General features: G+C 46.0%; 11 protein-coding genes and 2 pseudogenes across 16 annotated transcripts; 8 read left to right on the top strand and 5 right to left on the bottom strand.

Moving 5' to 3' along the window:
- Window positions 1-848: 848 nt before the first annotated feature.
- On the top strand, window positions 849-2,580 carry LOC136494767 (protein ASPARTIC PROTEASE IN GUARD CELL 2-like). Its single transcript, XM_066490945.1, has one exon. The coding sequence runs from the start codon at window positions 852-854 to the stop codon at window positions 2,259-2,261; it is 1,410 nt and encodes a 469-aa protein (XP_066347042.1). The 5' UTR covers window positions 849-851; the 3' UTR covers window positions 2,262-2,580.
- Window positions 2,581-12,769: 10,189 nt separating this feature from the next.
- On the bottom strand, window positions 12,770-19,266 carry LOC136494113 (probable protein arginine N-methyltransferase 6.1). Of its 3 annotated transcripts, none has more exons than XR_010768513.1 (14): window positions 18,894-19,266; window positions 18,670-18,735; window positions 18,510-18,578; window positions 17,974-18,009; window positions 17,442-17,507; window positions 16,789-16,857; window positions 16,622-16,699; window positions 16,261-16,339; window positions 16,046-16,140; window positions 15,827-15,911; window positions 14,227-14,405; window positions 14,008-14,126; window positions 13,008-13,371; window positions 12,796-12,927 (listed from the first exon to the last, which is right to left on the bottom strand). XR_010768513.1 is itself a non-coding variant. In XM_066490260.1 (13 exons), exons 1-13 carry the CDS (start codon window positions 19,074-19,076, stop codon window positions 13,329-13,331), a joined length of 1,167 nt encoding a protein of 388 aa, XP_066346357.1. In that variant the 5' UTR covers window positions 19,077-19,266; the 3' UTR covers window positions 12,770-13,328. The 3 variants fall into 3 exon arrangements, 1 of the variants encoding a protein (XP_066346357.1); XR_010768514.1 differs by having other exon boundaries at window positions 12,897-12,912; XM_066490260.1 differs by having other exon boundaries at window positions 12,770-13,371.
- Window positions 19,267-22,452: 3,186 nt separating this feature from the next.
- Window positions 22,453-25,972, top strand: LOC136494112 (transcription factor SRM1-like). Its single transcript, XM_066490259.1, has 2 exons — window positions 22,453-23,098; window positions 25,321-25,972. Exons 1-2 carry the CDS (start codon window positions 22,689-22,691, stop codon window positions 25,820-25,822), a joined length of 912 nt encoding a protein of 303 aa, XP_066346356.1. The 5' UTR covers window positions 22,453-22,688; the 3' UTR covers window positions 25,823-25,972.
- Window positions 25,973-26,028: 56 nt separating this feature from the next.
- On the top strand, window positions 26,029-28,111 carry LOC136492514 (WD repeat-containing protein DWA2-like). Its single transcript, XM_066488504.1, has 6 exons — window positions 26,029-26,149; window positions 26,904-27,046; window positions 27,298-27,462; window positions 27,547-27,630; window positions 27,759-27,891; window positions 27,996-28,111. Exons 2-6 carry the CDS (start codon window positions 26,906-26,908, stop codon window positions 28,109-28,111), a joined length of 639 nt encoding a protein of 212 aa, XP_066344601.1. The 5' UTR covers window positions 26,029-26,149; window positions 26,904-26,905.
- Window positions 28,112-47,693: 19,582 nt separating this feature from the next.
- Window positions 47,694-53,614, top strand: LOC136494335 (putative B3 domain-containing protein Os04g0676650). Of its 3 annotated transcripts, none has more exons than XM_066490499.1 (10): window positions 47,694-48,144; window positions 48,760-49,071; window positions 50,044-50,094; window positions 51,491-51,612; window positions 51,692-51,820; window positions 52,163-52,249; window positions 52,415-52,515; window positions 52,726-52,772; window positions 52,853-52,929; window positions 53,146-53,614. In XM_066490499.1, the coding sequence occupies exons 1-10, from the start codon at window positions 47,838-47,840 to the stop codon at window positions 53,266-53,268; spliced, it is 1,356 nt and encodes a 451-aa protein (XP_066346596.1). In that variant the 5' UTR covers window positions 47,694-47,837; the 3' UTR covers window positions 53,269-53,614. The 3 variants fall into 3 exon arrangements, with proteins under 3 accessions (XP_066346596.1, XP_066346595.1, XP_066346597.1); XM_066490498.1 differs by having other exon boundaries at window positions 50,044-50,096; window positions 51,487-51,612; XM_066490500.1 differs by lacking the exon at window positions 50,044-50,094.
- An 8,992-nt stretch (window positions 53,615-62,606) lies between these two features.
- LOC136494111 (uncharacterized) lies at window positions 62,607-64,554 on the bottom strand. Of its 2 annotated transcripts, none has more exons than XM_066490257.1 (2): window positions 63,442-64,554; window positions 62,607-62,880 (listed from the first exon to the last, which is right to left on the bottom strand). In XM_066490257.1, the coding sequence occupies exon 1, from the start codon at window positions 64,411-64,413 to the stop codon at window positions 63,595-63,597; it is 819 nt and encodes a 272-aa protein (XP_066346354.1). In that variant the 5' UTR covers window positions 64,414-64,554; the 3' UTR covers window positions 62,607-62,880; window positions 63,442-63,594. The 2 variants fall into 2 exon arrangements, with proteins under 2 accessions (XP_066346354.1, XP_066346355.1); XM_066490258.1 differs by having other exon boundaries at window positions 63,469-64,554.
- Window positions 64,555-77,240: 12,686 nt separating this feature from the next.
- On the bottom strand, window positions 77,241-81,353 carry LOC136494110 (dihydroorotate dehydrogenase (quinone), mitochondrial-like). Its single transcript, XM_066490256.1, has 11 exons — window positions 80,973-81,353; window positions 80,262-80,344; window positions 79,746-80,069; window positions 79,373-79,628; window positions 78,916-78,996; window positions 78,732-78,839; window positions 78,619-78,648; window positions 78,343-78,480; window positions 78,161-78,198; window positions 77,978-78,077; window positions 77,241-77,723 (listed from the first exon to the last, which is right to left on the bottom strand). Exons 1-11 carry the CDS (start codon window positions 81,150-81,152, stop codon window positions 77,649-77,651), a joined length of 1,413 nt encoding a protein of 470 aa, XP_066346353.1. The 5' UTR covers window positions 81,153-81,353; the 3' UTR covers window positions 77,241-77,648.
- A 288-nt stretch (window positions 81,354-81,641) lies between these two features.
- Window positions 81,642-82,884, bottom strand: LOC136492513 (probable long-chain-alcohol O-fatty-acyltransferase 4; annotated as a pseudogene).
- Window positions 82,885-83,037: 153 nt separating this feature from the next.
- Window positions 83,038-86,137, top strand: LOC136494109 (uncharacterized). The gene is made up of 4 exons (XM_066490255.1): window positions 83,038-83,211; window positions 83,564-83,837; window positions 83,935-83,977; window positions 85,818-86,137. The coding sequence occupies exons 2-4, from the start codon at window positions 83,571-83,573 to the stop codon at window positions 85,940-85,942; spliced, it is 435 nt and encodes a 144-aa protein (XP_066346352.1). The 5' UTR covers window positions 83,038-83,211; window positions 83,564-83,570; the 3' UTR covers window positions 85,943-86,137.
- Window positions 86,138-86,392: 255 nt separating this feature from the next.
- Window positions 86,393-88,584, top strand: LOC136494107 (pentatricopeptide repeat-containing protein At2g13600-like). The gene has a single exon (XM_066490253.1). The coding sequence runs from the start codon at window positions 86,542-86,544 to the stop codon at window positions 88,369-88,371; it is 1,830 nt and encodes a 609-aa protein (XP_066346350.1). The 5' UTR covers window positions 86,393-86,541; the 3' UTR covers window positions 88,372-88,584.
- A 114-nt stretch (window positions 88,585-88,698) lies between these two features.
- On the bottom strand, window positions 88,699-90,480 carry LOC136494108 (thioredoxin X, chloroplastic-like). The gene is made up of 2 exons (XM_066490254.1): window positions 90,068-90,480; window positions 88,699-89,127 (listed from the first exon to the last, which is right to left on the bottom strand). Exons 1-2 carry the CDS (start codon window positions 90,389-90,391, stop codon window positions 88,924-88,926), a joined length of 528 nt encoding a protein of 175 aa, XP_066346351.1. The 5' UTR covers window positions 90,392-90,480; the 3' UTR covers window positions 88,699-88,923.
- Window positions 90,481-91,200: 720 nt separating this feature from the next.
- Window positions 91,201-96,151, top strand: LOC136494106 (plastid division protein CDP1, chloroplastic-like; annotated as a pseudogene).
- A 447-nt stretch (window positions 96,152-96,598) lies between these two features.
- Window positions 96,599-98,627, top strand: LOC136494537 (pentatricopeptide repeat-containing protein At1g64580-like). The gene has a single exon (XM_066490685.1). The coding sequence runs from the start codon at window positions 96,776-96,778 to the stop codon at window positions 98,411-98,413; it is 1,638 nt and encodes a 545-aa protein (XP_066346782.1). The 5' UTR covers window positions 96,599-96,775; the 3' UTR covers window positions 98,414-98,627.
- Window positions 98,628-141,746: the final 43,119 nt, after the last annotated feature.

Here is a 141,746-nt window from a genome sequence, read left to right as displayed (position 1 = left end):
TCAAAATGCCAAAAACTGACAAATCTGAATCATGTTGCCTTGCTATCCAACTGACTCTGATCCAACTTCACTTCTGCAAGCACGCACATGCATGTTAACAAATAGTATTTTGGCTTTAGTCGTGAATTATGCATGACTACTGATCAACAAAACATGTTCTTAAGATATTATATTTAAAGGGAAAACTGAAAAAAGCTTTCCCACTTCAAAATCAAAGTTAAAACGAAAGATTTTGGAAACCAACTCATAGTATGTCACTTGGACTTGGATATTACATTTATAAGGCATTTTATATTTATATCTGAATTTGATGATATATAAAGAACACGGTAGGCGCTCTAGATGGGCGAAACATGCATGTGCGTGCTTGCAACAAAAACTTGGTAAGGTGGGCATCTGCATGTATGGTAAGGTGGTTTTTGCAACAAGAACTTAGTATGGGGTGGAGGTGGACCTTACTCTACAATAAAACAGCTTATGTGGTGAAATCTTTCAAACTATATAAAGTCTGATATGGTGTGATTATATTTTTGCAATTTTAAATCAGTAAGTATGTCGTGAGAAGAAGAAAGGTAAGTGGGCAAGCATGCATGTAGGAAGTAGGAACACGCCTATGCTGCTGCACTTCTTGTGCACCAACCACACCATTTGCTTCTGCCACTACTGGAGGTACAGTGCAGCTGCACTAGAGAGCAGGTGCAAGTGCAATAACAACTTGTGGTCTGTGGACAAGAGTATCATAGAAGCTACCTGAGTGTGACACGCATGGCATGAGCAGGCACAGATAAATCCACCCCCTCACTCATCCAACCTTCGCAGTGGAAGCGCGAAGCAGCTAGAGAAAAAGAGCCATGCACGCCGCCGCGGCCACCAAGCTTCTCCTCGTGTTCGTCTTCAAATCCATGGTGATCATCTCCCATGCATCATCCCTACGCTTCCACTACATCAACTATCACAACCTCACCACCAAGACGAGCACCACCTCATCGTCCCCGTCGTCGTCGTCCTCTGCCCACGGCAGCCACGACCGCCGCCCTTCGTTCGCCTTAGTGCGCCGCGACGCAGTCACCGGCGCAACGTACCCCTCGCGCCGCCACGCGGTGCTCGATCTCGTGGCCCGCGACAATGTGCGCGCCGAGTACCTCGCGAGCCGCTTGTCCCCGAAGTACCAGCCGACGGACTTCTTCGGCTCGGAGTCGAAGGTGGTGTCGGGGCTCGACGAGGGCAGCGGCGAGTACTTCGTCCGCGTCGGGATCGGCTCGCCGCCCACGGAGCAGTACCTCGTGGTGGACTCCGGCAGCGACGTCATCTGGGTGCAGTGCAAGCCGTGCCTGGAGTGCTACGCGCAGGCGGACCCGCTCTTCGACCCCGCCACGTCGGAGACCTTCTCCGGCGTGTCGTGCGGGTCGGCCATCTGCCGGACGCTGCGCACCTCCGGGTGCGGCGACTCGGGCGGCTGCGAGTACGAGGTGTCCTACGGGGACGGGTCCTACACCAAGGGCGCGCTCGCGCTGGAGACGCTCACGCTGGGCGGCACGGCGGTGGAGGGCGTCGCCATCGGCTGCGGCCACCGCAACCGCGGCCTCTTCGTCGGGGCGGCGGGGCTGCTGGGCCTCGGCTGGGGCCCCATGTCGCTCGTCGGGCAGCTCGGCGGCGCGTTCAGCTACTGCCTCGCGAGCCGCGGCGGCTCCGGCGCCGATGACGACGCAGGGTCGCTGGTGCTCGGGCGGAGCGAGGCGGTGCCGGAGGGCGCCGTGTGGGTGCCGCTCGTGCGCAACCCGCAGGCGCCGAGCTTCTACTACGTCGGCGTGTCGGGGATCGGCGTCGGCGACGAGAGGCTGACGCTGCAGTACGGCCTGTTCCAGCTGACCGAGGACGGCGCCGGCGGAGTGGTGATGGACACGGGCACGACCGTGACGCGGCTGCCGCAGGAGGCGGACGCGGCGCTGCGGGACGCGTTCGTGGGCGCCGTGGGCGCGCTCCCGCGCGCGCTGGGCGTGTCGCTGCTGGACACGTGCTACGACCTGAGCGGGTACACCAGCGTGCGCGTGCCCACCGTGTCCTTCTACTTCGACGGCGCCGCCACGCTGACGCTGACGGCGAGGAACCTGCTGCTGGAGGTGGACGGCGGCATATACTGCCTCGCGTTCGCGCCGTCGTCGTCGGGCCTGTCCATCTTGGGAAACATACAGCAGGGAGGGATCCAGATCACCGTCGACTCGGCCAACGGATACATTGGTTTTGGACCCGCCACCTGCTAGATCAATCTGTCTAGCTAAAAGCAAGCTTACTTTGCTTTTACTTTGCCTAGTGGCGGGCGTACACATGCATGCGTTGCGTTTTAAATGTAGGCGGTAGGCGGATGAGAACGTATTGGACAATGTATATACTATAGATGGCCATCGGGCCGTGCCGGCCCGACGCGGCGTCGTGCCTCACCGGGCCACCATGCCGGCCGTGCCGTGCCTATGGCGTGCTCGTGCCTGGCCTCCGGCCCAAGGCACGGCCCGTGGGCCATTTGGCCGTGCCGTGCCGCCCGTTGGGCACGACCATTTTCATCGGGCTGTGCCGGCCCATAGCCCGGCTGCAAAAATAACTAAGTCTTTAAGGACTTGATCATTTTCAACATGATTTATCATTAGATTCATAACTCAGAGATTCAAAACCACCAGATTCACATCAGATTCAAAACTCATATTCTCATAATTCTAAACCACAGAATTCACATTTCACAATCACAATTCAAACTCATAAGACACAAGTCTCAAACTCAAAACTCAGAACACAAGCACAAGGGACAAAAGACAAGATTATATCATTATATGAATATGAGCTGTTTTGTGCAATGCTGCCTCATTAAAAACCTTTCTAGGTAAAACTCACCCTTGTGAGAAACCCTAGAAAGGAAAAAAAAGTACAGCCAGCTCTAAAGTGTCAAAGTCTTAGTTCTTCTATCCTATTACAATAGCCAACATCAGTGGCAAAGTCACTGTGACAATGTGACTTAGTGAGTTCACAGCAGCAAAAGTTCTATCCTATTACAATAGCCAACTGCCAACATCAGTGGCAACATTCATAGTGACTCACTGTCTCACTCTGTCACACCAAAAGTACCTGCAAAATTGTACAGAAGCCAGCAATGTTAGTGAACTTGAATGTAAAGAAGCAATATGGAAGTTTCAGTTGAGTGAGTGACTACCTCTCCTCTTCTCTTCTTCTTCTATCCACCACCAGCAGTACCGCCGCTGCCGCTGCCGGTGCCGCTGCCTTCGCCTTGTTCATCAAGGAAGAGGTTCTTGAATGCCTCCTCTAGGTCCAGGTCCTCAGGTGTATGTTGTTCCCTTCTTGCACCTTGCTCCCAGTCCTTGATGCAGGTGAGCATCTCCACATGCTCAAGCAACAAGCGCCGTCGCCGGTCTTCGAGTATCCTGGATGTACAGCTGAAACAAGACTCGGAAGAGACAGTAGATACAGGGACAGACATGATATCTCGAGTCATAATAGATAGGATTGGATAGGTTAGCTTGTGGTCACGCCACTAGAGGAGTATATCAAAGGATTCCTCATAACATGTGACAGGGTCACTGTCCAAGTAAGCTTTGAGCTCACTGACAGTAGATGGAGTAGATGAAGATGAGGGAGAACTGACAGGGGATTCACCAGGACCTCCAAAGATCCTTCCCCATGCCTGTTTTGTCTTACCAGTATGAGCTGAAGGCACTGAAACCCTCTGAGACCTAACTGCACCAAATTTCTGTTCATACTTGACAAACAATCTATACAATTCATCTTTCACATCACAGAGGATTATGAGCACGCTTAATGTAATCCTCCCAAGCCTGTGTCTCACCTATCCCTAAAGGAAGGTCTAGCCTAGCAATCAAACGGCACAACTCAGTGTGAGCAAGCATATGATCATACACCCAATTTTTCAAACCATCAGGATTCAGAGCAAGCTTAGACTGGACCATACTAGCATGATTACGTTTTCTCATACAGGAATACATGTGCCGTCTCAAATGGCTAGTGCCAGCAGACGATCTAGAAGTGTATCGCGCCCGACAATGGTTACAGATGGCAGCAACTCGAATTTTATTCTCCTTAATCTCATGGAAGTAATCCCAAACAGCAGAAACTTTCTTACCAGAGGTGGTTGAGGTACCATGAGTGTCAGTGGAGACCTCAACTCCACCATCACCGTCGTCGCCATTGAGATCGATGGGCTGGTTGTCGTCACCGAGGTCGATGCCGAACAGACCGGCTACATCATCACGTAGGTCGTCGTCGTCCTCGACTTCCAGCTTGTCGTCCGGGTACGATGCCTGGTCCCCGCCGTCACTGAGGGGATGCTGATCCTCCCCCTGCGTTGCGAGGCCAGAACCACAACCGCCCGTGGATGAGCCGGATAGCCGTCCATGACCTCGACCTCCAGCAGCTCCAGCACCATCCCTCAACGGGCGCTTTGGTGGCCTGGCCATGTCTACTCCAGAGGAGGAAGACGCGGCGTCAGGCACCAACCTGCACGCAAAGAAGAAGAAGAGTGAGAGATGACACTTGAGAGACAGATATCAGAGAGAGACAGAGCAGAGAAGAGCATATCTAGGGTTAGGGAAAGTGACGAACCTGCTAACCTAGAGCCCGGTGCCGGAGATGAAGAAGCCAGCGAGCCAGCTAGAGGATGAGACAGACACCGATTAGAATCGACGGCGAGGTGGGGGAGGAGGGAGTGACATGAACACAAACTCACATGGTTCACCGATTCCGAGCGAGAGCGAGAGGAAACAGGAGAGGAAAAGGAGGGAGGAGACGGGGTTAGCGAACTCGGTGCGAGGTGGAGGAGCGCCGGCGAGGTCACCGGTGTTAGAGAGGACGTCCGACGATGGTCGATGGAGAGCGGCGGCGGCGGTGGATCGCGAATGCGAGAGCGAGAGTGAGGCAGCGAGCGAGAGCAGACGTCGCGGCGGGGGAGGAATGGGGATTAAGGACTTAGGGTTAGGGATGGAGAGGGAGGCAGCAGGCAACGGCTTATATATGCGGCGGGGTGGGCTGGCTTCGTGGGCTGCCTCCCTTGCTGGGCAAAATGAAGTCGTTGGGGCACCGGGCTGCCACTGGGCCGCCTCTTTGCACCGGGCCGTGCCCGTGCCATGCCACGGGCCGGGGTGGCGGCCCAGGCACGGCCTGGTGCCTCAGGCCATGCCGTGCCCGTGCCGGGCCAAAACACCGGGCCACGGGCCGTATGGCCAACTTTAGTATATACACAAGTACCCCTAGTAGTACGTAAATAGAGGTAACAGAGAGTGTGTCAAGAAGAAAAATGTCTTTCCTTTGTGTAAGGACTAGGTAGTGTGTCCGTGCGTTGCTATGAGATAGCTAACATTTTATACTAAAAACACATGGATCGTGCGATAACAATACTGTAAAAATTAAATACCAACGTTAAAATAGCATTTAATCCAAAAAGTAAAGTTTATGAATTTAACATAGTCACAGAGTACGCAGCATCACAGGCTCATAAATTCTACTTTATAGACCTTTCCGTGATGCGGTTAAGATAATGTTTTATATTGGCTGGAAGAAATCTCTGATATCCATTTCTTTCGTGCTCACAAACTAATGACCCTGGTGCAACAATAGGAAATACAAAAGAGCTATCCTCCTGAATGCGCGGAACCAACGCCACTACGACCGTGCCATCCCACGACCACTGGTATGGTGTTGTTTAGCACTATTGTTCATTATTATCGCTAAGTTGCTTCGTTGGTTTTATTCAAGTATTTTATGTTTGTAATTGTGCAGTTGCTAATTCGGTTGATCCCACATTGGCACATGAGAAAAGTGGGGAAAGTCGACAAAACTCATGGTTTTGAGAACATACACGTGTAATAGTTATGAATGGTTACAAAACGAAATATTATGAACAAAACACTCAAAGTGTCATTTTTATAACAATAATATAACACATGTTCAATTTTCATTATGCCATCACACAAGTGTATATACAACATCTCCGTGTACAATCTGATAAACCATTTAAAAATACCTAGGGATAGCAACAAATATTGGTTCTTGACGTGGCTCTAGACATCGCAACGTACAACTGACCGTGAGAGAACACCGGTGCGGGTAGGTACACACCCATGTTCGGAATAGTTTGGCCCTGTGACTTGTTGACCGTCACGGCAAAGCTTAGCCTGATAGGAAACTGCTTCCTCATAAACTGGAACGGAAACATCTCATCATCAGACGGGCATAGCGGTATTCGAGGAAGGAATACCCGCTTCCCAGCATGCTGCCCCACCACGATTTCAGCGTCGATTGTATTTCTTTGGAACCCCCGCACCACCAGTCTTGTACCGTTGCATAGGCTGTAGAATTGGTTCTAGATGCAAAAAATGATATTTGATTATTAACTTCAGTCATGTTTGAGTGTGATGGCATATTGTAAGTACTATGCTGATGGTTGAAACTTCAATTGAGCATTACAACTTCTACAAATATGTCTGAGTTATTCCAACTTGTACATGAAGATTGCACTAAAGTATGGAGCGGCATAAAGGTCAAACAAAGAGTTCAATGTCCACGGAATATTTTGGCATGGAACACATGAGCTTGTTTCCCACAAAGAAGGCATTAGTCCCATGGGGAATTTCTCTGAATCCTGATATAACAATTTGGTTATAGTACTGTCAATGTTTTCTGTACAGGGTGAAGTTTAGTGAATGAGCTGCTTAATATAAATTAAAAGGATTAGTCCTCTCATCATTTTGTCGGGCTAGCTTGGATGTATATGTAGATGAAGTAAAAAATTAAACGTTTTAGTAGGTGTTTGAAAACATAGTAGAGTAAAGGGATAGCATTTACAGTTACGTCTTCTGTGGGCGATGGGCGTTGACATGTTGATCTGTCGGGCTACCATCCCTGTGCAAATTTAGGCATTACTACTGTTTCTAGCATTTGCAAAAGAATTTAGGTGAATTTAGGTGGACATCAGCATAAGGGAACTATGTTCGTACCGAGCATGTCCAGACTAAAGGGACATATAACAATTGCATATATTGTTTTTATTAATTACACAATAAAATGGTGCCTGACAGCAGAAAGGAATCTGTGCTTTTATTAGGTATAAGCATTGGTAAGCTGGCATCGTAGAACCGAATTTTGAACTACATGTGTTTTGTCGTTTTGATCCACATGAGAAGGCTCTTATAAATCGTATTCAAGCGAGGTGGTCAGCATGGATACCTGGCTTGTACCATGGAGCCTAGCTGGGTTCGTATAGAGTTTGAGGGTCAGGAAACTATGAGACATTTAAGAAACACAATTCAGATGATTGACATGGCATAGAGAAATACAAACCGCACAGCCAAATTCTAATTAAGTAACACCAACATACCTTTCTTTTTAGGATTAACAACAAGATACCCTTTTTTAGGATTAGTACCAGGACACCTTCAGTAAGTTATAGGCAGCCAATCTGAAATATATTGTTAGTAAGAAGAGCCTGCTGAATTTAGTGTATGCATGGCACTGAAATTTGGAAACCATATGTAATATCCTATTTAAGTAACACCAGCACATCTTCTTTTTTTAGGATTAACAAAAGCATACCCTTTTTTAGATTAGCACCAGCACACTTTCAGAAAGTTATAGGCAGCCAATCTAAAATGTATTGTTGATAAGAAGGGGTTGTTGAAATGTATATGTAACAATAGTGTCATAATTAGATGTAGAAAGGGAAAATCGATGAATCGGTAGGATTTATATTAGAATCTACTCTGCATCGTACTGAAATCCGTATAAATCATATAAAAAATTGAAGCAAATAATCTAAAAAAACATCATATTCACATGAGAGCTCTAGAAATTGCTGGGATAGAATCTAATTTGCATCATTCTGAATCCCGCTTACTGGTATTAAGCAAGTAAACACAATTGAGAAAAGTATCATAAACTCGTATAATTTGTATCATCAATATAGGAAGAGGTTCTCGTAACTGTGAACCCAATCTAAGACAACTCGTATAGGAAGAGGTTGGCAGAAGGTAAAATGCCATAGTAGATGATATAGTGCACAACCTATCAGAATTATATGGGATGCACAGAAGCTAACACCAGCAGAAATTACATAAACTGAACAACAACTGTTATTAACAGTAAGCATTTTACCAGAGAAATGAAGTCGTGATGCGACTGTAATCATGGAAGGACTAAGCAAGAAACCTAATACACGAAGCATTATGTAAAAGTTAGAATATGCACCCAGAAATTATGGCAGTAAGTTAAATATTTGTAAATTGGGAGATTGAGTGGAATCTAAGGCTGCACAAATTTCTTATAGCCCATATTAAAATATAGTAAGGAATCTAATACAATAAGAATTATATAAAGATAAACTGTGCAATACAAAATTATGACAGTAAATTAAATCCATACTACACCTAGATAATTTACCTTGGCATGTTGTGACGGTATTGGATGATCACACTTTGCCATAACTGGATATGAAACCCTGAATAAGTATACCTCGGGAAATGAAGGAACACCGTAAGCACTACGCCAAATTTAATTTGTTCAAGAACGAATAAAATGCTTATGTGAGATGCACAGCAGCTAACACCAACACGAATTACATAAACTGAACAACAACTGTTATTAACAGTAAGCATTTTACCAGAGAAATGAAGTCGCGATGCGACTGTAATCATGGAAGGACTAAGCAAGAAACCTAATACATGAAACATTATGTAAAAGTTAGAATATGCACCCGAAAATTATGGCAGTAAGTTAAATATTTGTAAATTGGGAGATTGAGTGGAATCTAAGGCTGCACAAATTTCTTATAGCCCATATTAAAATATAGTAAGGAACCTAATACAGTAAGAATTATGTAAAGATAAATTGTGCAATACAAAATTATGACAGTAAATTAAATCCATATTGCACCTAGATAATTTACCATGGCATGTTGTGACGGTATTGGATGATCACACTTTGACATAACTAGATATGAAACCCTGAATAAGTACACCTCTGAAAATGAAGGAAAACCATAAGCACTACGCCAAATTTAATTTGTTCAAGAACGTATAAAACTGAATTATGTGATCCTCGTTAGAGGACATGTAGGTAGGCACACCATATGCAAGCAATGATCTTTCCAATAACGAATGAAAAGAACTAATTTGACTGTGATATATGTGTATCTTTTAACTTTAAAAGTAACCAAAATTATGGAATAGATCAAGGAAGGAGAACCAAGAAGCCCCACCTAGCACTGATCTTTTTTTTTGACGACTGTGGTAGCAGCTTGTACACACGCATCATCTTCCTTTGGTCTTCTCCATCAGCAAATGAGCACATAGTAATTTAATGAAAGACAAAGGAAACTTGTGAAGAAGAGTGTACAACATGAGGGGAACTGTTGACCATAACTCTATCTAAGATAAGAAATACCTAGATCTGCTCGGGTTGGAGGCATCGTGCCCGCCGGTGGCAGGGTCGCCGGCTCCTGGGTTGCGTCGCTAGGTCGCACGCGCTAACTGGTTGCTGGGTCGCCTGCGCCTGGGCTAGGACGCTAGAGGTTGACGTGACCGTCATCGAGCGCGCCGATAGGCGGGGTGCGCCATTATGGTTTGCCCACTTCAGGCCTCTCGTGCTGGCGCGGCACAGCATCGGGCCGCCGAAACCGGGAGGAGGGAGCGGTGGAGCGAACCTGCTGGGAGAGGCGAAGCGCGTTAGCAAGTCGAGGCGGGTGGAGCTGTGGCTTCCCGGCGTCGTAGCGACCAGCGCCAACGTTGCTACCCCAGGGGGAGGGGTGTGGTGGCGTGCTGCGGGGCCGTGTAGCCGCCGCGTGCGGCGGCCGGAGGTCGCAGGAGGGGCTACGCTCCAGCGGGGGGACACCGCAGCCTGCGGAGGTCGCAGGGACAGTGGAGGACCTCGGTGCCGTCGTTGTCTTTCTTGCTCTTTTTCTGTGGAGTACGAATGGAGGGAAGGGGCCGCCGCGGCCGCCGACGTCGTAGCTTGGCTAGCTAGGAAGGCCATGGCAGTGGACGAGCAGCGGCGGGCGCTAGGACCCAAGTGCGAGAATCCGAGGGGCGACGGCCGTTGAAAGGTCCTAATGGCTAGAGGGGGGTGAATAGCCTATTAAAAATTTCTACAACAACACTTAACAAACCGGTTAGACAATTATGAGGCGAAGCAAGTGTTGCGCTAGCCTACTAAAAAGCAAGCCACCTACCACAATTCTAGTTTATATAGTTTTTATCCACACAATAGCTATGACACTACACTAAGTTAGTGTGCTCTCAAAAGCTAACAAAAGAGCCACACTAACCAAACTAACAAGCTCTCACAACTAGCTACACTAAAGAGCTTGACAACTAGTTTGCGGTAAAGTAATGAGAGTGAGCAATTTGTTTATACCGCCGTGTCAAGGAAGGAGTCAATCAATCACAAGAATGAATACCAATGAAGACCAATCACCTCAGAATCAAATGATGAACACAATGATTTTTACCGAGGTTCACTTGCTTGCCGGCAAGCTACTCCTCGTTGTGACGATTCACTCACTTGGAGGTTCACGAGCTAATTGGCATCACACGCCAAACCCTCAATAGGGTGCCGCATAACCAATACAAGATGAGTATCACACAAGCCATGAGCAATTCACTATAGTACCTTTTGGCTCTCCGCCGGGGAAAGGTCAAGAACCCCTCACAATCACCACGATCGGAGCTGGAGACAATCACCATCCTCCGCTCGACGATCCTCGTTGCTCCAAGACGTCTAGGTGGCGACAACCACCAAGAGTAACAAGCGAATCCTGCAGCGAAGCACGAACACCAAGTGCCTCTAGATGCAAACACTCAAGCAATGCACTTGGATTCTCTCCCAATCTCACAAAGATGACGAATCAATGATGGAGATGAGTGGGAGGGCTTTGGCTAAGCTCACAAGGTTGCTATGTCAATGTAAATGGCCAAGAGAGTGAGCTTGAGCCAGCTATGGGGCTTAAATAGAAGCCCCCACGAGATAGAGCCGTTGTACCCCTTCACTGGGCACAACACGGGGTGACCGGACGCTGGACCTCAGCGTTCGGTCATGCGATGCGTGCCACGTGTCCCCTCTCTTCAAATGTTGATCGCCCAATCTCAACGGTCAAGTGATGACCGGACGCTGAACCCCAGCGTCTGGTTGTTTCCAGTAAGCATCCAGAGACGACTTTTCACGACCGGACGCGTCCGGTCATGCTTGACCAGACACAGCCAGCGTCCGGTCAGTCACCTTCAACACTGTGTGTTGCCACGTCAGCAGGACCGGATGCAGGCTTCCAGCGTCCGGTCAGTTTGTGACTCAGCGTCCGGTCAGAGACCGACGTTGCGCGCCCTCTGCTGCCACTGACTGGACGCGCCGGTCCAACCGAGACTAGCGTCCAGTCACTTACAGTGACCTCCGTCTTTTCTGCCTAGGGCGCCGGTGGCACCGTCGGACTGTCCGCACTCTACGGGCGAACACTCCGCCGGTGAAGTTCCTAACCCTTACTCAAATGTGCCAACTACCAAGTGTATCACCTTGTGCACATGTGTTAGCATATTTTCATAAACGTTTTCAAGGGTGTTAGCACTCCACTAGATCCTAAATGCATATGCAATGAGTTAGAGCATCTAGTGGCACTTTGATAACCGCATTTCGATACGAATTTCACCCCTCTTAATAGTACGGCTATCGATCCTAAATGTGATCACACTCACTAAGTGTCTCGATCACCAAAATAAAATGACTCCTACCATTTATACCTTTGCCTTGAGCCTTTTGTTTTTCTCTTTCTTCTTTTCAAGTCCAAGCGCTTGATCATCACCATGGCATCACCATCATCATGTTATGATCTTCATTTGTTTTGCCACTTGGAATGTGCTACCTATGTCATGATCACTCGATAAACTAGGTTAGCACTTAGGGTTCCATCAATTTACCAAAATCAAACTAAAGCTTTCAGCCGTGTTGCGTGGCCGCGGAGGGCGGACTGGATCGGGAGAGCAGGGAGCGGGCGGTGGTGTTGCGGAGGGGAGGGGGAGAGAAGGTGGGAGAGGCGGCGGCGGGTTGGGTGCGCGTATGGGGAAGGGAGGGAGCGTGATTGGAGGGGGGTGGAGCGTGATTTGAGGGGAGGGGAGGGAGCGGGCGGTGGGGGATGCGGTATCGCACGGACGAGAAGGAGGAGCGACCTCAAAAAAAAGTCGCACGAAAAAATAATCTTACTTTTGTTCTTCTTAGTTGTAGGAGAAAGGTCCTGGCAAGAACATATATCATATAGTTGAGACGTTGAGTTCAGCATTTGACCTGCACGCACCTGCTCACCAGTGTGTGTAGGCAGTAGCCATACCACTGAGATGCCTGTCCAGCACCATGATCGGTGTCGTGCGCCTGCACTGAAACCGTGGGTGATGGTCTCTGCATAGAGCGGAAAATGAACATGTTCGCTTTGTGCATCGCTGCGATGGGATGTCATGAACACGTTCACTTGGCCTGTGGAAGGAGCCAAGGCTGCGATGCAATGAACATGTTTCACTTGGCTTGTGCAACAGTGCCAGGGACCAATAATGCGGCTTCAGGATATGTATGACCCCCACATTTCTCCCTTAGCATTATATGAATGTTTCAACCGAAACATATTGGAAAAACATCATAAAGTAAGGCCAGTTTCAGCCACATGCAAGGTTCCATTTTTCAAAGCAATCTGGAACCGCAATGGCGACATGTACGCCTGCTATTTTCTGCTAACATCATACACACCAAATCTGTGTTTTACTGCAGCAAAAAGGAGCGGTAAGAGATTCACTTGACAGACAAACTTGACTTCCAATTGGAGAACACCATCAACAAAGTCTCGCCTTTCTGCAGGCTTTTCCACCATGACTAAAGTACAATCCTCTCAACAAAGAAAAGGCTCAATCATCAATGTCTCAGCAGTTAAAAGTATCATTTTTGGTAGACGAGGAAAAACTGGTTACCTCAGTTTATCCCACCATTTTCTACTTTATCCTTCCCTCAACTCATCCCAAACTCCTAGACAGGGAGACTGAGGCATGATCACAGCGTTCGGATGCAAAATCAACTACCAGTCTATATACTCTACAGAATAAGACGAAGTGCAATTACTGAAATCCTGCCCTCATATTAGACGAAAAAATTGCATAAATAGTACAAACTCTCCGCTTCCATTAAAGAAATCTGAAATCCTGTCTTCAGCTCCTCACTGCCAATGCCCTTTTGCAAGTTGTATGATCTTTGGCAGGGAACTCCAGCCACTATAAAAGTATAAAAACACCAGTTCATCGCATGGCGCAGTCCTTCACCAATGTCTGTCCTCCTGTGCTGTTGGACCAAGACAAGAGCATAAGGAAGTGAAGCAAGAGTTCTGATTGATCTATAACCAAGATACAAAGGTTATGTGCAGATTATTCATATCTTAATGCAAAACTAGTGTTAAAAAGTGTGATATCAATATACAGTGCAGCACAAGTGGTGTGAATGCCAAACTTGATAGTAGCAAACTTCTTCACGTCCTCTATCACACATGACAGCTAGCAAATTGCTAGATTGATGCATGGACATTTTGGATCATCGTGGTTCATTCTGAGGACTTCGACCTATCCTGTTCCCAAACTAAACCATACATGTGGCATGAACGACTGGAAGGACTTACCGATTGACTTTTCCTATGTCCCAAAACATTGGAGCTTCCTAAACATGCATGAATGCTCCATGGATTAGGCAGCTTATGTCACTGTTCATCCTTGCAACTCTATGCCTATATGGAATGCTAGACTGGCAATAGACAACTTCGGAACAGGATACATGCTACTCATTGTGATAAACCACACCCAAACTGTATCCATGATAAAAAAAAATCAGACAGCGACAGTTTTACTGAGCAACTATTGCTATAAACAACATTCAAGCAGCAGCATAACTTGGATGGAACTACCGAAGTATGACAGAGGAACTTACGTGCACTCTAGATGAATATTCAGAAAACGTGGGTTCTCCTCGCTCTGGGATACTGTTACAGAACCTTCTATAATTTGATCCTGCTTCACCTCTATAGGATCTGGGAAATACAAAATAGTCTGCAGAAGATGACCCAAGATCAATATTATTACTCTAAAAGAACAAGAAAACTGAAATAAGTTCTTTCGTGATGGAAAAGGCCATTATTACAAATCAAACCTGTTGCCAATGGGTTGGCTCATCCTCTGGGGCTGTGGACAAAACTGTATCTTCTGATGATCGTCTCCTTTTCTTCTGAATAATCTCAAGTGGATCCAAATTGGAAGGAAAATTATGAGAGGACTCTGCAGGCCCATTGAACTCCACCTCAAACCAGAAACCAAAGCCATGAATAGGAGCTTCACACAGGCAAAACAGAAATTTTAGACTTCTTATTCAGGAACTTATATAAGACATTTATCATGTGAATTTAGTAGAAAAATAATAATCCTAGACTCCACATATTTTTGCAAGTAGAGTAAACAAGTACAACTGCAAACTTTAGATTGAACTGAAAGAAACAATTAATGATCATAAGAAAAAGGGAGAAATGGAAGGGCAGGCCTGGTGCGGTGGTGAGAGCTGTCTCACTGAGTCACCAGGTCACGGGTTCGAAGCAGCCTCTCCGCAGATTTTATGGGGGGAAGGCTTGCCTCGGTTTTTCGCTTCCCCATACCCTACTCATGTGGGAGTCTCCGGCACTGGGTCTGCCCCCTTTTTTTAAGAAAAAGGGAGAAATGGTGCCATCTCAATTTCCTGTATAGATCAATTCTAGTTCTTTTGTCTATGGTTAACAATCAGACATCGGTTGGTACAAATTTAAGTATTATTTTACTTAAAAGATAGATTAAGAAATTGTGCATCTACTCGGCACAAGCTTATAAGAATGCTACGTAAATAAAGGCATAGCAGAAGGTTGCTGATGTCTCCTATAGTTTATTTAAGTCTTAGATGAAGGAGGATGCAAATAAACGGTCTACAAAATGATATGGAAATTAATCTATTCAACTTTAACAACTGCTGTCATTGTAGGACCGAATATGGTGAGAACGGACCAAGTAACATAATAAAAATAGCAGACAGAAATTAGGCTTTAAATGAGTTGACAGCATAACATATAGTGCATAGAGACTAACTAATTTAGTATAATTAATGAGCAAATAGTGTTTGTAATAGGTGTTAACTCAACTAATGGCAAAATACCATTGCCAACATAGAACAAACTAAGAGTGGGGCATGGGAAAACTATCACCAATCGTAGTATGATAAAGATCAACCCACATTTTTTGTTTCGCAGCTAAAGTCATAAGTGATAACAAATATCGTTACCAAACAGTTGACATTGTATGAGTTTTACCTATGGTTGAACTTGATATTTACAGAAAAGCAGTTTAAACAGAATCTAAAAGCATGCTACAGCTGAGTAGTCGACAAACCAGCTTAGTTCCCTATATATAATAGTTGAAAAACCTACATTAGTGAAATAATCCTGCACCGCCCATTAAGTGAACCATCTTAATTCTCTTTAAGGGATTTGCCAAATTGGCCAATATTGCTCCTAAAAGCCCGTCATAGAAAGGAGCACGTGTGAACGTCGATATAGTAGTTTCAAAAATAGAAAAGATGCTGTGTATTACAAGGATTCATGTCATTCAGCATTAGGTAACATATCACAGTCCTTGAAAAAAAAAACAGATAGTATCATACTATAATACAGAGAAGTTAACATAGCAAGTTCAGAACACAGGATAGAGATTATGATTGAAGTCACAGAATTCACCTAACATCATTGACGAAACTTTGTATTTCGTGGTGATAGATTTGAATTCCTCAGCTGTAAAATTATAGCAATCGATGTGCTTGAACTGTACACAGTGTGCACCCCAGGGCATAAAGAATGGGACAAATGCAATTAGAGTTCAATCACAAAAGGCTGTAATGAGTAAATATGATTATTGCTCGACATTTTATGATTCAGAAAAGCTTTCCCAAGACTCACCACAGCTGGCCAACTTATAACATTCTCTCCGCCAATTGTTTCAATGGAAGGTTCCTCAGATGTAAACTTTTTGGCAAGTGGCACAAGAGCAGACACTGCAGCAGAAAAGGTTTATGATCAAAATATAGCATCAGAAGCCACCATACAAGATCTGAGTATCTGACAGTACCCACAATGCATACTGAAACTCTAGAATAGATAGGGCAGTAGCTTACTGTTTATGCCATAGACATCACGCCAGAAATCAACACTGCCTTCGTATCTCTCGGGATTTGTTATGGGAGCCATGAAGAGCTATGGGAAAGGATCATGGACAAGTATTCAGCTTTGGGCAATGATATATCATAAACCATTGGTTCTCATTCCATAAAATGGTAAATCAAGATTTTGAGCCAGAAACCATCAATGGCTCACATCACATGATATGGCCCTTATATTTGAAACATTTAGTATTTAGAGTTATCAGAGATATTAGTTCTGCCTATGTAAACTAAAAACTAGTAAATGACTTGTACAAGCAAATAGATGAGGTACGTCATGTAAAAGCAGTGTAACATTTTTGTGTGCTAATTATACCGTAGCATGAGAAGGAAGAATAAGACCCCCAGGCTTAAGCCACTTATCTCTTGCAAATAGGACGCTTGGCAGCATACTCTACAGGGAAAAAAACAGAAGAATTTAGAACTGATAAAAGTAAGAGAACATTGAAATGCAATGAAAAGAAACAGCATTGAAATATAAACCTCATAGAGAAGCATATAGCCCATCCATTCTGATATTATCACATCAACCTTCTCCTCAAGGTTGACATCCTACACTGCCAGTTCAACAGCAACGAAAATATAATGCAGATCAAAAGCAAAAGTGTATGGAATAAAAAACATAAATGCATTTATACAATAGTGGTATTAATGAAGAAGAGCAAAAGTGTATGGAATAAAAAACTAAATGCATTTAGACAATAGTGGTCGGACCCTTGGCGCAGTGGTAAAGCTGCTGCCTTGTGACCATGAGGTCACGGGTACAAGTCCTGGAAATAGCCTCTTGCAGAAATGCAGGGAAAGGCTGCGTACAAAAGACCCAAGTGGTCGGACCCTTCCCCTGACCCTGCGCAAGCAGGAGCTACGTGCACTGGGGCTGCCCTTTTTTTATTTAGACAATAGTGGTATTAATGAAGAAGAGATTACGCCATACCAATATACAGAATAGAAAAGCTTGTTAAAGCATGAAAAAGCAATATGCTCACTCCAAATGCAGATAACAACAATTAAACGTAATAGAAAAACTTGTTCTAAACATGAAAAAACAACAATGCCAAGTTACCAACACGACATCACATATTGAAGAATGCAATCAGCAATAATAATTGAGAATAAACATAAAATGGTAACCTCACCTCAACACGTCCATGGATGACCACAACCTGATCAGTTAGGTTGTTTGCTTTTACAATTTCACGAGCCTGCAAAGGAATTTAATCATTTTTTAATATGGAAATAATATTACATTTCTAGAACAACCACCTTAAATTGGGCCATTTTAGACATATTAACGACAAACAACTTAACACCAAGTAGGTACAATATCAAATGCAGAAAACTACCTCCAAAAGGTGTCATACTATATGCAGTGATCAATATGTTATTCATACCCATGCTCTCAACTCCCATATACGTGCCTGATTATATGAACTGGTAAATGATCATTCAAGGACCTCTTGACAAATTTAACTAAATGCTACTACCAAGTATGTAACTTTCCAAACATGTATTTGTCAACTGAAACTATGTTCACATAGTGGATAACTAACCAAATTGGATACCACAATGAGAACAGTATAAACATAAATTATAGACGTCCACAATAGAGAAAAAGAAATAAAGCATACAAGTTGACATTAGAACATATATTCAGAAGTGACATATTACCTGAACAGCAATTTCACTAGCTTCAATAGCATACACCTGAAAGAGTATACAAAGAGGGAGGGGGATAAAATCAATGCTAGTGTGCCAAATTAATGGGTTAGTGAAAACAAATCATTGCTAGATACAACATTCGCAACTCTTATCAATATTTTTAGTTACCCTAGATTCCTGCCACTATAATCAGGACAAACAGAAAAACAGAACTAGTATGCTAAAAAGGAACAGAACACATACACTTAAACTGTTTCTACCTTTCCGATAGCACAAACAAAATATAAGCCGTATTTTACAACTTTTAGTACTTTCAGTTAGAACATACAATTGAATTAAGCTGCTAATTTGCAAGCAAAACTAAGTGTAAACTACATTTGGACCAAATACATTGTAAGCTGTACAATAGAATTTGAAATGTTAACTTCTATGTTCCTTCAACTGATACAGAGTGCAATGTCAAATTCCTTCTACATTATCTAAGCAACCTGAAGTAAATAACTACCAATGAGCAGTTGTTGCCACAAAACATTCTCATAGCTTACTCGCTTTGCACCAGCACGAGCACAGAACACAGAGAGTATTCCAGTCCCACACCCGACATCCAGCACGACCTGCAATATGTCAGAACCCGACACTAAATTTAGATCTCTGAAAAAAATGTGAAGCACTTGGTACATCCTCGGTTTGGCTAGCAGTTTTCACCTTCCCCTCGATAAATTTCTGGTGGCGCATGATCGCTGTGTGGTAAGCATCAGTCCTGACGCGGTCCTGCCAAAAGGAAAACGTCAACAGACGCCATTTCACCGAATCACTGCTCGGATTCAAAACGCGGCGCCCACGGAGTCGACAGGCTGCGCTACTTAGGGTTTATTAGGAGGGGTTTAGGGTACGCAGCTGCGGATGTGAGCATAGGCGCAGCGGCTTACCTTGATCATAGCCTCGTGGATGCCGAGATGGGAGTAAGACTGGAAGTAGATGCGGTCGTGCTCCTCCAGCGGAGCCGCCGCCCCTACCCCCGCTGCCGCGGAATCTCCTGAGGCGCCGGCGGCGGAGAGGCGCGGGCGGCGCCGCCCTAGGGCGGAGTGGCCGTTGAGGTGCGACGGCAGCATGGCGAAATGGTGAGGAGGGCGGAGAGGCGAGGGAGATTGGAGTGGAGATTTCTGAGCGGAATCGGAACGTGCTCTCGGCTCTGCTCTCCTCAACGGTCCCGGGGGCTCCGGGCGTTCGGCTCCCTGCGCCGAAGGCCGAACTTGATTAGCTTTGCCTTGCCGGGTGGTTTTCCGGATTTCGGAGGCAGGCTTTTTGGGTGACGAATTGAAATCCACGTCACCCAATAACGATTACTATACAAATATATGAGGGTTTCATGATGAATCTAATAATGCCTACTTAGCATAGCATGATAAATATTAGTATTTTTATGTAAATTTGATCAAACTGGATAAGCTTTGACGTTGCATTATTCTATGATTCCATTCTTTTTAGATAGAGGAAGTACACATCAACCAGTTTAATACGTAGTTTCTAAATAAATCTAATAGTAATCAAACTTGTGTTATAATCATTTAGGTATTGATGATTGAGTTGGAAGTGTTTAACTTAGGTGGGCCAATGTTTGAGAAAGTTGTTTTTGGTGCACACCAATTTCATTAGTGGTTTGGTAGAGAACGAATTAGCGAATAAGCTAAAAAATAAACAAATATAAATCATTTGTTTAAAAATTATTGACGATAACGGGAAATAAGTCTTATCATAGAAAGTATATAAAACTACCATATACAGAAATGGTAAGAAATACATCTTTAATGGCTACTTGGAAGATGAAATGGAGACCGAGACATCGATGGTCAACACGGGACATGCTTCTCTCTCCTCACGTAAAAAAAAAAAGAGGGAGGAACAACCCACGACTCTCTCATATACAGACACGCGCGGTGAAACCTCTCATTTGGCTAAAAAGTTGAAATCCACACCACTTGGTATGTTTGTAGTGTGATTTTAATAGATAACCTTATTACTTGTTTTTATGTTAAACATGACACGACTATTAGAGAGGGCAACTGATGACGGCAATATCGTTTGCTTATATTTCTTTTCAATTACATGTTTTATATAATTTTGTATTTTTGTTAGGTTTGTTTTAACTTGTTTTACTTTATAAGTTTTCCATGTTGTTTTGAGTTTGGTAAGAACAAGTGTGATAGGAACTTTAGCTTTTCTCGTGCTATGAAAAAACATTTATATTTTCCTATTGCTTTGACGTTATAGTGTTATTGAAAAGTATAGGATGAAACAAGATGTGCTGTTAGTTAATATTGAGTTAAAAGAGATAAAACCCTTCAAGGAATCAAACGAAGCACATTACTTTAGCTAATACACCAGTTAACAACGCAACATGATCTCACTTGATTGGGATTGATATATGTCTCTACCAACACTCCCATACCAGAGTCACCATCAGATTATATTGAATTATACAAAACTAAGGCAACAAGATCATAATTCAGTCCACTCATAACGTGTCCGGTTAGTAGTTTTTGTCTCCCTAACTGAAACCTACTTATTTATGTGTTTGCGTATGTTTCTTATTATCTCTTATTTGTTCTCTTATGTTGCTTATTCAGTAGCATGGTAGTAATAGCAAAGTCTAGATTTATATCAATATATTATTAGAGGGGGTTTGGGCAGCACTAACATATTTGCTATATGTAATTACCAAGCGACACTAGAACAACTTATCTTAGATCTATACTGCGATTGATAGGTGCTACCGGTTGATGATCAAACTACTAGACAAATTTATACCACGATTAAGTCTCACATACTATTGAGTTGATTCTATAAGTTCATTGTGTCGTTCATAACATCGATAGCAAACTAGGCTTGTATCATTATCTCCATTATCTAGGAAAAAGTCTATTTAAATATTGACGCTCATTTTATGATTGGCTACATATAAAACTCGGTATTATAGTTATAGTGCTAGTTTTTTATGATTGTGTTTGCCCCATGACTTGCTAAGCTAGTCTAGTGGGAACTTGCCGCAACCAGATTAGCTGAGGACAACGGATCACGGCTGCAGATATGATGGAAAATCAAATCATGTCATAAAAAAGGTAAGAAAACGTAGAGGAATTTGTTGGTAAAGCTCAATGATTAGTGGCCGATGAAGCGATGGAGACCAGTTAACCGGCTCCAACCATCCAACGCACGCCAGCGGTTCCGTGTCCGGAGCCAGGACACGGGCGGCAGCGGCGCCCACGGCCAGCACGCACGCCGCCATGCCTCCTCCCTCCTTCCACACAGAACACAAGGGGGGAGGGTGGCCGAGGCCGAGGCCGACAGCCCCCGTGTCTCTCTCGCGCAGACGCGGCCGCGTGGTTAAACAAAAAGAGAAAATTAGTTGCGTAACATTCAAAGATCACCCTAAAATACCACTGAAAGTTTGTGGTTTCATAAAATACTACTGAAAAATTAAACCGTGAACTGAAAGTAGCATTCTGTTAAAATAAAGTCACGAGAGTGACGAAAGCCTTCGTCGCCCCCGTACGTGTTGTCGCGGATGCTCGCCGCGAACAGGAAAGGCTCCTGCGGCACCCCTCCACCACGTGCAGCGCCTATAGGTTGTGCTTGCGCACGTCCTTGCCAGATAGGACTATAGGAGCACGCGCCAGGACGTAGGCTTGTAGAACCGCTGCACCAGCGCTAGTAGGTTCCCGCGGTCGGAAGCACGCGTCTAACGGCAGGTTCCGACGGCCAGAAGCAGCGCATCGCCTTTCGCCACCGCCGGACCATGGCCCTGTCGGTGGCTTGGACGAGACCGACGAGGCACCGAGGATGACGCAGCTACCGAGGGTGGAGCCGAAGTCGGCCTTCCACTTTAGGAGCACGCCATCGTCAGTGCCAGCTCGATGTGGAGGCGCTGCAGTTGAGCGGAGCACCTCCGAGCGCGAGTGGTGGACTGGTGGAAGACGTCCGTGATGGGCGCGGGCAGTGGCTCAGAGCGTCAGGAGACGCCCGTCGTGGCAGGGGACAGGATCTGGCCGAGCGCTTGGCGATGCCGCCAACCAGGACGCGTGCGATGTGCACGAACGCGCCGCGCCCGCAGCTAGCGCCTGGTGCGGCGGGGAGCCCGGTACAGCGGAGGAGGAGGGCGGCGGGTCGTCGGGATGACGCAGTCGACGCGGTCGACGCGGACAAAGACGGAGTCGACGAGCAGCACGAGCGCGTGGAAGCGCGCGCGAGATGAGGGCGCAGCTGCCGAGCGCCTTGATGTCGCCGATGCCGTTGAGGACGTCCCGCTGCAGGGCCCTCCTCCTCCTTTTCCATCCCACACAGATTACAGGCACATGGATATGAATGCTATTTTCAGTTTACAATTTAATCTTTTGATGATATTTTATGAGAACGTAAGCTTTGGTATTTTACGGAGACAGTGATATTTCGGTGCTACCGCCAATTTTCTCAACCAAAAATATCCCCCGCGGTTAACAGCTCACCACCTCGCCGGTAGATCTCCCCTGCCTTCCTTTCTCGAAGCCCCCAATTTATTCCCTTCCCCGTAATCCCGCAGCCTTGCCGAAGCCAAATTGGTACTCCTCTTATCTCGCCGCGCCGCCGCCGCTCCATTTCCGCTCTCCCCCAAAACCTCGAAATCCTACTCGCGGGATTCCGCGGGGGCCGCCGCTTGCTTAGGGTTCATCCACTACGGTTTACACCCCATGGCCGTGGAGGAGGCGAGCAGCAGCGGCTGCGGCGGCGGTGGGGAGGAGGGGTGCGGGGCGTGGACCCGCGAGCAGGAGAAGGCGTTCGAGAACGCGGTGGCGACGACGATGGGCGGGGAGGAGGACGGGGACGCGAGGTGGGAGAAGCTAGCGGAGGCCGTCGAGGGGAAGACGCCGGAGGAGGTCAGGCGGCACTACGAGCTGCTGGTGGAGGACGTCGACGGCATCGAGTCGGGCCGCGTGCCGCTTCCGACGTACGCGGCTGACGGCGCCGCCGAGGAAGGGGGTGGCGGCGGCGGCGGGAAGAAGGGAGGTGGGGGAGGAGGGACCCACGGGGACAAGGGGTCGGCGAAGTCGGCCGAGCAGGAGCGCAGGAAGGGCATCGCCTGGACAGAGGACGAGCACAGGTTGACTTCTACTTCCAGCTTTGATTCTCCATAATTGCAGTGATGCTTGATAATTGGTTGCTGAATTGCCTGTGTTTCCTCGTAGGGGAAAGCTGGTACTATGTTGAACGTTACTGTTTTATTGGGGATTATGTTAATTTATTATTCTGCATAGCTGTCATAGTTTTTTAAATTATTTGTTTAGGTAGTTTACCTGATGCTCTTGGCAGTGAAACTGGGTGGAGTACTGCCTACTGGGTAGGGCACTGGGTATGCGTACACCGCACCTTGTATGTCCGGTAACTAGGTTTAGGCTGTTTCCTCCTGCATGAATGTTTATTGGTTGGGCTGGTGACGCACACGAGTAGGGTCAAATTACATTTCAGCAGGTGCATTCCATGCCTTAGGAGCTAGAATCCTACAACCTTATTTTGGGTTTATGTTCATTTATTTGTGCCCTTGTCGTATTCCGTTGGTGACTTGGATATACGTTACTTAGATAGTTAGCCGTTGCTGCTAAATGGCTAAGCTGGGTGCCCTGAGGAGTGTCTGTCCGTTTGTGCGATTTGGCGGTTCTGGTATGTGTGTCATGATTCTTTCAGCTGTTATTCACCTATTGGTGGATTAGAATTGGTGCATGCTCTGTTGGGTGGCCTGGAGATTTTGAATTCTGTTATTTAGATAGTCAATTTCTGTTGTTCAACATGTAAGCTCATTGCAGGGACGAGTGTCGGTTTGTGCGTTTTGGCAGTTTTGGTATGTTGTGCATGATTCTTTTCAGCTGGCATTCCCCTCTGGGTGGATTAGATAATATACTGTGAGCTCTGTTTGCCTGACTCAACGCTTGCAATTATTGTAATCTATACATTGATAGTTTGCTGAATAAGTGTACTGTATTATATTGGAATTACGTCCTCTGTATGTACTGGTTTTAATTGTATAGGTGATGGATGATACTAGTGGCACTTTGTTTTTTTTTTTTTTTTACTTCTGCATTAAAATCAGTGTTTCCAAACATTGGTTGTAATTTACATAAGCATCAAAGTTTTCGACAACAAAAGCATATTGGATACATCTATCTTGTTCCAGTGCACTATTTTCTTTTGGGGACCAAACTGTCCTCCTACATTTGCTAAATGAACTTTAATAAACTAGTCGCCCATGATATAATTATAAATTATTGTGCCAGACGACCAATGAAAGGAAAAGTCAAGTACAATATAGCTCTTATTTTTCCTCTACCTGACTTGCTTTTAAAAAGTTTGAAATTAGGTGTTTCTGCTATATGCATGATTTCATGCTTTTTGGTATATACTCCTGTTTTCTTCCCTCTGTTTTTGATTGCTGTTCTTACCGCCTTCTGATATTTGCTATGTGGCACCTTTTAGAGAATGCTCTATTCAGTATTAACTTGCTAAGTTTGAAGTTATCGTGCATTCATATGTGCGTGTAGTGGTGTTGGTGCTATAGGCACCTTTTACAAGTAGTCCTGTTTTTATGTACGACCCCATTGTCGTCGGCTTGTTGATAGTATTTCTGTTAGGTAGATGATAAATTCAATTCAATATACCTCGTTTTGTGTGAGTGATAAAGATGACATTTGTGTGAGCAAGGGTGACAGAAAAAAGAGCAAAAGATGGGTTCCTTTTTCTCAAACAAAAAAGATGGGTCCAACACTTGTGATTTTAATGGTTAAATGACTGAAATTGCATCTGAATGTAATTAGCTTGTTGAGCCAATGTCATAAGGTGAAAATACATACTGCTAATGATTAAGCAGAAGCATTGGGTGGAAGTAGTCGTAGTAAATAGTAGTTACGTTAAAAAACAAATGGCTTGAGAATGCAGCTATTTCCCAAGTATCTGATATCATGCATAAAGTTAAAGAGATGTTTTTATCACTGACATGGGCACACCATCAAGTATTATGTTTCAAGAACAATTCAAGTGGCGACATATCATAGATGACACATTCAGCTTTCTTTTTCCTCCTGAAATCTCAATGTTCTAGGTGACTATATTTAACATAAGTAACTTGTATATTCTTTTTCCTCCTGAAATCTCAATGTTCTAGGTGACTATTTAACATAAGTAACTTGTATACAAGAGTTGAATAATTTATTTGAACCATTGCTTCTTTCTTCTGGAGACTGGAAATACAGTATAACTTACTCTCAAAAGCTTCATCCACCCAGAGTTTGTATTGCTATTGGAATACTCTTTAACTTGATTTTGATTTTGCAGATTGTTTCTCCTTGGACTTGAAAAGTATGGAAAAGGTGACTGGCGGAGCATCTCACGGAACTTTGTGATCTCAAGGACACCAACTCAAGTAGCTAGTCATGCACAGAAGTACTTTATCCGTCTGAACTCAATGAACAGAGAGAGGCGGCGATCAAGTATACATGACATCACCAGTGTGACCAATGGAGATGCATCAACTGCACAGGGTCCAATCACAGGTCAAACAAATGGTCAGGCTGCAAATCCTGGGAAACCATCTAAGCAATCCCCACAGCCAGTGAATACACCCCCAGGCGTTGATGCTTATGGCACAACAATTGGACAGCCAGTTGGTGGCCCCCTTGTCTCAGCTGTTGGAACTCCCGTTACACTACCTGTTTCTGCTCCACCTCATCTGGCCTATAGCATGCATGCCCCGGTACCGGGAGCCGTAGTGCCTGGTGCTCCCGTAAACATTGCTCTGATGCCCTATCCAATGCCACCCCCATCATCTCATGGGTGAGGGACACATTTCAAATGCTGCGTGGCGTCTAAACAAAGCCCATAATCTCCCTATATCAGCGTTTAGCGGGTGTGCTGCCATGTCTCAATAAAGCAATACCAATAAACCCTTGTACATTACAAACTGTTGTTACATGTTGCATTGAGGACATTGCAGATTATGTACTTTGTGTTGCATGCAAACTATTTCATCTACACCTGCTCCAAAATCCAAGTGTTTCAGGACTGGTGCTGCCAAGTGTCTTGGTGTGGCAGCGTTTCAGCCTGGATGGAGCTTGCGCTTCAGACAGTATCTGTGATTTGTAACTGTATACCAGCTGCAACAAGAGTAAGATACACCCCCTGTTTCTCATGTCCATTTTACCAAACTGTGTAGCTAGTTAAGTATTGGTAGAGCATCTCCAAGAGTCTCTGTAAAAAAGATCTCTAAAAACTAGGATTTAGAGGATCTTCAAAATAGATAACCCTAAAAAAAAACTATAATACCCCCAACAGCCTCTCCATAAATTAAGTCAATTCTCTGTTCATTCCCTATATCTGTTGCTTGGGACAACGCCGTTCGTTCTTCTCGTGCGCCTCGTTCTGAGCCTTGGTGCGTGCCGCCTCCGTCGCCACCATCGCCTCGCAGCCACCTACGGCTCTGCTCTGAAGAAATTGGTGAAGGTTTCTTGAGGCTGAGCCCTTGTTTAGTTCGCGAAAAGTTTTCCCAAAAAGTGCTACAGTACCTATCACATCGAATCTTGCGATATATGCATGGAGCATTAAATGTAGATGAAAAAAAACTAATTGTACAGTTTGGTTGGAAATTGCGAGACGAACGTTTTGAGTCTAATTAGTTCATAATTGAACACTAATTTCCAAATAAAAACGAAAGTGCTACAGTATCCAAATTTCCAACTTTTCACGAACTAAGGGCTGAGAAGATGGCGATGGGTAAAGCCAGAAGTTCAGCAGTCAAAAGATTTAACCTGGGAAACACATCCGATTTTTTTTTTGTTGATTATCACGTGTTCCTTTTTGCCAACTCGAAATGCAAGGCTCATACCACACCTTACTGAAGCCTGTAAATCCTACCTGGACAGCAATGTACATGAAGCAGCACAAGGAGAGCTTGGATTGCCCCGCACATTGCCGTCGTGCTGCTTGGGCGCTTTTCGCCATCTCTGGCCGCTTCCACGAGGTGGAGGCCTCGCTGCCCCGTTCTTGGTCCACGCACCTCGCAGAGGTAAGGATGAAAACGGAAACAAAATATCCTGAACCGAACCGTATCGTTTTCTACATTTGACTCGAGCAGATTCGTATTTTTGGACAAAATACGGAATACTAAATTCGAATTCGAAATATGGAATACTAAATTCGAAATCGGATCGAATTCGGTTTAGGCTTTGTTCGATCTATTTTTACTTTTCTACGATTTATTCGGAGTGTTCCGTATTCTAAATTCGGTTCGAACTGAATTTGGTCCGGCACGCAAAGGTGCTTCGTCTGAAGGAGTGTGGAAGGCCGAAGGCGGCTGCCTGCTCCGCGCGGTCTCTTCCGTCTCGGAGCGAGCGATCAGTGGCGTCGCCGCGCGGATCCGAAGCGCGTGCGAGAATGCAGGGCGGATCCAGCGGCATCGTCTACGGCGGCCTCAAGTACCAGGCAAGCAAGCAGCAGCAGCAGCGCCTGCTGGAACCTTCTAGAACAACTTGTCTTAACCTCTTCCTCCTTTCTCTGCTCTTGCAGGCGCGGTGTATCGCCGACGTGCGCGCGGACGCCGGCTCGGCCACCTTCCTCGCCGGCACCCTCAGCCTCAAGGAGGAGAACGAGGTGCATGTCTCGCGGCCATGAAGGCGCGTCGCGTCTGGTGGGATTGCGATTCGAGTAGTCCTTTTCTGTCAGGGGAAATGACGTGGGATTTGATTTGGATCTCGATTCCTCTGAGTGCGTCCAAGTAGGTGCACCTAATCCGGCTTTCGCCGGCGGAGAGCGAGCTGGTGTGCGATGGCCTCTTCTACCACCCCAACGAGATCTGGGACCTCAAATCATGCCCCTTCGATCACAGGGTCTTCTCCACAGTCTACACGTCTGGTAAAGAACGGAAAAGTTGCCTATCTGTTCGTGAACATTGCAATTTGCAAATCTATAGTGTGTGATTTTCTTATAATTTGAAAAAGTCGTGATGTGAATGCCAGGTGAGGGCTACGGTGCGTCAGTTTGGAAAATCCCAGAGGTTAATGGGCAATCAAACTCACCTCAACTTGAGCAACTCTTTGAGCTTAGTGGGCATACGGGCAAGACTAGACGGTGAACTCCTGGTTCTGTTGATTTTTGGTTGCTCTAGAGTTGTGAACTTTATGTATTTGGTCATGCACTTGTTTAATGCTATGCACTGTGGGTCGGTATTTCGTATTGAATTTTCGCATACCGACCGTGTTCGACATAATTTCGCTCGAATTGGTTCGTTTCCGAAATTCTAGATATTCTGTAAGTTCGTGTTCGTTTTCGTGTCCGGCTTATCCGCTTTCGCTTTCACTTTCGTATTTCAAATGTAAAAGTAAAAAACGGTTGAGGAGCTTTTCGAACGAGTTCGACCGTTTTCATCCTTAGCAGCAGGGTACCAGAGCTTAGCCCGCACCGCCGTGTCGCTGCTCGGGGACGTCCCACGCCAGCGTGCGTGGCGCGTCATACGCCGTCTTTGTCACCGCCGAGCCCACCATCGGAGTCCACCACTTCTTGGTGCAAGATTCAAGCTCCTCCTGGTTGTCATCCTCGGCGTCCTCTCCGCCATAGCTGTGAACATCGGATGACGGCGCGCGGGGGGCAAAGGCCCAGGTACTCGCGCCGCACGCGTGGGACGCGCGAGGTACGCGCAGGTAGCGGATGGCGAGCGGGTGCCCGCTCGCTTTCTCTAGCGACCGAGAAAGCCGGGATAGAAGACCCGGGATTTGAGACTGTTGGACGTGTTTTATCGTTCAGAAACTCAAAATCGGATTTTAGCGTGTGCCTGCTCTTTCATTTCTGACATCGGTAGCCTTGCTTTGGTGGGAATTTAAATGAGGTAACATATCAGTAAATAAAAATAATGATGTGACATTTACAGTTGGAATTTTGTTCCTATTTAAATGAGGTGACATGTTAGCGAAAATAATGACAAGGTATAGGAACAGGATTTACAAGAGGAAATGAGTTGTGTTTGTGTCTAGATGAAAGTAATAGCGCACACCATTTCCATTACATTAGAAACTAAGTGAAACTTTTGTTTCATTCCCATGTGTTGGAAACTGAGTGAAAGTCTACTAGAAACATTTCATTTCCTAACACCAGGCAACAAATAAATGCGTAGACCTATGAAATTGTGCGTTGTAGGTCTTATAGTTTTTTTTTCAATCACCCATTCCTCACTCTTAGAAACTGTATAATCAAATCTAGCACTCGAAATGGCCTTATGGGTTGTATGGTAAAACATTATTTAAAGTATACTTCTTTCGTCCTAAAGACATTATATAGGATAAGATTTAATCAAACCTTTAAAACTATAAAAATAAATAACTTTTAAATTATTTAGTTGAAAACAAGCAAGCTACATTTGTAGGATTATATTGAAAAACCATAAATTTCATAAATTTGAATAATTCTAAAAATGATATTATAGAACAAGTTAGTGGATTTTTAAACATTTGCAAAAAAAAAGTAGACATAGATGTGAAGCATTTTTCTTAAAAAAAGATGTTCTAAAAAATTAGTGGTTAAAATTTTGTATAAGGCAGTTTTTATTTAATTCCAAACATATTATATCGAAATGATATAAAGTCTTGAGAAGAACTCCGCCTACATATAACCAATGAACAAATAGAAGAACCAACACATTCCAATGGCTATAAATCCATAGATAAAATCATCACTGATGTGTTTAAAAAAAACTGGCTAGATGTCCCAACAGTTATGAGATTGCCACAACCAAACCCTAGTGATTATGAACGATAAACCAAGCGTGTGGCCAATGAATAATTGAGTAAACAACCTATGTAGGAGAACTATATTTCTTTCTTTTTTATAAAACAATGTCATTTCTATTTAACCATAATGACCAACGAGTAGTAGCCTCTCCTAACAAAAAGACCATGCAAAAGTCAAATGTGATAAGTATTTTGAAGGAGAAAGTATAAAATTCAATTTCTCTAAGCAGGCAGAGAGAGTAGAAGACATGTGCTTTGAACAGGGAGTATTTTGCCCATTGTGGAAATATTGAAAAAAAACATTGATCCACTACCCCACACAAAAAGAACTAATTGTTTCCCGCTCTTAGACGCACAATTACTCAATGTTTTTCTATAACTCGTGACTACTAAATGTTAACAACTGAATTTAGTACCTAAGTGAGTTCTTAAGCATGTCTTTAGTCTAGAGATAAAATGAGATGGAATGGTTCCATATCCTTGATTTTTGAGATGGGACCTTCCCGACTAGGGTTTGGTTGAAGGGGATAGAACCATATAGTTTTTGCATTCATCAAAATGCTATTTTTTTTCAAAATCAAACAGTGAAATATGTTTAATCCTAGCATTTTCATGCTTGACGGTTAGATTGATGCTTCTAATGGTCATCTAGTCTAACTTCAACCAGCTTGACCAATCAAACTAGCCACACCAGTGTCTGGCGGTTAGACAACAAGCTCTCGTGGTTCTATCGCCAAGCCATCTCGAGACCTATAACACTCCTATCCCGGATGGTCCCACATGTTAGACATACATTGCATCCAGCAGAACCTCAGCTCGCCACTCCCTCCCATCCCCCTCTCACTAGCTAATACTCTCACTCTAAGAAAGTGGAGAATGAAGAAGACCTACGAGAGCACCACCACCCTAGCGATCTTCCTCCCTACACTCACTATGTAAGGGGATTAGGATCATAACCATAATCCTAAGATCCCTCCTTGTATCTCTATAAGTTTGGCAAGAACAAAGGCAAGCTCTACACAAGCACCCCTATATACCAACCTAGGGCCCTAGAGCAAGCTTACTCACTTCATGGTAGACCTTATCTACTTTGAATCCTTCCTAATATGAAGTTGAAACCCTTTATCAGAGCTCTTGAAAAGGATAGCCATGGATAAACTAGATTTTAGTTAGCCCCTTGTTTGAGAAATGTGTGTGGTTAGATGCCCTCTAGACGTTCCTCACTACATGTAGAAACCAACCACCACCTTAACAATCCGTTGGCTAATTCGTTCTCGGTAATCCTAGGATAGAACATCGGCCACATCATAGTGCTTGATGGTTTGACCTACAGGCTCCATAGTAGTTAGTTGTAGGAGACTAACTCAACATGGCAGTCATAGTTCTAGATCACTAACCTTTGTCTAGTGATGGTTAGACCGACCTCCGTCCTTGGTCAGATCGACCCAACCATGGTCAAACCTTTCCACACCATGTTCAAACATATGTGTAACCCTTGTGCTTTAAACACCTCTCAAGTCGGTTAATAACATGTTACAATTGCACACCTATATTAACTCTACTCCGAAACATGTGTTCAAGCATGTTTCATATGCAATCCTATCATTGTTATTACTAATTTATCCTATGCACCGGTATGGTGACTGAAGCGATTGCAAAGGTGAACATCGACCTTGAGCCAATCCCATGGAGGTGCAATATTCTAGAAAAAACCCTATGCATCTTGATTATTTTTTAGAATGAGTAATAGTGCTATGTTGCTATTACTTATGCATGATCGAACTTACCTAATACAGTCAATGATTTATAAACCCACTTGTATGCATGATCTTCCTTGTTATATTGTTCACCATGGACCTTCAAGTATGTTTGATTAGTTATGATGCGAAATGCTTATCCGTGCTTTCAGATGTAGCTTCACGTGTCATGCCATCTATCACACTCACACCTAAGTTAACACTAACACAAATATGTTTGCGGTGGAATATGTAGTCAACTTTGATTTAGCACGTGCGAGCCCGTGAAACTAATAAATTATTTTTTGTCTTACAGTGCACTAAAACTATAGATCTACTATATCTCTAATGTTAATCACATATCTTTTCTTTAACATTAATTACATATCTTTTTTGTTACAATGCATTATGAAGCAGGGTTGTTTAAAATTATAGGTGTTAATAATGTGTATGTGTACTCAAGTGTATAACATTAAATTAAATTTGGCAAAGTAATTGCATGTGTCGACATGTATAATATATTTTTAATAAAGCATATATGATTTTCAATATCGCTAGAATCATAATTATGCGATTCGATTTTATACGAAACGATCACAAAGCAAAAGAACAACATCCTAGCTAAGATATCTGCGAGTCAAAATTTGCTTGAGATATTAAGGAATTCTAAGGAGCAATGAAAAGGTATATACCACTACTGCAAACCAGTCACCTAAGCGAAAGGTGTGGAGAAAAGGTCTAGACATGAGGTCAATAACATTAGAAAATCATAAACATATAACATGGAAGTATTAAGGTGCTATGAAATGGTGCTTCTATGTTGGTTAATGTTCTTCATAGTGCGAAATGTCATTTCATAAGAGCCTCATTAGCACCTCAGGTTGTGGGTTCTGACTCCTCGTAGCAGCGAATATTTCAGAATTTAATGGCATTGTGCTTTCAGTGGTAGGCGACGTTCCCGTCAACAATGAGGCGCGTGTGGTGACTTCGTTAATCTCGCTGATTTGTCGGCCCAGTCTTCGAAGATACTTATAGGGGTGAATGTGCGTGCGTTGTGAGCATGTGTTGTACTGTGTAATTCTAAAAAATATCTACATTATATTGAGCGATGTATGTTCAAAGATGCATCTCATTCTCTCCTTCCAAATATACATTACCCCAGACCTGGACATCACTGTCGGTTCAAAAACCCCCTTCACTGCCGGATTTTGAACCGACAGTGGCATACTGGCAGTGATGGGGGGTTGACATCACTGTCGGTTCTTAAAAACCGACACTGATCTATAGGCAACAATGTCGGTTTCTGGCTCCACTCGACAGTGTCTAGTTGAACAACACTGCCGGTTTGTAGTCCCAACAGACAGTGATGGTTGCATCAAGAGTGTCGGTTCTTGGCTCAAGCCAACAGTGTTGAGCAAGCCAACACTGTCGGTTCATGGCTCAAGCCGGCAGTGTTGAGGAAGACAACACTATCGGTTTGTTGATAACTGGCAATGATGGTTACGACAACACTGCCGGTTCATTGGTAACCGGCAGTGATGGTCCATTCGTATTTTATTATTTTATAATTGATTTTAATTTATATTTATTCGTGGAATTGGGTTTCACTTTATATACGCTATGTAGACGATAGGTCCATCAATATTAAACATTACAAATGTTACGGTTACAGTTTAAATGTTCTTATTCAGATCTCGATCCCTCAACATAAAAAAGAAATGTTCTCGGACTTCACATATTGTGCAATGCTTCTCGGACTTCTTACAATAATCTGGCGAGCCACTCTAGGCCATACTAGTCCTTATACTTCACGGATTGTGCAATGGAAAATACTCCATATTTTTCCAATACCTCGACTAAGATGAATTTTGCGAGCTCCGATTGCAGTGCGATGATCTCCATGTCTAACAGCCTTTGGTGGTTATATTTCTTGTGCTGTCGTTCAAAAAAGATGATATCCAAAGAAGAACAATAAATCATTTTGTTGAATTATTAACAAACATAAATGAAATAGAGATTATACACACCAACTTATCGGCTTCTTCCGATTTGCCGCCGATGTAGCGAAGCATTGCCCACATTACATAAAACCCGCATTCATTGTTTCCTGCCGGCTGTGATAGGTACTTCCCCTCCATTTCGACAATCTTGAATGGGACCGGTGTCCCACCGATATGTCTTCTTCGGACACTGAGCAACATTAAGGGAGAAACATTAGAAAGCGGTATGTGTGATTAGAAAATAATATATTATTAGGATCGCTTACTAATTCAGCACTGCCACCAGTGCATCCAGATGATGAAATAGTTTTTTCTTCGAGTCCCACACATCGATCAGATTTTTGGCAAGATTGACACAAATGAAGACGAAATGGTTGTTGCAATCATAGAATCCTAATTATCGAATAATCTTAACAAAAAAAAGAAGCATAAAATTAAAAGCCGAGAACACATACTCGTAGTTGTAGGCTAGAAGTATGTGGGTTTTCTTCTTCATCGTGAATTCATCAAAAACAGCAATCAATCTCTGTTTTTTGTCTTCCACGTCACATACATGGAGGCCGAGATATGTCCTCTCATTGACTCGCAAGGGGTCCAAGAAGCCTATGTAATCCCATTTGCTTTTGGAATGCAAAGTTTTGCTATACACCTACATAAAATCATGAGAAGTGCTCAAAAGTTAACAATTTGTGTCTCGAGAGAGTAGTTAATTGTAATATCATGCGTGTATGGTACTTACATAGTCCACATCGTCAACATTTGAACATCGAGAGAGCGTTTCTGGTATGGCTGGAACGAGCACTCCCACTCGACATCAAACTTCTCTTCTTCAGGATAATGGAAAATATGTGGCGAACAGATAATAACCTCAAAACCAAAGTCGTCCGTCTCTATTGCTTGAGCCATGTAATATTCATGTAACTGGCGCATATATGTTGTCAGATTTTTATACTTATGACCGGGAATCAAAAGATTGCCCCTTTCATACTTCATTGCCGGTGTTCCCGTCCCGTGTACATCATAATAGATGTTCGCGGCCTCTTCCATGGTTAATCCTGGGTTGTCTTTGACGTACTTCTGTATGTTCCTTAAATCTTTATTGTGTATTTCTTCGTCTCTTGTTGTAGCGTATTTATTCTGTGTTTGCCTTTCGAATTCGGACTTCAACAAAAATGAAGGCAGTGAGGTACAGAGATTGAAGAAACTAACACAATCTTCTTTCGAGATGTGTGCTGTAAATTTTTCTTTCATCAAGGTGGTAACACTGCCACTGAATGACCTTTTTCTTTTCTATTGGTCCACTTTGGGAGCATTAGCGACCAAATCCAAGGACCTTTTCTATGACTGCGAGGATGTCCTTGATCTTGTTTTGGGCTGAGGTGGTGGAGGAGGAGGACGACGATGACGACGAGAATTCTATTTTCCCGACGCTGATGAAGATGGAGGAGGAGGAGTCTCTTTTCTCGGAGCTGATGAAGATAGAGTCGGACGAGGAGGAATAGAAGGAGACCTCTGTCTTCTCGAGGGTGATGGCTCCAGATGAGGAGGGGAGTGATCTCTGTTGGGATATGGTGAGTGATCATCGTGGGTGGGTGAAGACTTGCAGTCATCCTCATCATCAGAGGACAATTGATGGTCAAGCTTAATGAAGCGCTTGCGCTAGGCCACTTGAGAGCCCTTGTTTTGACCAAGTTTTGGCCTATCTTTCGCTACGGGATACTCAATGGGTATCTTGTTATACTTCTTATCAAGTATTCTGTCAATGGTGACATGAGCATACCCCTGTGGAATTGGGAGGCCATTAATTGTCCCGTCTCCCATAGGCCAGGCCTGGCCGAGCACCACCTTGTCCTTTGTCCATTCCTAATGGATGTACAACTTGACATTGATGGGTTTAGTGATGCCGTCCACCGGATGAGGCACATTCACCTCTTCTTTATCGAGCGGGGTTGATCCGCAGCTGCTGTGACCCCTAAACTGTGGGCTAAAGGTAGTAGGAGTAGGGTTTTGTGGTACTCCTGACCCCTTGGACAACAAAATTTGCTTGACTCGCGCTTCAACAGTCGCCTCAATCCGTGCTTCCATTCTGTCTTCCATCTCTTTTAGTCGCCTCAAATACTCTGCCTCATATTCCGCTCTACCCCTCGAGCGGCTCCAGTAAGTGTTAGATTCTTGGGGGAATGCTAGTTTCCAAGGAACAACATCGGTTCCTCTAGTGCGACCAGGGTGCTCCTTGGTTCTAAGTGCTTGGGTGAGCACGTCTTTCTCCCTATTAGAAGTGCGAGTCCCTTGCCTCACCTCCTCAGTTACCTAGGAGATCCTCTGGATGAGTTCACTTATGGGTTGATTTGTGGAGCTAAAGCTCCCGTCCTCGGCGTGCTGTACATTCCTCCCCATACAGTATAATACCGATCTAGCCTCCCAATCGGCGGTCTCAACCTGAATGCCTTCCTTAGCAAGGTGATCCATCTTTTGAAGTTCTGCTTCAAATTCTAGCATCTTTTTGGCGTAGCCACGAGAGCCGAGATGATGAGGATTCATCGCTTTCTGCGAGTTCTCCTTATTCTTCCTGCTCAGTGCTAAGTACTCCTCGGATAACCTATATTCCTTGAAATCCTGCCACAAGTCCTTTTGCTTGCTAAACTATCCGCCATCGAAATCTGGCTATTTATTTTGGAGGACAAAATTCTTGTACAATGTCCCCTTGAAATTCTTGAAGCATGTCCCCATGATTTCTTTTGCTTTTTTCTTGACTAACTCCCTATCATACTTGATTGGGAAAGTGAAATACTCTGGGATCTTGACATCCCATATGTAATCCTTCTCACTTTTGGGAACCCTCCACGGGTCATCATCTTTTCCAATCCACTTCCTATACCTAATCGGGATAAAGTCCCTAACAAATAACCTAAGGATAGTCTTGTATTTGGTCAAAGCTATAGGCGGTGAGAGTGGATCCCCGAATTCATCGAACTCAGTAGTGTGCCAGTGTGCATTCCTACCAACAGGAATCTTTGACACGCCTCGCTTGGATCTGGCCTTCCTGCTACCTGAACCCTCTAGCTCCTCGGCCGGCGGAGGCTCCTGCTAGAGACACTAAGTAAGTTATGACCCTCTCAATTGATTAGTGTGTGTGGCTACATAGTCACATGATACCAAAGTTACCTGGCCATCTTGGTCATTTTGACCTAGATCGAGCAGGCCAGACGGGTCCATGGCTGCTCGTTCTCACCGTCCTGATTGACACCATCACCGTTTATCAGATCATGCGGCTCTCCCGTCCCAGCGATATCAGCCGCTTCTTATTGCCGATCTATTCTTTGGCGACGGTGTAACATGATCGTGGTTAGTTTTGGCTGCAGACAACTACTAATAGCATATGTTCATATATATATATATATTAATATGTTTAAAGCAAAGTCTAATAATAAGTCCACATACAACAAAGTCAAATAATAGCATATGGTCACCTAGAACAAATTCATTGTTTGATTGACCACATATAACAAAGTCCACCTACTGTTCTACGAAACTAAGCCTACATCAACTTCCAAATAAGAAAAGCAATGACCATAGCCATAAATAAAAGCATGATATCTTTCCAAGATCAAGGAGCAATTCTCCTAATTTTCACATCTCCGGCGGGTGGCTTCTCTTCAATCTCCAGTGCCAGCGAATGGCCATGGTTTGCATTCATTGGACCATAGTAGGCCGATTACCCATGGTTTGCAAGGTAGGCCGGATGACTATAGTAAGCCCTCAAAGCTTCAGCTTCTGTGTTGTATTTTTTGTGCAAATTACCAGGGTAGCGATTGACTTGAGCATAGCAATCTTCTCAGGTTCAATAAATCCTAGGCACGTGACCAACATGCATTACATACCATGCCATGGTTGCCTATACATTTAAGTAAATTAGGTTGTCATTCAAACATGATGTATTCTTATAAAATTTAATATATTTATGAATAACACACAACCATTGCATAGATAGGAGTGTTTAGAAAATAGCTATTCACATGCCTCAGTAATAGTTACTACAACTTATGATTACATCATCATTGCACATGACCATAGCCTCAGTCCAATTAATATATTAAGTCATCATAACCTTAGTCTAAGTGCATTGAACCCTCTACAATGCATACAAGATAAAGAAAAGTTGTTAGATGTTGGAAAGATATAAAGAATATTTTTTTATTCGTTAAAAACCAAATGATGATTTAGAGAGCCAGTTTAAGACTTTTGGATATACTCCTAGAGATATCTCAGAGTCTTCAGTCTCACTATAAATCCCCCAACCATCGGCGCAAGGTTCTTTCACAAGTATCAGTGCAGGTAAGCATCTTTCCAAATTCTAATCTTCTTTGATAATGATTGTTTCTTCCTGCCTGATACTGATCGAACAACCCTCATTTACTTGTAGTTAGCCTCAGTCCAATTAACTTTTCTTTATCTTGGACTTTGCACAAGCTTGAAACTTGAAGTGACTCATAATCAGCTCTAGGAATGAGATTTGTGAAAGGAGTAAGAAGACCCAAATCTTTTAGAAATTGGTTGTAGTTGTACTTGTACCTATCTGGTCCATGCTAAGACGTGCATATATTAGTTCTATAGGTCTAAAATATATATACTCCATCCTCACATCCAAAAACATTGAGCACCGGTGGCACTACAGACTAGACATTCATGATCAAACTGTATGCTAGCATTGCAATAAAGTAGCAGTAACATAAATTATGGCAAGTAAATTATCATATCAAACAATAAGTTGTAGTACTTGGTAAATGAAAAGCCTCTACTGATTCAAGTAAGCAGCTGTAGGATATTTCATCAGACACGTAGCGGGTAGTGAGCCACGTACTCACCATGGGGGTGGAAAAGCAGCTGTCCGTGCGCTCCTAAAGGCCTCGGCGGTAGGACGGACGACGCGGTGCTCCGGACGGCGCGGTGCTCTAGCTTGGGGAGGTGGACGGCGTGGGGCGGTGCTCTAGCGTGGGGCTGTGATCTAGCGTGGGGCGGTGCTCGGGCGGTGCTTCGGCGTGGGGCGGTGGATGGCGTGGGGCGGTGCTCCGGTACGGGGTGGTGCTCTGGCAGCGCGGGGGGAGGGGTTGGCACAGGGTTGAAATGAATTTAGATAATTTCAACCCGCGCTATTTTTATACCAGTAGCTCATCACTGCCGGTTCTGCTTGTAAACCGACAGTGATGGGGTACATCACTGCCGGGTCATTTCCCAAACCGGCAGTGATGTGGTGTAGCAGTTAGGTGTTAAGTTAGGTGTTAAGTAGGATAAGTTTTCATTTTCTTTCGAACTCCTACTGGCGCAACGGTTAAGACCCATCAACTTAGCCCTCGAGAATCGTGTTCGAGTCCCAGGCGGCCCAAAATTTTTTGTTCTATTTTATAATTTTTAAACGACCTAAAGGTCAAAAGAAAAAAGTAAATAACCCTTCGCATACATCCTATACTAGCGCAGTGGTTAAGTCTCTGAAATCTACAGCCCGAGACCCGCGCTCGAACCTGAGGGCTGGCATAATTTTTTTATATTTTTTATATATCACTACCGGTTTTTAAAATAAACCGACAGTGATAAACAGTATCACTATCGGTTTATTCTCATCAATGCCGGTTTTTTGAAACCGTCAGTGTTGTTTATATATATTAAAAAATTTCTTTTATATACTGAATAAATAGAAGCATATGTATTCCTATGTTGAAATGGCTTAATCTTTTTTTGGCAAGCTTATACACCCAAATTAAGACCCCACACTGGATCTTAGGTTTTTCTGATTAGTTTTTTTATTTATTATATTTTTCTGTGTGCTGAATGAGACAAAAGAGGGTGAATTTCATCTTGGACCCAATAGATTTTTTTCATCCACCTCCACAAAATTCTTATCCCTAGGACACATTAGAGCCTCTGTAAAAGTTTGGCACCATTTTAGATCTTTTCGTGGGTAGACTCAGTTCAACCTATAATTAATCGGTATCGTCGCGTGGAAATTCAATTAAACCTCAGAAAGTAGCAAACCATCTATGAAAAATCTTAAACTTGGTGTTTCCTTCACACATGGCACGTGCAAGCCTAAGAAAAAGTTTAAGATGAATACGACACCGGAATGCCTATGAACCACAAAAACCTTGATAACCTATGTGTATAGTCATAGTTCCATGAAAATACACATGTACCTCTGTGAAGCATGTATACTCTGCCTATATCGAAATGGCTTAAATTTTTTTTGGCAAACATGTACACCCAAATTAAGACCCCACATAAGATCTGAGGTTTTTCTGATCAGTTTTTTATTTATTATATTTTTCTTTGTGCCGAATGAGACAAAAGAGGGTGAATTTCACCTTGAACCCAATAGATTTTATCATCCACCTCCACAAAATCATTATCCCTAGGGCACATTAAGCCTGTGTAAAAGTTTGGCACTATTCTGGATCTTTTCGTGGGTAGACTCAGTTCAACCTATAATTAATCGGTGTCGTCGCGCGGAAATTCAATTAAACCTCAGAAAGTAGCAAACCATCTCCGAAAAATCATAAACTTGATGTTTTCTTCACATGTGGCACATGGAAGCCTAAAAAAGGTTGAGATGAATACGACACCAAAATGTATATTTCTAGTTGCCCAACAAATATTACACGAATTACATGCATGACAATAATTAAACACACAAGGCCGTACAAATTAAAATTAGAACACAATTAAACTACGACCTTGAAACCAACCTAATAAACATTAATTACTATCGGAATCACTGTCGGGTTCGATCGGGCCACGCATACTAATATGCCTCTATAGCCATATATGGCAATTGATGTCACGGATTATGTATCCGCTTATATCGATGAAGTCCAATGCCCGTATGAGTGCACTCTCTCGTGCCTCACAATACCGAAAGAATGGTCGGCCATAGATGTAACCTACTGAACGACCACTGCCCCTGTTAGTAATCCTTATGCAGTACTGGCGTCCTTCTATAGTGAGTTGGCCGAGGTTACCATTACATAAGTCCTAATCATACCCGAGTTGCTCCGTAGTTTGGTTTAGAATGGCCCACAAGCCACATGCAACATAGGTAAGGTCCTAGAGCGTAATCTGCATGCGGAGAAAAAGAAAAAATAGAGAATGTTATTACAATAATAAACAACAAATAACCACGACTTAGGTATAAGTGACCATTTTACCACATCCGCACAGATGTAGCTCGCAAACCATTCGCTTGCTTGCGGGATGGAGATATCACCAGCATTCAAAGCAAGTGCCTTGAAGTGCGAGAAATCAGGCACATCATAACAAATACATCAAAGTGCCTCTAAACAGATGTGCACGACACTAAATTGGGCGCTTATCACATCCGGGCTCTGTCTTCCCATCTCGTGGATATGATTCCGATGATTTGCATCCCTCAAAGGGATGGAAAAACTGAGTTCACACGTCCATAGCCGACCACTTACATTAGATGTCGTGCTCTCGATGATGTCTGAGATAAAGAACTAGCTAAGTGATGTTCACAGCCAATCTATTGGGGATATAGTCTGCGACATATATGTATGCAACAATGATATTAAACTAATTACACTTATTTGTTAGCATAAAAAAACAAAAGATGTTGGAAAATATTTCATACAATAGTTGGAACAGGAAACCATGGAATGGCCACATTAGGAGCGAATGGCTCATCGCCATGGTGGAAACCTGGTTCTTGTGGTGGGGGAGGTCCGTTGTTCATACCACCTGATCGATAAAATGCCAAAAAATATGAATATAAAATATATGCACAAAAAATTCTTCCAAGTAAAATGTAGCAACATAATTAAATATAGATCGAATGCAAGGAATAAGAATATATATAAATGTAGAATGCAAAGAAACATGAATATAAATATAGATCAAATGAGTATAGATAGAATATTGGAGAAGACAACATATCAATACCATTGAAAAATACAGGAGCCATAACCAAATCACGTAGAGAGAGTGGATTTCTTGAGAAGTGAAAGTGAAATGTGAGAAATGAGACTGTGAGAGTTTGTGGGTGGGTGGGATCGATGTATGTGGCCGGCGGTTTGTTTTATATAGGGGGGCATGAACATCACTGCCGATTTTTAAGTAGAACCGACAGTGAAGGTGCATATATGTAAAGGATATATTTATTTAGATAGTACAGTGGGAAAGTTTTAACAACAACGATATAATTATTTAGATAGTAATGAAATACATCAAAAAATAACAAAAATATTAGAAATAAATTACATATACGATAACAAAGACCTTACACTAAAATTCCATATACGATAACATAGACCTATTTGCGTACAGGTCAATGTTACAATCAATGTGTATCAACACATTATAATGTAACCACCTCAGTAGCATTCTTCTAGCAACAACTAGGGGAAACAGCAGCACCGAGGTGGTCTACGAGCTATACCGGTTGGAGATGACAAGGTGGCATCGATGAATCCGCCTTGTCTGTACATGGCCTTTTTCCAGACGCGCACCGCAACGGATGGCTCTGTGAATCTCGTGGCATCTTCAATCTTCGTCGTTGCTCTATCTTCAGTAGCATTCTTCTAGTACCTCTTGTGTGCACCATTTTGGTGGACTATGACGCATAACGATATCTATGGTTTGCTATGAGAGAAAAATATTGTATCATTGCTGATAAGGCTTGACTGAAACCAAAATGCATGGAGAGGCTAGCTTCTGGCCGAGGGCCATTTTATAGGGGCTAGCAGTCGTGGTATATTTTTATTTCTAAACTAAAGTTGTCGGGGTAGGTGGGAGCAGTGTTCTAACTATTGTGGTCAGTGGGAGCACTGTTGGCATGTGAGGAGCATTTACACATCACTATCGGTTTTAGTTTAAAAACCGACAGTGAATGAAGTTATCACTGTCGGGTTTTAACTCTAAACCGACAGTGATGAGGAATTATCACTGCCGGGTGAATCATCAAACCGACAGTGATGTGGGTGTAGCAGTAAATGGTTAAGTAGGATAACTTTTCCAATTATTTCGAATACCACCCACTGGCTCAACGGTTAAGACTCCGCAGCTTAGCCCCCGAGACCTGTGTTCGAGTCCTAGGCCGCCCAAATTTTTTGTTTCAATTTTATAAATTATTAAATGACTTTGGGAAATTGCTCATCACTGTCGGTTGTAATTCTAAACTGACAGTGATGAGGAACCATCACTGTCGGGCCATTCCTCAAACCGACAGTGATGTGGCTGTACCAGTTAGGGGTTAAGTAGTATAACTTTTCCCTTCCTTTCGAATTCCTCCGACTGCCTCAACGGTTAAGACTCCACAACTTAGCCCCCGAGACCCATGTTCGAGTCCCAGGCGGCCCAAATTTTCATTTTTTGTTTTAATTTTATAATATATATGTCTAGACTTCTGATAGAAGGACATTGGGGTGGCCATTCTCTTCCGAGGTACTACTAGTAGCGAGGGATCCACAGCTCCTCGGTGCTGGGCTGGGCACCTTCGAGTATTGCGAGAAGAGACTACAAACTGGTTGGGGACCAGTGACACCGAGGAGCTGTGGATCCCTCACTACTAGTAGTAGCTTGGAAGAGAATGGCCGCCCTAATGTCCTTCTATCGAAAGTCTAGACATATATATTTATATTTAGCTGGTGTTTAAATTCAGAGAGTAAAGTTTAGAAATGATTCGTTGGCATATTTGCTGAGTTGACAAAGTATTAACGAGGAGGAGAGAGGAGATAAGAGTTTCATCAGGATCAAACATCCTTCACGGTTATGTGCATAATGATTACATAGTTAACAATAATCTAACTATCTTTAGGTGCATCAACAATGAGGGCCTCATTGTGATCAAGCCGTACGTAAGTAGGTTCGTCACCCTCTTCAATGATAGGTAGGGGTACGTTCGCCCCGAATGGAGGCATTTCTTGATAACCCCTGTAGTCTTCATCGTCCATCACTCCATTGATACCGACAATCTTCCTTTTCCCTTCTAGGACTACTTTTAGCCTTCCTTTTGTCTTGTTGTACCTTGCATAGAAGACTTGCATAACATCTCTTGCAAGGACAAAGGGTCGTCTCTGTATGCGGTCTTAGTGAGATCAACGGTAGTGAACCCTTCGCTGTCAGTGTTGATTTCCTCAAGCCGGACCCACTGGTAGCGAAAAAGAGCTGCCTTCAATGGACCATAGGCTAGCTCCTATATCTCCTCTATGAAACCATAGTATGTCGCCTGCACATTACCGTTTTCATCATGAGCATCAAAACGAACACCACAATTTTGGTATGTGCTCTTTTCATCTTGCTTTTTTGTGTAAAATGTGAATCCATTGATCTCATACCCTTGGTACTTAAGATATGTACTCGAAGGTCCCTTGGCTAAGGCATCCAGTTGATTACCCAACTTTATTTCAAGCAAGCGACGTCGCAACCAGTTGACAAATTCCTCCTTATGTTTTTTATCTAGCCAAGCCTGTGACCTACTCGGATACAGAGTTTGCAGCGATTGCCTGTGCTCGTCAATGTATGGCATCACACCCTCGGCTTGCTGGAGAACAGTGAACTATGCCTGTCTAAAAGAAACAGGGTCATCTACTGTAACAAATTTCTTCCCAATCGTTCCTTTGCCACGTAGTCTTCCCTCATGACAAGATTCTAGAACACCGACCCTTTTGATGTCTAGATAATATGTGCAGAACTCAATGGCCTCCTCCGTTGACCATCCTTCAACTATGCCCCCTTCTAGCCTAAACCTATTCCTAACATACCTCCTGAAAACTTTCATCAATCTTTCGAAAGGGAACATCTGATGCAGGTACATTGGGCCAAGGGCTCTAATTTGGTCAACAAGATGAATGAGCAGATGCAATAAGATATCAAAGTAAGTCGGCGAGAAATGCATCTTAAGCCTAACGAGAGTTTCAGCTATGTCCCGCTGTAGCTGCTCTAGCGTGGTCACATCAATGACCTTTTTTGAGATCACATTGAAGAATGAGCAAAGCTTTATAATTGGGGCACAGACCTTTGGGGGGAGGATACCACGCAGGGCAACAGGGAGTAGCTAAGTCATAATGACATGACAGTCATGGGCCTTCAAAGGGCCATAGTTGAACTTGAGTTCTCTCATGTTCACTAGCCTCTTTGGGTTCACACAGTAGCCCGTCGGGACTTTGAGTTCATTGAAGAAAGAAATAAGCGCATGCTTTTCTTCCTTCAATGTCCATGACACAACCGGAAGTTCAAACTGGCCATTCTCTAGCTCCACGGGATGCAGCTCCTTCCTGATTCCCAAGTGTTGCATGTCCAGGCATGTGGCTAGTGAATCCTTCAATGTCCCCCGGTGTCCATCAAGGTGTTAAGAGTGTTAGCGCACACGTTTTTAGTGATGTGCATGGGATCAAGACAGTGGCGTACACTCAGAAATGGCCAGTAAGGTAGTTTCCAGAATACAGATTTTTTCTTCCAAATGCTCCCATCAGGCGCTGCTACTGCATTGTCCCCCTTCTCAAGGACAACCTCCAGTTTGTTGAGTTCTCGAAGTATCGTAGGCCTGTCTCGATATTTTAGAGCTAAGTGTTTCTCAATAGTATCGTTGAAATCTTTTCTGTTCCTGTGGTAAGGGTGATTCTTAGGTAGGAACCTATGGTGTCCCATATATACTATCTTTGAGTTATTTGGTAGATTTACCGCATCGGCGTCATCCAAGCACTCGACACATTCAGCATAGCCTTTTGTCTTCTCCCCGGACAACGAACCTTGACCTGGCAGGTCGGTGAGTGTAGCGATAAGTACTCCCTTGATCGTGACATGTTCTTTTTTGTACTCGTCCCAAACATCCAGCACACCCTTTTCAAACATCTCTACTAGTTCATCGATCACAGGTTCTAGAAACACATCGATGTTATTCCCAGGTTGTCTTGACCCTTGGATCAGTAGTGGCATCTGGATATACGACCGCTTCATATAGACCCAAGGTGGAAGGTTGTATATACAGAGCATCACTGCCCAGGTGCTATGATTGCTTCTAACCTGGTCGAAAGGATTCATCCCATCTGTGCTCAAAGCAAACCAAAGGTGCCTTACCTCTCCACCGATGTCCTTATAGAATATAGTATTGATAGTCCTCAAGTCATGCCTATCGGCGGGGTGCCTCATCATTGTATCTTTCTTACGCTCTTCGCCATGCCAGCGCAATAGCTTGGCTGACTTTGCACATGCAAACAACCTATGCACCCAGGGAGCTATAGGAAAATACCAAACGACCTTTACAGGACCTCCTCTGGTCTTGGTACCCTCATCTGACGGCCCGCCCTTGTACCGTGGAGCTTCACACTTGGGGCACTTGTCAAAGTCTTTGTATTTTTCTCCACGGTATAATATGTTATCATTGGAACACGCGTGGATTTTTTCAACCTTGAGGTCAATGGGGCAGATCATTTGCTTGGCCAAGTATGTCTTTTCTGGCAACTTGTTTTTTTCTGGGAGCATTTTCCTTATTATACCTAACAACTGATCGGAGCCTTTATCGCTCAATCTGTTTGTCGATTTGAATTCTAACAGCATGATGTCGGCTTCCAGTTTGCTCATTGGACAATCCCTATACAATGGTGTTTTGCCATCTTGTCTCATTTTCTCTAGCTTTCTCAGCTATCTTTCACTAAGACATTCGATCTGTATATTACGTAGCAGCTGAGAAATGCCATCGTTATCCTCAGTGTCGTCAGCTAGCGTGTTCCTAAACATATTATTAACTATGGCCGTAGGTTCCGTATTGACACCGAGTTCCTCGTCAGCATCATGGATGGCTACGTCAGGCATGTCCACATCATCATCGTTTTCCTGCAGAACATTCACATCAACCTCGTCATGCATAGTCCATATCGTATAGTTTGGCATGAACCCCCTGGTAATCAAGTGCGATCGTATAGACTCAATTTGACGAAAGTTCCTATGATTCTTGCAATCTTTGCATGGGCAGAAGACATGGTTCCCATTCCCAGCATAGGCTTTGGCATCGGTGATAAACTGGCTGACGCCATGCATGTACCGCTTGTCCGTTCAGGACAGATGCATCCACTCTCGATCCATCTCTGCACAAAAAATAATGAGACAGTAATTACAAAGAATTAATAAGAAATCGAGCTTCATGAACAACAATTGTAGCTCGAAAGTACCATTTTTGGAAAACATTATTGTACACTAATTATTGAAAAATTAAAATTGGTAGCCCCGACCCTATAAATTAAAAATCGTAGTAAAAAACAATTATTGCGCAATAATGAAGAACATCTATTCTAAGAACTAATTATAACATCACATACTAACAATGATGATCTTGACCACCATGGAATAATTAGCTAGGAATTTAAATGTGTTCATAGACACCAACCGTTTGGATGATGGATTCACCACAATTTGAGTCTTGCACAAATGTCCAATTGAAAAAGTACTCTCTAGAATGGAGAAAAAACTAGAACGAGAATCAAGCAATATAGCTATCAAAACGAAGCTAATTAAGCAACAAAATCAAAAGAGTGGATGTTTGTTACTAACCTTAAAGTAAAAAGATCAAGCCATTCTTCAAAATCCAAGCACTAGCTTCATAGTGAAGAGCAGCCGCAACAATAGAGGGAAGGGTCCAAACGCGCATCTATGTTCTCGGGATAGAAGAGGGGAGGAAGAAGAGGATGTCTGCAACATTTTTGTGTTGTAGGCTTATCACCGTCGGTTCTTGGCTAGAACTGACAGTGATAGAGCATAATCACTGTCGGCTCTTGGATTAAACCGGCAGTGATGAGTGGCCGCCAAAATACCGCCGGTTCAAGCCACAGACCGGCAGTGATATGGTCCTTCACTATCGGTTTTAGCCCAACCCCAATTATTTTTTTATTTTCAAGCTCATAACCGACAGTGAAGGTATATCACTGCCGGTTCTCACAAATTCGGCAGTGATGATGCCGGCAGTGATGTGTAAATCTGGCGTAGTGATATTCCACATGATATATACATAGAGGGTGTCTATCACAATTTCCAATACATGATTTAACTCCAAACTATGGTAGAATCTAGGCAGTATCACTTTCTTATAAGCATGTAACAGATGCCATATTTTTCGGCTGCCATTCCATTTATAGTTTTTGTTTGGCAGTGCAGGACAGCTTTCTTTTTGTCACAAGATATTTTACCCCGTCCTCGATCTCCCAAAGGAAAATTCTCCAAAGCCCGAAATAAAGCAGGCAGCACCCACAGAGAGACGACCTCTTCAAGGCCACAGCCGCGGCCACCACCACCTGGCCCCGTCCCTCCCTTCTCTTGCAGGCCATACACAGACGTCGCTGCTCCGCATGGCCAACGCGAAGGGCTCGTCCGCCGGCGCCGCCGGCTCAGGCCACGCCGACCTCGGCAGGGCCATTTCTCACGAGCAGCACCAGGCGTTCATGATGGCTTCCGTGCACCGGGCCGCCCCGGGGGCCGCGAACGTGCACCAGCAGCACTTCCACCAGTACCCCGCCGGCCTGATCCCAGCGCCGGTGGCAATGCCGGTTCACGTACCGGTGTCACAAACCCCGTACTCCGCCCAGATCGCGGTGCCGCCGCCGCAGCCGCTCATCCCACCACCAGACCACCGCCTGCACTCCCTGCCGCCTACCGGTCAGTACCCCGGACGACGCGCACGCCGAATTACGCGTTGGAGTCTCCGTGGTCTTGTAGTTTATTAGGGTTTCTTCGATGATGCTTCTAGGGTTTTGATGCGCGCTCGGATCTGTGCGTCGGCTCGCGCTACATGTGGGGCGATCTGATTCTGTCCCCGGTTGTTCTTATATTGGCGGGTTTTATGGTCTCGTAATAATTAGCTCCCGGCCCGGTTTTGATAATAACTTATGATTGGCCAGCTGTATTTCATCGTTGAAGTTATCTGCTCTACGGGTTCAGAGCCATTTTTCACGCAATTCTAAGATCTCCATTTGCCATTTTAATCTCACTTCAGGTGGTAGTGATCGATCACTGAGAAAATCTTTCAACCAGTTACCATTTATATCTAGCCATTCATATTGTGATTCTTTTTTTTTTTATCTCTGATAGATAACCATGTATGTACTACTAGATATGATTAGCATCATCGTCTTCCTGCAGGGATCATGTCGTTGTTCAGCATCTTTACTATGTTACACTTATCAATTCTTGCTACTTCATCTTCTTCTTCACTCTTCATCATTTTCATTACTATGTAAAAATCTAATTAAGCTTTGCTCCCATATTTTCCAGGATGCTACCAGGATTATTCTCCATATGGCAACACTGCATCTTTGCAGCACACAGCAGCAAGGGGTTTTGCAGACTGGGGAGCGCACAGCAATGCACTCGTGTCCTTGGCTCATGCCACTAGTTTTGCCAACGGGAGCAACAATATCAACAGCAATGGATTATTACATCAAAATTTATCCCCGTACACTACCCATACATGGACTACTACTTACGTGCAGAAGCCTTACAACACTGCTTATGCTCCTGCAACAATGAATATGAATATGCTCCAAAGTCCTTCCTTTCACAGCAACAACCATGAAAAAGAGTCAGGTATATATATGCGCGTGTACATTTGGCACTTAAAAATGGAATATCTGCATGAGTTTGCTTTGTGTAGTGGACTGGTCACTGGTGGATTGTTTCTAAGTAGTGGGGATAGTCAGTTAGAGGACCTCGGAGCTAGTGCAAAACTACAGAAAAAAAATTGTGTGTGTGTGTGTGTGTGGGGGGGGGGGGGGGGGGGGGGGTTGTGGCCTATCTTCTTTGGGTGCATAGAGCCGGGCCTGTGGTACAAATATGGTGAATAATTGATAGCAATAATTGATTTCTTGTTTTGGTGTGGGTGTTGCCGCACGCCGGCACCCATGTTGCCCTATATGGATCCGTTGCCCCTACTCGGGGCCATGATGTAGATTAAGAAAGGAGATAGGAGTAGTATTTTGCTTGCTTGTATTCATTAATGACGTTTCCTCCTTATTTGAGATTGTTGGCTCTAGCAAAACCTCTAACAAATTAACAAAGCAAATTCCTGATCACAACAAGACAATTTTGTCTAATGATATGATTTACCTTGATTCAAAAATAACTAGCTCAATATTCTTATTTGAGTGGCCGTAGCTTGACTTGTGGCGCCACCATAGATGCAAACCCACATAAGATTTTGGCACTATGTTATCTTGGAGTGGAGGGACCCTATCTTAAGGGTTTGCTTTAACTCATGAGAACTTGAGGGAAAATGTACGTTACGAGTGAAGCTGTTTGAAGTAGAAATGGTTTGTCACATTCATCATTATAGCGCAAGGGTTGACCACATGAAGTAGGGTAGTGATATATGTCAAATAGGGGCATATTGGTCTTTATTTCTCTTAGGAGATTTCTTCCAAGACCACAGTCTCATTTAGACGTGTCGGTCTTCCAAATGTCAAGGTAGATTCATCAGCTGTTTTTGGTAAATACAAACCCACCTAGGGCATGTAGAAATTTTAGATAAACTGCTCACCTCTTTTCTAACTCTTATGCAAGTTTTTCCATCCACGAGCCCCTGCAAGGATTCTACTCCAGTCGTTCCAAATTGTAAGTCTTTCTGGCTTTTCTAGGTACATTGCTTTTGCTACGCACCTAGATATTATGTCTATATACATAGTAAAAGCTATATATCTAAAAAAGTCAGAACGATTTACAATTTAGAAAGGAGGGAGTACTTGGCACCATGCTTCTTCATTTGTTATTAAAGTTGTTGGTTAAAAAATCATAAATGAAGCGGAGGTTCGATAGGGTTATCTTTATGGTTCAGAGAAGTTAGAGTAACGGTTTGGGGCCCATTAGGTCAAGGAGCTTAATTCATAGGGAATTAGAGGCATAGCATGGAGTATTACATGAGGCTATGGGTTGTAAGCAGGGGCGGACACAGCGGTGCCCAGATCGGAGCAGTGGAACCCCTGTGGAGTCCCCATGAATTTTTAGGCAGGGGGGCTGAGACTTAAGATCGAACAACAGTGTTGTTCAGCCCCCCTGAAATATTTCCTGGGTCCGCCGCTGGTTGTAAGAATGTAAAGGGATGGCCATGAGAGGTTTCGGTTGCTGTTTTGGGGGACGAGTGGGTTGGTGTTGGTGGGGGAGGGGCATTATATACTCTGGTTAATTTCTAAACAGCCTCAATTTCAAAATTAGTTCCGCTCGAAAGTAAAAAACGCTCCGCACCTTGTTCTTTATTGAAATCCAGAAGCGCCTAGATAGATTTATTTTATTTTTCTTGGAGAACAAAGAGCATTTAATTTTTTTGCGATAGAAAGTGCGGGGTTACATTATGATTAACTAGCATACTCTGCGTGTTGTCGTGGTTTTTTTTTTTAAATAAATCTATTTTATATATAGTATTACTATATGGTATTATGTATACTGTGTGTATATATGAATCTGACTTGCATGTTATTTTATTGTATCGGATCTGGTAAAAAATCAGTAAGCTAATAGAAGAAAAACCAATAGAATATTTGATCACATTATATAAGAATAGGTGACGAAACAAATAGTATATGTAAATGACTTTACGTTAATAGATTAGAGATAAAAGTATTGCACATAATAGAGATGACGTGGATGTTTTTTTTTTGTAATTAATAAGGGATGACATGGATAGCTTGCATGAAAGGATTACAAATTAGTAGGACACTTAGTGAGGAATGATGTGAACAGCTTGCATGAAGAGAGAAAACATCCAATGGGATTTAGCTTTATAAGAGTATATAGATTTATAAACATCCCCAGCAACCAAACATTTCTTTTCCAATGCATCCAAGTGCATGTTTCATAAATATGTGATACTAATATAGAAGCCTAGTCTCTAAACCTTGCATTTCGTTGACAAAAAAATATATGCATGTCATGCAGCTATATATGGTTTGAAATAAAAGGAGAAATGTACTGTGTGTTGCTTCATTACTTATCATTTGGTGGTGCGCTGGTGCAGTTTTTTCAAATAGCTTTAACATGGGCCCATCAGTGACACCTACCTCCCCTTTTCAACTTATGTCTCCAAGCTCAACCAACTACACTTTCACTCAAATCTTCGAGGAAACCAACAACTTAGAGGTAACATTAGGACTCTTTCAGAGTATGGTGAAAATGTTTTTTTGTTCATATGAGCAGTTATGGTGTCATGATTCTCCAGGACTCTTCAAGAGACTTTGGAGGTGGGGATAACGAAAGCAACAACAGTGAGGAACCAGACCCCACTACGGCTGTGGAGATGGAAGACCTAAACCAGGGCAATGGCCATATTAATGTTACAAATAAAATAGTATGTTGTCATTTTAATGCATCTTGTGCTTTGTTGATACTATTAGTATTTTCTATACATGATTAACACATTATTTAACTCAAGAAAATAATTTTACTCATGTTAAAATAATTTTAACATGATTTTAGGTACTCCCGATTTTCCAAATTGTAAGCCAAAATGACTTACAATTTGGAATGGAGGGAGTAGCTAAAATGTACTATAGAAGGTATCACTCTCCAGTAGGTATTACTGGTATGCCAAAATTCATTGCTAACCACTTAAACAATCTATCATATTTGATGGCTGCCTCCTGAACTAAGTCCTTTTTTTTCTCATATGCCAATCTGTTACATACAAAAGGTCAACTGTCAAGATTACCGTATGGTCTTGCGCAAGGACTTGACAAACAGTGACGTTGGAAACATTGGAAGAATTGTGCTGCCAAAGGTAGATACTTGCACTTGCATATCCTGTTAATTGGGCTTTACTCTCTGGTATGTTTACTGTGTTCTACATTATATTTCCAGCACGAACCCCAGCTGTAATGAAAGTAAATTTTTAACTGTGAGCTGCAAGTCATCTTGCAATTTCACCTTTTTCTGAATTCTGTAGAAAGATGCAGAGCCTAATCTTCCAATCTTGGAAGATAAGGATGGCCTGATACTGGAAATGGACGACTTTGAGCTCCCAGCTGTATGGAAGTTTAAGTACAGGTATCTTCACCATATTGTACTACTATTGGTTGCTCAAATGCCAGAGTTTCTGACGATCAACAGTTTAGAGTGAACATTTGCCTGTAATTTCTCCAGATGCCAAAAAGTAAAACGCTTACATTGTGCAAGCCTCAGCTTTGAGGATTGATATATCTGCCTGTTGCTCGGCTATTGAATTTTATCATGCTGATGCAATACATTTTCTTTCAGGTACTGGCCTAATAATAAGAGTAGGATGTATATCTTGGAAACTACTGGTAAGTTGATAATAGAGTAAAAGTAACTCTGAACTTAGAATTCTGTATAGATGTCAAAAAATTGCATGTCCTATTCTCAGGTGAATTTGTTAAGAGGCATGGACTTCAAGCTAAGGACATCCTCATCATTTACAGGAACAAGAAATCTGGCAGATATGTATGTAAAAGTTAATATTACCCACTTTCTTATTCTGCCAGCTACATTCTACGGAGTATTATTGTTCCTCTGATCATATCCATCTTGCATCCTGACACCTCTGATCATATTAAGAGTTACTTTCCATTGTACGGAGTAATATGTATGTATTCTCTCATTTTCTTTTCCTGACAGCTCTATTCTATCTTCTCATGCCTCTCTCCTCTCTGTGCTAAGGTTGCCCGCGCGGTGAAGGCTGAGCACATACCAGCACCAGGATGCGAGTGCATCAAGGCAGGCAACCCCAGAGAAGAGTGCGGCTTCTCCGTCAGTCCTTTGACCAAGAAGGTTACCATGTAGATGGTTAGAGCTTCGTACCTGAATCTGGGCGTCAATAGATAAAAAAAAAACATCAGAAATGTATGGTGTAGGCTGTTGCCGTGCAGGAGCACGTCGGGAATCGCCGCTTGATGAACCTGGAGCCAAGGAAACTATTGTGATCGAGGTTGTATCATCGAAACTGAATTCCCCCTGAACCTGCCTAGGCCTGTACTGTACTGTACTGTTTCCCTTGTTGTTGGCAACTATGCTGTTACATACTTACATGTAGGCATGTAGCTTGAGATAAATGAATTTGCTTTGTACCTGTACATATTTCGTGTTTGGATAATTCGGTGAGAAACAAGTCATGGGCGTTGTGCCGTCTTCTTAATAATTCTGATCCCCATGGCGCCGTAGATATATATTTGTTTTCATTTCTGAAGTCGTTGCCTTTTTTTCATTTCACTGATAGATAGAAAATGGCCGGTCCAATTCCATGGTTTGGTGTGATTTCCTTGAACCTTTAGAAACCTAGCCTCTGCCGCTCAGTGGCCCTATAACAAGCCTAGCGGTTTAGCTCCCGCCAAGGTCCAGAGGTGTCCTTGCTCTCGCGCCTCCTGAAGCAACGACACCGACGGTCCTGAAAAGCACTTGAGCAGTGAAGGTTTTCATATCAGACAAGCAGGTAAGAATATGGGTTATTATTGGTGAAGGCATCAAGATCAAGTGGGCTCACTATTCAGGACAGCTAATGTTGTGATTGGACCTAGTGGCTTTAGTATGTTAAATCTTTTCGGTCCAGCAGGAATAGGCTAAAGGTTGTAGACTTCTAGTGAGATCTAGCTGAAATTGTTGTGACCTAATCACGACCTATTTGAACACGAGACACATAGGTGCAGTAGCACGGAATGAAAAGTATCATGGGAGGACATGGGAAAGCATGTAAAGCATGCTCATCAGTCCCTGGAGCTATAATCTATCCCACACCACCTAGAGACTACGCACCTACTCCTGCAGTAGCATCTATGATCAGAACCAATCATGTGTGTGTTGTTGTCATCTTTCTAATAAGGGAAATGTGGAGTTGTATTTTAGTTTACTTCATTTTTTCGGAAAACTAGTTGGTCTAGAAAAAGGCTAGCCACCAGCTGTAGTACATGAAAAATAATTGAACTGCTCAAGGAGACACCAGAGTGAAGAAGGTTTATCCTTGCTCGGTAGTAGGATTAAATTAAATTAAAGACCATCACTTTCTGATAAAACATGTGACAGAACCGTCCAATTTATACAAGATCAAGTATGGCTGTCACCGCTAACACGTTGACACACGCATACTTTCACTTATATAAACCCGGTAGTCCGTCGAGTGTCACGAAGGACCTCGGTAAATCAACATCACAACCAAGATCGTATGATTAAGCAAATATACATCACATACGCAGAGTTGCAGCGAAAATAATATTACAATTGGGTTCACAAATAATAGTACAAGTTTGGGTTTCAAAACCGATTAGTAAAAACAACATAGCTTTCAAATGATTACATTAATATAAGTTTCAAATACATTGCTAGCATAAGTAACATCCTCTGACAAAAGCATATAGATGAGAAATAAATATAGAGTCACCGAGCCCACCGGCTGTTAGCCACCATCTTCAGCGGGCCGAGAACTTCACCTGCAACATGGTGGGATAAAACCTGAGTACTCGAATATACTCAGCTAGACTTACCCGTCATAAAACAGAAATAAAGTGACACCAAAGAGTATGCAAGGCTTTATAGGTGGAGCTAGCTTGGCAAAATTTTACATAAAAGCCACTAGTTGAGCTATACATTTTACAATTCGGTAACCAAGTTAATTATAGCTATCCATCTCTTGATTAGCAACTAACCTATGCCAAACATGTGGAATATCATTTAGTAACAGGCAATAGTAACCATAGTTGGTGTAGTAATGTGAGTATCATCATCATAACCATCAAGTTTCCATTAAGTTACTCTACGTTGCCGTTGCTCAGTCAAGTTCTCACTATCCGGGAGAGACAACGATTTGAATCGATTCCTACCCAGCTGGGGAATTATTCCTAACACACATCCAAGCAACCTGATCAGTGGTCGCCTCGGGTCACCTTTGGTACAGCTCAGGAACAAATTCGTGGGTCCGAACAGTGCCGCACTCTCAGGGAATCCACTCTGCCAGGATGTCAATCTGCCCTTTGGACTTACACCAATGGCTCCTCGCACATCCTTACTACCGCTAGAGTGCGCACTTTCACTTCCTGGCTTCCGGCCTGAGTTGAGCTACTCGGCTTCGCGGGCAGAACGAGTTATCCGGCCTACTAAGTGATAGGCATACGTTCAACATGACATGAGGACGTACAACGAATCGGTCCTTAACCGACACAGACGAGGATAGATCCACACCCAAGACCTCAATGTCTTGTTGCTTCTCTATCGACATCCCGCCCGGTCTCCATTCATTATTAACACATGGTTATTTCCACGATAGCAAATATAGCCAACCGTGCTTTGGTATCCACCTATATCTCGTAGGTGACAGGAAATCACCCGACTTCTACCAGTCTAAGCATCGCTAAGAATACATTCGATCCTAGACCTACATAGGATTCAAGGTATATTTCTGGACAAGGTAGTTCTATGCATCAAGTGGTTCCAATCAACTCTTATAACCTAATGCATCAAACATAAAGAACTCAAGTGATATTTATAAAAACGTAGGAGGCTTAGAATACTCTGGGGCTTGCCTGGGATCCAACACTAGGTCAGTGTTTGTTAGATGACACTCGCTAGGCGAGTATCTCCTATCTCAGCACTTGCTTAGTCCTTCCATCTTCAGGATAGGTCCACCATACACCGTCTTTGGGTTTGGCTCCAACATCACGTCCTTCACGTGGTTCATCTAGCGTACCTAGATGAGATGCAAGATGCAAGTGCATGAACATGAAGAATGGTAATATGAGATGCATTACATAATAGCATTCAAGACAAACATAAGATCATGTAAGACATAGACACCTAGAGTTATTTAACTAAACATCACATAACCTATTATAAAAGGATAGAAAGCATATTAAGTATGGCACATAAGTGAACTTAAGTTCAGATATTGCACTCATGCATTGATCAAGAACTAACCAACATGTTTAGCCAAAACAAGAGCAAGCTAAAGCAATCACATAGCACATGTATAGAAATCTGGACAACAGCACAGTAGTCACTTGTTTTATCCATAATTAGAGATCCAGATATCCAAAGAAGGTGATCCTAGACTTTCTAGAAAGCTAATGAAATTAACTACAACATTGTTAATATCGTCAAAAGCTTATTCCAAAGCTAACTAGATCAAACATACCAATGTTTCAGATATGTATAGAACTAGGACAGAAAAGTAGTAGTAATTTTAAAAATGCATAACTGGAGTTACATACATCCAACAAGCATGAGACTTAACTTTATAGAAATCTTATTAAATTATCTAAAACATGTTTATTATAATCACAAGGTGATTCCACAATTAACAAGGTCAATCAAGCATAATTGAGCACCTCTGTCCAGACTTGGACAGATTCTGCTATGCAACTTCACAAGCTTGTAACTGGAGCTCTACAACACCAAAAGGGGTGATCTAGGATAATTTGGAAATCTTAAGGAAATCACTATAACACTTATATTATCACTAAGACATGATTTCATACTTAACTAGGTCAAACAATGAAATCCTTCAAATCTGTATAGAGCATAGACCAAACATGACAGATCATTTGTCAAATTCATAACTCCTAAACTATCAGGCCTATGGTCATGCAATTTGAACACAAGTAAGATTATGAAATTAGCTACAACTTTGGTATTCACTAAAACCACAGCAAACATCATTTACATCACGAAAATAATTGCACAAGCAAAACTGCACATGAAGCCTAAACAGCAGTGGTACAGAAAACTGATAGGAACTTCAGAAAAACATAGCTGGAGTTCTAGACCTCCAACAAACATGAATCATAACTTTTTGAAAAGCTTATGAAGTTACCTACAACTTTATTATTCTCATCTTAACATGATTCTATAGTTAACAAGGTCAATTAATCCAATGAATGCATCTCTATCCAAAACATGTACAGAATCTGACATGCCACTTTAAATAGCTATAACTAGAGTTCTACATGTCCAATAAATGTGGTTCTAGACTTTTTAGAAAGCTTAGCAAATTCTAAACAACTTTTTTATAAACACCTAGAGCTAATTATATTATTAAAAGTCGTACCAACAAGGCAACCCTATTTGGGTTTGGGCAGAAACAGTCACATAAATTTAAGCAACTATAACTAAAAATCTACTTAACCAAAAATTATGATTTTTAGCTTTTTGAAAAGCTTAAGAAAAGTAATAACTAAGCCAATTAATACAAACATGCAGGCCTATTCAGAATAGGAGCAAAGCAATATAGGGTATTTGTTATTTTTGTAGCTCTTAAACTATCAATCCTAAACTCTTGAAATTTTTACCTGACATCAACCATCGCCTGAGTAGCATTCCATAAAAAATTCACATTTATTTTAGCAATACAACTGCAGTTATGAAAAAGACAAGTACAACTAGTATTCAAAACCTAACCTGCATAAATCTATTTTACAGCAAAATAATTAAACTAAAACATGCCATATTATAGATCTACTGCATAGATAATTTCACAAGAATTCCAAAAAGTCCATATTTGTTGTTTTAAGATTTTTATACTAATTACTATGATTTTTCAAAGTTTAGCACCGAAATCTGCAAAAGAAAAGATTAAACCGAAAAAAGAAATACTTTTGCATTGGGAACCCTAGAGATCTCAGAAACCAACTAAGCGCATATATATAAATATATGTGTCTGGCATTTATGCAAAGTGGACACATGAAAAAGCTTCTATTTATGATTCGGTTCTTCTTCTTCAACCTCACGCGGCAGAGGCGCCGGGAAGGTGGCCGGGCTGGCTGGCTGGAGGCCAGCGGTGGCAGGGAAAGGGCCGGCCGGCTCTGCCGTGGCCGTCTGTGGCTTTAGCCCGGCCGGCTGGAGCCAACAGCGGCGTGGCTGGGGCGGCAGCGGCCAGAGGCGACGGCAGGGCGGCGCGCCGGTGGCAGCAGGCGAGGGCGAACGCGCTGGCGCTTGGCCGGCTGGCTGGCTGGCTCGCTGCGAAGGAGGGCCGGGGCCGCGCCGGGGCCCTGGCTCGGCCAGCCGCGGGCAGCAGCGGCCCGGCCGCAGGCTGCGCGAGCGGCAGCGGGAGCTGGCCGGCGGCATGGTGCCGGCCAGGAGAGAGCAGGAAAGGGAAGGGGAAGGGAGAGAGTGGAGAGGGCAGGGGCAGGGCTCGGGCTCGGCCTCTCCAAAACGACACGCGACGGCGAGGTGGCGCACATGCAGCGAGCGCGAGACCACGTGGCGCTCGGTCCTGCACACGGTCAGTTCTGTTCGATCAGATTCAAAACTCAAATTCTACCCCAAAAATGTGACTAAACATCAATCTTTGTCCCTTCGTATCTCCTAATCCGTTTAGTTTTGGCATAAGCGATAGTAACAAATGCTGTATATCTATATAAGTACTAAAACTTTTCTTAAATGTTTTTGGTCTAACTAGGATTATATTGGAAGATAGAGAGCTTCAAAGTAGGGCTCATGAAACTGAAAAATCAGTTTTCAGTTAACCCAGACTTAGCAAAATTTCGAGCTCCCAAAACAGCCATGGATTCCAACTTGAGGGCTCGGTTTGACTTGCTTACAAGCTGATCTAGCTCTTGGTACAAAAACAAAGTTTGTTCTACTCCACTCAAAATTCAACTTTTATTTAGGTTACACTGCCATGCAAAGACTCTAAGCTACAGTTCAAACCAAGTCAAAGTAGCATCACGATAAAGCTTAAATTAGAGTTTTAGACCGATTGAGGCATTTTCTTGACTTCTGCTCAACACGAACCCCTCATGACTTTTGTGGTAGAGTTCAATTAGAGTCATTTGGGCAAGGTAGCAAGGTTTGATCGATATCTCATATTCCCTTAATAAAGCAATCCAAGAAAGATTATAACTTATCATTTCATGTGACTTCTTGATTCCAAACTTCATGACACTTTTTCACTGGTCAAGATGGATGCATGTTGATGTAATGTACATGAAATAAGCATGTTTGATATTACTCTTGCATAATCTTAACAAGGGTACACATGTAAGTAAAGGTGTGTTGTCCCAGTTTAAGTTGGAGCTCACTCTTGTAGATTTGATCTTGACACTTTCATCACCACTTAACATGTCATGTTTGAGCTCAAACGCATTGCTTAACTGGTGACAAACACCTGGGGTGTTACAAAACATACCCAAACTTTCCCAGCTGATTATTCCTCAATGCTGTAGTATATATGCTGTCACTATATATACCTTCAATACTCCAGCTGATTATTCCTCCTCGGTGACCAACTAATCTGCTGACAGTTAACACACATGGAATGCCATTTCAGGTTGGCAAACGGCATTTCAGCGATCTCTGCAGGTATATTAAATGTACAGTGACCCAAGTCCCAGCAAAGCTCACATAAAACAATGACCTTCTTAAGTTTTAAAAAAAACAGTGACCTCCGATCCTACAGTTATGGTACCCCTGATCATCAGCCCTTGCATTTGGACCAGGGCGCCTGACTAGCTGTTAAGAGGTGGAGCCGAAGAAAAATCTGACGCTTGCTTGGTGACCCAAAATCTAATCCAGGTACTACTAACCTGACAAGTACGCCATGATGTTGTCAGGGCTACCATCACACAAACCTGGCCTGACAACGACAACCCCGGCCTATACGCCTACCAAACGTACGTACGACAATAGCACCGCTCTTGACGTACACACTATGTTCCTATCTCCAAAAAACTCACACAGCATTATTTATTGCCTTCTGTTTTAATCTTTGGAGAATGTGCAGGAAGAGCTGAAATAATGCCACTAGAGCCTTCATCTTGTGCCATTTTTAACAGTTTCCTGTCCCTGAGAATGAGATTACCTTCGTGCTGACCCGACAGCTAGAGAGACGCATGAATGCCTTTTCGACTGACCTGTGACACGAACACGACGTGCTCAGTTGCTCACGAGCGGGATGAGCCCGACGCCCCGACCGACCGGTGGTGGATCGGAAGACGGATGGCTGCTGCTGACGACTACGGGCCACCGTGATTCTTATTCCGGGGGCGTCGACGGCGACAAGCCTAGCTAGGCCGGCGGTGGTGGGGGCCGGCGGCGACGGCGCTTTTGCCGATTCCTCTCAGCAACCTCACCTCACGTCACCCTTCCTGCTGTGTCCCGATGCGTCCACCATTGCGCATGTGTACATGTACCTGCCTGCTCGCGACCGGCGTTGTTCGCTGCACTTTGCCGCGCCCGTCTTTTTCAGCCGGATAGGATATATAGGCGCGGCAAGTACATATACAAGAAGAAGAAGCACGGTAGATTGCCAAGGCATTTATATTGTGGTGATCATGATCAGCATATACTAATACTCCTATATAGTGTTATATATATACAACAAAAATACACTTGTGTGTGGTGAGTGGCATGAGGACCACAGGCCACAGGTGAAGAAGAGACTTCAAGCCATCGTCCATGCATGCAAAAATGTTTTGCAAGTACTCCATGCATGGAGATGGGGGTGGTTGTTGCCCTGTCACCATGCATAACCACCACAACAGTACAATACCCTGGTGCTGTTGCAGGGTCAGTGGAAGTGGTGATTAGACCCTGTTCATGGATAGTTTAGGTGTCATAATTGAAGCCTAGGGAGGAGGTGCTAAGACCCTAGCTAGTAGTCTCAAACGAAAGAGCAGCCACAAAACAAGGCCGGATGGCACAGGTTTTGCTGCCAGATTGGATGTCTTAAGTTGCATTGCACCCTGATCCTGCCAGCATGCATGGCCATCACAGCTTGGTGACATCTCTTGTCCAGAGGTAGGAAACTAGCAACTCACACTCACACCCAGGGGTGTAGCTAGCCTTTACAAATTTAAGTGCATCTACCCACCCCCTTTCGATGTTGAGATGGATGCAAGCCCATAACATTATGCAGGCTAGGGAAGCAGCAGAGGAAAGAATCCACCATACAGATCTCAGCTCTGATTGATAAGTTGATTGTGGATGACGAGGATAAAACCTGAAATGCGCTTTCGAAATTGCGATAGAGCCGAAGGGCTGGTTTTTTGGGACTTGCTGGTGCTGCCTTTCACGCAAAGCAACGCGATGCCCTGCCCTGCACTCCCTGCTTCACCGGCCGGATCACAATCATGCAGCTGTGTTTGGGAGTAGTGGAAGGCCGGGATGGTTCAGTATATGGCCCTTTTCGCAGTGCGATGTGAAGAGCCATGCATCCTGTTGATTGTTGAAGCAGCTCGGATGCCACTTTCAGGAGCACAAGGGGGGACACACTCCACTTCAGTCTCATCTCCAGAAAATTCACTACAGTAAGAATTGGCCATGTAGGAGTACAACACAAGCATATCCTTTGATATTCAGGTATAATTATCAGAAGGCAAGTAACTTATTGCCTAGTCAGAACTCTAAACATTCAGAAATTTTGAATTTAGTACTCGAACATGACGTCAGGTAGTATTGACTTGTAGTACTACTCAGCAACTGATTCTGCATGTGTCACTGAAAGCAAAACTGCAGAGTTTTCACAGCAAAGTACGCAGACGTAGTACTACCACTGTTTCTCATGCCTGAAAAGCAAGACTGCAGAGTATCTGGAAGCTGAAAAATGTTCTCTGCGCATCATGCCTGCGCCCAACCAACAGGGACTCTACAAGTTGGTTGTCATATCAGGTTTATTTGCAGCATTTACAATTCAAGGGAGGAGTCTCTGATTCATTGCATCTCGATGATTTTTTTGACCACGATGATTGGTTTGTCGTTAACCGTTTCGTTACACACGGGAGGAGGGTAGGAGAGGAATAGTGTGTGTGAGAGAGAGAGAGGGGGAGGAACAGCGTGCAGGGCAAAACCAAACCTTTCCTGAATCCTGATGATAGCTGTGTCTTGTCATCTGCACATGATGCATATGTGAATATGTGATGTGTGTGTGTGTGTTTTTAACCAACAGTAGCACATGCACCCAAGTTTTGCTGTCAAGAATTGCTGACTGTCAGACAAACAGTGGCCATACCCACGCTGTAGGTTGTAGCAACATACAACAGGGAGGCATCTACTGACCATTCCATGAAAAATAAGAAAGAATCATGGAACAAGGTGGTGGCATGGCCTTTAACCTGTGGATCTCCCTCTCCCTCTCCCACACTCACACAAACACAACCCATGTGGCAGCAACAGTTTATGTGTAATCAGTAATCACGGGCACACCCACAACTTCACCAGTATTAGCACCATATATTATATATATGAACTTGAACAATTAGCACTGTTATAATCAGTAAAACAGCTGTAGCAGAAAGAAAGAAAGAAAGAGGAAAGCTAGAACAAATGCCAGGCGAGCAAGGGCAACAACTGAAAAGGAGAACCTAACAGCCAGGTACCAACCCAAACCATCATTTCAGCGCATTAACGTCATCTAGCTACTCTCCACGTCACCACCATCCAATAATCCATCCAGAACCTTCGCAGCCTGCAAATTCCTGAAAGGGTCGAAACAAATTCGTCAGTTCCAGTGTTTTGGCCGCTTGTTCATGGAGAAATTTGACTGCAGGCATCTTGTTTTAGCGCAATCAGGGTTCAGGGGACATGTAAGTCTCCACCCAGTGACTTGCATAACTTTCTGTGATTAGAATCACTTTATGTTATATTTTACTGAAAAACAAGTGTGTTGGCACTGAAAATTCAGAGATTCAGACTACACCTTCGTCAGAGGATTTTACTTTTGACTGCAATTAGTCGTTCGTTTGCACTCGCAGAAATATTCAGAGCATTAGTAGTCAGCACTAAGCAAGCATGCATCTACAGTTAGATCTTGGTGGCACCGAAAGGGAAAGATTAAAGAAGTGGACCGGACTGCTAGCGCAGAAGCCGACCAATTTCTTGCTTTCTTACGGAAAGCAGCCACGCCAAGGCGTCGCCAACCTCCGGACACGCAAACGACAACTCATCACGGCTAAGCAGCCGACTAATCTTGATCAAGGACGGATTTTTACTGTGCTGTTTCACTTCCACCAAAAGAGATACTCTACTAATTTACCTACCTAAGCATGGCGATTCGAATGACCCGCCTCCCTCCGCTCCGGCGATCTCTTCGGCGGCACACCAAGATGAAAAACCAAAGATGCATGTGTCTTCTACTATATACGTATCGTACGGCGGCGGCGGCGGGGAGGCTGGGTCGGATCGTAGGTCGCCTATTGCCGGCCGAAGGAGTTGCGGTTCTTCTTGATGAAGTCGTCGAACCGGCGGTTCATCTCCTCCGCGCCGACCGACGGGTCACGGGCCCTCGGCGGCGGAGGCAGCTGCTGCGGCGGTTGCTGATGCTGCGCGGGAGGGGTAGCAGCGGGGCGCGTCTTCTGCATGATGGCGTTCCACGTGGCGTCCAGATCGTCGTCGCCGTCGGCGTCCACGGCCTGCGACGGCAGCGAGGGCTCCCGCTCCAGGAGGACGGCGTGCTCCTGCGCCGGCGCCAGGCTACGCCGCACGTCCGCGACGTATGACGACGGGGAAGGCGAAGAAGAGGCGTCCTCGTCGGACTCCGTGGTGACGCAGGACTCGCCGCCGCCGGAGTCCGGGGAGAACTCGGCCTCCAGGGGCTCGCTGTACCCTGCCGGGGAGCCGAAGTCCTCCTTGGCCTTGACGGCCGGTGCTGCAGCCACCTCCGCGGCGTGGCCGTGGAGAGCGGCCAGCGCCGTGTGCTGCGGCTGCGCGACCGGCCAGGGGTCCTTGTGCTGGGCGGCCTGCTGGAAGTGCCTGTGGTCGGAGAGCTTCCAGATGACGAGGATGATGAGGTGCACGGTGACGAAGAGGTAGGGTGGGACGAGCCAGAGGCGCGCGACGGCCCAGGCGCGCGGGAGCACGGCGCCGGCCACGGACACGAGGCGCGGGACGGCGAGGCGCGCCAGGGACGCGGCCGCGGCCAGCGCCGCGGAGGCCAGGGCCACCTTCGCCGCGAGCACCGTCGTGGAGGGAATGCCCCCGCCGCGGTGCCGCGAGGCGTGGCCGTATGACATGGCGCGGGGCGGTAGAGAGAGGGTGGGTGCTGGCAGCGGCAGGGGAGGAGGCGGGACGAGCGCGAGCTGAGCTGGTGTCAGCGTCGCGGCGTGAGTAATGGGGAGGAGAGGAGGAGGCGATGGGCATGGACCGAGAGCGCAGTGGAGCGGGTGCGCGGCTATTTATGGGGGGAGGGCCGGAGGGGAGGGGAGGCCAGCGGCGGGCGCGACGCCAGAGGGTCTGTGGATCTCATCTAAATTGGATTATTGGAATTTTTCCCGGTTTTGTCACGTGCTACTATATATACATTTAAATAAATTGAGCATAAGTGAATGAAGTAGTAAAAGTTTGATGATCGAGTACTTATGTATTTATTACAAGTTCAGGTTGTCGTTTTTCTTAAACAAACTGACACTAACAATGCATGTTTCTATGGATAAAAAGAAAGATAAGCCTCCTTTGGAACACAAAATTTTCACTAACAATAATCAGTTGATTTTCAGATGAAAAAACATGTTTTAAAATGTCCTAGATTCCAAAGAGGGCCAAAATCTTAGGAGGCTTCCTACGAGAAAACAAAAAAAAGAAAGAAAGAAAGACAATTTACATTATCTTGACTATGCATTTGCATTATCAAGAGTCGAGGATTGCGACGTACTCCTCCGTTTTCCACCTTTTGAGCTCCCAAAAATGCTACCACTACAAAGCCGTTAAAACTCGTAGCAATTGACAGACCGTCGAGTGGCACTCCACGAAACTGGACATTCCCGCAGGTGTGACTGCGAAGTGCGAAGGGAAGGGAAAGGGACGGGTCCAATCCAATCCAATTCCAATTCCAATTCCAATCCACTGGACCGACCACACCCAACCCAACCTTGGTGGCGAGGCGAGTGGGCGTGCCGCGTGCGCGGCGCGCCATGCCCCGGCATCCTCATTCGCGGCCGGACCGGGGACCTGCACTGCTCGGGGTAATCATTCCAACTCCCGCTGCCTTTTGGCCAGTCCGTCTGGATTACGATTACGCCCGCTTTATTTTGGTCCAGAAAAGACGTCGCCCTCCGTGTCCCGTGAAACAGTTTCGAGCGTCGGCAGGCACGGTTGGTTGCATTGAGATTTTTTTTTAAGAGTTTTGCCTTGAGAAATGTCCAGACCTGACGACGACGACGCTGGCGCAGGTGCTCCAGTTCCCCGATCCAGCTGCACTTGGCCATGGGCAGTGGATACGGGCACACGGCTCGGGCCGTCCGTCCTCCTGGTGTAAACAATGCATTTCCCAGATCGATCGATGATCAGCCACCACCTGCCCGATCCAGATCAGCCCAGGCGTGGTGAAAGCCCAACAGTGGTTCCAAAGGCGCAGAGCAGGGCAGGTGGGGGAAGCATCGTGTCTTTTACCAAACCGTTGGTCCTCGTAGAGTCGTAGTAGCATTATTTTTAACTACTACTCGTAGTAGTACTTCTACTAACACTCACCAAACGGTTAAAAAGTTGCAGGAGTAGAGGAAAAGAGTCTCTACCAGAAACAAACAAGCGCAGTATAGTCATGGATCAGGGTCGTCTCGCAAGGACGGGTAGAGTGGACCTGCCTGCCCCTTTTTTCCTGGGCTGGGGGGAAAGTGCGTGCGCTGCGCGGATTTGTTTGCCTTCCAGAATCCAGATCCTTCTTGCCGCTCTGCTCTGCATGCCGAGCCCAGCGCCCGCCGCGCCGCCGCCCACCAAGCAAGCGGTCGACGTCACCTGGCCTCCTCGCGGCGGATCACGTTGACGCGCCAGGAGTCCAGTCACAGCACCACGAGGTTGCCGCCATCACGTAGGAGTACAGCACAGGCAGGCAGTCTCGTACTGTTCATCTTCCTCCTCTCCCCTGCCATTTCCGTAAATAAATCAGCTTATGCCATGCAACTTGTCCAGGAAACGTTTTTCTCAGGAGAGATGTACGAGTACCAATAAACAGGAACCGTACGTACGTGCTGTGCTGTGTACATCGCAGCGCAGGCTACTGTAGATTGAGTGCGGATACGCCGCCACACCACTGAGGGCAACACTCTGCCGCCGACCGCGCGCGCCGAGCCATCACCGTCGCCGTCACGCACATCCCTGGCCCCTGCCCTGTCCGTCCTCGAGACATCGACGGCCGGCCGGCCGTCGCTGTCGCCCAGCTGCAGCTGGCGGCGCGGCCGCACAGCACAGGTGAAGGAACGAAGCCGCTGCCGGATCGCGACCTGCCTAGGCTGCGTGCATTCAACAGCGCTGCCGGCGGGCGACGAGACCGACCTGCCGACGCACATCCGCGACCGACCGACCGATGTGGAGATCGCCAGGTTATGCAGGGGCTAAATGAGCTGCGGGTTGCCCGCGCGCTGCTGTCCAAATCACGTGGGATTAGCGGAATCCCAGCGTTACTGACGCAGCCCAACGGGTGGCTCGCTCCGTCCGTGGCTCTTTACATGCATGCATGGGCGTTGCATTTTACAAGCTGTCTGTATCTGTGTGCTCTCGGCGGCGCGCAGCTTGCTCGAGAAGCGCCATTGCCGTTGCTGATGATGAGCAGGCTTTATTTGTTCCTTGCTTGGCTTTTGCCAAAGGCCGGATGAGAATATAAGATCGATCCATCGATCAGGTGGTCCGCCAGATCGTGCCCTGGACAAGGGAAGAACAACGTTGTCCGGCACATCAGAATATCAGATGTGTACTGTGTACTCCCTTCGTGCACGAAAAAAAAAAATGTAATTCTCGTTTTTCGAGAAATCAAACAGTTTAAAGTTCGACTAAATTTGAATAAAAAATCACTATCATTTATGATATAAAATACGTACCGTTAGATTAGTTATAGAATATTTTTTTATAATAAATTTTGTTTGGAGACATAAATGCTAATAATATTTACTATAAAATCGGTTAAACTTGAGTTACTTTAACTGACACGGATCCCATAATTACATTCTTTCCTGAACGGAAGGAGTATTTATATGTCTCGAGAGCGTTGAAAATCTCCTCCCTCTCTAGAGATTAAACTAGAGTACTACGCTACTACAATAAAACTTAACCGAGGCGTTTGACAAAATGGCTCGGAGGCGGGCGGGCCGGTTGCCCGCGTCCGTTATTCGGTGGCCAGGCAGGCGGCCCAACAACCGCCTCGGTTAATTATTAACGGAGGCGGGCAACCTAATGCGACCGCCTACGCCTCGGTTAATGTCGATTAATTGAGGCGGTTACCCTAACACAACCGTCTCGGTTAATCGACATTAACCGAGGCGGTTATTATAAGACGACCGTCTCGGTTAATCGATTAACCGTGGCGGTTACGTAGTAAGGCCCGCCTCCAAAAATGGTGGCCCGGCAAGCAGCCCATCCCGGCCAACACTCATAGTGTGTGTGTGTGTGTATATATATATATATATATATATATATATGTGTGTGTGTGTGTTATCCACAGCGATCTCTCATTCCCTCACCCGCCGCCGCACACCACTCTCTCTCCTCTCTCAGCTCAGTCCTCACGAGAGAGGTGGCGCTCGTCTCTCTCACGTCTCTCGCACATGCATGGCCCGCTCTCTCTCTCTCGTCTCTCTCGTGGATGCATATGGCCCGCTCCCTCCCTCTCTCTCATCTCTTTCAGGCGGGCGCTCCCTCTCTCCTCTCGCATTGGGCGCTCTCTGGAGGTGGTGGGAGGCGCTCGCACACGACGGGCTACTTGTGTTAGGCTGCGGCGGCGGCGGGGAGGGGCCTCTGGAGGCGCTCGTCTCTCTCCGGCGTCGGCACGGCGCACGGCTCCCGTCCTCCGACAGTGGCGCGGGGCTCCGACGCCCGAGCGCGTGGCTGGGCTGCGGATCCGGCGTCGAGGCTCGCAGATCCGCTAGATCCGACGTCGAGGCTCGCGGATCCGCTAGATCCGGCGTCAGGGCTCGCGGATCCGGCCACCAACGGCGGCAAGGGCGCGGATCTGGCCACCACCGACACGGATCTTGCAACTAGCGGCGGCGTGGGCGTGGATCCGATCACCAACAGCGGCACGACGTTCCTGGAAGCGGGCTCAGTGTTGGGCCTGAGAGTGGGCTCGGCGTCGGGCTTGGATTTTTTTTATCGATTTACCGCCCTCCTCCGCTAACTAATTAACCGAGGCGGGCAAGGCAACCGCCTCCGTCGGATTAATCGTGAACTTTCGACGGAGGCGGTTGCCTGCCTGCCTCTGAAAATACAAAACGACCGCCTCCATTAAGTTTATTGTAGTAGTGCTACAAGAAACATACCTCATGCTTTGCTGCGAGAATTGCAGATGATTTCAAATGAAATTAGACCATACATATAATTATTGTTTCAAAAGAAAACTATACATATAATTACTCAATGCGCGTACTGCGCTGATGTGGATAACTAAGGGTCTGTTTGGCACAGCTCACAACAGGTCCTAAATGCATGTTAGTGGATTATGTGTCGTGCTAACATGTATATCAAAATTGCGCATGCTACTGGACTATAATTATGGGTTGCTAAGTGGATAGTTTGTATGTTGATTCTGTGCAGTTTACTATTTGAAGACATATATAGATATAGATATAGATTGTTGACGGTTCTAGATGGACTCTTTGCATTAATGATTGCGACTTAATGTACTTTTCTGGAACAAATTTTGAAAAAAGTGTGTGTACTGTAGATGGTTATACTAAAATCCGATAGAAAAAAATAGGAGCATTCATGTACTTGCTCCGTTCTTATTAACAACAGATGGCACTTCCTGTCCATGCATTTGTTAAACTAAAGCATTCCTAGTGAGCGATTTGTTAATTAGGTCTCGTTCGGCTTACCTCATATTCGGTTTGTTCGGTTTGTTTTTTCTGTCGGAACAGTGTTTTTCTCTCACAATAATTCAGCCAGAACAGTATTTTTCAGCTAGTTTCAGCCAAGATTCAGCAAGCCTAATAGGGCCTAGTGTAGACAATGTCCCAAAGTTGAAGCTTGAACCCTAAGCACCCAAGTTTGGTTCCCTTCCGTACAGTCCAGTTCAACAGAGGTGGCTTTCCTTGACGCTCTCTTCTTCTCTCACCTCTCAGAGCCCCGCTAGCTGCTTTATTCCTTGCTTCTCCTAAACTAAATACCACTTGATGATGATTTGGCAAATAACAAACGATTATATTCTATCACCATACATACATGCTTCGTGGTGCATCCAAATTTGTTCGGCTATAATTTAATTAGTTCGAACCACCCTAGAATAAGCTATGTATATGTGGCTAGATTAAGGTCTTCGATCAGGATATCTGATCCACTGACCTCAATCAGTGGTGTGGATTATGGAATTCGGTCCAACTGTATAATTCAATAATAGTTCGAGACCAACTAATGTTTCGGGCAGCAAGTGTGATGGTTAGTGACAGCACCTAAGTAGGAACTGGAGGCATTTCATATAATGTCAACTTGGTCTGGAATCATTTTTTTCTTTTACAAAAGGTCTGAAACAAAAAAAAAGTGCTTCTTCAGGACACGTTTTGTGTTTATTTATTCTATCTACCAAACACTTTTTCATTGCCAGTTGTGCCTTCAGGTGGGTGAGAGAGTGATCAGCAGGGAGGATTCTTATTTAAGCCAGCAATGCATTCCGGAAAGACTGATGTTGCTGCAGTAAGCCTGTGATAGCTTTTCAAACAAGTTTTAATCACCCTTTTTGTTGGGGGTGACAAAAGTGAGACTTGCTAGTACCATCTGCCAACACCTAAACAAATAAAACCACAACAGCAAGTTCTTGCTGCCACAGCTCGTAATACATACAGATACATGTACAGTAGGCCTGTACATGCGTCCAAAAGACGAGAAGGATAACGAAGTCGATTTTGATAGGGGGTGAACAGCAGCTGCAGCTTGATTGCTTGAAGCTACAGTGAGCATGGATAAGGCGCTCTCCTATCACATTCATTTTTTTCAAAAAAAAAAAAACAGTGGTGGTACTGAGCTACTTATATATATATACTGCTGTACAAGAAGTCAAGAACTGACCTAACCTCAAACTAGACGCGCATCACTTTCAAATTCGGATTTCAAAACCATTCGCGAGGGTGCTTTTAATTTTAGAAATGCTATACAACGCACATGTGTTTTAGCATAAAAAAACACATTAATTTTTTTTGTATCTCTCTTTCTCACCGGTGATCACCGGCGCCGATGACGGCGACCGGCGAGGTCGCCCCGGTGCCCACGCCCGCGCCGGCCATGGCAGTGGTGGTGGCGGCGGCAGCGGATCTGTGATTTGTCCTTTCATAGAAAAAAAATTATAATCTATGATCTGTGGAGGCTGAAGGCTGAAGGCTAAAGGTAGAAAAAAGGTAGAGGCTGTTGATCTTAATCCTATGTTACCTAAAACACGTGGTTGCGCCCAGCCTAACCAACTCGCGATGGGCCATGGCAGGCATCTCCATCAGCTTGAGCGCGGAGCAACAGCAACTGAATAAAGCGGGTGGTGGTGGGGGCTCTCAAGTCTTAATCATCCCTTATCTTTCCCATGGCCGGTGCGATTGTGCATGCCCTGGCCCGGCCCTGCTTCTCTTTCCATCTTCTTCTTCTTCCTCCTCCTCCCTCTTTAGACCACCACGCACTGTCATCATCATCATTACCATGCACTAATCAATCCACTCCCAGATTTCACTATGACGACCGGACACGGACTCGTTCATCCTCCCTCCTCTGGCTACCTGCCTGCCTGCCTTGTGAAAGTTGTGCACTTGGTGGCTGGTGTGATGTGTTGCTCGAGCCTTTTTGTTTATTATATGTATTTGCTTGCATTATTAGGACGTTTCATTATTTATTACTACTGATTCGAGGGGGAAGAGAGTGAAACACTGTGCTGACGAGCGGAGGAGATCCGTGCGAAAGCGATGGCCGATGCATGGGGGTGCCAACAGCCAACGCCAACGCCAACGCCAACGCCAATGGATCCTGCTGCCATGGCAAAGTTCCGGGATAAGCACGGCTCAGTGGGGAGCGGTGACGGCTGACAAAGTGACCATCTAAACTGCTAATGCAGCAGTGGATGCTAGCTAGCAATAGCAAAGGACCGTCGCGAAATTTCAGTGCAGTGCACTTGTGCGTTCGGCAGTCAAAGTCTCGTGGAATTTCAAATTCGAGCCGGGGCCCCTCGAGGATTTGCAGGTGGTTTTGTTTAACGAGAGATATTTGCCGCGGTCGGCATCCCAGTCTAGTCTTGTGCTGCGCCTCCGATCCGCCGGATCGAGCCGATCGAATCGGATCCCTGCACTGCAGGCTGCACGACGATGACGGGGCAGCAGGGCCAGGGCCGCCCGTCATCATTGGGACTTTGTGAGGAAAAGGAAAATGCCGGACGGGTGAACGGATGCTTGCTTAGGCGTTAAGATGCTGCGAATGCTGGTGCGCCCCGTCCAATTCCATGCAATTTGCCAAGTCGGCGCGGCCACTGCCATGGTGGAAGTGGACTGTTGGTCTGGTCGCTTCCGGCGGACGGACGGGCCGGCCGGCCGGCGAGGCGAATGGAGGGGTGCCCCGCTGGCTCGGCCGTCATGCCATGGCCATGTTTTCTCGATCTCGATTCGACGAATCCTTCCTTGCCCGGCTGCTGCCGCCGCGCCTGCCGGTCGGCCCTGGCCCCCGAACCGCACGTTTTGGCGTTGCCGCATCGGCATCTGCATGTGGGGTTGCATTGGCCACGCTAATCATTCTTTGCTGGTAAATGCTAATGCCTGCTGGGCCCTGCAGGATCGTGGGCATTAGCTGACGGTAATGGAATGCCTGCTCGTTCAGTGGGTTTTGCGTGAAGCAGAGGAATTGAATCCAGGGGGAGGAGTTGTTAGCAAGTGCGTGCGTGCACAAGAATTCAAGAAACGCCGAAACGTATCACAATGTGTCACAGTCACAGATGGTGAACCCCTGCTCAGACCATCAACAGTCCAGAATGACTCTCAAAGTTTTTCTCTCTATCTTTTTTTGTTTTAAAAAAGCAGCATCATATCGCTGTCCGGTGGAGCTCCTAGTGGAGCTGCCGGCGCGCGCGCGAGCCAACAAAAAGCCAGAGGCGCCGACGGCGATTCGGCCGGGGTCGACGACATCCCTTCCCGGAACTTGCCAGCCTGTCAGCAGTCACACCCTCGCTATCGCCGCGTAACATTTTCGATTCTCTCCACTTTTCAGAGCCTGAGCAGCATGTAACGCGGGTCGGTTTTCACGGGTGCACAGCAGGCCCGACAGGAGGGCCGTGCGCGCGGCGACGACCGGCGGCGCGCGACGAGCCGGCTGGGGCCGGGGCGGGGAGCAGCAAGGAGCTCTGGATTTGGCCGCGATCTATCGCTGTCCGCGGCACGAGCCTAAGCTTATCCATAACCGGGGGGCCGCCGGACCGGGGGCAGGGCTGTCCGATCCGTCCCACTCCCCGCACGCACGCGCAGCGCGGCCACAGCTGTGGAGCACAATTGCTGCCGCCACTGGCCACTAGCGGCCGACTGGGCGCGCGCCGGCAGGCCCCAGCTAGCAGTAGCAGCGCCTCCGGTCAAGTCCATCCGACGCCAAAGCCACGGCGAGTCTGCTACCTGCTGTCTGGTTGATGCTGCCTGCCAAGCCTGCCGCCGCAACACGACGACCTCGCTTCCTATCCAAGGGGCCGCCTGCCGCCTCCGTCGTCCGTCCGGAACGCGAGTGCTGTGGCTAGATTGCAGCAAACTCGCGCGCCTCGTCGCACACTCGCACGCATTGGTGCGAGGTCAGCTCTGTTGCCGCGTGGCGTGTGCATGCGGCCCGAGAGAGAAACAACTTGCGATTGTTAGATTACAATTTACAGTGAGCTGATGAGCTGACTTTGGAGTGAAAAAGAAGCACTGGCACCGCGCGCGTTCGAGCCAGCCACGCGCTGTGCCCGCGGACAAGCAAGCTCTGAATGATGATGACGATAACGAGTACACTCCATTCCTTTTTTAACCTGCATGCGCATCAGGGCTTGCTGTTTTTTTTTAACATCTGAATAAGTATTTCAAGATATATTTTGACCACTAGTTTCTCTTACTACTCCTTACTGTATATGATAACTGATGGTCAAAGTTTACAAAAAAAAATTTTGCATACTAATACAGCAGCCCTGTATTTCAAAATGGAGGGAGTAGTTGAGATGATTATAGTACTAAATAAGTATCTATATATTTATCATGTTATATTTTTATGTACATATTTAGTGTCATAAATATTCCTATTTTTCTTTAACGTTTTGTCAAACTTTAGATGCTTTTGACTGAGGTTGTCTACACTAAAATTGCATCCTTTTGCAGATGTTCTTTTTTTTTGTCATGGCACTTAGATCAAATTTTGTCCTGTGGGAGTAGGAATCTATGATGACCAGTGGAAACAACTCTTTCCACGACCGGTCGGGTTCATCAGAGAAAAGGGTGAGAGGGAGAGGTAGCACTTCCATCTATAGCACAGACCTGTCGCGTCCCTTTAAATTTCATAGATTTGACATAGAACGGTTCAGTTCCGAACATGCGAGTTGTTTGGATTTTGGAGGAGCCTGCTTCCAGGTTCCAGAGCATCAGAGTTCGGGAGACCTGAGGTTGCCAAGCACGCATCAGATCGTCAGCTTTTGGACGACGCTGTTTGCTTTAACTTATGGCTTCAGCTCGCTATGATACAGTATTTTTTATAATAAATTAACAAACCGTACTTTTAATCTGGCTTTGCAGTTCAGCGAACATGGCCGAGAAGAATCTTCGGCTGCTGCTTCTTTAATGTATGACTACTATAATGTTTTGTTTAGGTGGTGTTTAAATACAGAGGTTAAAGTTTAGGGATATCACATGAGAATGTTTATATAATAATAATAAAACAAATTATAGAAGTCCTTATTAATTCACGAGAGAAATTTATTAAGGCTAATTAATTCAATATTAGCACATGTACTGTTGCTGTAACACAACATTGTCAAATCATAGACTAATTAGGTTTAAAAATTTTGTCTCGTAAATTAATCATAATCTATATAATTAATTATTTTTAGTCTATATTTAATACTTTACGTATGTATAAAGCATCCGATGTGATACGAACTCCAGCTTTAGAGTGAGGAACTAAACCAGGGCTTAGTGGTACGGTGAACTGAAATGTACGGGTACTACATGGACCCCTTTCAGTTTCAGAAGAGCCAAGCCGCACCAACGCAACAAGTGGCGAGCAGCAAGCGACAGAGACCCATCACGAAGACGCAGGCAGAGCGGTCCAGGCTCCATCACGTCATCTGGGCGGCCAAAAGCCATGGAAAGTTCGTTAAAAGAAAGGGAAACTCGAGGTGCAGCAGAGCAGGTGCTCCCTGGTCCCTTCCCACACGGGGAAAAGAATACGCATGCCGCTTAGAGTATCTCCGACCACAACATCTAAAATACAAGATTTATTCAATGTTTAGTTAGCGCTATAATTAAAGGGTTCAATACACATTCGACATTCTCTCAACCCAAAAGATAATCTTTTCTGCAAATACGTTTTAAGAAGAGAGGATACTCATATTTGGGTTGTGCCTCTTAGACAACCCAAAATAGATCTCCCATATAGGTACTCTGTTGTAGGCTGATTTTGGATCTTCTGCTATCCATTTTAAATTTGGATGTCCATATGGATCAACTATTGTAGACAGTCTGACCCACCAGCGGTAAAATATTCAGATGCAACAGTGCTACTGGCCGGTAGGTTACATTAAGAACCCGTTTGGCCGGGCTCCGAGCGGCTCCGGCTCCTCTGACTCCTTCCATGTTCATCTCCTGTAGCGACACTATTCATCGGAGCTGTTTTTCTCTCTCCTCCTTTCCTCTCTCACTGACATGACAGCGCTGGAGTCGGAGAAGCTCATTTTTTTTCTCCTCCGGCTCCAGCTCCTGCGCGCTACAGTGTGGGAGCCAGAGCCGGCGGAAGCCCGACCAAACGCGCCCTAAATTACATGGGGATTACATTACGTTGCCAATCTGAAGATTAGCACTAGTAGACAGAAAAAATTGCAAAAGAAAACGAGTAACTAACAACCAATCTTGGTCGATGCTGACGCGCCACGGAATGGACTAGAGATGGATAGGGACTAAAGAGAGGCTCGACCTCGTTGTCGTGGGGCTCGATCCTGCGCTATTAGTAGGCTATTACATGGGTATACACGACAAGTGCTCAATGATAAACAAAATCTATCAACCACCAGGGGCCAGTAGACCAGGATTCTGTTCATGCACATGCAGGATGCAGCAGGGGTGCTCACTGGTCAGCTTAGCTCGATGCATGATGTGTTTCTTAGACTTCTAGGAGACATTTCAAATGAGCAAGTGGGGAATCATGGGCACTTGCACAATCATGATATTTAGATATTTCATCACAATATCAAGTGACATGAGAGGAACCAAAAGATGACAGCTAGTCTGGTCCATTTTATATTGTATAATTGTCGGGACTAAATACTGCGGTACCCAGAGAGGTGAAGCTAATAACCATTAAACGTTGATGGTTCCAAACAGACAAGAACGCAACTACACTTCTTGCCCATACGACCAAAGGTTGGCTGCGTCTTGCCTGGCCCCTGAGGGTTGGCTCTGCCTCGCCCGACGTCTGGGAGCAGACTCCGCCTTGCCTGACGGCTGAGGCCTAGCTCCGCCTCGCCCGACGTCCGAGGGCAGGCTCCGCCTCGCCCGACCCCCGAGGATTGGACTCCGCCTCGCCCGACGACTGCACCTTGCTCCTTCATAATGACGAGCACAGGGTAAGACATAACACTCGAGTCAACCGCAGTATCGAGGACCGTACCCTGCACGGATGCGGGAAAGTACCGTCAGGATACGACGCGATGGGCGCTTTAAACCCTTCCAGGCATGACAGAGCCCGAACGGTGTTGTAGGCGCCGACTTTTGTCTTACGGTATTGTGGGCGCCGCCATCAGCCCTCGGACGTGGATCCTGACATAAGCATACGATAACCACTACGATCCAGAAGGGAACTCACATCACTTACAGTAACGGACGTATGGTCACTATCCCGTCTGCTCTCCGTAGGGTCATGGCTCGACACCCTGGCACGCCACACCGTTCGCCGGAGTAGGATGGGACGTGACCACTTGTTGAACGAAGACAGAGCACGGCCCTATCAGGATCAGTGAACGTGCTATCCCTGGCACCGTCTGCCATATCAGCAGGGTAGGCTCAAGGGAAAAGGAAGATCCGGCACCTTCGAAAGACCTTCTCTACCTCTGGTTTTTCCTCTTTCTCCCATCTATAATCTCTGCTCTCCCTTGGTCTATAAAAAGGAGGGTAGGGCACCCTACTAAGGGGACGGATCAATTTGACACTCCACGCATCACATCACATACAGCTGAGCAGCAACCGAGCTCTCAGCGCCCTTTCAACCTTTCCATCAGAGACTTAGAACATGTCCCTCTCTCGACCGCTTGTACCCCTTAGTACGAACCTTTCAGTGCTATTAACACGAGCAGCAGCAGCAGACTAGACGTAGGGACATTCTGTCCGAATCGGTATAAATCTTGTGTCTTTTAGCACACCATCCAGACCTAACGCGTAACAAATACAAATTTACTAGTTGGTGTTTACTCGAAACACCGACAATAATCGTAGATAATGAACGATCAGTTGCAATTCAACTGGAAGGACATGCATCACACATTTCATGATGCTTTCCTGGACTTGCACAGAGGCTCACTTGCAGTCATGGTAAAGAAATATTTCATCCTACTATCCTGTAATATGAGAGCAACTAAAAGATGACTGACAATCCAATTTAAAACCCCCCATCTACATTGCTTACTCAAAACTGATAAGTAAGAACTGCCTTATCATTAAGTTAGGAAACAATATACAGGCATGTTAATGCAGTGCAGTACAAACCAAACACATTTATTTCGAGGATTAACAATGGGTCAAACTGCAATTTCGGATATATCAGGGTAAGGGTACCTCAAAGCCATCTTGAGCTCCTAATGCATCAAACCAACACTTATCTTTCAAAAGGATGCCATAAAATATACACAAACTTTGACCAAAATCTGTTGTACACCTTGCTTGAACCCAGGCAAACAGAACCAAAGCTCATGTATGCACACGTGACACAGCCGCTCATTGCTTAGGTTAATGAGTACCACTCACCCAAGAAAGTTTCACCTCGGTATTTCTTTTCAAGTACTGGCTAAAATGAAATTGGAAAGTATGCTTACACAAAGTTCATATGAACTTAATGGAATGGTTATTCAGGCCTTCTTGGCAATCTCCTAGGATCATCTGAAATCAGCACCGACTGCTTCCTGAACAGATTTGAAACCATCTCTTTCCAAACATTCTGCTAGCTCAGCCTGAAAATGGCAAATGAGCTATTAGTATCTCATTAGCTTAATGAACAATGTATTTGAGTCTTGTAAAGTGCAGCACACATTAGATGGAGTAGAGGCTCTTTGTAAAAATGTACCTATGTCTTCTTGGAATCCTACAGTATTGGCTACGAAAACGTCATTTTTATTTTCTCTTCCAAAACATTGAATTAAGGACATAGTGATGCAAGACAACATGCAAGGTTCATATGTAACAATAGTGTTTAACTTATACTAACCTTCATTCTGGGTATAAGAGCTGGACCACCATATGCAAGAGCAGTATAAAGTTGAACAAGTGTAGCTCCAGACCGGATCTTCTTGTATGCATCCTCACCACTGTAATTAAGTATACAGATTGGTTGAAATTATGTGCATTGAAAGTGCAAAAGATTCAGTTAAGTATACAGAAATCCCATTACCTGCTCACACCACCACAGCCTATGAGGGGAATCTTGCCCTGCAAGAGATACACATCAGTTGTGCATGAACAAGGTTCCAATAACTAGCTATTTTACTAAAAGAATACAGCTGCTGATCAGTGCAAAGATGCTTAAGCAAAGAAATGTAGTTTTCACGAAAGCAATAGGGGTAACACACGTACCCGTGTAAGCATATACATCTCCCTGAGAATGTTAGTAGATAAGTCAAACAAAGGTTTCCCACTTAACCCACCAGTTTCCTGAGCCAATGGATCTTTATCTGCAGGTGGTGGTCTGGAAACAGTGGTGTTTGATATAATCTGTTTGGTCAACAACGATAAAATAATGAGCAGGATTAGCATAATATTTATATGAGAGAAGCACAAATAGGCATGAAAGTTACACAAGATTATACTAGTACTATGGCAAAATTAGTTGTGGGAGGATTGTTAACCTACCAGGCCATCCAACCTAAGAGCAAGAGCAACCTGGAATACATTGAGAAAAGGCATAAGATTCTCAATTATACGATGTACAAGTTTGTAGAACAAGGCTAAGTTCAATATCTCACCGCAGCAATATCCTCAAGATCCTGCTTAGACAAGTCTGGTGCAATCTTCACAAGCAATGGTGGAGGTCCATCTTCAGCCCACTGCATCTCATCTCGTGCAGCTTGCGCCTGTACATCCAGTGTGAGCCATACAGATTTCCCATGCTAACGTAGCGAAGACACTTCAGTTAAAACAGCTACCCACCTTCTTCACAAGATCTTTCAGTTGTTTTCTACCTTGTAATTTGCGAAGACCAGGAGTATTTGGGGAAGAAATATTTATGACCTTCATTAAGAGTAAAAACATGCCTCACAATTAAACAAGGTCCAAACATTAAGTCCACCCATAAAATCCATGAAACTTAACAATATTTCATGCTTTGAGACACAATAACATGACCAAAGTGTACTTAAGTAGCATTACTTGTCTAATCAATCATGCACCTGTGACTGTTCGACCAATGACACCAAGATCAAGTTGAAAAAAGAAAATGTTCAGACATTCTGTTTCTCTGTTTGTTAGGCAAAACTAAATGAGAATGCATAAAATGAATAAATGCAAAATTTCTGGTTCTAACAACAGAATTTATCTGAACCTGCTCATAAGAAACCGGAAATAGCAAAACTATAGTGTGAAATTAGTATGCGCAAAGGATGGGTACCAAGTAATCAGCATATTGTGACAATGTATGAACCCCTTGCACATAGTCAGCAGCAGCATCTTCACTAGTCTTGTTCTTGCCAAGATTGACTCCCAAGATTCCAGGTCCTGCTTTTCCTCCTTGCTTTATGTCGCTGGTTGCGGGAGGCGCGGAGCTTGAAGTTTCTTCCATCTTCCGCTTACCATGTTGTGCCCCAAGACGCTTAGCAACAACTACAATTCCTTCACTGTTGAATCCGCATCGGTTGATTACAGCACTTAAGGGAAGCAAAGAAAACAGCAGCATAGAACCTAATTAGTACGCCATTCCGAAATTTCTGGAACTTGATTGAGATGAAAAAATTTGATATCAGTAACAAAACACAAATGCTTACCCATGCTCCTTTAATCTGAAAATTCGAGGCTTGGGATTTCCCTCTTGAGGAAGAGGTGTCACAGAGCCAACTTCCACAAAGCCAAATCCCATGCCTAAGAGACCTTCAACTGCCTCAGCATTTTTATCAAAGCCAGCAGCAAGGCCAATTGGGTTTGCAAACTTCCTTCCCCAAACCTCTAGCCCAAGAACTGGTGGATCAGGTCTCTTTTCTCTTGGAACAAATCCATGGGCAGCAGCTTTAACAGCTAAACTATGAGCAAACTCTGCATCCAGCAGTGCAAATAGTGGGTTCACGAGTTCTGTCGACTTGAATAACCAGCCACTGCACGATTAGAAAGGGTTCAGTGAAGGGGTAGTCAATTAATAATGCTACAAATGGCAACAACCTAATGAGCTTTCAAAAATACCAGTTAGTACAGTTTTTCAAGCACATAAGGGGGTGGTTCCACTATATTCCAAATAAAATTAGAACCAGTTCTAGATAATTAATAGTCAAGAGCTCAATATCACGCACCAAAACTTTCCTTCATCTGCGGTACTCACATAAGCACCTCCACCAATGGCCAACGCTATCATGGCCCCAGTTAAAAACCTTCCCTGCCACAGTGAAAATAACCACAAAAAAAACAAATTAATGAAGCAAAACCCAAATAATGGGCAATGGAAGAAATCACAGTTAATTCATGAAGTTTTTTTAGCAGCCTGCTTAATTAAATCCAATCTATGATTGAGACCTCACAAAATCTTTCACAGCAAGGAATGCATTAAGTTTTTCAGTTGATTGGCATTGCTGGAAAGATCATTTTTTTTTTGTTAACATGTTCAGACTCCCTGATTGAAGAGTCAGCCCTATACTGTTGTTGTACTAAAAAATTACTGATAAGAGCTAGTTTTGGTATGACATCATGTCCATGTCAAGACAGATGGTAAAACACCGTGGCAAAAAGGTATAACGAAAAGACATCTTTCCTAAGACACAATGGGTTAAGGCAGCATAAAACATCCAACGAATCAGCAGCATCAAGCACAGTGAGGGCCGCTAAAGGTACTAAGAAGCGAATAAGCAGCACGCCGACCACAAACTCAAAATCTATCGCTCCTCATGCTAGCTAGGCAGCTTTGCTGAGAAAGAGAACGGGGGAAGCTCGGCAAGATCACTGCACTGCACGTGACGTGTATGTCCAAATGCCGAGGAGACGGTGGCGGTGGGAGCGAGCGCTGTTACCTTGCGGGGTGGCGGGGGCACCTTCTTCGGCGCGGCTACGGCTGCGGCCTCCGCCGCCGCGCCGGACGCGGAGGCCGTGCTGGCGTACCGCGCGGGCGCCGCGCCGCGGCACGCGGAGCCGCGCAGGAGGGCGTCGTGGAGGGTGCGGCGCCACGCGAGCGCCGCAGCGGAAGACGACATCGGGAGCGTGAGGGGGCAGACCAGGCGCGGGAAGGGCGGGAGGACTGTGGAGCGCGAGGTGGGCGGCGGCGGCGGCGGTGATGCTACAGAGGCTGAGCCGGGTCCTGGTCGGCGTGGGGAGCAAGCAGAAGTGGCAGGAGGAGGGCGAGGGCTTAAGCGGGCAAGTAACAGAGTCACCGCGTGTCTGTGTCTCGGCCCAGTTTGTCACGGGCTGACCCAGATATGTGGATGTACTAGTTTTCGACCAAATTCAAATTTCAGCCCATATAGGGAGGGATTTAACAGCAATTTTTTTTGAAGGCTTTTATATGTATGCCATTAAGAAAGTTTGTAATTACACAGAAGCCATTAAAAAAGGTGACCACACACAGGTGCCACTGCTCTAAACTTCTTTGACTTACAAGCCATTCTGTCCTTGTTTTGTTTGTTTTTCGTCGTTTAGTGTGGGACCGGGCAGTGAAATTGTCCATGTTACCCTTGATGACCGCGTCATTTCCTGCCAACGGAACAAAGAAGATCAGCTAACCCAAGAGTGGGGGTGCTGGAGAACATATCTCTCAGGTTGAAGAACGCCCCCACCATTGCCCACTCCTCCGGCAGCACCTCCTCTGTTCCTCTCTTGCAGATTGGCGGGAAGAAGAGCCAGAATGTCGTGTCGGCCACGAACACCACCACGAGCAGCGTAGCCACAGGTCGCGGCGGCGGCCGCCACCCGCACTCCACCCACCGCCGCGCGCACGTCTCCTCAGCAACACAGCACACGTCATGGAGCAGGAAGAAGGCCGTCATCTCACCGGTGGGCGATCGTAGGGTGAGATAGTACATCATGACCTCGTGCATCAGCCTGGACACGAGGAACGTGCCCAGGACGGCCGCCGCGTGCTCACACGGGATCGTATGACTGACGGGCGGAGGATGGCGGACACCATGAGGTTCCACCGCTGACCCCAGAAAATCGCACAGGGACGACGCCAGGTACGGCCTGTCGAAGTGCGGCTCCATCTCCATGCCGAGCGTGCCGCCGGCTGCCGCAATGTAGGGGAGGAGGAAGTCCAAGAAACAGTACATGTGGACACCGTACAGAGCGAGGCGAATGTAGAGATGCAGCTGGTTCACGTACTGGTAGGCATGGAGGATGGCAGCTATGATGGCGACCTTGACCGCGCACGAAACGAGGGACACCGACTTGGCTGCTCCGGCGGCAGCGCCGGTGCCGCAGCATAAAATGAGATATGTTCTCCTGGACATAATGAACCTGCACGCACGACGGGGGCGGTGACGAGCGGACCGGCGCAGGCGTGCCAAAGCTCCGAGTACAGCGGATCCCCTACCGGAACAGAGCAAGGCACCATCAGCACGAGGCTTCTCTTGGAGGAGACAGCGAACACGACCAGAGATAGAGAGAGAAGGCACCTGGGTGCCGGAGCTGACCGGATCTGGCGCGCGCGTGCGTACCTGAGTTAGACGGGGCCTGGGACGGCAGGCATCTGCCTCGGATCGGGCGGCGGCGGCGGCTGCTGCTGGGTGGAAAACCCTAGACGGAGGAGAAGGACGTGCGGAAAGAGGGGAGAGCGAAGGCAGGCGGAAAGGAGGGAGGAGGCAGCGGCAGTAGCAGTCGGAGGGGGAGGAATGTTTTTGTGGGCGGAGGGAGGAGAGGGAGTGTTTTTGTGCGCCAAGGGCAACATAGACAATTTCACTAGCGGGTCCCACACCAAACGACGAAAACAAACGAAACAAGAAAGGAAGCAAAGAAGTTTAGAGCAGTGACACATGTGTGAGATCACTTTTTTTTTTTATAGCCTCTTTGTAATTAGTGGCATAAAGGTGAAAGCCTCATTTTGTTAGTGGCCCGTGCGCCGTAGCCTACATCCTGCGGACTGCCTCCAGTTCCACGGCGGGCGGCGGCGGGCTCTCTCCCAACATACTGCACTCGTTTCTCCCGTGCCCGTCGCGTGCGCTCTGTCTGTCTCTGTGGGGGCTGGCGACGATTGGCGGCCGCCCTACGCCAGGTGTCCAGATCTCCATCCTCGGCACCTTCGCCGCCGACGAGCATCAACAGGTACCGCCACCCCTGGTCTTCCGTTTCTGTCGTGCGAAACGGTGCACCCAAACCCTAGCTATTTGTATTCGAAGGATCTAATCCAGTTATTACAAGTGTACTATAGTATACATGTATTACACTCATGCCGTTTACTGGGTCCGCCTCTTCTTCATTTCTTAAGGAGTAGATGGCTGGTGTTGTATACTTCAATCCTCCAGCCTCCCACTATTTCTGCTACCAGAATTTTAGTATGCATTACATTTATTTATTTAAGAAAATATCCTTGTATTTTTTTTGGGGGAAAAATTGCGTGTCGACATATCTGTATCGTCGCGATACCAACACGCGCATCCTTATTTGTGCTGCATAGGTTCCCGATGACCATGGCGCAGCGTGCGATGTGCCTGCTTCGGCGCTCCATTGGGTTTACAGCGTCGCCGGCACAGAGAGCCCTGAGTACCACTGCCACACCGGCGGCGGAGGGTGCGGCGGTGGCCGAGGCTAAGGCGAAGGAGGCGAAGAGGAGGAAGAAGAATCTGTTCGATGTGGTGCAGTTCCTGCCAGAGTGGGGCATTGGATACAAGGTTGCCAAGACCACCTGGCGCGATGTCTCCTACCAGATCACCAAGATCAACCTATACAAGGTGATACAGTCCCCTGAGCGCTCTTCCTGCGCGCTTCCATTGAATTTTTTCCTTTGTATTTCATTCCAATCGATTTGTTGTGATATTCGCAATGCAGGACGGTCGGCATGGAAAGGCGTGGGGGATTCGTTACAAGGCAGGTTAGTATTTACCCCTTCTCTGCATCCTTTGTTCCTTACTAGTAGTAGTAGACATGGCGCACATGTCTGTAAAAAATCATACACAATAGAGGAATGCCTATGAAACTTTTGAGACGTTTTGTGGCATCATGCAAGTGCATTATAGAGTATTAGCAAAAAAATAGCTTGGGTGTAAAAAAAGCAAGTTGAAACAGGTGAGAGGTCAAAAAAAAGGAAAGGGATTACAAATTAGAGGAACCAGTCTCTGAAATGAGCAATACTCTCACCGTTTGAGATCAGCAGGTGTATTTCATTTCTTAGGACAAGACTTTGACCTAGAATAGATACAATATCATATTCATGTAAATATTTTTCAATACGAATCTAATAACATCAGTTTTGTATTTCAAAAATCATGTATAAATAAAGAACCTGTTGGTCAAAGGCTTGTCCCAATGAAAAAAATATTCCTACTAATTTCAAATGTTGGGAGTACAAAAAAAGTCGACCAACAATATTCTTGAACAAAACAAATAAAAAAAGATCACATAACCTTAAACAAAGGAGGAACTGTAATTGTCAGCAAACCATTTCAATTCTAAAACTCTGCTGAAATAAATGTCATCTCCTAAAATCCTTGGTTATTCCCAATGTTATATCTTTATTCTTCTTACTTTTTGCAATTAGTAGGATCTCCAACCGGGGCCTTCTATTCAGTGAAGACCTTTGTTTATTTGGTTACAGTCGTAGGTCTATACATTTGCCCTAACACAGGCAAAAAAAAAAGAGTGACAAAAATTAGCTTCTGTTCAAGTAAAAGTCAAAGCTGTTGATGAAATTCCTGATCTGATTCTTGCATGCTCACTAAAAACAAATTGTCAAGTAGCAATATTCTTGTCACAAAACTGTAAATTGATCTGCAAAGTAGGATCCAATAAAGAAGAAGAGAGCAGATCCAGAGTATTACATCTTGACCACGGGTTCACTTATGAGGCGAGAGATAAAGTTAGTTGTTACTTGTTAGGTTCAACATAAAAGAATACTAATTGAGGTGTGAAACTAGGGATTACTCTCGAGCCAGTCAAATGTTTTCATCCTGAATTAATAAAGGGGCAGACCCAGTGCCGGAGGCTCCCACATGAGTGGGGTCAGCCTTCCCCCCGCAAAATCTGCGGAGAGGCTGCTTCGAACCTGCGATCTGGTGACTCAGTGAGACAGCTCTCACCACTGCACCAGTCCTGCCCTTCTTCATCCTGAATTAATCATTTGAGTAATATATTTGCCTGCAATTTCTAAGATCTATCAACAAGGCATACAAGTATCTGAGTCTCAAATATTTTATTGATTTGGTTGTAGCGTGTAAGTCCACTTATGCTATGTATACGTGTTTGTGTGCGACGGCCAGTGTCCTGAATCTTTAGTTGATTGTTCTGTAATTTATTCTGTGCATGAATGATATTATTCCTAGTTTCCTACAGGATATTAATATTTATGTAATTTCCTTTTCAATAATACAAGGATATAAAGACATCTTTCAGAATATCCAAAGGACAGATGCATGTATTCGTGTTTACATATAGCAGTTTGTTTTGCATTTTGTTGAAAAGGTTCTAATGTATGCTTCTTAGTTCGCCAGCTGTTTGTCGAAGTGTCTTAATCATGATTAAATTCATGTTGTTTCGATGATTTCCCCTCAAGCCTATCCTGTTTGGCTGTTTGTGCTCTGGTTACTGTCAACCGTCAGGGAGCACAATACTGAAGCATTCATTGTTGACGCCTTTCAGAGTTACAGTTGGAACGAAAAAGGCATCTTTTGTTAGCTCATAAAGAAGTCATGTCTCCTAATCAGATCCTCTTGTAGGTGTGCAAGCTGCAGACGCCCCTACTAGGATCAGCGGGGTTAACAAACGTGGGTGGAAGTACATGAAAGAATCACAGAAGAAACTACAAGAAGCCCCCAAAGTAGACGTAGTTGTTGCTTCCTAATTGCATGTTGTAAGATGATTCTTGGTTCCTTCATTTGAAGTACTAAATCTTTAGATGCCTGTTGTCAGATGAACGAGATCCACCTTCTTTTCTTTTTGTTGATGATGATGACTGAACCTCTATGCAATATGTCCATTTTCTTTTCTTTCTGGAACCTTTACCATAATGTGCTAATACAGAAGAACTGTAATGCAAGCTTTGTTTCATTCTTTCTTCCTTTTAAGTAGCTTTTTTTTCATTCTGAGTCAATGTTCCTAGGTAACGCTCGTTCATTCACCAAGTTGAAATCTTCCAGTCCACACTTCGGAATAGAGGAAAACTTAGGGCCTGCTTGGAAATTGGAACGCGGGAAATATTTCCTGGTCCCGCGTTTTTCATGTGAAATAGAACCTATTCCTGCAAAATTCATACGTTCTAAACAGACCTCCCTTTTCCTCTCCTGTTATTAGAATGAATTGATTTATATAAAATTTCTGTACAATTTCTACTTTCAAAGTGGCCTCACCGAGGGTATTAAATTTTTTATTCTAAATCCCACTTATTTGGGACACGAAATACCTAAGCCCGGCTGGGCCAGGCTTGTGCCCGGTTGGGAGCCGATGGTGCGGCCGCAAATGCCGGCATGCCGCTCCGCCCGCGCCCACCAGCTGCCGTGCGGCGTCCTCCCCTTGCCGCCTCCGTGGAACCCCGCGGCCTGCGCCTTCCCTGCCGCAACCTCCTCCCACCAGCAGCAGCAACAGCCCCTCCTTTCCTACCCATATGCGGCGCTCCTCCAGCACAGCGCCGCCACCGCCGACCCGCGCCTCGCCGCGGCCGTCCACGCGGCGCTGCTCAAGCCGGGCCTCCTCGCGTCCCATGTCTTCCTCCACAACCACCTCCTCATCGCCTACTTCAAATGCCGCCTCCACCGCCGGGGCCTCCACGTGCTCGACGAAATGCCCCGCCGCAACGCCGTCTCGTGGTCCGCCGCCATCGCGGGGCTCACGCAGGGGGGCCGGCCCCGCGACGCGCTTGCGCTGTTCCGCCGGATGCGCCTCACCGGGTGCCCGCCCAACGAGTTCGCGCTGGCGAGCGCGCTCAACGCGAGCTCGCTGGCACCCGCGGGCACCGGGTGTGCGCGGCAGCTCTACGCGCTCTCGGTGCGGCTTGGCTTCGACTCCAGCGTCTTCCTGACGAACGCGTTTCTCGCTGTGATGGCCCGTCACGGGCAGCTCGAGGACGCGGCGCGGCTGTTCGACGGCGCTTCCGTCCGAGACACCGTCTCGTGGAACACGCTGCTCGCGGGGTTCGCGCGCCATTGGAGCGTGCAGGGTTGGATCCTGTGGCGGAGGATGTCCAGGGACGCCGTTGGCGCCGACGGGTTCTCGTTCAGCACAGTCCTTTCCGGACTGGCGGCCAGTGCAAGCTTGGCAAGCGGTCTGCAAGTTCACGCCCAGCTCGTCAAGAGTGGCTTTGGTGATGATGTCTATGTGGGGAACTCCTTGGTGGAGATGTATATGAAGAGCAAATGCCTAGCAGATGGCACCATGGCGTTCGCTGAGATCCGCTGCAAAGATGTTGTGTCGTGGACAGGGATGGCCGCTGGCTGCCTACACTGCGGTGAGCCTGCCAAGGCGATTGGCTTTCTCAGTCAGATGATGCTGGACGGAGTCATGCCCAACAACTACACGTTTGCAACGTTGGCTAATGTCTGCGCAAGCCTCACCGACCTTAACGAAGGAAGGAAAGTTCACGGGTATGTGATCAAGCTGGGAGACGACTCTGACATAGGCGTCAACAATGCGCTCATCGACATGTATGCGAAATGCGGGTCAGTGGCCTGTGCTCACAAGGTGTTCCAGTCGATGCAGCAGCGGCCTGTTATCTCCTGGACGGCGATGATCATGGGTTTCGCGCACAATGGGCGAGCTTGGGAAGCTGTGGAGGTGTTCGATGACATGCTGCTGAGGGGTGTAGCTCCCAACCGCGTCACTTTGATCTGCGTTCTCTATGCTTGCAGCCAAGGTGGGTTCGTGGACGAAGGTTGGATTTACTTCAATGCCATGGAGGACAAGTTTGGCATTCAGCCCGGCGAGGACCACTACGCTTGCATGGTCGATCTCCTTGGCAAAGCAGGCCATATCGAGGAGGCTGAAGAGCTGATATCAAGGATGCCATTCCAGCCTGGCGTTCAGGTCTGGCAGGCCTTGCTTGGTGCCTGTCAACGTCACGGCAGCGAGGCTGTTGGCAGGAGGGCTGCAGAGCATGTGCTTGCGCTCGAGAACGATGACCCGTCGACATACATGTTGCTGTGCAACACGCTCGCCGGCCAGCACGATTGGGACGGCGCAAGAAGGGTGAGAGGGCTCATGGGAGCAGAAATCCTGAAGCTGCCCGGGTCTTCATGGTTTCAGTCCATGTCTAACAGAAACCGAGCTTGTATCAGGTGAACTTTGGTCTGATGGAATGGAAGCTAGTTCTGTACTATTTTGGCTGAATGCATCAAGCTATGGAAAGAAGCTAGTTCTGTATTTCAGTTCATATGATTGCGTTTGATACTTTGCTAGTTCTGTATTTCAGTTCATATGATGCGTTTGATATTTTGGCTAACCTCAGAGGCGGAGGGATACTTCAGAGTTATCCTAAACGCTAAACGGTAAACAGAACAGTGGATATTTGACCAAGAATACAACATGGGTATATCAAAACTTACACTGCAGATTGACCATCTGTATCAGTCATCTAATTTTGGAAACAACCATTATGTGCCACAAAGATATCGAAAACGAACTTGCTTGTATTAAAATTAGTGTTGGCATATCTCATCACAACCCTTCATGTATACTGTACCAAATATACGCAAATGACAATCATACAGTCAAACATGATCCTGCAGCATAGTTAATTACAAACTAAACATGACGCTCATGCAAGGAAAAACTCTTCAACATTCCCAATGCGTAGGGTAGGCATCCTCAGTGCTCAAGCTGCAGGTAATGATCTTAAGCGACTGTTGTAGTCAAGAGAGGTTCCAGGTATTGCTTGAACTTATCTTTTGTCATTGCCCCTTCATATCGGCTACCTGGCACCTCTTGGCCATTCTTGAAGAGAATCAAAGTCGGGAGACCAAAAACCTTGTACTCTTCAATCAGCTGTGGATTGGCATCATGATCAATCTTGACAATTTTTAATCGCCCAGCATATTCCTGTGTCACAAGATTAGACTTTATCAAAGCTGATAAATTTGATTAGACGCAAGCAATAGTGTTTCCTTAAACGCATATGCTTAAAGCATCACATTCTGCTAAGAGGTGCCAATGATATTAGTTAACCAATGGCTTCTACACAAGACTATTAAAATGCAATGCAATTCTTAAATTTAGGAAAGGACCAAATAGTTCCAGTGTTCCTAATAATAATAGCTTCCACACCTGATGAACGTTGTGCTGTGTGCGCCCTTTATAAAGGGTTTTGGTCACTGAATTTCATGAAAACAAAAACTGGACTCTGGACTTGTATACTGATGTCAAGTCAAATCACAAACATGGGAGTATGGATGATTGCTGTACTTTGATTTTTCTTAGTTGTCTCAAGCCCCACTTAAAAGGCTGTTCATTACCTTATCTGATACTTTGGCTTCTATTAGCATCGTCAATGTTACCAAATTACTCTACATCGCTCTCTATTAATCAGTCATTATCCAGAATAGGACATAGCACCAGCACAAACGAATAAAAACATGACCTACGGTGTGTTTGGCAACTACATGGAAGGGAAGGGGCAATGCCAATTAGTGGTGGGAGTTGAGGGAGGGAGTTAAGGTGGAAATTTGCTTTTAGCCCCAATCTATTGTTTGTTGGGTGTGGGGGTTAGAGGAGGGAATTCATCCTCTGTTTGGTGTGGGGGTTTGAGAGGAAAATTATATGACAAGTCATTAGGAGCACAATTCCCATCCAATTACCACCCCACCCCAGGGAATTGATTAGTGGGAGTTGGCCCTCTAAACACACATTCCGCTTCCCACCTAAAATCCCATTCCCACAAAACAAACGAAAGATTTAACTCCTACTACCTCCAAACTCCTATTCCCTTCTTTCAATTACCTCCAACCAAACGTGCCGCGAGAGGCAGCAGGGTAACCTATACCTCGGAGGCCCAATCGACGACGGGCGCGATGAGGCGGCACGGCCCGCACCAGTCGGCGACGAAGTCCACGAGCACGGGCAGCTCCGACTCCAGCACCTCCGCGGGGAACTCTCCCTGCCCAATGAACCTGGCCGCCGCGCCGCACCGTACGCGCGCGCGAGGGCGAGCAAGCCGACCTGGCGCCGCGCGGCATCCGGCGGGCCCGGGCTGAGCGCACGAGAGGCGGAGCGCGGCGGGGAGGCGGGCCCCGCGGGGGCCCGAGGAGACCAGCGTGCGGAGAGAGGGTGCGAGGGTGGGCGCCGTGGTGCTCGGCGCGGACGCCATGAGCGGAGCGGAGTGGAGGCAGCGCGTGGGGGAGGAGAGGAATCTTCTGGAAGATGCCAATGGACAGTGCGCCACCAGTTATGTTCCGCGGGCGAGATTTGTTGACGAGGGGGCGTTTTTTTTATTTTTTTTCCAGCAACTTGTCTTCTGAGGAGCGGAATTCAGCCCGGCCCAGGAAATGAAATTGCCGGGGAAACGGATCGCGAGCGGCCCGTTCGGCCTGTTCGTTTGGAAGTAACGCTCTTTCCGAAATTCTGGCTTTGGGAGCGAGGTGGACCTTTCGTCCAAGGAAGATTCTTTTTCGTACGAGAATTTTATGGGAAAATAATCACAAAATCTAAGTGATTCTCGACAAAGAGAAAAGGACATTTTTGGTATGCATCCTACTAACTTGTTTCTTTCTGTGGATCAAGGAAAGTTCAGTACTTGCTATGTTAGAGCTGTTCTAAATTTACTGGGCCATGAAGTATGAACCAGACACTGCCTTCCAAAATGCCCGTATCAAACATATGTAGTTCAAAACTATATATAAAACATTTTTTTTAAAATGAAATTGCTGAGCTAGGTAGGCTAAGAAAGCCAATGTGTGTGAGAGAGAAAAAAATAAAGAAAAAGAAATACTGGCCGCATGTCACTGTCAGCACCTGAACTCTCTCGTCCAACACGAACTACCATGCCACGTGTACAAAGCGCGCAAGGACCAAGTCCACGGAGAGAGCAGGATCCATCGGCCCCCAACCGCCCTCCCTCCCTCCGGCATCCGGCTTCGCCTTCACGACGCCTCCTCCTCCCTCCCTCCCCCTCTTCACTGGCGCTTTCTCCCTTCCGCCCCCTGCTTTATTCCCACCCCCGCAAAACCCCCCGACGCCCCCGCAAAGCTCCCTCCGCACATGGAGGCCTCCGGCTAGGGTTGGTTCTCTAGAGCCCGGCCATGGTGATGCCGACGGTGGCCTCCGCGGCCGCGGCAGCGCTTCACCCGGCGGTCTCGACGCGGCGTGCGGGGGTCGGGAACGGCAATGCGTCCTTGGCGGCGGGTGGACGACTTGCCGGCGGTGGGCGAGGGCCGGCCCTGCGTGCTAGGGTGGCCGAGGTCGCGCCGGTGGCGGCCGAGGGCGGCAGGCAGGAGGCTCATCCCGCTGCACCAATGGTGGAGATCCCCGTCACGTGCTATCAGGTGAATGGTTCGAGTCAACTGCAATTTCGAAATGACGCTCACCTTCTGTTGCTCTGATCGCCGCCTGATCTGATTCGGTTCGTTTTTCCGCGGCCCCCTGTCAATTAATTGTCTAGGCGGTTGCAGATTGAATCAGCATTTTCCTATAACAAGTCGAATTCATTGTACGCATCTGTAATTTTATGCGCTTCCCTCATTTTTGAGTAAAAAATATGTGTGAACGCGTTCTGAAATTTCGTCTGATCAGTTCACAATTGACTGGACCGTTTGTCCTTTTTAACTTGTTGGTTGACATGTTTAAGTTTAACAATGACTGTGTAGATGCTAGGCGTTACAGAGAAGGCTGAGAAAGATGAGATCGTGAAGGCTGCAATGGAGTTGAAAATTGCTGGGATAGAAGATGGTTACACAGCTGAGGTGTCCACTTTCAGACAGGTTCTTGATTGCTTTCTGCAACTATATCTATTTATGTTTGTTTTGTTTTGTGAGGGGATGCAATAACGCTGATGTTTATCATTTGCGTGCTGCCTTTTGTCAGGCTCTGCTAGTAGATGTCAGAGATAAACTTCTGTTCGAACAAGATTACGCAGGAAACATAAAGGAGAAGGTTCCACCTAGGTCCTCTCTTCATATACCTTGTTGGTGGTTGCCTGCTGCTCTGTGCGTCTTGCAGGAGGTAATGCATAACACGGTGGAACCAGTCACGCCACTGTCAAGCAAATGCTGGTTTTGTTTGGTTGAGACTTTTCACTTTAATTGGCTATATGTTCAGTGAGTTCGTAGTTACAGCGACCACCAAAGTGATATATATTTTGTGGAGTACCGTCTGTGTTTGTTCTTTATTTTACATCTGTCTTTTTTTTCTTGGTAACATACAATTCACATGTTAGGTCTTGGATTTAAGACGCCAAATTATGTAATATAACTTAATAACTTAATAGGAATAGAGCAGAATCTGTAACTTAATGTCCATAGGCTCTGAAATAGTCGCGAAAGGGCATACCCAGGTATCTTTAGGATCATTTTGTGCTGTGTTTATAATAATAACTTATGTCAGGACATCAGGCAAGGCAGTGTAAAATGCCGAAATTGTCGCTATTGAAAATTTTCCATGCTGAAATGCACTGTGAGCTTTGAAAACCCAAGCACGAAGGATGTCTTAGCATCCCAATTATCAAAGTTAAACATGCATATTTGGCTTACCATTATGTACTGCAAAGTCTGCAATACTGGTCTATTTGCTCTTCATCCATGTATGATGTTGCAGTATTGTTTCAGGTTGGAGAAGAGAAGCTTGTTTTGGAAATTGGTCAGGCGGCTCTACGACGCCCTGATTCTAAACCTTATGTTCACGATGTGCTTCTTGCAATGGCATTAGCAGAAGTAAGAATAGCATAAGAATCCTTTTCCATATTTTCTTTAAGAGCTGCTCGATGAAATGTTTGGGAACCCCTCTCACATTTAGATGGTTTCATTCATTTCGTTGTAGTGCTCTATAGCAAAAGCCAGCTTTGAAAAGAGTAAAGTGTTCCTTGGATTTGAGGCTCTGGCACGCGCTCAATATCTTTTGAGGAGAAAACCATCTTTGGAGAAGATGCCCCTTCTTGAACAGGTATGATGTTATTACTTCTACATGAACAAGTTCTTCTAAATAGTAAATACAAAATCATGCCATAACTTATTTCATTGGTGATCCAGATTGAAGAATCACTTGAAGAGCTTGCACCTGCTTGCACTTTGGAGCTTCTAAGCTTGCCTCAGACACCTGAAAATTCTGAACGCAGGCAAGGTGCTATTGCAGCTCTCTGTGAACTGCTTAGACAGGGCCTTGATGTTGAATCATCTTGTAGAGTCCATGACTGGCCTTGTTTCTTGGGTCAAGCAATGGACAAACTATTAGCCACTGAAATTGTGGATCTTCTTTCTTGGGACACTTTGGCTACAACTCGTAAAAATAAAAGATCATTGGAGTCCCAGAGCCAGCGGGTTGTAGTTGACTTCAACTGCTTCTACATGGCGATGCTTGCTCACCTTGCATTTGGATTTACAACCCGCCAGACTGAGTTGGTACCCTCTTTTTATCACCCACTTGGCAGCCTGTAGAAGTTGCTGTTCTTTTTCTTTTTTTTTGCGTTGTTTTAAATTTGTTTTACCTCTGTGCAGATCAAGAAAGCTAAAACCATCTGTGAATGTTTAGTTGCATCTGAGAGCACAGACCTAAAATTTGAGGAATCTTTTTGCTCATATCTTCTTGGAGAGGTTATAAACTTATTATCTCAACTTGAATGATTTATTAGTTTTAGTTCCTTGCATTACTAGGACTAATGATTATCTCTCAGGAAACTGGCACCACAGTGTTTGAAAAGCTTCAGCAGCTTCAAAGTACTGGAAGCTTCAGCAGCTATAAAAGAAGGACAGCAGTGACAAGGTTACTGTCAACCAATCACTGGTATGTTGCATCTGTTCAATTATAGCAAATAAGCTACTCCCTCCGGTTTCCTAAAAGATGTCGTTTTGGACAGCGACACGGTCTCCAAAAAACAACTTTGACCACTACTTTTTGCTATAAAATATTTATTAAATATAGTCCATATATACTTTTATGAAACTACATTTCGAGATCAATCTACTTACATCACTTTCATATTTTCAAACTCAACCCAAAAGAATTTATTTGTAGTTAAAGTTTAAAATGTTTGACTTAAGACAACCTCAAAACGACATCATTTAGGAAACCGGAGGGAGTATATTCTACATTACTGGCTCATATATCTCATGGCAGACAGCTCTTTTTTTTTTTACCAGGAACTGTGGCTGAAGGATGTGGCCCTTTCTCGTTTCGCAGATACGAAAGATTGTCCTCCATCTTTGGTTTGTACAATGCTACTTTTAGTAATCACATCCCCCACAACATCTTCTGTGAGGTAATTTAGTTCTCTTATTCTCTTATGGCAGGCCAACTTTTTTGGAGCTCCTAAGCGCGTCCTTAACACATCCAAGCAGAAACTGGGATCCCCAAGATCAGTCCTTTTGATCTCTCAGCCGTCTTCTAGTGTCTCAGCATGCAACAGAACTTCAGCAGAGCAGACCCCAAGATTGAGTCCAAACAGCCATCTGGGGGAGGCTGTTAAGCAACTTGCACCTGCCAACTTGGAGCTCCAATCATCAATGGATAGGCAAGTAAATGGTTCAGGGACAGCATCTGTTCCCCTGAAGCGAAATCGTGGATCCCATCTCAGAACATTGGAATTATGGGGACTAAGTGGAGACGTTATACGAAAGCTTGCCTATAGTGCACTCCTAGGCTTTGTTGTATTTAGCACATTAAGATTGATCAAGTTTCAGTTTCGGCATGTGAGATACACGAACCCAAGTAGAGAGTCTGCACCCGTGTTGTCCTTGAATGAAGCGTCTGCATCAGAAGGTTCTTTTATCACCAGTGGTGTCAGGAAGCATTTTGAAAATTTGTCAAAATTGCTTTGGCTGAGTGATAGGCTTAATTCAAATAGCGGAGAAAGTGATAAGCACCCAGCAGCTAATGATATCACTGCTGCAGTTTGTAAGCAAAAGATGGATATTCAAGAAGCAGAAGCACTTGTAAAACAGTGGCAATACATAAAATCTGAAGCTCTTGGCCCTGACTATCAAACTGACATGTTACCAGAGATTCTTGATGGTTCAATGTTCTCTAAGGTGTGTTTATGTGTCGGTTATCTATTTGCATGTGCTATTGCTTTACCTTTATTTATTTTATGCGTAATCAAATGCAATCTTTTGGAACAGTGGCAAGACTTAGCGTTGTTAGCAAAGGACCAGTCCTGCTATTGGAGATTTGTGCTGCTGAATCTTAATGTTGTTCGAGCTGAGATAATCTTGGATGAATTCGGTGCTGGTGAAGCAGCAGAAATTGATGCTGTGCTTGAGGCGGCGGCTGAGCTTGTTGATGGTTCCCAGCCCAAGAAACCCAGTTATTACAGGTATTTTCAGTAGATATCTTTGCTGTTGATTATTCTTTCATGTTCTGCTCTACGACGTAAACATGGTAATTGTATCTGTATGGTTATAATCGCAGCACATACGAAGTTCAGTACGTATTGAGGAGGCAGAATGATGGATCTTGGAAAATCTCCGAGGCTGCTGTCCGGGACCTGACGTGATTTCTGCCAACTGGGCAAACGGACTACGGAACCTTCAGCGGATAGGTCACAGGCAGTGCTGATCTTGTGAAGTTCCAACATGGCGATCTTAACCCATTAGAAATATGTAGTGGTACTATTAGGTTACCTGCAAATCAATTTGAGTTCGTTGCAATAGTTAGCCGAGTGGGATGCTCGATTGCTCGAGGTCTTACCTGCTTTCATGGCGAGCTCGGGAGACTTCTCGCTTCAGGATTTGACACAATAGTTGCTTGCAGTACAGATGCTAACCACTGCTGATACCACATCCTTCCTTTCCCGATATGGTCTGAATTATGTTTTTTAGTTTTACCCACGTGTAATTGATTTTTTTTTTATAAAGACGTGTAATTGAATTCGTGACCTCCATTGTTCAAAGAACAATGCAATTCGCTGAATTGATGTTTTGTGTTTCACAGTACCTGTCTGTTACTGCTTTGTGTGACTGCAACCTAGCTCAATAAAGGCCAGGTTCGCTTGAGCTATGAGACGTACTATTTTAGCGAACGAACCGTATTTTTCTCTCATAACGAATCAACGAATAGTATTTTCAGCAATGACTTTTCAGCAAAACGAACAGGTCAAAGGCAACATTCGCAGTTTTACTCATAGTATTTTTATTGGATCTACAATGTTGCTATTAACAATGATGCTATTAACCTCGTTGAGTAGGTAGCCGTGATTCGGAATTTTGGCGCAAGCAACCTGTTCATTTGTTGGGTTTCAGCCAGGACTTATCAGTTAGGGTACAATATTTTTCTCGCACAATAAACCAGCACCAGCCGGACTTATCATCTCTTAGACCAAACCAAAACAGTCTGTAGGTCTCGTGATCTGCCGATGATTTTGAACACCAAGCGTGCTTTGTTATGAGTCTGTCTGACGAGCGACGACAGTTGATGCCCAGATCTCACCGTCTTCCAGCCCACCTCGTAGGCCGCTGCCGTGTGCCGCCTGGGCCTCGCGTCGTGGTCCCTCGTTACGCCTACGCATCCGCGCCGCAAATTCGTTTCTTCTCTGCCTCCGCCATCCTCTATGCCCGCCGGCACATGGCCGGCCGCAGCCGCAGCTACCTCCGCCCCGGTGTCAGCCGTGGTGCGCGCGGCCATGCGCAAGCTCGGCGGTCTCCTCCCCCGCGCGCACCGCCCGCACTGCACCACGGCGGCCCCAGACGCCGCCGCCGTCACGCCGACGTCGTCGCACACCCTCCACGACTACAACCGCCTCCTGGCAGCGCTCGCGCGGGACGGTGACGGCGACGCGGCGCTCCGCGTGCTCCGCCGCATGCGCCTCTCGTCGCCCGCGTGCGCGCCCACCGCCGCCTCCTACACCTCCGCCATGTCGGCGCTTGCCAAGGCCGGTCGCCCCGCCGACGCCGCGTCCCTCTTCGACGACATGCTCGCCAACGGCGGCGTCCCCGACCGCGCCGCCTTCTCCCTCCTCCTGCACGTCTACTCCTCCCACCTCCACCTTCCCGCCGCCGCGCACTCCGTGCTCCTCTGGATGACCGGACTCGGCCTCCCGCCGACCCCCATCGACTACACCGATCTCATCTTCTCCTTCTGCCGCGCTGGTCGCCTCGACAACGCCCTGCAGCTGCTCGACGAAATGCGCGCTCTCAATTACCCGCTGACACCACATACATTCGCCCCGATCCTCAAGGCAGTCTGCGATAATGCCGACATCCAGGAAGCTGACGCGCTCATAAGCTCCATGCGCTCCTCTGGTTGCCTCCCTGATGTCGTCATCTACAATATATACATCCAGGGGTTGTGTAAGATCGGGAATTTTGACGCTGTCGAGAGGGTTATTTATGAGAGTGCCCGGAATGGGTGGGAACCAGATGCAGTCACATACAGCACCTACATTGTTGGGCTTTGCCGCTCTGGATACATTGAGGAAGCATTTCGGCAGCTGGAAACTATGGTAGCAAAGGGACTACAGCTGACAGTAGTTGGTTTGAACATACTGTTGGACCACGTTGCCCAGAATCTTGATATGTGGGTAGGCAAGGAGGTCCTGGAGCGGTGCCAAGAGCTGGGCTTTGTGGTCGATGTTGTGACATACAACACAGTCATGGATCATTTCTGCAAGAAAGGGAAGTGGCTGCGTGTCCTAAAGTTGTTCACGGATCTGCTCAAGAAACCAATAACACTCAATGTGCAGACATACAACATTTTGATTTCATGCCTATGCCGAGCTGGCAAGTTTGAGTTTGCCAAGTATGTGTTCAGCAGCAAGGGGTTCGTGGCAGACACTGTGACTTGTAACATTCTGATCCATGAGTTCTATGAGGCCGGAAAGGAAGGTGAGCTTGTTTTTTTGTTTGCTGATGTGAATGCTGGGAAGATTGCCCCAGATACCATCACATACAATACACTGGTTGATTGTCTCTTTAGGTCTGGGAGGAGGTCGCAGGCTGTCAATTTTGTTAGGCATATCGATGGTGGCTACCCTACGGAGCCCGTTGCCCATTTGACATATTGGTTGGTTAGGAGTGGAAATATACGTGAGGCATTGAGGCTGTTTGATGATATCCAAATAAAAGGACTGGTTTTAGATTGTAGGATTTTTGGTAATGTGATCAAGGCATTCTGCAGGAAGGGTCCAACAGAATGCACAGATATGTCACAATTGTGCTTTGTATTGGATAGGATGCTTGGAATTGGGTAATCATTCTGTGGCATGGGTCTGTAACTTTGAAATGTTGGAGCTCTGCTGATTCTTTTTCGCTACCTTGCATGGTATAGGTCTCATTATTTAACTTGTATGGTTGTACCACCAGCTAATAGCTGTTGAAGGTTAGATGTGCCTTTGATTTCTTCATGTAACTCTTTGTCGTACATACACTTGTAAAATACAATCTGTGATCTGAGAATTAATCATATTCGGCTCTGGAGTTATGTACTTACATGTAATGTTCTATCCTTCGGTTTTGGAACTATTCTGCTCATAACCTGTGTCTTCAGTTAGTTCATTCAACAAAAATAGTGTCTGTGCCAAAGGATGACCTGCGTTTATACCCTATGCTGGACTCATGGTCACTTAAGTTGCGGCTTGCGGGTGACAGATTATTAGCACTTTCCCTTCTATCTAGTCGAAAGACTTATTGCAGCAAAACATGAAATAACCAAGAGTCTTGTTGACTATTTTTAGTGCTGATGGTATATTGCTGTATTAAGAGTTCTGGAAGCAGATACAACGCTTAATGCTTTGCTTCTCCTAGATTGAAGAATCAAGGTAGAGCACCTGTTGTTCATTATGTTCACTTAATATTCTTTTCTTTTTAATAAGGCCACGTATACTAAAATTAACAACAGAGTAAATGAAAGAGATCCAGATGATCAGACGAAGCGTCTGAAGAACTGGACGGCTGGAGTTGTGATGTCTCTTAGAGCATGTAAAATTTGAGCACTAGCATAGGTTCTAGCTTGAGGCGCCACACTACCGTACTGAGAGACCTAGTGTGTGCATTTAAGGTTGCATTTGGTGGCACTAGAAAATCTTTGTGATTTGAGGATTTCTTGTTACTCTTGGTGATTGCCATCACCTAGACGGCTTGGTGGATTGTGGTCTCCGTTGTGAAGTCCGCGTGATGATTGTGTGTGGCTCTGGAGAAGGCTTGTGAGGGGTGTTGTGCTCGCCCCGCGGGAGACACAAAGAGCAACTCTAGTTGAGCGAGACGTGAAGAGCGTTAAGTGGTCCGGCCGGGTCGAGTGCTAGAGCTCGTGGTGAGCACTCCACGTGGGAGAGTGTGACAGGTGGGTCACCACTAGCAAGAAGACCGGCGGCAACCTTAAGCTTGTCTCAACGGGGAGTAGGTGGTTGGTAAGTCACCAACCCTCGGGATAAAAATCATGGTGTCAACATTGTTCATCCCATTGGTTTGCTTACTCCCAACACAAGCTTGTATTTACTCTTTCATATATTGTGCTTGTGTTGTTGCTTTTGTGTAGCTAGCTAGCTTGTGTAGCATTGTTGTAGCTCTCTTGAGTAACTAGTTGGCTTCTGTAGCTTGCTAGTTACATTGCTTAGTTTGTGTAGCTAAGTAATTGTTGAGCTCTCTAATTTGGCTTGTGTAGCTTTGCTATTGAGTAGTGCTAGTGAGCTGGCTTTGTGCGCTTTGCATACTATAGCATGTGTAGGAGCTCCCCCGTTGTTTGTGTACTAGTTGCATAGGTTTGTGTAACCTTGCTAACTAGAATTGTTTAGGCGAGCCCTACCTAGCCCGGCACCTTAGTTGATCATATTAGGATTTTTATAAGGTGCTTGTAAATTTAGATAGAGGGGTGTAGTCTTGGCTAGACCAATAATTTTAATTCGTATTTGTTTCGGTTAGCCGGCGTGTTTAATTTTAGAAAGGACTATTCACCTCCTCTAATCCGTCATCTCGACCTATCAATTGGCATCGAAGCTAGGTCTCTTATTGTGGTCTTCACCGACCCGAGAGGATGACGACTTATGTGTTAGATGTTGATTGTCTACATATTTTTTATGGCACACACTTTGCACGATGGAAAAAGTGGATGATTAGCAATTTTAAGTTTATTAGCCCTCAAATGTGGTGGATTGTAGATGTAGGCTTTTCTCATGCGTTGGATGAAAATAAAGCAACTCAAGCGCAAAAAATGCCTACATCTTGATTGCCAAGCTACTAATATTTTTTATAGATCTTTGAGTGACAAGGTATTTGGGGCAATCATGTACATGAAGACCGTTCATGATATTTGGTTGTATCTTAATTTGATATATGGGAGGATCGATGATGATGATGTGCACAAGGAGGAGGTTGTGCGTGAGGATGTTGAGCATATCCACAACACCATGACTGTGGAAGATTGCTCCACCTCATGGTCAAGTGATGATGATCGATCTACCATAAGTTTACTGGATCAGGTTGATGTTGATGGCTCAAGTGATGCAAATGATGATTCTATTTCAAGCACACTTGATGATATTGATGATGGTTCATGCTCGGATGATATTGCTACTACAAGCCCATCCACTACATCACATTGCTTCATGTCACTAGGTGACACAAAGGTACAAAATGCTAATGTGTTGATCATGTTAATTCATATAATGAGCTTGTAGATAAACCTGCTAGCATGACCATGTCTTCAGAAAATAAGAAAGCTAAAACATTGAAATTAGAAAATAAAAACTCATTTCTAAAGAATGCATGTGAACAACAAAAGCATCTACTTTATGTCATTAATTGTTCACATGAAGAGCTAAAATTGAATCATGAGAAGCTTAGTGTTGCTCATAATAATTTGGTACAAGACCATGCTTTTCTCACTAATAACAATCTTTCTAATGAAGAAATTAAAACTAGTGAGAGCTCATCACATGGATTAGATGATCAATTGCAAAATGTTACTAACCCTTGTAATCTAGAGAAGAAGCATGTATCCACCTCTTGTGATGATTTATTAGTTATGCTATGTTCTTCATACATAGATGATTACTCTACTTCTATATCTTGTGAGACTAACCTTTTTGTCAGGGTCAGATAACCAGGGTATCCGACGACATGGCCTGCGGAATGATTCGAACGACCTAGCTGACCACGGCCCAACAGCCACGGCCCGCCTCGACCACTCGACCTCGACCGCACGGCATGCGGCCTGCCTCGATCCTCCTCCTCTTCCGGCCGCACCGCGCACGCCGCCCCGGTCACCTCAGCCCTTGACCACTTGGGAAGGACTGAGAACAGCTGGCGCATTAATTGCACCTACCCTGACAGGACGCGCATGCGCTCCACATGCTTTGCCAGGACAAAGGAGGATGACCACCTCTCGAACCGTGGGGTCCTAGGGCAGAGCGCCAGCTCCCTGACCGTCCCTACATGAACATGACCACTCCTCGGCTTAGACTCATCAGGCGTAGCTTAGCACCGTCCACACTCAGCCCGACTTGACAGGCGGGCATACAAAACCACCTACTACGGGTATGGGACACACAACCCATAGCCTGACTCTTCAGGACCGGCCAAGACGAGGAGGCCTCGACCCGACCTCTTAAGGTCAGGCGCAAAGCCATCATAGCCATAAGGATTGACAAGACTACCTAGAACAGACATCATACCCCCACATTGACGCCACGACGTGCCCTTGAACAACAGACACGAGGATAGAAGCCATGACACACACCATACGTCCATGACTATGTAGGACAATAGGTGAACAACCACGACCAGCACAGTGCGGCTATGTCACGCCATGTCTTGGTGTGAGGAGCAAAAACCCATGACCATACTCAGATGTGCTACAGAAAGTAGGGACAAGACCCAGAGGGCCCACCAACAAGCTCAAGAACTACCCCCTTCCCTTAGGATACTGACCACTCGGGTCGGGGCACTCCTCTCTATTGCACTTCCTCTCTCATTGTAACTCGGCCCTTAGGACTATATAAGGGAAGCCGGGCCTCCATTCTCAAAAAGGCCGAACGCTTCTCGTTCGACTCCCCCTGCTCCAACTCCTCTGGCTTACGAGCCCCCTGTTGTAAGCCCTCTAGGCACTTGAACCGAACTAGTATAGTTCCCCATGTCTCGAGTGCCACCATTGACTTCCTTGAGCAGCGTGGTCTATAAATTTACTGAGCGGTTCACAAAACGCTGACAATTGGCACGCCAGGTAGGGGTTAGTCGTGCACTCACGTTGGTTATCAGGAAGTCGATGGGACTTTGCACTTATGTTGGACTCGCTCTCGGTGTGGCCCCCGGTGGCCGCATCCGCTTCGGGAGCCTTGAGTTCATCGATTTTCAGTGGGGATGGGCCAACACCCATCTCCAACCTCTGCCCTAGCCAGGCTCTCCACTTTGGGGACCTAGACTTTGTGGCTAAGCACTCGGGTTAGCTACACCTCCATGAGGGGCCCGTGCCCCCATCATAGACTTTGTTGTAGGATTCTGCTCCTCTTAGTAGCAGTCCCGCAGCCATCGATTTAGATGCGCTAGCACACCAAATCAAAACTAACCTTGGGTCTGACCCCGAGCCAGACCAGAGCCAACACGCTTTCTATACATTGGCCAAAGTCTTTTCCTAGTTTTCGGGGGGGGGTGAGCCTATGCCCTCAGAAGCCAAATTCTAGGACTCCTATGTGAAGCTGCCGTACTGTCTGAGGAACGCTACCGAGCTCTTTGAGCAGGAACTAGCATAGTGTGCACGCGCCCTACCGGTCCTTATCCCTTCTGAGCTCATGGGAATGATGGACCGTATCCCTGAGTCTTTCTACGACCTCCTTCCATTGACCTCGAGCGAGATGGACTCTAGGTCTAGCTCTATGGAGAACAACTATCCTTCACGAGAATGCAACATGTTGCACATCTCGAGAAGTGGGGCAATGGCTAAGGAGGAAGATGACGGTGACGTAGCCCCAATCCAGCGAACCCCAAAGGAACAAGCTACATATGACTAGGAGAGGTTGGAGCGGGCTAGAGTTCATGAGGCCGATCCCTTGGAAGGACACCAAGGCAAGGAATGTCCAAGCGCGCATCACCTCTATGCAACTGGCGCATGGGCTAGAGCCACCATGTTTTTGGACAGATCCAACAAGGCAAAGGGGAAACACTAGTTTTCCCCTGAGCTAGCTAGAATGTCACCTCATGGCGATGATCATACACATGACACCCGAGCAGTGGATCATGAGGGCAAGCGCATTCACAAAGATCTCCACGACCTGCTTGAGACCACAGACATGCAACAAGCTCAAAGCTCAATGGACCAATGATGGTCTAAAGCCAGTGGCATGCCTAGCTCTTGTGCACGTGGCACCCCCAATGAGCACTGCGCAGGCACTGGAGCTCGGCCCGCCAAGAAGAGGGAAGGCAGCGTGCACGAGCTATCCCCAGCACACAGCCGATTCATCGACAACCGCAATGCTCATGCTGGTCTCGACACACGACGTCATGAGCTAGGCGCGGGGGCTTGCCATCCGCAACGTGGCCTAGCAAGCGACCCTTATGGCATTGAGCATCGACGGTACAATCAATACGCTCAATGAAGTCCAAGCCCGGACCCTTGTGGACCACGAGCATTCGCTAGAAGAATTCAATAAGCACGGTTCCACGCACCACCCAACGTCATCAAATACTTTGAGGATACCAACCCTAGCATATGGCTTGAAGACTTCTGCCTTGCATGTCATGCAGGCAGAGTGGATGACAACACCTTCATCATCCATCACCTACCCCTTTATCTTTCAGAAATCGCACGAGCCTAGATCGAGCATCTCCCAACGGAGTGTATACACTCGTGGGCTGACGTCAAGCACATCTTTATGGGCAACTTCTAGGGCACCTATGTGCATCCTAGCAATTCCTAGGACCTCAAGGGCTGCAAATAGAAGCCCAGAGAAACTCTTTGAAAGTATGTCCACTGCTTCTCCAAGCAATGCAATGAGCTCCCTGATATCTTCGATGCGGCGGTAATCGAAGCATTCCTCTCTGTATCAACCCCAAAAATCCAAACACCAAAAATACCAACTACAAATTTTTTTTCTAAACAAACCCATGCATGGTGAGTGTACATGATAGGAAACCCCCTATAGATGCACAAGTAGATCCCAAGTTAGCATGCTTGAGCGTATGCATATCATCCACTCGTGAGTTGCATCTTCTTGATTTTATGAGTTGATAATAAAATCAATTAAACTTTATTAAATAAACTTGGTGTATGTGTGTTGCTAACCCTTGGCTTGGACCCCAATACCCTAGTTGACCCCTAGTGGACCCTACAAGGATGTATACATACTTGGCAACACATGTATACATGCATAGGAGCTCAAGGTGTAGAATAGAACATAGAAAAGGTTTTAGAAGTGAATGGAAGAAAGGAAATTAGCCTAGCCAGCCAGCCTGCTGGCCTGCTTGTACCCCGGCCTGCTGCTTCACCCACGCTTGTGGCCCAAACCACCCTACCGGTCCAGCAGAGCCGTGACCTAACCGCCCACGCCCACGCCCCCATACTCGATGGTGCCCTAGCAGAATATGCCACCGCCGCACCCCTCCTCTCACCGCATGGCTGACAAGCAGTCTCCATGGGACCCACTTGTCATCTCCCTCGATGTTTCCCTCCTTTGCTTTTCTAGGCGAAGCGGAGTGCCTCACCCGTGTGAATCTGAGGCAAGGCCTCACATCTCTGTTGCCCGCCCTTGAGCGGTTGGCCGCACGTGAATGGATGCATGCCACGTTCGCAATCTGTGGCATCCCGAACCTACCCTGGTTCGCAATCGCACCGTGGTGATGTCTATCACCATGGCCCTGCACCATGATGCCACCCCGTCCTAGCCTTGAATGCCCACCGTGCAAATGGGTAGCGCTAGTGCCCACACAAGCTCCCCGCGTACCCCAAAACCCTAGCCAAGTGCTCCAATCACCCTACACATGCCCCCTCCTACTCCCTCCACCATCCACTACCATCACCATAGCTACGCTTGACTATATAAGCCACGCCCTAGAGCCCTAGCCTCTCCACACCACCATGCCACCACTTGGTGGCCTCACCCATTCCACGCCATGCGAGAGGAGGCAAGAAGGAAGGAGAAAGAAGGGAGTGAGGAGAGCCGAGCCTGCCGGAGTTGCCCGTGGTCACCAGAGACGAGGACGATGCCCTGATCATCTCCCTCACCATTGCGGTTCAACATGGCATAGCTTTGACTCATCATTGCTTTGACTCGCCATCGCACCGCCATCCTTGCCTCACCACCACCACCGGTGAGCACCCCGATGCCCCCTTGCCCACTGCCATCGAGCGTGCACTATGGCTGCCTCCATGTCCTTCGCACCAGAGAGGGCTAAGGTCAAGCCTTTGGCTGCTGTGTTACGTCACATGCACTCACACACGAGCACGAGTCAAGGCATGACCTTTCTAAGCCTTTGGTGCTTAGAAGCGCCAGCGCCACTGCACCGTACCCGCACCCGCTGGCCATGGCTAGAGCCAACCATGGCATGGCCCTGTTCCATCAAGCCTGAGTCGGTAGAGGTTCCAAGATCCCCACAGTGAGGTTCGCCTTGCCATGGGACGTGCAAAGCTCCTGCCTTTTAGCCGTAGCGAGCCTTGGAGCCACCGTTGATGTTCACCTCATCAGCATGGTCGCACGCTGAGCGTCATCATGCTATGGGTGTTCCTACCGATCCTGGCCACCTCACATAGCAGGGAAGGGCTGGTGATGATCACCATCACTCTGTAAGCCTAGCCGCCTAGCTGGATGGCCTAAAGGACAGCCGTAGCCCCTAGCCACCATCACCATGACCTCACTAGAGCTCTGCCGCGCGCGTTGCCATCGAGCGGACGCCGCCATGACAATTGTTCACTGACACCGACTTCCTTAGTACCCCGGCTACCTCAATTGAGTGAAAGCCACCCCTTTTGAGACCCTAGGTGGTTGTTTCATCGGACCATCGTGGCCTTCAACTTCACCGCTGTCTCGACTGGCATTGAGGAGCCACAAGCCGCTGCACTTGCTCTAATTGACCTCACCGAAGATCCCAAGCCACCCGAAGGAATCACAGTGGCCTAGCCGAGCACGCTTCATGGGCTCGCCGTGTCACTACCGCACCGCCGAGCACCATTGGCAGCCCTTACCTGATAGCCATGTAGCCACCTTTAGTACCCTGCCGTGCCTGTGCTAGCGTCTTGGAGCCCTAGGAGGCTGTAGCTCACCGCCGACTAGTCGTCATGCACCGTCGAGTGACCTCATCACTAGGTGTACATGAGCAGGGGAGGCCAAGCACCCCGTGGTGCCTCTTCCTGCACCTAGGCACCGAGAGCCAAGAGAAGGAGAGAGGAGTGGACGCGGTCCATCATGGACCATAACTATGGTCCATGAACCCATGCCCTGCTGGTTCATCTAAGCCGCACCTGTGGACCTAAGCCCAGTAGGAACCCTAGAGAGCCACGTGGCAGTGCGTATGCTTAACACGTGTTAGGCTGACTAAAGGTCCTAATGGCTAAGGGGGGGTGAATAGCCTATTAAAAATTTCTACAATAATACTTAACAAACTGGTTAGACAAATATGAGGCGAAGCGTGTATTGCGCTAGCCTACTAAAAATGCAAGCCACCTATCACAAGTCTAGTTTCTATAGTCTCTATCTACACAATGGCTATGTCACTACACTAAGTTAGTATGCTCTCAAAGGCTAACTAAAGAGCCACACTAACGAAACTAACAAGCTCTCACAACTAACTACACTAAAGAGCCTGATAACTAGTTTGCGGTAATATAAAGATAGAGAGCAAGATAGTTATACCATCGAGTTGAGGTATGAACCAATCAATCACAGGAGTGAAAACCATTGAATACCAATCACCTTAGAATCAAATGTTGACACAATGATTTTTACCGAGGTTCACTTGCTTAACGGCAAGCTAGTCCTCGTTGTGGCGATTCACTCACTTGGAGGTTCACACGCTAATTAGCATCACACACCAAACCCTCAATAGGGTGCCACACAATCAACAAAAGATGAGGATCACACAAGCCACGAGCAATTTACTAGAGTACCTTTTGGCTCTCAGTCAGGAAAGGTCAAGAACCCCTCACAATCACCATGATCGGTGCCAGGAAACAATCACCAATCTCCTCTCGATGATCCTCGCTGCTCCAAGCCATCTAGGTGGCAGCAACCACCAAGAGTAACAAGCGGACCCCGTAGCAAAACACCAACACCAAGTGCCTCTAGATGCAAACACTCAAGCAATGCACTTGGATTCACTCCTAATCTCACAAAGATGATGAATCAATGATGGAGATGAGTGGGAGGGCTTTGGCTAAGTTCATAAGGTTGCTATCTCAATCTAAATGGCCAAGAGAGTGAGCTTGAGCTAGCCATGGGGCTTAAATAGAAGCCCCCACAAAATAGAGCTTGTTGGCTCCTCAGTCCACTGAAAAATGAGGTGACCGGACGTGCCGGTCAGATCGACCAGACTCACCCTACCAGCGTCCGGTCAATGGATGACTGCCACGCTATCCCTCGCTTCAAATGCTGAGCGCCCGATCTCAATGGTTAAGTTGTGACCAGACACACTTTTGCTGAGTCCGGTCATTTACAGAGAGGTTCCATTCACGACCAGACATGTCAGTTAGATCACGATCAGACATAGGACCCTAGCATTCGATCACTTCTAGTAAGCATCCAGTCATGACCAGACACATCCGGTCATGCCCGACCAGACTCGCCCAGCGTCTGATCACTCTCCCTCTTCTCTGTGCGTCGCCACATCAGCATGATCGGACGTTGAACAATGTTCAGCCAGAGTCCAATCACCTACGTCCGGTCTCAGACTGAGAGTACCACCTTCTTATATAATTGACTAGATGCTGCTTCCCAAAGTCCGGTCACCATGTGACCAGCGTCCGATGCACTCTATGAAACCCTATCTTTTCTGTACAGGGCATCGGTGGCACCGTTGGACTATCCATCGGTGAAGTTTCGAACCCTTGCTCCTAAGTGCTAAACACAATGTGTATCACCTTTGTGCATGTGTGTTAGCATATTTTCACAAATATTTTCAAGGGTGTTAGCACTCCACTAGATCCTAAATGCATATGCAATGAGTTATAGCATCTAGTGGCACTTTGATAACCTGTATTTCAATACGAGTTTCACCCCTCTTAATAGTATGGCTATTGAACCTAAATGTGATCACACTCGCTAAGTGTCTTGATCACCGAAACAAAATGGCTCCTACCACTTATACCTTTGCCTTGAGCCTTTTGTTTTTCTCTTTCTTCTTTTCAAGTCCAAGCACTTGATCATCACCATGGCATCACCATCATCATATAATGATCTTCATTTGCTTCGCCACTTGGAATGTGCTACCTATCTCATGATCACTTTGATAAACTTGGTTAGCACTTAGGGTTTTATCAATTTACCAAAACCAAACTAGAGCTTTCACCGACCTGGCCCAGACTGGCCTAAAAGCCCTGGCCCACCAGGCCCGGTCAAGGCCCTATCAACATTGACCGTTGACTGACACTGGGACCCACCTATCAGTCTCAGCCACTGCAGCCAGCCAACCAAAGTGCGCCACATGTCAAGATGTGGTTAATTTAGGCCTTTTTCTTATCTAGAAAATATTTAAAATTAGAAAATTCATACGACTTCAGAAAAATACTGAAACCAGTGTCTAAATTTTTCTAAAATTAAGCTCTACATCCTAGGCTTATGTTTCAGTGCGTTTGGATCTTTTGTTTTTCCTTTGCTTCTTGTGATTATCTATAGGAGTCGCTTATCATGGCTATATGTCTCGATTGACAGACCCAGAGGAGCCGCAGACTGAGGAGGACGACCCCTGACTACACAAAGGAGCTTGGAGATGACCTGACCACAGGTGCCACAGTCCCACCCAACCTCATAGAATTCTTTTAGACATACATTACTATAGCTCCTAGCACTTTATTTTATGCAATTAAACTATGATAGGTTGCATGGTAGTTGTTGCTTGAAGCCATTACCTTGTCGTAACCTTTACCCCTGCACACCCAATGTTCGGCTAGTCACTCGCTTACTACTTATTACTTACTTCTACTATATATTATATCTGTGATGTGATGCTTGGTAGAGGATTGTTTGTGAGTGGCTATGGCACCTGGTGCTGATAATATGGTAATAACTTGTGAAGAGATCTTGGCGTGTGTTTTGGGTGTGTGGTGGTGGGGGTTGAGTCGACCAGACAGGATTCTACAATGAGTCCTTGGACGAGTCTTGTTGGGGGGGGTGTGACCTAGGCATTCTCCATGAAAGGTACCTATGGTAGGTACATGTGAGATGAGGAGGTCCCAGGGAGGGGTGTCTTTGTGGGACAAATCCATGGGAGGGGGGTGCTATTGAAGCACGGGGTGTTGGTATCCCCACTGAGAAGATGCCTTGTCTAGTCCTCCTAAGGACTGGTATGTCGAGAGAACCGGATCATAGGACCCTACGTACACACCACTTGTTCCTGTATGGGTGGGGGCGGATGACCAACCAACTAGGGCGTTGCCACTACTACTAGGTTGTTAGTGGATAGTGTAGGGAGGTATAGGCATGAGAACCATACCCTCCTAAGATAGCGTAGTGACCTTTGGGGGACTGGTACTATGTCTCACAGTCTTAGCGTGCTGATGGACTCCGGGTGGCCTAGGGCAAAGTGGATGGGTGGCATCATACCAGTTGGGAGGCAACCGAAATCAGCCTAGGTGAGGCACCGCCGATAATGGCGATCTTGTGGTTCTAGGTGTCGGATATGGACTTTCCTATGACCTACACTTCACTCCATTAGAGAGATGAGTCCTTTCTTCTCCCCCTAGGTTGTTGTTGGTTTCTGGCTTTGGCCGTTGAGGCAAGGCACGAGAGGGAGTCGTCCTTGCCGCCTAGAGAGTGAGAGTATGGTGAGATGTGTGTGATGGGATGTGAGAATGTGTGAATGAGATGTGTTAAAACTTGATGAATTATTATTGACTATACTTGCATAGGAAACCACAACCATAAGTAGGTTTTTTGCTCTACCCTTGCATTCCACTTACCACAAAGCAAACACAATGCATAGGGTGAGAGCCAGTGGCCAGTACAAATCATACTAATAATTGCTACTTCTAGGGAGATGACTGGGAGGATTAGAGGTCTTGTCCTACACTCGAGTTTGGTTGAGAAGATGATGTCTGCTGCCTGCTACCGTTCAACCTGATGATGTGTGCTCTGAGTGATTCCACCAAGTGGCTGATGTAATAATGAGTAACCTTTCTATATGTACTCTGTAAGATAGGTATTTGATGTATGACTTGTGGTATCGACTGTTATCTGATAATGTGATGGAATGATCATCTAGGACTATCACATTATGGTTTCGAATCTATGGATTTCCCTTTGTGGAAATCAAGATCATTTCAATTGGTATTAGAGCTATACTTGACCATAGGACAAGACCCTTAGGATTGGCTGATAGAAATAGGAGTGAAAACCCTATCTCTTCGGTTATATGTACCGGCCTTGCATTTTTATATGCATGGTTTACCCCTTTTACTAACCCGCTGACCCCATTTTGGACCACATGTGCAGATGGCGCCTACTGTTGAGCTCAAGATCGACGAAGAGAGCTACGAAGGCTTTGCCTAGATGCTTCGCATGGTGCTTAAAGAGCTTGGTGTTCGCACTGAGCTCATTGAGTACGTCTATTGAGGCGAGCAGGGACCCAACAGACTCTAGGGACATGTCATCATCAACATCAGGGTTCCCATGAGTGAGACCATGTTGGAGCTATAGGCCTTCACTGAGCTAGAGTTGGAGACATCCATCGACACCTGTGTTCAGTAAGTTTCACATTCGACCCTTCGTAGCGTGATGCATGATGCCCACGAGCACCTCAAGAGAGGCCCATACCGCCTACTTCCCTGAGCCTTGGACCTTACCCAGAGTACCCAGAGGTAGCTGGCTACTGCTAACTAGGCCGCCTTCATCGAGGAGGATCCCTATCTCCACACATCTAGTCTGTACATCCTCTGCTAGGACCGCTACATTATGGAGGTGGAGGCACTAAACCTGCCACTACCAGGACATGTTGTTCTAGGCAGATGAGGATTTCCTAGTGGAGGAGAAGGAGAAGACCATGCTACGAGAGACCCTCTGCTCAGAACTGCTAGGACCACAAGGTACCATGAGTGCGTTCAGTGAGGACTGTGAGGAGAAGCTAAAGGCGGAGATCAAGGACCTCAAGGACAAGGTTAGAGACTTCAGGCTTCCGCAATGACTACTTTAACAACAAGGTGTTTGAGCTTGAGGATGCCCTTGAGCGCAAGAGGATCTCCCTAAGGAAGCACCTCAACAAGGAGAAGAGGTTCGGTTTCCACAAGATGATGATGGTGAACCGTTGCAACATGATGGAGAAGGACTTGGCCTAGATGAGTAGCAATGTTGCCTACAACCAATGTCACCTCATGAAGTAGATGAAGTACACCGAGTTCCTGAAGGACAAGGCAGATAGGATTCTTGAGGCTTGGGTGAAGTCCGACTGCTAGGCGTGTGAAGGAGTACAAGGAGATGTAGGAGTCCCTTCCACCTTGAGTCACGCAAGGAGTCTTTTCGCATTGAGCTGACCCGCCTCAACCTGTCCACGTGCTTGTTGGAGGGACTACCCTGAGGCAGAGCAGACATAAGAGTTGGCAGAGGCCTTGGAGTATGTTGCTAGGATGCACCGCTCTGATGCCGAGCTACGTGAAATGGATCATAGTACCACCCCACCACCTAGTCAAGGTTAGCTCCCCAAAGATGACCTAATAATGTAGGAGTAGTTAAGATGATGATGAGCCCTATGTGGCTATGAGGCATGACTCATGTTCTGAAGTAGAGTAGAATGTCCCACTTTTGGAGCCTACCTACGTGTAGAGCTTGCTACGTGAGCTAATATCGATCTTTACGCAACCGATTCCTTGATAACACAATCCTAGAAGCTTTGAGTTCCCTGCGCTCTCCTTCCAAAATTTTGGTGTAAACACATGCCCCCCAATTTTGGGATAAAAATGATTTTATTCCAAAATTTCATTCATCTGCTCACCGCATTTCAACCACCTATTCTGAAACAAACACGTGACTCCTGACTTTTTGGGCCGAACTATATATAACATCCCAACATTATCATCTTCAATCCACCCAGCCGATTTACTTCCCCTTCTTCTTCGAACAAGCCCTATCAACCAAAGCCGCCACCACCATAGCTCCAACCCTAGCAGTTTCTCCCTTTTGCTCGGGCTACTTTTCAAGTCACTCCTCTGCAACCCCTTCTCAGATTCAGATCTATTCCAACTACAATGGCGACCATCGACTATATCCCTAAAGTATGTCTCAAAATTTCCTCTTCTCAACTATCAGCTGTTGCTTTGTATTTCCTTTTCCTTAAGTTTATCTCATCTAACTTTCTAGGGAATGAAAAATGAAATTTTCGATTCCTTCGCCTATTATTCTGAATGCTTATTACCTTAGACCCATTGGAGATACTAATCCTTCGGATTTTATAAATCAAGAAACCAATCAAATTCCCTTCAGATAGTCCTAGGTAGATTTATCTTCTTAGAACACTAAAAATCCCTTTAGGAATTGGCCCAAAATACCTAACAGATGGAGAGACTGGTTCCGAAGAGTGTCAGACAAAAAGGATGGAGATTGGGAAGTTTACGATTTAAGCCAATGCCTGACACTTTTACTGTCTGGATGGAAAGAAATGATTCACTCCTAATTGCCACTTCTTACTTCTGGTCCAACACCTTGAATGCCTTTATCTTTGGCTATGGTCCGATGACTATTACCTTGGCCGATGTTTATATGTTGACTGGCCTTAGAATAATAGGACCAATGTAGCTATATGAACTCTTAGGTGCTGGGTCAAAGAAGCTAGCCAAAATATCATACTACATAGGATGGGCAAGCTATATCCTAGAACCACATTGGGAATGAATCAACTGTTAGTGAAAATGAACATGTGGCTTTTCTGAAACATGTGGTTAGAAAGATTCATCTTCTGTGGGTCATCTTATGGTCCGACTTACAACCACAAACTCTTGGCAGAGCATCTAGCAGTAGGCGCTGAGATACTTCTTGGAAAATATTTGTTAGGATTAGCTTACCACTTGATGCACCAAGGTGGCTGCCCAACTGCTGAAGAATGAAGTAGTGCACACCATCAACGACCCTTGGTGGTTACTACAAATGTGGTTAAATCTATATATGCACGGATTGTGAAGCCAAATCTCCAGAATTTGAGTTTTTTCCTCCTCCAACTTTGATGAGGAATACAAAGGCAAAGAAGGAAGAATTCGCTAGTGTATGAACTATGGTGAAGTTGCATCGGCCATAACAATTGTTGTCGATGTGGGCCACCTCTTCAAGAAGTTTTATAGAGGGTTTGATGCAGATATTCTGACTTGGCTACCATATGATGAAGACTGAGGATAATGACTTAGTCTTCCCTTTCAAATTTCAATTTGAATCAGGTCGCTCAGACTGAAACAGCAGCTGCAATCTTTAATTCTTTCATCAAACCTTATGTTCTACCAGCCGAATTTTGTTATGGCCATAGGAAAATGTCCACAGGTTCTTTTCTTCTAGGCAACCTTCCAACCTATGAGTTTTATAACCCTTCTTTCATAGCTCGTCAATTTGGTCTTGGTCAACTGCCCCCGACTATTTTTCAAAGATATATTGAAACCGAGAGAAGGCATCAGTGAGGCAATGGAAGCTTCTAGAGTTTTCTAGTTAGGATCAAATCTTTCTTCCCTCTATCTGCATGAATGGACCAAAACCACCTTCACTTTAAATTTATATGATTCCTAGTGGCAAGAATGACACCCCCATCTCTTCTGTAGGCCAGTCCATCCTAGCTGCATAGCTCTAGATGAAGATTTCAGCTTCTGACAGTGAGGTAACTAATTAACTCTTTTCTTCCATAAAGATCATCTGCTAAAGTCTCTCTGCCAACTCATCTAACAAAACCCCCCATGCAGGATGCTGAATTCAATCCCCCAAATGTGGATAGAAAAAGGCATGCCATAGAGTATTATCCACCATGTCCAATCTCAAGACTAGGATCAACTACACCTACACTAAAGAAGCTAATGAAAACCCTAGGCTGCTCGTACAATTGTAACATATCAATCCTCAAAACACAAAGCACCTCAAGGGGTAATCTAGAAAACCACCACTGGGAAAAGATTTCGCAGAACAAGACCATCAACTACTCAGGTAAAACAATCTATCTTCTTTCCAAAATGATGGTCGATTTCTAATCCAATTCCTTTTCTTATAGTTGTCCACCATTACATCTCAATTGACTCTAGGTGCTAAACTATTGTCCCATGCATTTGAATCAGCACCAACCAGACCTTCATTGGCTGACCTCTAAAAGGAACCGATTACGATTGGAAACAACCGATGCTTCCAAAATAGTAGAAAATGAGAATCCTTCCACTTCACCTCCTAATGCTACCAAGGTATCTCCTCAAAATTCTTGATTTTTCATTCAATTTTCATATCTCTCTGACCATGTCACCTCATTAGATGCTACCTAAGGAAATATCCACGCAAGAACAAAAAATCAATAGTCCATCAGTCGAAGGTGACCCTATTGACGTTGACACCTAGACTGTCAATTCCCCTAGTTCAGCAAACAATCAATGGTAAGAAAATTCATATATCTATTTTATCCTTCTATAACAAACATGAATTGAAAATTTTTCCTTGATGTTTGCAAATACCAGTGTTGAAAGTCCTAGAGACGATTCAACCAGATATCATTGGTACATCATCAGTTGTTCCTTCTCCTCAGATAGAAACAACTCTGAGTTACTCATTCAATTTTGAAGATTATATAGATGAAGATGAAATCAGCTCATCAGCCATCTCCTCTAAAGAAGCTTTGTTAGAGGAGATCAAAAATCGGCTAAAAGACATGCTGCCAATGCGCAAAAAGGATATGGCCGATTTGGTCCAGGATGCAGATCTGGTGAGAAGAACTTTCCTAGCCATTAAGGGTAACTTGCCTTCAAATCTTGCTGAAGTTCTGACACCTTTGTCCAACATTGAGGATCAAGCTCCAAGAGTGAAAAGGGCTCAGAGAAACCTAACTTGGTCGTGAAGCTTTATTGACCATGAAAAACTCCAACAAACAAGAGGCCAAAAAGCTAGCACAGCTAATTGATGATTTGAAGAACTCCCCCTTCAAGATTGAACCAGAGCTGAACCAACTCAGAGCTAAGTGCTGCCAAACTCAAGAAAGAACTAGAGAATGTGAAGGCTATCATCGATCATCATGAGTCCAACCTGGCTCAAATACTTGATGCCATTAAGCAAAAGAAACAGGAGATGTTGACCAAAGCCAAAGAGGGTAATGCCATCCGCATCAACCTCGAGAACATCCCTTGATCAGCCAAAAAAGATAGGAAATAAATTGCAAAAGTTGACACCATTCGGCTAAAAGTTTTGAAGGCAATCCAGGATGGTTTGAACTTGTAATCTAAATGTCACTATTTGTAACATATATCCTGTGTGAAACTAATGAGAACTAGCCTACCGATCTGTTTACCCCCCGTTTCAGCTAAAAGAGTCGATTTAAAAATAGCCGATCCTAGACTTCTGACTTCGATCCAATTAAGTCTGAAAACACGGCCTCCACTAAGAAAACTCTTCAACTTCTATCCTTAGTTATCAATGCCATATTCTCTTCGGCATTAGTGGGGTGGCGCTTCACCTTCTAGTAATTGTGGTTACCCTTTGCACGTCCCAAGATATCCACCACTTCACTTTGTAGCTATAAATACCGCCAGAGAGCCCTGGCCTCAAACACACACATCTCGCAACTGCTTCTGTTCTCTATGCTTCTCCGCCTTCACAAACCCTATAGCAGTTCCCTTCTCCTTCCACAATCTAGACTAGCACCCATGATAGGAGAGGATCACCATGGCAAGCGCGTAGCGGAAGATCTCCTGGAGGAGGAGGTCCCGGTCGGCCAGTGGCTCCACCGTATGAGGTAAGACTAAACGCTCCCATCCATAGCAAGAATCATTTACTAATGCATCTGTAGGTTCATCGTCAATGGTAGACTTCCTCCTCCTCCTAGGCCTAGCGAGCCTTCCAACTTCACGTCCGACGCCACGCTAGAATCGTTGGGGACTCCTCTGACTCCTACACCGGTGATGACACCCAACACTTCCTCCTAGAGTGGTGGGCGGCCAAGGACCATTACTCTGAGGCAACTCAAGAGAACGATTAGCTTGAGAGCCGCCTCGAGGCCTCTCAAGCCACCCTCCTCACCGCCGAGGAAGAGGCCAACGCTGTTCAGGCACGATTGGCCAAATCCGATGCCATGGTGGCGGGTAAGATGATCTTCAAGAAAACCTCCATTCTCACTCCCTCTGCTTCTGTTTTGACAACCTGTTTATTCCTAGTGATTGCTAGCCCTGATAGTCTAGTTGGAGAACCTCCAACTAGCGACGGACACGGCTACGGCGGCCTGTTAACGCCCGGGGCCCCTTTATCAACGCCCACCTCCACTGATGTCCTGGTGCGTGTCTAGGAGATTGCCCTTCATGATGTTCGCCATGGCACATCGGTGGCCTTGGCCACGGCACAGGTCTAGACTAGGTACTAGCTTCGCACCATGGAGATCAGCTTCCCAATGGGCTGACAACCCTGAGCTGCACTGAGGAGTTAATTGAAGACTTCAACTGATGCAGCAGGAGGCCATTGTGGACATCATATCCACCCAGGATGTGATAAATAATGTTTTTGGTTAGTTTGTAGGGCACACTGATCAATAAACAAAACTTCTATTTTTTATGAATGTGTCTCTGTGAATGCATCGTGATATGAATGTCCTTTGTGTGTTTTTGCTCTATAGGAGATACATGTCGTATCGGCTTTTCCCTTAGGGTTAACTCTTCTATTTTTGCGCTAGAGGCGATACCCTTCGGTATCTGCTATTAGAGCCGACTGACTAACAAATCGGCTATCAAGCATTAACCCAGATGTTAGGATAATACTTCTTTAGATATTTTCCATCGATCGCTCTATTAAATTCTTCTCTCCCTTCTAGCATTTCCAAAATGTAAGCATTGCTAGGCGTACAATGACTAATCCGATAAGGACCTTCTCAATTAGGTGACCATTTGTCAAACTTGCCGTCCTTAGACCCAATCAACTAATTTTACTTTCCAGACTAATTCTCCTTCACCAAACTACTTGTTCTTGACCTTTTTGTTATAATGCCTTACAACCCTTAACTTATTATCTTCAATTTCTCAAGAGCATGCAACCGATGACAACTTAAGTCCTCTAAATCATCCATCATTAGATTCTTGTAGACTTCGACTGTCAAATCATTCTATAATGTAACACTGTCTTGATTCAGTTAGGATTTCCCAAGGAAGAACTACATTATGCCCATATACTAACTCATAAGGTGATGATTTAATCAATCCATGGTAAGCCATCCTATATGCCCACAATGCTTCATTGAGTGTTAAGTGCCACTTCCTTGGTTGCTACTCAATTTTCTTCTTAATTAATTTAATCATAATTTGATTGGATGCCTCTGCCTGACAATTAGCTTGAGCATAGTAAGGAGAAGAATTTAATAACTTAATTCCCATACTGGCAGCAAAATCTCTCAACTCTTCTAATATGAACATTGTCCCCTGATCAGTAGTAAGAGTTTGAGGAATTCCAAAATGATACACAATATGTTCCTTGACAAAATCAACCATATTCTTTGAGGTTACTGTCTTCAAAAGAATTACATCAACCCACTTGGTAAAGTAATGTGTTGCTACCAATATAAACTTATGTCCTTTACTTGAAGGTAGAAAAATCTGGCCAATTAAATCAATTCCTCAATCTCAAAATGACCATGGTTTAATTATTGGATTCATAGCTAATGCAGGCAGTTTTTGAATATTACCAAAACATTGATAATCCTGACACCCCTTGTAATAGTCAAAACAATCTTCTAGTATTGTTGGCTAGAAATATCCTAGACCTGCGAATAATCAATTTCATCTTATAAGCCGATTGATGAGCTCCACATATCCCTTCATGTACATCACCCATCAACACTTTAGCTTCTTCTTGATTTAAGCATTTAAGCAACACCCCATTGACTGTCTTGTAATATAACTGATCATCTAACAAAACATACTTAGTCTAGTTATACCTTAGTTTCCTAGCAACCTTCTATGATGGATTCTTAAGGTAATCGGCTATTTCAACTCTCCAATCATTAGTCAAGATTTCACTGCTTAAGATCTCTTGAAACACTCGATAACCTGACGCACTCTGAGCTAACCGATTAGCCTCTTGATTCTATGCTCTTGGAATATGCTGAAGAGAAATATGGGGAAACTCCTTGAGTAACCTATAGCATTCATCATAGTATCCCCTCAGAATGTCATCTTTACATTCATATAGTCCTGATCAACTGATTAATAACTAACTGTGAATCTCCAAATACTTCAACTGACTCAGCCTTTACTTCATGAAGAAGTTGAAGTCCCTTAAGAATAGCTTCATATTCTGCTTGATTGCTGGTAGTCATTGGTTTAATTAGAAAAGCAAACTCAAAACTTGCCCCCCGAGGTGAAACAATAACAATTACCAATGCCACCACCTTGCTTGCACGATGATCCATCACACTAGTAGAGAAATGGGTTGTAGTCCTAGTTGTGAACTGGCTTTAGTCCTCGGTTTTCCAATCGGAGCTACTGAATTTGAGACTAAAGGTCCTGGCCTTTAGTCCCGGGTCACATAACCGGGACTAAAGGTCCATCCTCAGGAGAAAAATAAACGAAATTGTAGGGAGACCTCTCTTGCGATGTGTGAGATTCGAACCCAGGACCTTTTTCCTCACGCATAAACTTCTTACCAATTCAGTTGTACACCACATATGACAGGGTCCTAGATAATCTCCTTTTGAATTGACCTATGGGGTACCTTTAGTCCTAGGTGGGAGACCTTTAATCCAGATTGGTGACACCAACCGAGACTAAAATGTCACCCTTTAGTCCCGGTTGATAACACCAACCAGGACTAAAGGTTAACCTTTAGTCCAGGTTGGTAACACCAACCGGGACTAAAGGTGGCCTTCTGCGAAAGCATGCCAGGATAGGGGCCTTTAGTTCCTGTTGGTAGCTCTAACCAGGACTAATTCTTCCTTTACTCCCTAGACACAAAAAATACTGAGACTAAAGCCCAAAATCGAAGCGAATGAAATGTCATTTCTCTACTAGTGTCAAAGAACAATGTCCAAGGTATCAGTTCTACATAGTCAATACTTGGTTTATGATGCTAAGTAATAAAATTAGCTATTACTTGCCCCTTGACTGCTTTAGCCGATTCATACCTCAAGTCAAATCCCGATAATGCAAGAATCCACTTTCCCATTCTCCCATTTAATATTGGTATTGATAACATGTGCTTGGATCACATCAGCCTTAGACACAACTATACTATTGGTACAGAAAGTGACCAACTAGTAAATATTTGTAGTTTTGTTGTACGTTGTGATCGGAGGTAGCCTAGCACTCAATGACATAGGATTTATACTGGTTCAGGCAACTGTGCCCTACATCCAGTTTGGGTCAGGTCGGTGACTTTATTCCTGAGCCTAGGTGCTCGAAGTCTGTAGTGGGGTTACAAACGGGAAGGAGAAGGCGACTGGAACTCTGCTATGAGCTAGAAGTCCTGAGCATAGTGCTTGAGGGGTTGTGAGCTATCGATCTAGTGAGTCTGAACTAGAAGAAGTCGATCTCTCTTCGTTGGAGGGAGCGCATCCCCTTTTATAGATAAAGGGGATGGCTTTATAGGTGAGAGGGAGAGAGTACGGATGTTTCTATGCCTTGTTGCCCATGCTGACGAGGGGTAGCGATGATGGTAGGCAGGCCACTTTACTGTTGATGTCACTGTAGAATGTCAGGTGCACATGGGAGGTTGCGTTGGCTTCTTCAGGAAGGGTGGATGTCGGTACCTGCAAAATACTATTATTATGTGAGGAGCCCTTACCATGAGTACCAGGTATGGTGAACCCTGGTGCCCACTATTGATGCCCAGAGGCATGGGGGGCCTTTTGCTGTATGTGAGCTCAATGGCACCTACAATACTATAGACACAAATGTCGGTGCCTATAATAATGTTTGTGTCAGGGTGGTTGTGAAGCACTACTCCCGCAGGCGTACAGGGTATGGTCCTAGTATCATGGTTTGACTTTGTATACTGCTTTCTCCGTTCGCCCCTGGTTCCTTTCGAGCGGGCGTCCCCGGTCGGATGGCCCCAGTCGGCCCTGGCCGCGCCAGTCAGAGAAGAGCGATAAACAAGCCTCCTACGGGGTCCCCGGTCGGAGACACAGGGTCAGAGTAGGAACTAATGTTCTTACATACCCCGGTCAGAGAGACACGATGTCGGAGTCAGAAGTAGGGCTTGGGCAGGCCTTCCTATTGGAGAGGCCATTCAGAGGCGGTTGGAGCCTAGAGCGAGTGCTCCGATCGGATAGGTGGGCCGAAGAAGTTGATGAGTGGGTGTCGCTCTTCTTGGGCCAGACCTTCTGGTCGGCTGCTGGGCCATCCCTTTGCCCTATTGTTTTTTAGACTCTTGGGTTGAGCCTTGGCGTGAAAGCTGGTCCCCGAGGGACCCCGGGTTTATGAACCCGATAGGAGCCCCTGAGCCCCTGGGTGATTCGGGTAGAATCGTTCGGAGGATTTTTTGTCTTGCTGGCGGGTGCGCGCGAGCGTGCCCTCGGGTGTAGCCCCTGAGCCCCCGGGCGGTTCGAGCTGAACCAGCCAGGGGGTTATTCTACGTTGCCAGCGGGGAAGGTTTTTTGTTCAGCGGGTGCACGCAAGCGCACCCGCGGGTGTAGCCCCCGAGCCCCTAGGCGGTTCGGGCAGAACCGTCTGAGGGGTGTTTGGAGTGTGTGTGCATTTTTTTAGTTTCAGATGGATTTTTGTTTAACCACGGCGTCGTTGTGTAGCCGAGGCATTTTTAGGCGCGGAGATCGGATTGAAATAGAACTTACTGATCCTGGTGTCGGTGCGCGCCGTGGTTTTGAAATGGTTTGTTCTGGAGACAGACGAGACGGAGCCCATGGGTCCTGATGTTGGTGCGGCCTGGGCAGCCGAGATAGTTAGTTTAGTTAGTTTTTCATGAGGTCAGAGTTGTGGTCCCTAGCCAGGGTTTCTTGGAGTGCAGTCGGAAGTGAAGTCGTTATGCGAGTTCGGAGTCACGGTCCCAGGCCATAGCCGAATGTCGTAGATCCCATCGATGCGAGTTTGGGGTCATGGTCCTAGGGTTTTTGTTGGAAGTGAAGCTATTACGTGAGTTCGGAGTCGCGGTCCCCGGATTTTTTGTTGGAAGTGAAGCTGTTACGCGAGTTCGGAGTCGTGGTCCCTGGATTTTTTTTGTCGGAAGTGAAGCTATTACGGGAGTTCGGAGTCGCGGTCCCAAGCCGTAGTCGGATGTCATAGATCCTGTTGACACGAGTTCGGAGTCGTGGTCCCAAGGTTTTCGACATTTGAGCCCCCGAGCCTTGTTGGGCCTTCGTGGGGGTCGATGTGAGTTGTTTTGCGCTACCCCATCCGGTTCCTCACAATCGGAGGGGCTGAGTTTCGTCGCCTGTCACGATCGCTCAGGCTCGAAGACTAGCTCGGTGAGCTCGCTAACGGGTGTGATCGAGTGGAATCCGGGTCCGTCGTTCATGATGGGGTCGACATAGCCCTCTTGTGGCATTCCACTACTCCTTTATCTATAACCCGATAGATGCCTAGGTCGTTCCGGAGAGCGACCTGGGTGGCCTAATGGCCCCCCCTCGATGGAGATTCTGTGGGCTTGGCAAGAGGTTTAGGATCGAATAAGAAGGTTGAGATGACCCAGTTTGCCAGACCGGGCGAAGGCCGCATGGTGCTCATCTACGGTTTTCTCCCCTGGCTCTGTTGTTTGCTCATGTCGAATGAGGCAAATGCCGCTTCGTGGCGCAACACGGAGCATTCTGGTGCATTTCGCTACATGTGCGATGCTTAGTTCCTGAGCCCCTAGGCGGTTCATGCCCTAACCGTCTGGGGGGTTCAGGTGTATGAGATGAATGTGCGTATGGATGTATGAATGATTTGTAAAGAAATAGAGGGGGTTTGATAGTACTTACCTTGACGACTGGAGTGACGGGGCTCGGAGAGCCTCAGTCAGAAAAGTCCGATCGAGACCCGTGCTCATCGTTCGCGACGGAGTTAGCATGGCCTACATGGGACACCCCTTCGCTTCCTTTCCCTAATTATATCCTAGCATGACCTTCGTTTTTATCCCTTCTCTATCGTACTTGCCCGTTTGTCCCGTAGAGTGCGACCTTGGGAGTCCAGGGCGTGGCCTGCGGGGCTCGACCGCTCGCGTCCATAGGGAATGGCGGGGTGTGTTCGATTGAGAGTAAGAACAGAGTTACATAGGGTAATCAAGGACATGGAATGTATTTCTATTCAGGGGCAAAGTTGTTTATTATGTGATGACAAAAGAAAAAAAAGGTAAATATACAATATTGTACCCTTATGGAGCCCTCGAGCGACCCGAGCTGAAAGTGTTTTAGGTAGGGGTGCTCTTACGGGAGCATGTTTTAACTAAAAAGTGGTTTAGACCATATTTAGGGGAAAATGATGTAGTTGTTCAATGTTTCGAGTGTTGGTGAGAGCATTGCCGTTGTTGTCCTCCAGTCGGTAGGTGCCTGGTCGGATTACTTCGATCACCGTATAGGGCCCTTCCCATGGTGGAGAGAGCTTGTACTTTTCCTTCGTTGATTGGGTCCTCCGGAGCACGAGATCGCCGACTTCGAGTATCCTTTCCCTGATCTTCCTTTCATGGTACCTACAGAGGGTTTGTTGGTAGTGAGCGAAGCGGATGATGGTCGTTTCATTGGGCCTCTTCGAGTAGGTCGACCGCGTCTTGTTGAGCCTCTACGGCTCGGTCACGGTTGAAATCCTTCACTCTTGGTGCACCGTGGTCGAGGTCGGAGGGCAACACTGCCTTAGCCCCATAGGCCAGGAAGAAGGGTGTGAATCCCGTGGATCAGTTTGGGGTCATTCTTAGGCTCCAGAGGATCACTGGAACCTCTGCTACCCAACGCCCAGTGTACTTATTGAGTCGGTCGAAGATGCATGACTTAAGTCCTTGGAGGACCATGCCATTGGCACGTTTGACCTGACCGTTAGTTCATGGATGTCCAACCGAAGCCTAGTCGATCCTGATACCGTATCCATCGCTGAAGTCTAGGAACTTTTTTCTGGTGAAGTTAGTCCCGTGGTCAGTGATGATACAGTTAGAAACACCGAACCGGTAGATGATGTCGAGGAAGAATTTGACTGCCTCCTCTGACCAGATGCTGGTGATGGGTTTGGCCTCTATCCACTTGGTGAATTTATCGACTGCTACAAGTAGGTGAGTGAAACCGCCTAGGGCCTTTTTGAGGGGTCCTACCATGTCGAGGCCCCAGACCACAAATGGCTAGGTGATGGGGATGGTTTGGAGCTCCTGTGCCGACAAATGGGTTTGCCGAGCGTAGAACTGGCATCCTTCACACCTGTGGATGACCTCCTCCACATCTTGTAGCGCGGTTGGCTAGTAAAAACCTTGACGGAAGGCTTTTCTAACCAGCGACCTTGGGGCCACGTGATGCCTGCAAATGCCGGCATGGACCTCGAGGAGGAGCTGCCTTCCTTGGTCGATGGGGATACACCTCATGAGTACTCCTAATGGGCTCTGTTTGTAGAGCTCATTACCGAGTGCGATGAAGGTCTTTGCACATCGAGTGATCCGTCGGGCTTCATCTATTTTGGGTGGGAGAACCTCTTCGAGGAGGTAGGCGAGTAGCGGTACTCGCTAGTCGGTTTGATCAAGGGCCAGTATGGCGACGTTCGCGGGTGACATAGAGGTACTGGGGTCAAAGTCCCCAGGCGCTGGCTAGGTGTCGGGGCTAGAGCCCTCGAGTGCTGGCGGGGCATCAGGGTGTGTCTGGGTCAGACCTCCTAGGATGCGGATGGACGGCTCATGGATGTCGTTGATGAAGACCCCGCTTGGGGATGGATCCCACCTAGCGGCCAGTTTTGCGAGGAAATCGGCGGCATCGTTGTCCCTTTGGGGGACGTGATGTAGTTCGATCCCCTAGAATTTGTCCTCGAGCCTGCACACCTCTTGGCAGTATGCTGTCATGAGGGGGCTTTTGCAGGAGGACTCCTTCATGACCTAATCAATGACTAGTTCCAAGTCGCCGCGGACGTAGAGTCGCGTAGCTCCAAGCTCGACGGCGATGCGGAGCCCATTGATAAGGGCCTCGTATTCCATGGCATTGTTTGAAGCTGAGAAGTGGAGGCAGATGGCGTAGCAGAGCCTACTCCTGTCCGGGGAGATCAGAACCACTCCGCCCCCCGAGCCGGGTGCCATTACCGACTCGTCGATGTACATTGTCTAGTACTCGTGGGTGACGTCCGGGGTCGGCAGCTGGACCTCTATCCATTTAGCGACAAAGTCCGCGAGAGCCTGAGACTTAATAGTGGTGTGGGGGCTATATCTGATGTCATGGCCCATGAGCTCAAGTGCCCACTTGGAGATTCATCCCGCAGCGTCGTGGTTGCGGATGATGTCTCCGAGCGGGTATGAAGTGACGACTGTGACTTCGTGGTCAGTGAAGTAGTGTAGGAGCTTCCTGGTTGTCATTACTACGACATATAGAGTTTCTGCACCTGAGGGTACCAGACCTTGGGGTCGGTAAGTACTTCTCCGATGATGTATACGGGTCACTGTACATTGAGCTGGTGTCCTAGTTCCTCCCTCTCGATGACCAGGGCGGCGTTAACCATGTGGTTACTTGCCACGACGTAAAGGAGGAGGGGTTCTCCCCGTTCAGGAGCGATGAGGATTGGGGCCAATGCCAGGGACATTTTGAGGCTTTTGAGAGCCTGCTGGGCTTCCTCAGTCCAGACAAAGGCGTCCGTCTTTTTGAGGAGCATGTAGAGTGGCATCCCTTTTTTGCCGAGTTGGGAGATGAAGCGGCTTAGGGCAGCTAGGCAGCCGATGAGCCTCTGCACGCCCTTGACATTGCGTATGGGACCCATGTTGGAGATGGCTGCAATCTTCTCGGGGTTGGCCTCGATGCCACGCTCGAATACGATGTATCCGAGCAGCTTCCCCTTCGGAACCCCGAAAACACATTTTTTGGGATTCAGCTTGATGTTGAACCTTCAGAGGTTCGTGAATGTTGCGGCTGAGTTTGTGATCAGATCACATGCTCGAGCCATTTTGACCACTATGTCATCAACATAGACGGCGATTGTTGGTTTCTGCTGTTCGGCCTAATCAGGCTGATCGAGCGGGTCGATTTGGTCGGTGAAGCATTGCTGCATGCACCTTTGGTAGGTGGCACTAGCGTTCTTCAAGCCGAAAGGCATGGTTACATAACAGTATGAACCATATGAGGTGATGAATGAGGTTGCGAGTTGATCGGACTCTTTCATCATGATCTGGTGATAGCCTAAGTAGGCATCCAGAAAGGAGAGGATTTTGCAACCCGAAGTGGAGTCGATTATCTGGTCAATGCGCGACAAGGGAAAGTGATCCTTTGGACATGCCTTGTTAAGCCCAGTATAATCAATGCACATTCTCCATTTCCTGGTCTTTTTTCTGATAAGGACGGGATTAGCGAGCCAGTCGGAGTGGAAAACCTCCTTGATGAATTCGGCTGCCAAAAGCTTGGCGATCTCTTCGCCTATGGCCCTACGTCTCTCGTCATCGAAACGACGTAGGCATTGCTTAGCGGGCTTTGTGCTTGGGATAAGGCATAGTGCATGCTTGGTGGCCTCTCGTAGTGTCCCCGGCATGTCAGAAGGCTGCCATGCAAAGACATCGCGATTATCGCGCAGGAAGTCGACGAGCTCGCATTCTTATTGGGCTGGGAGCTGGGTCCCGATTCGTACCGTCTTGGCTAGATCGGCGGGGTCGACGCCCACCACCTTGGTTTCCTCGAGCGGGCGGAAGGTCATCGAGGAGGTTGGTTGGTTGCAGTCTGGGACCGTTGGGGTTGACGACTCCCTGAGCTGTAGGAGCTCAGATGAGTTGACGATAGCGGTGGCAAGCTCGTAGTGCTCGCGGTCGCACTCGAAGGCGTGCGAGAAGGCGCTACTCATGATGATGACGCCGTTTGGTCCTAGCATCTTCAGCTTGAGGTAGGTGTAGTTAGGGATTGCCATGAATCTTGTGTAGCATGGTCGCCCCAAGATGGCATGGTAGGACCCTAGAAAGTCCACCACTTCGAAGGTAAGGACCTCCGAGCGGAAGTTGGCCCGGCTGCCGAATGTGACGGGCAGATCGATCTGTCTGAGCGGGTATGCCTGTGCTCTCGGGATTACCCCGTGGAAGGGGGAGCCCATCAGGTGGAGCTCCGATCAGGGGATGCGCATGGCATCGAGGGTATCGATGTATAGGATGTTGAGGCCGCTACCCCCGTCCATCAGCACCTTGGTGAGGCGCTTCTTTGCGGACGATGGGGTCGATGATGAGCGGATAGCGTCCCGGCCTTGCGACGTAGGAGGGATGGTCCCTCTGATCAAAAGTGATTGGGGATTCTAACCAGCTGAAGAAGGAGGGAACAGCCGTCTCAGCGGCGCATGCCTCCCTGTAGCGTACCTTATGCTGGCATTTAGTCCAGATGACGTCGGACCCGCCGAAGATCATGATGCACTCTTTGGGTTCGGGGAAGCCATCTCCGTCCTTGCCTGTCGCGCCCCCCTCTTGGCTGCTGGCTCCTTGCTGTCCCCCTCCTTTGAGCCACCGGCCTATCAGAGGAAACATTTGAGGAGCTCGCACTCCCAGTAGAGGTGTTTGACAGGGTAGGCATGGTTGGGGCATAGACCATCCATGAGCTTGTTGAAGTGGTCAGGCAGTCCCTGCTGGGGCTGCTTGGCCGCGTGATCGGCCGTGGCGACCAGGCGCGGGGCTGCCCAACCGACGTTGACCTTTTTGGTTTTTCTTGCCCCTCTGCGTGGAGGGGCCTTCGTCCGGGTTCATGCGCTTGGCTTTGAGCTTGTCCCGGCCTCCACTGAAGACCGCTCTGACCGCCTTCTCGTCGGAGGCATGGTTGGTGGCGACATCGAGCAGGTCATAGGTGGTATGGGGGTTCAAGCAGCCAAGCTTATGGATCAGGGACTCGCAGTTCGTCCTGAAGAGGAATGCGTTGATGATGTCTGCGTCGACGACATCGGGGAGGGAGTTGCATTGTTGGGAGACCTATGGATGTAATCCCATAGGGACTCGTTGGGCTCCTGGTGACAGCTCTTGAGGTCTTAGGAGTTTCTTGGGTGGACATACGTCCCCTGGAAATTCCCGACGAAGAACCTCTTGAGGTCTGTCTAGTTGCGGATGCTGTCGTGCAGAAGGAATTCGAGCCATGCCCGAACATGTTCCCCATGCAAAAAGAAGGTATTGGATGATGAAATAGTCATCATCCACTCCTCCGACCTGACAGGCGAGCCAGAAGTCTTTGAGCCAAATGCCTAGGTTGGTCTCCCCAGTGTATTTGGTGATGTTGGTGGGCGGTCGGAAACGCTGTGGGAACGGTGCTCTTTGGATACGCTGGCTAAAGGCGCATGGCCCCGGGCCCTCAGGGCTAGGGCTCTGATCATCTGGGCGGTGGCTGTGCCTGGGGCGCATTTCACCACTTCCCTCGATGGTTCGGTCGGGGTCTGTGTCGCCTGCTACCATACGGTGGATGTTGTTATCGCGTCGAGCCTAACGCCGGTTGTCGATGATGCCACGGGCGTCCTGGTGCAAATCGGACCGCTCGTGTACCGGCGGTTGGCGTGAAGCAGGCGCCAGGTTGGATCGTGGCGCGACCGCCGCACCCCGAGCGGGGCCTGAAGGCTATGGCAGTGAGTGAACGGAGCGATCCGTCTAGTGCATCCTTGTCCCCCGGTGGGGAGAGAGGGCGCAAGTTGTAGTCACACCGCGGAGCTTTCCGCCTGTTGGACAGCGGTAGCTTCTACTATAACCCAGAGGTTTTGGTAGACTGCCCGCTCCTAGGGGTCGATGGGATCGGGATCGCCGCATAGAAGCATTGCCACAGCGGTGATGTTCTGGCCAGCCTAGGCGAATTGAGGGAGATCGTTCCCCTCATTCATGATGTCATGTTGGACCTATCGAGCGTGACCCCGGGCGCCACCCGTCGGGCCATGCGCATGGGGCGCAACGGGCTATACTAACGGTGCTGGTGCAGGCGGCGGCTGGTTCTATCATCGTCGTTGTAATTCCTCAGCGTGTGCTTGCACAGACGCGAGGGCCCCCATACGCGGGTCCGGAGGGGTGTGAGTTCGTGTAGACTCCGCAACCATCGGCGGTTGTCCCGAAGCATCCACCATAGCGCACTCCTAGGATGGATAGTGGCAAGGCACCATGTCACCGATGCTAGACCTGTCGCTCTTGCCCTCACTGTCAGGGAGTTCATGCGAAACGGCAGGAATGCAGCCTGCCATTCCCACGAACTCGAACGTGAGGGGGGATGGTGCTAGCATCCTTCGGAGCCCCCGAGCGTATGTGTCCGCAGGGGATGCGAGGCCATAGGGGAACCAGTTTGTACGATGTTTGTGGCATGGGCTGGTACATTCCCTCCGGGTGATTGGTGAGAGATAGTAAATAAAGAGCGAGTAATAGTACGCATATTACTTACAACGGGGTTTGAGCAGAGAGTTTGCTCGAAATGAAGTGCAGGTGCCGTGCTGTCGAAGTCACACATCTCAGAGTCGATGGAGGACATCCCTCCGATGAGTGCTAGGGTCGCGGGCCTCCTCTCGGAGGTGGAGTACGCCGAGTCGGTCGGCGACAAAGTCTAGGCTTCCGAAAGAGGAAGGCTTGGGATGGCTCGAAGATGGGTGGAACCCACATCCCGACAGGGCGAGAGTGCGGGAAACTCCAACGAGCCGAAGCGAATCATATCACCCGAGCCTATCACGGCGGGGGTGGTGAAGAAATGGGCCATCCGATGACCAAAAAGTGTTGAACATATAGCGTCTTCCCCATGGACGGTGCCAACTATCGGTATAGAAAGTGACCAACTAGTAAATATTTGTAGTTTTGCTGTACGTTGTGATCGGAGGTGGCCTAGCACTCAATGACACATGATTTATACTGGTCCAGGCAACGTGCCCTACGTCCAGTTTGGGTCGGTCGGTGACTTTATTCCTGAGCCTAGGTGCTCGAAGTCTATAGTGGGGTTACAAACGGGAAGGAGAAAGGAGGGGTGTTCAAGAGGCCCGGTTGGGTTCGACCGGAAGGGCTGAGGGCAATCGAAACTCCGCTATGAGCTAGAAGTCCAAGCGTGCGCTTGAGGGGTTGTGAGCTATCGATCTAGTGAGTCTGAACTTGAAGAAGTCGACCTGTCTTCGTTGGAGGGAGCGCATCCCCTTTTATAGATAAAGGGGATGGCTTTACAGGTGAGAGGGAGAGAGTACAGATGTTTCTATGCCTTGTTGCCCATGCCAATGAGGGTAGCGATTATGGTAGGCGCCCACAATACTGCTGATGTCACTGTAGAATGTCAGGTGCACATGGAAGGTTGCGTTGGCTTTTTCAGGAAGGGTGGTTGTCGGTATCTGAAAATACTATTGTTATGTGAGGAACCCTTACCACGAGTACCAAGTATGGTGAACCCTGGCACCCACTATTGATGCCTAGAGGCATGGGAGGCTTTTTGCCGTATGGGAGCTCAATGGCGCCTATAATACTGTAGACACAAATGTCGGTGCCTATAATACTGCTTATGTCAGGGTGATTGTGAAGCACTGCTCCTGTAGGCGTACAGGGTATGGTCCCAGTATCATGGTTTGACTTTGTGTACTGCTTTCTCCGTTTGCCCCTGGTTCCTTCCGAGCGGGCGTCCCCGGTCGGATGGCCCCAGTCGGCCCTAGCCGCGCCAGTCAGAGAAGAGCGGTAAACAGGCTTCCTATGGGGTCCTCGATCGAAGACGCGGGGTCGGAGTAGGAACCAGTGTTCTTACGTACCCTGATCAGAGAGACACGGGGTCGGAGTCGGAAGTAGGGCTCGGGGCAGGCCTTCCGATCATAGAGGCCATTTGAAGGTGACTGGAGCCTAGAGCGAGTGCTCCGGTCAGATAGGTGGGCCGAAGAAGTTGACGAGCGGGTGTCGCTCTTCTTAGGCTAGACCTTCCGGTCGGATGCTGGGCCGTCCCTTTGCCTTGTTGTTTTTTGGACTCTTGGGTTGAGCCTTGGCGTGGAAGCCAGTCCCCGAGGGACCCCGGGTTTATGAACCCGACATATACGCTCGCCGATAACAGGTAATGTTGCAACTTAGTGCAAGAGAAATATAAGCATAAGCATAACTTTTCAATAGTAGAATATCTTGTTTCTGGATCCAAAAGCCTTCTACTCAAATAGAAAACAACTCGTTCTTTTTCTTCAAACTCTTGCATTAAGACCGATCCAATTGTTTGGCTATCGGCCAACACATACAACTTAAAAGGTTTACCTTGCTGATGAGGGATTGGCATAGGTGGACACTTCATATATTCTTTTATTTTCTCAAACGTTTTTTGTTGTACGTCACCCCATTTAAATTCTTGATCATTTTTCAACTTCAACAAAGGAGAAAATGGCAGAACCCTTTCTGACATATTTGAAATAAACCTTCTGATAAAATTAATCTTACCAAACAAAGATTGTAACTCTATTTTAGTAGTTGGGGGAACTGCCTCATCAATTGCTTTTATACTTTTTTGACCAATTTCAATTCCTCTCTCGTGGACCATAAAACCCAAAAATTGTGCAGCTGATACTCCAAAGGCACACTCATTAGGATTTATCTTTAAACCATATTTTCTTGTGCACTCCAAAGTCTCTCACAAATCAGCTAGATGTTCTTTGTACCCTTTGGATTTCACCCCCACACCATCAATGTAGATTTCAACAATCCTGTCGATCAACTTATGAAAAATATAATTCATTGCCCTCTGATAAGTTGCACCAGCATTCTTCAAACCAAAGGTCATCACAACCCATTCAAATAAGCCAATTGCGCCAGGGCACCTAAAAGTTGTTTTTGCTATGTTTTCCTCAACCACAAAAATTTGATTATATTCTGCATTGTCATCTATAAAACTAATAACCTTGTACCTAGCTGCTGCATCTATCAACATATCGGCTATTGGCATCGGGTAAACATCTATGGGTGTAGCCTTGTTCAGATCTCTAAAATCGATGCAAACTTTTAACTTCCTATTTTTCTTATACACATGAACAACACTCGATATCCACTCTGCATAACAGCACAGTCGGATAAATTTTGCTTCTAGTAATCTTTCAGTCTCTTTTTTGATATCATCAAGAACATTTGGGTTAAATCTCCTCGAAGCTTGTTTAAATGGCTGATATCCAGGTTTGATTGGCAACCGATGTTCAATAATTAATCGATCTAAACCAGTCATCTTATAATATTCTCAAGTAAAACAATCTTTAAATTCCTTTAATAAATCTATCAACTCTCGCTTATACTTAGGATCCAACTTAGCACTTACATACATCAGCCTAGGTCCTATCTCTAGGACCAATATCTATCTCCTCTAATTCATCGGCCGACATAAAGCCATGTCCTAGTTTACCATCTGTACCATCTATTGGATTATTCATTAAAACAAACTCTCAGAGCCTGACTGCTTGGATCGGCTGTTGGCTTTCATCATTGATCTTATTGAAGCCTCCTTCCCATCGCTTGCTAGAAAACACTCAAAATCTTCTAGTTCCCAATACATTGGGTTAGCTGTTGCTATACTCACAGAATCATCAGCATTAACCAGTTTAACATCATCTCCATGCCACTGAATCAAGCATTGTGTAATAGAACCGCCTAATCTAATGCCATCTAGGAGTACTTGACTTCCATTAGACACTCAGTACTCAAGGGGGACACTAAATTACGCTAGTTCCATCGAGCACACCCCATGGGAGAACCTGAAAATCCACATTTTTCAATAGGATCATAAATAGGAGAATAAAACTTACAACATTTTAGCCATTTCTTATATCACTTTCCATGTAACATCAGAGTATAATATTTATTGTTTATAACAATGGAATATAACCATGTTATCAGAGTTTCAGCAGAAATAAAATCATTTAATGACAAGTCAAACATTAACATGATGATCCATTATATACATTATAACATGTTATAAGTTTTTCCATTGTAAAACATTTTGGGTGGAAATTTCAAATAAACTCTATGTCCGCAACATTAAGGAAATCCTCGTTGAGCCCACCAGGAGGTTTCCACACACAAGTGTTAGCTCCATGTGTTCCTGTCACCTACAACATGGTAGAACAAACTCTGAGTACTCAACTATACTCTGCAAGGTTTACCCGTTAGGAGGAAAGAAAAGACTCTAAGGATATGCAATGCTATCTGGCTCATGGGTTATTGCATCTGTAGGAAGCATTACTAAACGTATGTCCTTATATTCAATTTTATTAGCAGTCATCATTAGCTCATTAATTAACCATTCTATGTAAGCACCTGTGCTACTTTTAAGCAGGTGGTAAGCAATTAGGATCATTTTACCATCTTTCATCTTCTAGTTCTTACTACGGTGCCAGATTGTAGATATGTCGTACCGAATTACCCGGTGATTCGCGAATCAATGTGCCCAGCTGGGTACCCTAAAACACACACCCCACTTGTACCCTAGGCACAAGCAGGACCAACCCACCACTCTCCTATCATGGGGTTTAGGTCCCTGTCCTAAACTTGGACTCCAAGCCCCCACACCTGAGTCCTAGACTTAGTGTGGTGCTTAGGCCTCTACCATCCCCACCTCTAATCAGTCGGTCCTGGAAAGAGCCAGAACCCATAACAAGAGAGCAACGAGCCTTCCTTGCTCCTATAAATAAGTATGTGCTCAGGATAATAAGTCTATGACTTGACTAGAATCCAATGCAACGGCCGGTCCTTAACCGACACAGGCGGAATAAGTACAATCCGAGCCTTGCTCAAATGTTTAACCAAGTCTAGATCCAAAATACCATTCCACCCGGTCTCTAATTATCATATATATATATTCCATGTGATAGTAATATAGTAACAACAATAATATCTTTTCTATCTCTCGTGAGTGATAGGACAATCACTCGACTTCTACCGGAGCCCTGTAGCATAGCAATCTACACTATCCTATCATACTAGTAAGACTCGTAGGATAAGGATATATATATACACTATCCTGTGCACTTTAGTTATTACACAGAGCACTTACACACTACTCTGCAAGAGACGCGCTTAGCAGCTAAGCCCCCGAACTATCCCATCTTCACCACGTGACGGTCCCCGGTGCACCCGCTCGCGACGGCACAGCTCACCAATGGCAACGGTGGTTACGCCAAGCAACCAAGACCCGCAATGATAGGCCAAAAGGGCTGATCACTCTCTACGACTGAACCTGTAGGGGTAGGCAGTGGTTAAGGACTCGGCGACACACAGACGCGAGCAGTAGCGGCGCGTGGCTAACTGCAGCGGCAGCACGTTTGTCTCCACGACCGATGACACTATCGGGGTGGTAGAGATAGCGGGTAAGCACCAGTAGCTCACCAGAATTCATGCTGCGGTGGTAGTTGAGGTGGAAGAGGGCCAAGGTGGCCTAGCCACGTGCACACAGTGGGGTCGGCGGTGTTCCCAGCACGGCACCGTCGCGTCACTACACCGACGATGAGCACCCTGGCCCAAACAACATGAGCACCAGATGGAGGGAGTCAAGGTGAGCTTAGAGCCACGAGCAATTGAACTGTGACTGCACTTACAAGTCCTACCTTCTGCTCTATCAGTCCAACGATGCCTAATTCCCAGTCGATATTGCTCGAGCTAGCTTGAGGAGGAGGGGATTCCTAATTAACTGCTTGTACTACCCTATGGCACGACGGATTGGACTAGGATCTCGAGCTAGGGATTTAAGAGGGGATGGTGCACTGCCGCTACCACGCCGTTGCCCACTGGCCAGATAGAGCCATTAAGACTTGTCTGCGTGAGGTCATGCGCACACAGCTGGCGCGGTGTTGTGATGCGGCAGACGTCTGTGATATCTAGGTTCTTGGCTAGGTAGGTGGTTCGAGCGGTCAGACAGGCACCACGTCGCTTCGGACAACTACGCGGCAACAGTTTGGACCACTGTTACGCTCGTGATGGCCTGCACCATGACAACCCATAAGCGTAGTGGCTCAGTGGAGGCCACCCAGGCCACCCCAAGCCCGAAGAGTGGCCTAGTAGCCAGCGAGATCGGCCAGCGAAGCAGTGGCCACGGCCAGGAGTGGCTAGGCAGCGGCAGCAGTGCTAGCGTGGTGACCACGGGCTCAGACCGAGAGTCTAGAACGACATCATGCACCCTTTTTAAAGCGAACCGAAAACAACTTACTAATGCGACGAAGGCTCAATCGGTTTTACGAACTCAAGTCGACACTAACAGCTAGCTAGTGAAGAAATTCTTATGACCAGAGGATAATCAGAGATGAAGTTAGAGCGACGTCAAGATAGGTTTGTCACACTGAAACGACAGTTCACGAACAGAGCGCCAACGACATATCTACAACACGTTTCAATGAACTTTGAACAATTTTTAAGAGGACCACGGGACATCCAAGCACAACTACCACCGACACCATGCTCAAGTACACACTTTGATGCAACAAACCATACCAAAACATGAAACTAGGATTTAGGAAATTTTGTTAGAATTCAAATGCTAAAATAGCATTGTCTAACACTCTTTTCTGACTTAGAAACGAAAAGGGTTCAATTGGGACTTAACCTCCGAGAACACTCGTTGCTACAATTTTAAAATGTCTAACATCATTACTTTTAGCCAATGAGCATCTCACGCATTAGTCCGTACCTCATACTAACCCATAGGGGTAAAACACTTATGCACCCTTTAACTATTTTGCTTAATATAAATCATCAAAATAGCATCCTAACTATAATTTCAACTTCCTGCCGATTCACGAAAGGTCTAGTTTAAATCTTGGATTCGATTTCTGAGCTATCAAATATACTATTGGGCAACTTTTACTTACCCGAAACAAAAGTTGCATTTTTATCTACTAAACTTGCACTTCAAACTTTTATCTAAGTATGAAATACAAGCTATATTTTATTTGGTTTTATAAAAATTGTTTTTCAAATCATTCGCTACTTATTTGCTAGAATTATTGTCAGACATTCCTAAATATCTTTACGCATTGAATAATTTAACTTGGACGTTTATTTGAGTCCACAAAAGTGAGTCACACAGGATTCACTTATCACTTCAAGTATGTTTTAAATAAAAAATCCGAGAAACTTGTTTCGGAAATTTTTCTTAGGCCTAAATCTCGGTGCTAAATAAGATCGTAACACCAGAGGTGTTACACATTGATGCATAGTCGATGGTACAAAATAATTTACATGAATCCAATCACGACCTAGGAGTAAACTGTATGAACCCTTTCCATCAATGACGAAGAATGTAGTGATCAAAGTCTTACATCTAATTGTCAATTCAACATTTATTGTCCCCCTGGTCTTGGATGCATTACCTCCAAAATCCTTAAGTATCATATTAGTCTCAATCAAATCTCCTGGTCTCTTACCAAGCTTACGAAAAGTAGTATAAGGCATAAGATTAACAAAAGCACCTCCATCCAATAACAATTTGCTCATTGGCTTTCCATCAATAAAACCTTTCACATATAAAGCCTTCAAGTGTTGATGCTTGACTGGCTTATCAAATATAGCTTGTTGTATCACTGTCAATTTGGCAACCATCTCCTCATATTCCTATTTCATCAAAATCTGAATAGACTTCTTGATCTGCTGGAGCTCTAAATTCTGACGGCAAAAGAAAAATCATTTGAATATTAGCCAATGGTTGACCCTTATCGGCTGTTTATTTAGCACGCCATACTTGAGGTTTACTAGACTTCTGAGCATGTCCTAGCTCTCTATTCCTTAGGCGTTGTACCCTTCTTTTTCTGACTTCTTATTAAACCTTTTGGACACCATTGCCCTTCCTGCCAAACATACTCTTCCTTATCACCTTCTTCTTTATAATTAGCCTAATTTTGATCAACAACTCGCTTCCCAAGCCGATCATGAACACTTCTATTTTTTAAATGCCGATTCATATTATCATGATGATACTCAATTCGAGCATGGATAGACCAGTGGTTGGCTTGAGATTGCCTAAACTTCCAATATTGTTCACTGCACTCTGGGCAAATATTTCTAGTAGGCAATTTCAAACCTTCATTCCAACAATGTCTGAAAAATGACAATTCCAATGTGATTCAGCTTGTTCTCTTTCATACATCTCCTCTTCTTGTTGACGCTAATATTCTTTCTCTTCTAACCAACGCTGATAATCCTTTTCTTTCTGTCGTTGTCATTATTCAACAAAATTTGAGATGTAACACGCGGCCTCATCGCCATATTTCTTGACACCTCTCCTTGCTCATATCGGCTCTTCTGTTGGTCATGACGCCTTTTAATTCCTCTATATTCATCAGCCGATATTTGCATCTCTGGTTCAATTGTTCTAGTTTCTTTTGCCCTGGTTGATGTTAGAACTTTAGTCTTCCCTTTGAGCAACTTAGCATCAACCATATTATGATTTTTTAGGAAAGGATTATCATCAACTTTCATCTTTCGAGGTGTATCAAATTTAAGCTTCCCTTGCAGAATAGCCCTCTGTATATGTTGCCGGAAAATTCTACACTCATTAGTAGAATGAGAAGTAGTGTTATAAAATTTACAGAACTTTTTATTCTTCAACTGATCAGGAGGTAATATAACATGATTGGCAGGACAATTTGATCTGTCCTTTCTCAAGCAAGAAATCAAAGAGCTTGTCTAATTTTGTGACGTCAAAATCATAACTTTCTTCAACTCTTTTATCTAAGGATTTGGAACCATCACTATTTTCTTACCCCAATTCCATTCAGCTGCAGCAATCTCCTCTTCTTCATCATCCTCATCATCATCAACTAAATATGGATTATAAGCTTTAGCAATTGTGGCATTCTTCTGGAATCGGGTATCTCTGCGCATATTCTGGATTTGGCTATTAAGTGCTGCCACCTGTTGAGCCAACTGACCTAAATTGTCAAACTCTTGCCCAAGCAGTTTTTCTCTCCATGTTGGCAACATTACTTGAACAGACAAAGCAGCTAGCTGATCATCAGTCAGATTTAATGAAAAGCACAAATTTCTTATTTCTCGGAACCTCTGAAGAAACTCAGCACCCGATTCATTAGTTATTTGCCTTATGGTCGTCAAATCTGTGATTTTCCTTTCTCCTGTCCCAGTATAGAAATATATATGAAATTTTTTCTCCAGGTCAGTCCAATTGGCAATATGTGCATTAGAAGATATGATCATTCAGGTGTCATCCTCCTTATGAGTGCATACATCACACTCCACACCCTTAGAAGTCTTTCGTACTGAATCTCAGGACGAGATTCTTTTTAAGGGGTAGGGTTGTAACACCCCAGATGTTATATAAGGCCTTTAGCACTAAACATGCAACTATTAACTTATTAATAATAAATTAGAGCAAGATTAGTGTACACAAGAACTCAAAAATACGGTGAAACCAAAAACAAATTATTAAATAGAACATGTAGCATGTGGACCTAACTAAACATATGGCTAAGTTAATTATAACTAAAGATAAAAATGCAATGCATGCCATGATAACAATAAAGAGGTCAAACCCTTTTAATAAATGGCAAACTTGATTTGTGGTAAAAAGGTAATTAAATATTATTAATGATCAAGATATGAAAATAATCCAAATTTATCGAACACGGGATTTATGAACTTTATTCATCACTAGTAAGAACATAAACGAAAGAAAAAGAATAAAAGGAGACACATGAAATGATAATGCATTTAAAAGCTTTTAAAACATGATTATGAAATAACTTTATGTTTTGCATATAACCAAAAGTCACCTATGTGACCATGAACTCTAATTAAGTTACTAAACAACTTTCCTGAAGGTTTTATATACAACTACTTTAAAGAAAACGACCAAAGGTGCTAAACACTACAATTGCCATTAATTACTTAATAGGCTCTTATTAATGAGTGGTTTAAATAATAATTTTATTGAACACTTCAAAATGTGTCAATATAAAAGTTGTAGTATAAGTTATGAACTTTGCTGTGGTGCAAAGCTTGGGTGAATAAATTATGATTCAATGGTTTATATTGAGCTCCAAAGATTGAATAAGAATACAAGTTCAGCGAGGGACTTAGAATTTTCCAAGTCCGTTGAATATGCTGACGAGTCCAACTTCGACCATGATTACCTCCTAAATGGTTGCTCTAAAATGTATGACTCTTGAATGGAAATTATAGGGTGAGGAGAGACCAACAACTCTGTCTAAGGAAGCACGGGCTCGTTCCAAACAGAAAAATGCCAAAAAGCTCGCCCCAATGCAGCCACATGCACCCCTGTCACCTGTTCGGCAAAATGCCCAGACATACCCACATTTGAGCTCCCATATCTCCACATCCATTCACCGTTTCACCATGGCACCTAAACAAAGTTTGTAGCTCTTTTACCCGAGATGAAACTTCCTTATAGTCACGCGAACCGTATCTAAGAGGAACGCGACGACATATGAGTCCAAGGGAGGGAGAGGGACCAGCCACTGCCTCGACCCAGCCTGTCCCTGGCCCTGGTCACCACGCTCAGGCGCACCGTTGCCGTGCTGCCACGCTGCACACGCACCTCGCTGACTTTGCTGCGCTGCCCGCCTGGCCCCGCGCTGTTGCCCGCCTGCGCACGCGCCCTTGCTCTACATTCTTCTCTCTTAACAAAATAACATGCTAAAGCAAATTCATCACTGTAAATTTAGTACAATCACTCATGTGTGTGCATATATATAATCTTATCACTGCAAATTTAGTATAATCACTCATGTTTGTATATATATATATATATGACTAGATACTTGTTTGGGCCATGCAGTCATATACCATCTACGGATATTATTATGTTCATGGTTGAAATCAAACTACGGTGATTTTTTGTAGAGCTGCACGTGGGAGATTGACAGGGCCATCTCCAGGAATTTGAGGCCCGCGAGCGAAATGCAAATGGAGGCCCTAAAAAATATATAAAATGTGTTTTTTTTTTGCCTGTTCGGATACAGACACAAACCACCACACACAACACCACCACACACACGGTATACGAACAAACCTATAACTATACCTAGACAAGGAACGCAGCTGAGAGATCCTCAAAGAGCACCAGACTCCAAATGTGGCGGTACACGTCACTTGACCATTGTGACACATCTGCGCGAGAGACAACTGAAATTATTTAGGAAACTACTGTTCCCGTGGACCAGCGGCGGGCAGGACGCACACCAGCGATCCTTGCCATCTGAGCTACCGCTCAGTTCTCTATATAAAATGTGTTGGTTGTCCTTTGAGGCGGCGGCAGAATCACGAGGACAAGTTGAGATAGCAGCGGCGCGCCGGCACATACGGGGTATTTTCATGTCAAAGCAATCGCTGAGCGTTTCAGTTGCCCCAGGCCGGCCGCTGAATAGAAATTAGAGGACATCATGTGCTAAATCTTAGAAATCTGAACTGCTATGGGCCTTCGTTGTAGACTTTGGGGGCCCTCCATTTTTGGGGCCCTGAGCGGTCGCTCACCCCGCTCCTGGCCATCGACGGGCCTGGAGATTGACTCTGTACCAAACATTTGTGTCACATAGATATGCACAGTTCATAGGATTCTATAGCAATGGAGGAGAGTTTATGAACGTCTTTCCAAGACTTCCAGTACACAGCCTACGATGGATTTTGGTAGAGACGGGAGTACTAGTGTAGTCACACAAGTACTGGTAACTCTAAGGATGACATCGGGTCAGGTTTGGGGTGTGTCGTACGACCCCGGATATCCACGACAGACTGCATGGACTGCGTCCTCAGGGGTGGCCCAGCCCACAAGACGAAGCCTTGCGGGACACGATCCTGGTCGGCGCCTTCAGCAAGATATCTGGAAGATATCCTGAAGATACTACGAGATCTGTTAGAATATGTATGATCCCAAGATTCCTATAATCAGTTATTACTTTTCGGTTATCTCTCAGATCTAACCGACTTGTAATCCTACTCCCCGGGCTATATAAGGCGGGCAGGGACCCCCTCCAAACACACGCAATATCATACGATAGCTAATACAAACCAACAGGCTACATGAGTAGGGTATTACGTCATATTGACGGCCTGAACCTGTCTAACTCGTGTGTCTCTGTTGCCTTCTTGTTCTTGATCTCACGCTCCCTGTCGATCAATCTACCTTCGTGGGATACCCCTCGGAGGACTGCCGACGATATTCTGTCGACAGTTGGTGCGCCAGGTAGGGGACGACATGTTGTTTCCTTGTCGAACAAGATGGCTTTTTCCGCAGGCTCTTCGTCCCTCCGGCAGTCCGGCCAGATCTTCACGGTCGGATCGATCTCATGAACCATCAACGCTGACAGAGTCGGAGAGCTCCTTGAGCCGGTGCAGATCGATTCTGCTCTGATCATCCCCGCACCTGCTCGGACACAGGCACCAGTTTTTCGGTCAGGACCCCCTTCTGGTATTCTAGGTCCCGCGCGTTGGACTCTGCAAGGTCTTGTTCGCGTTGGGCCCTCTGGATATTTCTCTCTGAAAGGTTCATCGCCTCTTTGAGTTTTTTTGTTCTCCTCAGCAAAGGGCTCCATTGGCTTTATCATCTGGCGGCGCTACTCGGTAATCCGAGTTATCTCCTGCGCATGCACAATGACAACGTCGAAATCCAATTCTTAACGTCAAAGATGAGCACTCCAGACGCAGTACTAACCTTGATCTGCTTCATCACCCCGGTAAGGGAGGTCTCCAGTCTCCTGAACTCCCTGGTGGTGTCCTCCTCTTCGACAATTACTATATTGTCGCCGCACTTTTGGAGGATTCGGACAGCTTGAGCTTGAGGTTCTTCACGCTCGATCTCCTCCACCTCGTCATCTTCTGCTGTAGCTGGAGGCACTACCTGGGGGCTCGGTGGTCGGATGGCGGGTCCGACCATGCCCTCTAACGCCTTGGGGGGTGCTGTCTGGTCCTTCGGCGTCGCAAGATTTTTCCGCTCCACATCCCGGCGCGATGCCGGTTACTGCAGCTTCTACTCCCGAGGACCCGGTGGTGCCCGCCGTTGCTGAGGGGGCTATCGCTGACTCGTTCGCCGTTGACGATAACTGTTCGCCACCGCCAAGTCCGTTAACGACAGCGATCGGCTCCCCCGCGTGCTGTCGAGCACCTGGGGACTCCGGGATGGGGTCCACCGGCATCTCCTCGTCCCGGGGCCAGCCTTCGGCTGATGCTCAGTCTGGACAGGGCGGGGATTGGATCCATCGTGCGCCTTGCACTGCATCAAAACAGTTCGTCAGTCACCACA

This window comes from Miscanthus floridulus, chromosome 11 (assembly GCF_019320115.1).
Source record: "Miscanthus floridulus cultivar M001 chromosome 11, ASM1932011v1, whole genome shotgun sequence".
Lineage (NCBI taxonomy): Eukaryota > Viridiplantae > Streptophyta > Magnoliopsida > Poales > Poaceae > Miscanthus > Miscanthus floridulus.
This window is presented reverse-complemented; position numbering and strand designations above follow the sequence as displayed.

Excerpts from the sequence above, each read along its gene's own strand:
- LOC136494767 (XM_066490945.1), top strand. The coding sequence starts at position 852 with ATGCACGCCGCCGCGGCCACCAAGCTTCTCCTCGTGTTCGTCTTCAAA.
- LOC136494113 (XM_066490260.1), bottom strand. The coding sequence starts at position 19,076 with ATGCTGCCGTCGCACCTCAACGGCCACTCCGCCCTAGGGCGGCGCCGC. Across the intron at positions 18,010-18,509 it reads CTCGTGCTGGTGCAAAGCGA|GTGTATGCTATTGAAGCTAG; the intron begins GTAAGCTATGAG and ends ATACTCTTTCAG. Across the intron at positions 15,912-16,045 it reads TTATAAGTTGGCCAGCTGTG|TTCAAGCACATCGATTGCTA; the intron begins GTGAGTCTTGGG and ends CACTGTGTACAG.
- LOC136494112 (XM_066490259.1), top strand. The coding sequence starts at position 22,689 with ATGGCCGTGGAGGAGGCGAGCAGCAGCGGCTGCGGCGGCGGTGGGGAG. Across the intron at positions 23,099-25,320 it reads TGGACAGAGGACGAGCACAG|ATTGTTTCTCCTTGGACTTG; the intron begins GTTGACTTCTAC and ends TTGATTTTGCAG.
- LOC136492514 (XM_066488504.1), top strand. The coding sequence starts at position 26,906 with ATGTACATGAAGCAGCACAAGGAGAGCTTGGATTGCCCCGCACATTGC. Across the intron at positions 27,047-27,297 it reads GGTCCACGCACCTCGCAGAG|GTGCTTCGTCTGAAGGAGTG; the intron begins GTAAGGATGAAA and ends CGGCACGCAAAG. Across the intron at positions 27,463-27,546 it reads ACGGCGGCCTCAAGTACCAG|GCGCGGTGTATCGCCGACGT; the intron begins GCAAGCAAGCAG and ends CTGCTCTTGCAG.
- LOC136494335 (XM_066490498.1), top strand. The coding sequence starts at position 47,838 with ATGGCCAACGCGAAGGGCTCGTCCGCCGGCGCCGCCGGCTCAGGCCAC. Across the intron at positions 49,072-50,043 it reads CAACCATGAAAAAGAGTCAG|TTTTTCCATCCACGAGCCCC; the intron begins GTATATATATGC and ends CTCTTATGCAAG. Across the intron at positions 52,930-53,145 it reads ACAAGAAATCTGGCAGATAT|GTTGCCCGCGCGGTGAAGGC; the intron begins GTATGTAAAAGT and ends CTCTGTGCTAAG.
- LOC136494111 (XM_066490257.1), bottom strand. The coding sequence starts at position 64,413 with ATGTCATACGGCCACGCCTCGCGGCACCGCGGCGGGGGCATTCCCTCC.
- LOC136494110 (XM_066490256.1), bottom strand. The coding sequence starts at position 81,152 with ATGTCGTCTTCCGCTGCGGCGCTCGCGTGGCGCCGCACCCTCCACGAC. Across the intron at positions 78,840-78,915 it reads TGAAAGATCTTGTGAAGAAG|GCGCAAGCTGCACGAGATGA; the intron begins GTGGGTAGCTGT and ends CTGGATGTACAG. Across the intron at positions 77,724-77,977 it reads CTCTTATACCCAGAATGAAG|GCTGAGCTAGCAGAATGTTT; the intron begins GTTAGTATAAGT and ends TGCCATTTTCAG.
- LOC136494109 (XM_066490255.1), top strand. The coding sequence starts at position 83,571 with ATGACCATGGCGCAGCGTGCGATGTGCCTGCTTCGGCGCTCCATTGGG. Across the intron at positions 83,838-83,934 it reads CCAAGATCAACCTATACAAG|GACGGTCGGCATGGAAAGGC; the intron begins GTGATACAGTCC and ends TTCGCAATGCAG. Across the intron at positions 83,978-85,817 it reads GGGGATTCGTTACAAGGCAG|GTGTGCAAGCTGCAGACGCC; the intron begins GTTAGTATTTAC and ends ATCCTCTTGTAG.
- LOC136494107 (XM_066490253.1), top strand. The coding sequence starts at position 86,542 with ATGGTGCGGCCGCAAATGCCGGCATGCCGCTCCGCCCGCGCCCACCAG.
- LOC136494108 (XM_066490254.1), bottom strand. The coding sequence starts at position 90,391 with ATGGCGTCCGCGCCGAGCACCACGGCGCCCACCCTCGCACCCTCTCTC. Across the intron at positions 89,128-90,067 it reads TCGTCGATTGGGCCTCCGAG|GAATATGCTGGGCGATTAAA; the intron begins GTATAGGTTACC and ends CTTGTGACACAG.
- LOC136494537 (XM_066490685.1), top strand. The coding sequence starts at position 96,776 with ATGCCCGCCGGCACATGGCCGGCCGCAGCCGCAGCTACCTCCGCCCCG.